At 41.2% G+C, this 107,029-nt stretch overlaps 1 protein-coding gene across 1 annotated transcript; it reads left to right on the top strand.

The window, feature by feature from the left end:
• The first annotated feature begins 256 nt into the window (after window positions 1-256).
• VAV1 (vav guanine nucleotide exchange factor 1) lies at window positions 257-99,294 on the top strand. Its single transcript, XM_089676701.1, has 27 exons — window positions 257-703; window positions 29,556-29,672; window positions 48,661-48,719; window positions 48,817-48,882; window positions 49,095-49,212; window positions 49,323-49,415; window positions 51,543-51,611; window positions 57,148-57,251; window positions 58,824-58,923; window positions 61,191-61,286; window positions 61,372-61,440; window positions 61,586-61,672; window positions 63,394-63,479; window positions 66,894-67,026; window positions 67,436-67,545; window positions 71,526-71,627; window positions 71,710-71,801; window positions 75,630-75,655; window positions 76,035-76,068; window positions 79,113-79,249; window positions 88,289-88,354; window positions 88,864-88,895; window positions 91,594-91,710; window positions 92,928-93,015; window positions 93,585-93,705; window positions 95,155-95,303; window positions 97,320-99,294. Exons 1-27 carry the CDS (start codon window positions 500-502, stop codon window positions 97,371-97,373), a joined length of 2,529 nt encoding a protein of 842 aa, XP_089532827.1. The 5' UTR covers window positions 257-499; the 3' UTR covers window positions 97,374-99,294.
• Window positions 99,295-107,029: the final 7,735 nt, after the last annotated feature.

The following is a 107,029-nucleotide window of genomic DNA, read 5'->3' as shown; positions in this document are numbered from 1 at the left end:
GTATGTGGCAAACAATATACACAAGAATGTAGATAATGCATACTGGAATTGATCAGACTGTGTTCCCATTCACATAATGTGTTATAAATGACTAACAGTCATTTACAAAAAAAAGTTTTGTTTTTTTTTTGTCTTTTGCACACATAAGCAGTCTACACATGCACAGTAAGTATGACAGTTGCAGAAGAGGAAGTCACAGAAGGTTCTTCCTCTTTAGATACCGGAACAGTCTTTTCAATCTTTTGAGCCTGGCTGCGTCTCTGCATTCTCTGACTTCTTTTCATCGTATCTGCAATCAATCTGCAAAGTACTCTCCAAAGACAATTTCCGCTGCCTTTTTTCATGTAACCTTGCCAGCTCTCTGTTTCTCAACTGTTTTATCAAAGTATTCCATCATTTTTTGATCAGGAGTCACTTGACATTACCCTGCTGTTTCCTGGTATCTCACTGTGCCCTCCTTGGTGCCCTGCTCCCCCCCTATTTGGGTGCAGTGGCAGATATGGAGTTGTGGAGGCACTGTGCCCGATGGCTGATTGACTGCCGAGTTCTCCCTCCTAATCATCGTGTTACACTAGACACTGCCCAGGTATGTGACCTGGCTCAAGCCTTACGAGATGGAGTCCTACTCTGCCAGCTACTCAACAACCTCATTCCTCACAGTGTCAATCTGGGTGAAATCAATGTGCGGCCTCAAATGTCACAGGTATGTCAGACCTTTTGTATTAAATGTATACTGTGTGTGTACCCTTTTCAACATTTTGATACATCACTGATGTGGCAATACAATTTAGAAGCTCCGTATCCTCTTGTGTAATTATTATTGAAAATCTAGTATCCACTTTTACGTAATACATCCTACTATTATTCATCATGGTGTCTATACTTTGAGGAAGAACATGGCTAAGCTTTCACTTAGCCTCAAACAGCCATAAATCATAAATGTAGGAGCTGTGGGGTTTTTTTACTAAAGCTGGTTCACTCAGAATCTTGTGCACCTGTGCATGGTAGCCAATCAGCTTCCAGTCTCAGCTTGTTCACTTAAGCTTTAGTAATAAAACCTGTAAGCTGATTGGTTTACATGCAGAAGTGCTCGAGATTCTGAGTGAACCAGTTTTAGTAAATAAATCCGTGTGTGGCCATTTCCCAGAATATCATGTCAGTGATAAGATGCATCATAACTTGTGCCAACTGCCAATTTTTATACAGGATTTATATAGCGGCAACAGTTTGTGCAGCGCTTTACAAAATGAAGGCAGACATTACAGTTACAATACAGTTTGGTACAAAAAGGAATCAGAAGGCCCTGCTCGTTAGAGTTTAGAATCTAATAATTTGATCTAGCAGACAAATGTATTTATTTCAGGCACTTACATAGCGCCATCAATTTATGCAGTTCTTTACATATATATAGTACATTCACATCAGTCCCTAACCCTCAAGGGGCATACAATCTAAAGTCCCTAACTTACATTCATACATACTAGGGCCAATTTAGACACGATCCAATGAACCTACCAGCATGTTTTTGGAATGTGGGAGGAAACTGGAGTACCCGGAGGAAACCCACACAGGCACAGGGAGAACATGCAAACTCCAGGCAGGACGTGTCGTCGTTTGGGTTCAAATTTGTGTATTAGTAATTCTCCTAGCTTTGAAAATCAAGACAAAACGTCTGATATTAAATATTTGAAAATTTAAAACTTCTGCCATTATAAATTGTAGACATTTTCTTAACAAGCAGTCTCTGAGGCCCATTTAGATTTGTGCTTTGCAGTACATGCAATTATTATTATTATTATACAGGATTTCAATAGCGCCTACAGTTTGCTCAGCGCTTTACAATATAAAGGGAGACAATACAGTTCAATACAAGAGAAGGGCCCTGCTCCTTTGAGCTTACAATCTAGGAATGAAATGCAAATTTTATTGAACCTTGCCACAATGCAAGATCTACTGCAATTTATTTTGGGTGGCACCCCAGTGCACCTTGTCAGAGCATCTCAATGCATATTTCAATGTTGTGGTGTGGTGTGGTGCATTGGAAAAAAAAGATGTGGGCATGTTTTTTGTGTTCTGGCAGCCCATTTAAAATGAATTGGTTGCCCTAATGCACAGCACCTTCCTGCACAAAAACACCATGCACAGAATGACTGACGTGATACTCTGATTTGGTAAAAACACAATAAGGGCTTCCTGCACTACTAAATAACACAAATGATAATTAAGAGGAGGGGGCTGCTAACACCCAACCATATACCAAATGGATAATTTACCTTTTATAATATACTCTGATTTGGTACCTTAATATATAACTAAAGGCAAACATTTTTTTAGTGAGAACCTAGAACCACTGTCAGATTTGAATGCTGAATGTGTCCCCATTAGGAAGAATTACTCTTTCATTTTGTCCTGATCACAAATGTCACTGGGATTGAAAGTGGGTGTGAATCCAAAACTTTGCATTGCCACCCAAAGGGAAAATCTCACAATGGGGACACTTATTCCTGTGACATTGCTCTAACTGGGGATATCCTTCACATTGTAAAAATATCTTCCCACTTCCTTTTAAGTCTACAAAACAGGAAGTGAAGGGAAATATTCCTAACTTCAACAAAAGTTTTAACCATTGGATGTTCTATCCAAAGAAAAATGTAGCTTTAAAGCTGAATTTTAGGTATGGATTTTTTTGTATAGTTGCATTGGTCCAGCTTGGAACTGCTGTAGAAGCTGAGAATCACTGTAGTAGCCCCCTGCTACTACAGCGATCGCAAGCTATCTTCCAGGTCCCATTTGCTTTGCTGCATAGTAACCACAGTTGGTCACTTGCTTGCAGTGCTGGGACATGGTCATCCAGAACCCAGGGTGAAGATGGCAAACTACGCCCCCCCCTTACCCAGGAGGAGGGGGCATGGCTAATAATGCTGCTCAGAGTGAAATGTATGTCATGTTTGTGAAATAGTACCAATGGTTGTGGTACCCATTTGAAAACGTGCACGCGCACGAAACGCATCAGTGAGGAGCCTTGTTGCATTGACGTCACGCCGTAAAGGCCGCATGAAAGGCCGGCGGCCATTTTGATTATTCCCAGAGTGAGTGCTGACAGCTATTCATTTGCTCAGTTTTTTTACTCTGTTTCTGTTTATTCAATAAATACTACACTATTAGCACCTTATTGTTTCAGGCTTGTTACTAACAAGCCTCAAAGGTGGAGAGATTCCTGATTCTCTGAGCTGTTTTTTCCGGTGGTGTGAGAGTACCATGGAGCTATCCTTGAATGCTGAGAGGGTCCCATGAGAGAGGTCTGGAGTTGCCTTGTATGCTGACTGTGTGCCAGATGATTCCACCATCCTTACCTGTACCCAGATGACCACAAGGGATTATATATATACATGCGCTTTATTTTTGTGCTTCTGGTGAATGCAATCATATTACCAGTTCCAGTCACGGATTTCACCAACACGGATCACACGGATCTTTGGACTTTAATCTATGTTGCTGATTTTATGTCATTATTGTTTACCAAACACCAAAGTCACTCTTTATTTATTGATTCACTTATCCATACGTCAGTATATGACGGTACACTGTATACTTTTATATCACTTGTAGCGCAATCAAGCGCTCACGCTAGTCACTGTGTTATTTTATGCGCTGCATTTTATTTATATATATATATATTTATTTTGAGGGTGAGAGGTTTTACCTTTATGTAAGCAGCTATTTATAACCAAGTGCTCACTATTACTCCTTTATTATTTAACCACCTCCTGTGGTTCTCTCGTTCTGGAAGGATGTCATATGACGTCCTCCCATTCTCACCACACATGTGCGGTTCCGGGAGCAGTGTGGCGATCGGCGGTGTGCTGTGTCCCTCGGACACAGTGGATCACCGATCACGGAAAGAGCCGAAGATGTCGGCTCGGTCGTGATCAGCTGTGTCCAATCACAGCTGATCACATGTAAACAGGGAAATGCCGGTTATCGGCATTTCTCTCCTTTTGAGCTGTCACGCTGACAGCTCGAGAGGAGAGCCGGTAATCGGCTTTCCGTGGAGGGGACATGTACACTGATCATCAGGGCACTGATGATCAGTGTAACCCCAGCTGTGCCACCTGTCAGTGTCCATCAGTGCGTTGTGTCAGTGCTCATCAGTGCCTCGTGCCAGTGCCACATCAATGCCACATATCAGTGCCTACCAGTGCACATCAATGCCACATATCAGTGCCTATCTGAGCTGCCTTTCAGTGTCGCCTATCAGTGCCATGTATCAGTGCTGCCTTTCAGTGCCACCTATCAGTTGTCCATCAGTGCCCATCACTGCAGCCTCATTAGCGCACATCAGTGAAGAAGAATAATCACTTATTTACAAACTTTTATAACAAAAACTAAAAAAACTATTTTTTCCCCAAAATTTTCAGTGGTTTTTGGTTTAAGAAAAAAATAAAAAACCCAGAGTTGATTAAATACCACCAAAATAAAGCCCCGTCACAAAAAAAATGATAAAAATGTCATATGGGTACAGTGTTGCATGACTGTGCAATTGCAAGCTGAAAGCTGGAAATTGGCCTGGGCAGGAAGGGGGTATAAGTGCCCTGTAGGCTAGTGGTTAATGGTTGTGGTACACTGCAGCCAACAGAAGTGTTTAAAACTGAAGCACAAATATGGGGTTAATGATGGTGGAGAAAAACAAATGTCCCTGTGTCAGTGGTGTCACTGAAAGGAAAAAATGTTTGTGTTAGCAGTGTTGCCAAGAGAAAAAAATGGTGCTGCATCAGTAGTGTCAGTCTGAGGAGGACAATCAGTGGGATGAATTAGGGATCGGGAGGTGGGCTCTGAGGGGAGCATGGAACTAGAGGGATCTAGGGTTACCCTGATCGAGGAAGTTGTGCTGAAAGGGCCCATACACATTGCTGCCACTCAGAAAAGTGATGTGGCAGATCACTATTCAGAGGGTGTTTGACAGGTGGTGAGGAGGCAATATGTCACATCCTCTCTGCTCCTTTTAGCTCACTGACCCACTGCTCTGCAGATGTACACATTGCACACAGTTGAAGAGTAGCCCTGTTCCATTTAATTTTTACTGTGGACACAAAGAGTTGTGGTCATGGTATGTGAACAGAACAACTACATCACCTTGTTCAGCTTTGGGGTAGCAAAAAAATTGTCTCAACTGCTTGCTTCCAGCTCCCTTAGCCCACCTATGTGAACAAACCCAACAAAGGCTTTGTTTACACTTGTGGTTGAGGGGGGCAGGGATGGTAAAAACAGATGCTGAGATGTGCTTTTACTGCCTCTCAACTGCCCCCTCCAACAAGCTATAAAGGAGGAATACACATGCATGGCAAAAATTACAACGTTGTCCCCCCTATCACATTGGACAGGCAGATATCCTGCTGAACATGGTCCATGAAAGTGAATGGGTCTGAACTGCAGCTACTCCACAACCCCATGCATGGTGTCAGATTTTAGGGGGTTAAAATCAGTGGTGAGAGGCGATGTAATACCTTCTCTGCATCTGTCAAATGACCACCAAAAAGAAATCCAATGCAAACCATTTTTCAGAGGGCCATTGGAATTGTAAACTAGCCCTAGAGCTCTGATTCAGCAAGGGATCTGTTCATGGATCCCCTGCAGACTGAAGTGGCCTCTGTTCTTTGTGAAAGGATCCTTGGGGCTCCCAACACCCAAATGCCTGAACACAAAACACATAGCTGCTACCAGTCGGCCACATGCCACAATGCTGAGCTTAAACAGCATGTTGCTGCTGGGTACTGCTGAACGCCAATAATGTAGTTCATTGAGGCCACCCTGCAACCGCCCCACATCTAACTATGGTGCGGTAGTACAGCAGTTATTAAATCAGGTGGTGAGGAGGCAACATATCTTCACATATCTGAACGAGCCCTCAAAGAAAAATATCCCAGTTGCTTTTTAGTACTGCGAATTGAACTTTTTAGGAGAGGACCTGGAAGTCCTTCTTTCCTTCCATTGAAAGTCTTCCTGCTGCATGTGCTACTTCATTCCATCAGTGAAGTCCACATAAAAAGGCCAATCAAAAGATAGCCAAACAGACAAGTAGGTACAGTACTTCTAATCTACAAGCATGGAGCACTAGCCCTGGGTTTAAGAGGTGATATTTCTCCTTTAAACTCTACATATAGTAAGGCCCCTTTCACACGATCAGACCGATGGGGTCCAGCTGTCCATTTTTCAGGAGGACTCAATTGGTCAATCCATAGATTTCTATGGACCGGCGGGTGTCAGCTGACACCCGCCGGTATCCAATCCTGTACGCCAAAAACAGACAGATGGGGATCCGTTTCATCTGTCCAGCGGATCAGATCAGATGACAATTGAGTGGAAACAAACAGGCGGTCTGTTTCCATCCAACCATCCCATTAAAATCAGCGAGCTGTGTCTGTGTCCGCTCTGCAGCAGCAGAGTGGATAGAGACCTGTCATCCACCTGCTCAGGGGGATCAGCAGAGAGATCCCCCGCTGAGCAGGCGGATCATGCTGATGGATCCGCCCCGTCTGAAAGGTGCCTAAGTGTAACCAAACAAACAAACGCAGGGAGATTATTATTATTATACAGGATTTATATAGCGCCAACAGTTTGCTCAGCGCTGTACATTATAGTGGGAGACCGTACATGAGACAATACAGTAACAATACAATACATGAGGGGTTCGAGGGCCCTGCTCCTTAGAGCTTACAATCTAGGAGGGAGGGGATAGTGGTAGGAAGAGTGGAGGAGTTCAGCAACTGTGGGGGATGAAGTGGTAGGAAGAGTGGAGGAGTTCAGTAATTAGCTGAGGGCGGGGTAGGCTTCCCTGAAGAGAGAGGATTTCAGAGTGTGCCTAAAGGTGAGGAGGGTAGGTGATAGTCTGACGGATTGGGGTAGGGTGTTCCAGAGGATGGGGGAAGCCCTGGAGACGAGCATGGGAGGAGGAGACCAGGGAACTAGAGAGTAGGAGGTCTTGTGAGGAGCAGGGAGTACGTTTTGGGTGGTATTTGGATACCAGATCGGTGATGTAGTTTGGGGCAGTATTATGAACAGCTTTATACGTCAATGTTAGTATTTTGAATTTTATCCGTTGGGCAATTGGAAGCCAGTGGAGGGATTGGCAGAGGGGGGTGGCGGAAACGAAGCAGTTAGTAAGGTGGATGAGTCTGGCCGCAGCATTCAAGATAGACTGAAGCGGGGATAGCCTGCGATGAGGTAAGCCGGGGAGGAGGGAGTTACAGTAGTCGAAGTGTGATATAATGAGGGAGTGAATTAGTTGCTTAGTGGTTTCCGGGGTTAGAACGATCATTTCTTGGAGATGTTGCGGAGGTGAAGTCTACATGAGTTTGTCAGCGAATGGACCTGGGGCTGGAAGGACAGATTGGAGTCTAGGATGACACCTAGTACTCTGGCTTGAGGGGAGGGACTGATGGTGGTGTTGATAAAGTGTTAATCTCCTCACCTGATTTGTGAAGATTCACTGCTCAGCTTTTTACTGCTAGACTGAGTGTATCTTCAGTCTAAGCTGACAGGTCGGCAACCAGAGACTGATTCAACAAGCACTGCACTGATAACTGAAGGTAACAGCGCTTGGGCAGCCCATGACAGCGGGAGATCAAAAGATCAGTTTCAGCCCAGCAATAAGCCCATGCACAGAATGTTCTGTAATCATGTGAGGATATATTATTATTATACAGTATTTATGAAGCGCCAATAGTTCGCTCAGCGCTGTACATTACAAAGGGGGACAGAACATGTGACAGAACAATACCAATACAATGCAAAACATGAGGGGATCGAGGGCCCTGCTCTTTCGAGCTTACAATCTAGGAGGGACTTAATACTTTGTTACCCTGTATTTGGTTTTGGCTACTGTAGAAAAAGTGAAGGGAACTGCTGGAGCTCCAAGTGCGCCCCTGTCTCTACACAGAGACGCTGTGGCCAGGGCAGGTGCCCCTTTCTGCCCATGCTGTGCACTGGCCCTGCCTGCTTCGTTTGGGCACCATTCACAGAATGCCTTTAATTTTTCTTTGAGTACAAGTTGTTTTCTGCTTAGCCAAGGTAGCGAGGTGGGCAAACAAATCACAATCTCCACCTCATCCAATCAGAGAATGCTTTGCATCATGTATGTATACTTTAGTTATATATACTAACATAACTATTTTTTCTTAAAGTGGTTATAAAGTCAAACGTTTTTTTACCTTAAATGCATTCTATACATTTAGGTAAAAAAAAACAAAAAAAAAAACACATTCAGTAGCTGTTTTTTTTATCCTCCCTCCCTGAATACTTACCGGAGTCCTAGATCACTCCAGCAATGTGGTTGTTTTCAGGTCTCTCTCCCCTCTCCCCTCACAGGCTTGGCTGTGAGCAGTATGAGCCACTGGCTCCAGCTGTCACTCAAATCCTGTGACGAGGGAGTGGGGGTTGCGGCAAAGCTGTGCTGTGTACAGCTCTGGACACACACCGCTGGACTCAGGAGTGAGCCTGCAGGTGTGCCACCGTAGAAAGTGGCTTCCTATGAGGGCCCACAGACAAGAGGTGGAGCGGAGAGCAATGGCAGGAGACCCCAGAAGAGGAGGTAAAGGGTCTCTATACCTGTGGAAATCACCAGCTGTATGGATAGCCACAAATAACTGTGGCCACCAGTGACCTGCCATTATAGTGAATGGGGCCGGCGGCCACAGCTAGCCTCTCTCAGCAGCAGTAGCAATCAGAAGATTCCAGCCACTGAAATTCATATGGGGGTAAACCACAATTGGGAATGTAGACTTGCAAAAACAGAAAAAAAAACACTGCGCTTGGGTAGATAACCAGAAGCAGCCAGCACTAAAAGTGCAGATACATAAACTCAAAAAACATGTGAACATGTAAAAGAAGTGCAGCACTAAAAAAATCATGAATGTGATATATAAATAATATAATAAAATATGATACAATAAACCATATAAATTAGTGCATAAAGCAATATAAAAAAAAGTCCAATAATAAGTGTTCAAACCCTCTTGAGTAAACGAGCATCAAAAGTGCTGATTAGAAAAACAAAGTGATAACTGGAAAACTCCGTTTGGTGATGGAAAAGAGTCCACACTCCAGAAAGACCCACACTAGCTTCTTACCAGAATGTAGTGACCCCTGCATAAAACGGCGCGTGAGTGGATTGGGATATTGCGTCCAAACGTTACACCTCCTCCGAATAATGTGCAAGATAAAGGTTTAACTTCCAAATTACTCAGAAGTAAAATCTAAAAAACATTTCCATAGTGTAAAACTACAGATGATAATTTATTACAAAAAGAAAAGAGAAATGCCACTCATATCCTCGAAGGCAATATTTCCCATTCTATCTCTGTCACTGTGATGGCATATTGCCAGTAGTTAAGATGGCAGCAGTAAACTAATTATGTGCCTTTTGCATGATGGCCGGTCCTTAGCCTGTCCCCCAGACAAAACGCAGCGGGTGGGGTTTGTGACAATGACGTCATCACGCATGTGGATTGTGATTAGGATTACAGTTGGCGTTGGACTTGCAGCAGGCCACAGGAATGCCATATAGTAGAACTCTGTACATTTTTATTCAGCTTGATATTGCCTTCTAGAATGTGAGTGGCTATTCTTCTTCTTTTTTTTTTTTTTTTTTAATTAAACTATCATCTGTGGTTTTACACTATGGAGGGCTTTTTTATACTATACTTTTGAGTGATTTGGGGGGTTCAACCTTCACCTTACACATTGACCGAAGGAGGTGTAACTTTTGTATGCAATATCTTAATCCCCTTAAAGTGTTACTAAACCCACAATAGTAAAATAAGTCTGCATATGCAGTAAAGCATGCTTGTTATACTCACTGTGGAACCTAAGGGGTTAATCCTCTGCATTGTGTAAAAAGGCTGTTTGATCCTGTCTTCTCTGCCCCTCCTCTTGTTGAAATGACCACCTGGTACAGATTGAACTCGTGGCCACATGCACATGCTCAGTTTGGTGTGTATTGCTAGAGAGGGTTATCTTTTTTTTCTTGGGAGGGTTCATGTGATCAGCACAGGGCCAATCAACACTGTCCAGACAGAGGGTCAGAGGTTTCACATCCTCCTAGAGCAGAAAGAAAACTCCTCCTACAAACTTTAAGCAGTGCTCTGCTCAAGTCACAAGACTGCTCTAACTGCTGATGAGAAAAGGTATTTAGCGGTTTATATTTACTAAAATAATTGTATTTTCAAATTGTGTGTACTGTGGGAGACCAGACATAGTGAATGCAGGGTCTGGGGTTTAGTGTCACTTTAAGTGCTGTTTCACCTATCAGTTTTATGCAGGGGTCACTATATTCTGAATATAGACTTATCCATTAGATGCAACTTCAACAAAAACATTTTAGGTTGGAATTGGAAAGAGGGTATTGCTGGTTTTAATGCTAAGACCTTGCCAGGCCTACTATCCTTGGCACTTGGACAGGAAAATCCTCTAAATTGTCCTAGTATGTATAAATGAGAGTTAGGGACCTTAGATTGTACACTCCTTGAGGATTAGAGACTGATGTGAATGTACAATACTGTATATATGTAAAGTGATGTGTAAATTGACAGTGCTATGTAAGTACTGGTTATAAAGAAACAGGGTCAAAAATGGCAGTAAAAAGCTGTAAGGAGCCCTAGCTAGCACATACCACTGGCAGGACCATTGGTAGAGCAGGCTTGTTGGTATTTGTTACCCTGCTGACACCCGCGGTGGTCAATGACTAGGTCAAGGTTAGAGAATCTCAAATGGAAATCGAAACAGGTGCTTTAGACATGGGCAGCAAGGAGCTGACCAATCACTGTTGTTTTGGGGTAAAGGCTGTCTCAGGTGAGCTTTGCTCAACCTGAAAGTGGAGTTCCATCCTAAAGGGGAAGTTCCGCTTTAAAGATTGATCCCCCACTCCCCATTAAGGATTTGCACCTTTGGGGAGCGGGGGGTACGGGTACCCGAAATTGTCTGGTACCCACTTCCACTTCCATCACCTAGGCGATCGGAAGCGGAAGTTGTCCTCCTACCCTCCCTCCCCGAAGTCTTGTGGGACACGTGACAGGTCACAGAAGACGACGGGGCCATTCATGAAGCGCAGCGCTATTCGTGCATGCGCAGTGGGCACCCGGCTGTGAAGCCGCAAGCCCACACTGAAGATGCCAGCGCCAGGAATACAGGACGGCCGATGAATTGGGCTGCGGCGAGATCCTGGGACAGGTGAATGGCTTTTTTTTTTTTAAAAGTCAGCAGGTACAGATTTTGTAGCTGCTGACTTTTAGTTTTTTACAGAGTGAGCGGAACTCTGCTTTAAAGGGTCAGCGCAATTCCTGGTACTGACAAAGGCATGGTAAACCTCCCTATTAAAGACACAAAAAATACTTTTAGCAGAGTGGATAGGTTTCAACTGCTGAAAGTGTTTGTTTGTTGGTGACTTCCAAATCCAGTAATGATTACAACCAGCATTTCTTTTATTGATGTCACAGGGACAGTAGGTGGGGGCAAACGTACCTAATGGAGTCACAAGCACAAATAAAAATTTAAAAATAATATGGTCTGGGGTTAGGCTTAACTCATAGATTCCAGACATTTCCTTCCACCAGATTTTATCTGAGAATATGCATGCTGTACCATACCATAATCATTGCTGTCACAGTTGATAAATTGAGTTTTGTGTTCATTTTATACTATGGAGGATCCAACAGTTTCGCATGATACCATAATTTGGATTTTTTTTTACCAGCTGCTATAGGTAAGAGGAACTGGAACTCCTGAAGTGTATCTCTTTCAATAAAATGCCCAAGAGCTATGAAGTTTCAGCATGTAGCGATAGACCATGCAAATTGTACCTTTGGATGGTGCTGGCCTTTAACATGTTTAAATGCACTGGTGGCAGCTGCTGTCTGCACAGAATGAGATTAGATAAATAACTCCACCAGGTAGCACAATTGAGTTAATCCAGCAATAAACGATACTATTATACTTGTAACTTCCCGGTTCTGAAAAGCACACAAACCCCCATGGAGGGAACAAAAAGCATATAGTGAACATATTTTACATTCCATGCTAACCTGAAGAATGTTACCATTGTCCACTTCCTCATATCTCTGTCATTTATCAAAAGTCTGTAAAAGGAAATGAGACTCCTATTAGCAACATTGCAAATCATTTCATGGACACTGCTGCTGAGACTGCTCTTCCAGGCTCTTAATACCATAGTTGAGAGCCATATTATGTATCCAGTTACAATATCTACAGTACAGGGGCATTCCTAGGCACGTGAGGGGGGTGCGCGCTGCACCGGATGACACCTATGGCACAGGGTGACACTGGACCCGCTCCACAAAAAGGTAAGTTTTAAAGCAAGCTGACGATCCCCGCAAGATGGATCGGATCTGCGGATTGAGCTTAATGGATTGGAGTCCGATCCATTGTGCTCCCCAATCCGCAGATCTGATCCATCTTGCGGGGATCGTCGGCTTGCTTTAAAACATACCTTTTCATGGAATTCGTGGAGAGATCAGTTAACCTCGTATAGGTTGCAAGCCGAAGATCCCCGCAGGATGGATCGGATCTGCGGATTGGGGAGGATACTGGGTCGGACTCAGATCCATTATGCTCAATCCGCAGATCCAATCTATCCTGCAGGGATCGTCGAAGGGGTGACACCAATTGTTACAGCACCGGGTGACACCAAACCTAGGGACACCACTGCTACAGTATGTTTATATTTAGAGTAACACCCCTTAGCAAAATGCAAGAGAACAAGACGCGTGAAGAAACAGATGGATCCTATTCTCCATCTAAACTGTTTTAAAAACCTGAGACATTCATTGAGACAAGTGTCACCAGAAACTGGGATTGAATACAATAACATCCAATCAGATCTGTAAATGTGTAGTTTTTACAGGTTATGAAGAGATCTTTTTATCTATCTGTGATCCCAGACAGGGGCAGACTGACAATTTGGAAACTCGGGCACTGCCCGAGGGCCCGGGGTCAGTAGGGGGTCCCATGAGATGCCCCTGGTACCTTTTTCATAGGCTTTTTTGAGTTTGGGCAAGGACACAGGGGCCCCATGATCCCCTATTGCCAGGGGGCCCCATGAGTGGTCAGTCCACCCCTGATCCCAGAGGTTGGTTATTAAATCCTGCCACAGTTCCCAGTTCTGTTCTCACATAGCATGTCTTGCCTACAGGCAATGGAGAACATTCACGCTCTCTGGATGCTTATGGTTGGATATGTTTTTTAAGCATCTCCATTGCCAACACTCCATGGCTTAGCCTGCTCAGGAGAAAGCTGGTTTACTTGGATGAAATTTCCTGGCTCATCTCTATTGTTTTCTTCAAGAAACACTGACATCTGCAGCAGACCTTCATCTTTCTTCAACAAGCACAAATTTAGGAACAATTCCACTTTGCTTGTTTGTAGAGAGATCTTTCATTAGGAAGAATATTTTGTGACCAGGTAAGCTTTGTATAGCAGGGTGACATCTAATGTTTGTAGGCAGCTTTAGCCTTATTCTCATTGTGCATTTTTTGTATTATACCACAAACTGAGAAATCAAATCATAATTGCCTTGGCAAGTGCAACCTCTCAAGTGCAGGAGTCTCCCAAGAAACCACAGAATTGAAGATATCCCTGTTGGTTTCATGATGGGACTTGGAGAGGAGTGCTGGAGCTAGACCTAAGCATTACATCTTGCAGTGTGGGAGGCAAAAGTTGTGCTTTAAGATTTTGTGCTCTATAAGCCATAATCACTTCATTTTTTTGGTCCTGAGCAATAAAAAAAAAGTGTAATACATTTTCTTTAAGAAGGAAAATTAATTTATATTTAGATTATTGTGTTTAGGAGCTACCTTTCAGTTTCCTAGAACCTGGTGAGATCACAATGATTGCCCATTGTTCTATTTACATGGTATTCATTTTAAGTTCATCTGTAGTGTATCTTTTTTTGTGTTGTATGATTAAGTTATTAACATCATCATTACAAGACATGTCATGCAAAGGTTGCAATGTGAGAGCAATTTGATATTTTAAAGCTAAAGCAGAAACGTGTGGAGATTCAGCAGACCCTTCAAAAAAATGCAGTCTTCTTATGTTTGAGCCACCATCACCACTGCCTCCACCACCATTCCTAATTAAAAAAAACAGTGAAATGCTTTAAAAAAATGTAAAAGGACTAGACAAGGGTGACCTCATTGGGAGCTACAATTCCTGTATGTCTGTCAGCCTGTGACTGCAGGGGAAAAAATTAGGGGATTTCCCTCTCCAGGAAAGAAAGACATAGTAATAATTTGCCAGAGATTACAATACTTCCATACTTTGATAAAAAAAATTTAATTTGTTACAGTCACTATTGACATCCTAAAATTTCATTTTCTTTCCTTAAGGCTCCTATTTGAAACCAAATTCCTCTGACCCTCTTCAGTGGTTGCTCTACAGTATAGAATATAAAAAAAAAATAAAACATATTTAGTACATCTCTGCCATGCATGCATATTTCCCAGCCTTCAAAGACCCTGCAAGTACAGAAAAATGTCTGTTAATCTACCTTAAATGCACTCAACTCCTAAAGTGTTACTAAACCAACAACAGTAAAATCAGTCTGTATATGCAGTAAAGCATGCTTGTTAGTATTCATTTTTTTAATCTTTTAGCTACATTTTAATGGATGCCCCATTAGCAGACCTAACAAAGGAAAAGAACTCAATAACAGTAACGCCTAATAAAGAATCTAAAATAGCATTGCTGGAATTAAAGTGTTACTAAACCCACAACAGTAAAAGCAGTCTATACATGCAGTAAAGCATGCTTGTTATACTCACTGTGGAACCTAAGGGGTTAATCCTCTGCATTGTGTAAAAATGCTGTTTGATCCTGACTTCTCTGACCCTCCCCTTCTTCCAGTGCTCTACTCTTATCTCCTGATAAAGACATATAGTGTGAATTCACTCTTCACATGCTCAGTTTGGTGTGTATTGCTAGAGAGGTTTGTTTTCTTGGGGGAGTGCATGTGATCAGCACAGGGCCAATCAGCACTGTCCAGACAGAGGTCAGGGGTTCTGCATCCTCCTAGAGCTGAAATAAAACTCCTCCTACAAGCTTTAACATGTGCTCTGCTGGACACTGATAGAAGTCACAAGACTGCTGTATCTGCTGATGAGAAAAGGTATTTAGCTGTTTATATTTACTAAAATAATTGCTTTTCCATGTTGTGTGTACTGTGGGAGACCAGATATAGTGAATGCAGGGTCCCTGGGTTTAGTAACACTTTAAATATTGTTGATGGCTGATAACACACAGCATTTATTATGAAGGAAGTGGTGTCAGCCTTGCTCAGTTGTCTTTCCTAAATTACTCAAATCCTCCTACTCTCCTAATCTCCACAACATAGACATTAATTACCCTGTAGTCCAATAAAATAATTGGAAGGGCCAACTCGACTCCTTGAAATGTGTGAGCAAGTTTGAAGATGACGCAGAACAGAGCTAAATATCAATAGGTTTTCTTTGCAATTACTGCACAGATAGAACACTTTCAATTGTATGTTTAGAGGGGGCAGAAGGTAGTATATATGAGTGCATTTTTTTACACTAACCTTCAAATCTAAACTCAACATTATTGCATTTATTTTGGAATGTAAGCATGAAAGGGAAGCAATGGTGAAAAAAACACTTATGGGTTTTGTAATGTACACACTCTCTCACCCTGCACAGAGATTTTCCAGTTTGCTTGACTATAATCAAGAGTTGGCCCCACACAAATTAATATTTATTAGTTTCCTGTTGAATCAGATGACATTTGACCCACAGATGGCTTGACAAATTTTGATCTGAAGATTGGAGGAGCCGTGTAAACAGTTTTTTAGCCAAATAGTGCCTGCAACTCCTGATCAGGTATTCTGACAAACACATGTTTACACAATTACAGCCATTCATTTGTTTATCTGGTTGTATGTGCCACCTTTGGCCCTCCAAGTGCTAGAAAGCACTGAGAATATTCACTTGAGTACTTTTGAGCCTCTATATGTCCCTGTGTACGAGACCTAAACATGAAAAATACTTAAACCAGGACTAAAGTTCTGCTGTTACTCACTGTGAGCAGGCAGGTTCTTTATTGAAGAATAAACATGCAATGCAGGAGTTTTACTAAAACTGGTACACAGAGAACCTGGTGCAGCTGTGCATGGTAGCCAATCAGCTTCTAGCTTCAGCTTGTTCAATTAAGCTGTGACAATAAGACCTGGAAGCTAATTGGATTCTCTGCAGAGATGTAGCAGATTTTGCACCATGCTGTTTTAGTAAATACCCCCCCATATCTCTCCTGCAATAAAATACACCTACCTGCCTGCTTTCAGCATTCTTAGGCATGTAAACAGAGTGGCGCATGCGCTGCTTAGTCTACAGCACCGGCCAAGTCCCTGTGTGCCAGGATGACTTGCTCCTGCACGTGTGCATGAATGATGTCAATCGACGGTGCCCAATGAAGATGTCCAAAGTCCGGTACACAGAAGATCCTGGTGCTGGCAGGGTTTGTGGACCGTGTGGAAGAAAGGTAAGTAAAGATCCCTTTAGTTCAGCTTTAAGTAGAGTTTACCTGGTCTTTGGTACAGTGCACAATTTGGATCACTTGAAGATTCAGTTCAATCTGATTTTGAAAGAGTCACTGGCTCTCTTAAATGACTTGTAATATTCCTAATAGTTCCAATAGAAAAATGAGAGCTCTCAGCTGCTAGTGCAACTACCTTTTATTGTATACAAAATTTTGAGGGGTGTATTGTAGACGTGCTAGCATTTTTTATAGTGTCCAGTGGATAAACTCTTAATACCAACTATCCTTGATACATCTATGTTTTTATATTACATGGTTCCGCCATCTAAAAACCAGCATATTATTTAGCAGAATAAAATTATGATTTGTTAGATACCAAATATGACAAGTCTGATGCATCTTACTATCCTTCTTCCCTTATAAAATAATCATGTTTGGTGTCTGAGTTGTATATTCTTCTACATTCATGCAACCAACTGGGACGTTGCAGTTATGGAATATAATTGAAACCTAACTTTGTTGAGTTTAGTTGTAGGTCAGTATAAATCACTATCCTAATCTTACAGATGTATATTCCTAAAGCTGCTTACCAGAATATTTACAACAGGGCCTTATACAAGGTACTTTGAAGACCCTGAACTGATTAAAGTTTATAAAGCTCTGGATTCCTTCAAAGTGCACTATTTTTTGTCAGATGTACTTTCTTCTTTGACTGCTTAACACCGATAGGAGATATTAATCTGACTGTCCTGTTACTGAATTTTTGGAGAAAACAAGGGTGGCGTTGTGTTTAGTATCATTTCTCCACACTATCAGTTCCACCATTTTTTTTTGTGTATCCATTTTTAATGTCCATGTAGCCGAGGACATGGTAATGATGAGTCATTTGTCTGCATTTGGGACTTTGTGCTAAAAGACATCCTTCTTTTCTATCTTTAGAAAGTTGGGGAGTATGTGTTTCTAAAAATGTGGGATAATGTACAGATCTCTGAAACACAACAAAAGCTCCAATTTCTCTTGGGCCTGTTTCACACAGGCTTCAGTTTGTATAAGAGTAGTGTGTACGGCAAGATTTTATCAAACTTTCAACCAGCTTTACGCAAGTTTCAGCAGTTTTCCCTAAGCTTTTAAAGCACCCCTCCACTCCTGTTTGAATATGTTATACACAGATCTTAATGGGAGTGCTTTCAACAAGCTTTGAGTAGTGCTGAAGCCTGCTAGCAGCTTTTTTTAAAGTGGCAATCAGAACTTCTATTAGGATCTATGTTCAACAATTACAAACATTTGCTGAATGGTAATTTGAAAGATTCAACAAAGCTTGCTGAAAGCTCTACAAATGCTGTGAAAAAGTTTGGTGTTCACACTGCTCTGATGCAAGCTGTAGCCCTTGTGAAACAGGACTTACAATCTCCTACAAGCTGACTTTTTATATATGATGAAGTCCCATTCCTTTTAACAGTGCTGACTGATTTGTGCAGAGAGCTGGAAAGCTGTTTCCTGGGTCAGAGGGGATGAAAGGAAGATGGAATGTACTAGAAACTCAATGTCTTACAGATACCTTCTTTTACCTTTACCTACTGTATGGATGTCTGTCATAATATTACATAGACATTTCTACAGCAGAATGCATACCCCACCAATCTCATGTACTGAAAAAAACATGTTATTGCTTGTGTAGCAAGAACAAAATGCACTGACCACATAGCTATAGCCACTGCCTGTCAATGGCAGTCCAGTTACGTCACATTCGTTTTCAATGTGACACCTGTTCACAGTGGGGACAGTACAGAGGAGTATCAGCAACCTCAAACCTCATATACACACGAACATTCATCTCTATTTCTGAATCTATATATTGGGGGTGTTTGTGTGTGTGTGTGTGTGTATATATATATATATATATATATATATATATATATATATGTGTGTATATATATATATATGTGTATATATATATTAATATATATATATATGTATGTGTGTGTGTGTGTGTGTGTGTGTGTGTGTGTGTGTGTGTGTGTGTGTGTGTGTATGTATATATATTTATTTATTTTATTTTTAAATCTCCGGGTCTCGGTCAGAAACTTCATTCTCTTGTTTTGTTTTTTTTGTGCTTCACAGATGTTACCTCTAAAGCTGACCATACATTATATAGTCTTAAAGTAATCCCTCCTTTAGCATAGCTCCCACCTGTCCCTCCTTCCTCCTCATTTGTCCCTCATTTTGGTCTCAACTGTATAACTGTATGAAAAATGCAGTTTTTATCTATCAAAGTGTTTTACAGTGCTAAACCTTTCATCCAATTCCTAAATTGCTGCTTTGTAGACAAAGAATATTATTGGTAAAAAAAAAAGCACTTGTAGTTTTAACAAATATTTTAACAAATAATTTTTTTCTCCTTTAAGGGGGCATGGCAGGGGGTGTGTCCTACACTTGCATACTTTTGAAAATAGGTGTCCCTCGTTCCCATCTCAGAAAGTTGGGAGGTATGCTTTAGATCTACTATTTACAGTGCTATGAAAAAGTCTTGGTGTTTTGGGTTTTTTTGCCTATTTTTCACACCTAAATGATTTCTAAATCATCAAACAAATTGTAATATTACACAAAGATAACCCGAGTAAATACAAAATGCAATTTTTAGGTTTGGGTTTGGCCCACTCTTCAGATGATGACACCTCTGACAAAACGCGTTGGAGGGGGCTTGTTACGGTAATGGCATCATGCACGTGGATCGTGATTGGACAGGGATTGATGTCTGACCCACAGCAAGCCATTTGAATGCCATTTTTTTTTAGTTTCTTCCATGGGCTGACAAGCCCGTTGATGCCTTTTAGCATGTGAGTGTCTTTTCTAGTTTTTATTAAATTATACCTTGTGGTTTTACACTATGGAAGTGTTTTTGTATTCTACTTTTGAGTGATTTGAGAGCCTAATATCCATCTTGCACACCAGGCAGAGGAGCTGTTCTCTTTGGATGTGATATAGCATTGTTTGGCCCATCTGTTTCATGCAGGGTTCACTGCATTCTGGTAAGAAGCTATAGTGCGTCTCTTTGGATTGTGGGCTTTCTTCCATCACCAGATGGAGTTTCCAGTCATCACTTTTGGATTTCTTTATAGCACTATTGGTGGTATTTTGTTTCATTAAGATTTATCTTTTCAAGCTCTTGAGCACTGTAAAATTGGACTTTATATGATTTTTTTTTAGTGCATGATTTTCATATTTTATTATTGGCCTATTTTATTATTTGCGGGTTTACTTTCATATATTTATGTATCAGTAGCGATGCACTTTTTTTCTTTTTCACTGATTACTGCCAGATCTTTTGAATCAAGAAATCACTTAAATAGAAGCAGTCTGATAAAGTGAAGCATGCTAAAAGATCTCAAAAAGCAACACATCATGTCGCAATTTAAAGAAATTCAAAGACAAATGAGAAACAAAGTGACTGACGTGTCAGTCTGGAAAGGGTTACAAAGCCATTTCTAAGGCTTTGGGACTCCAGCGAACTATGGAGCCATTATCCACAAATGGAGAAAACTTGGAACAGTGGTGAACCTTCCAAGGAGTGGCCGGCCTTTCAAAAATATTCCCAAGAGCACAACGAAGACTCATTAAGAAAGTCATAAAATAACCCAGAACAACATTTAAAGAACTGCAGGCCTCACTTGCCTCAGTTAAGGTCAGTGTTCATGATTCAACAGTAAGAAAGAGACTGGTCAAAAATGGCATCCATGGCAGAATTCCAAGGTGAAAGCCACTGCTGACCAAAAAAACACAATGGCTTGTGTTACATTTGCCAAAAAACATCTTGATTATTCCCAAGACTTTTGGGCAAATATTCTGTGGACTGCTGAGACAAAAGTTTAACTTTTTGGAAGGTGTGCATCCTGTTTCATCTGGCGCAAATCTAACACAGCATTTCATAAAAAGAACATCATGCCAACAGTCAAACGTGGTGGTAGTGCTTTGCAGCTTCAGGACCTAGGTGACTTGCCATATTTGATGGAACCATGAATCCTGTGCGCTACCAGAAAATCCTGAAGGAGAATGTCTGGCCATCAGTTTGTGGCCTTAAGCTCAAGCGCACTTGGGTTATGGGGTTTAGGGGCAATTACTTGGAGTCAGGCAGGTTTGAACAGTTTTTTCCCATAATAAATTAAATCATAATTTAAAAATTGCATTTTGCATTTACTTGGATTATCTGTGTGTAATATTAAAACTTGTTTGATGATCTGAGTCTTTTAAGTGTGACATATATGCAAAAAACAAAAAAAACAGGAATGGGGCACATACTTTCTCACAGCATTGTAGTTCTGGGGCCTGCCTAAATTGATACAAATTAAATGAATTGTTTAGAGTTGTTCTCACATTACATAATTTTGATAACTCTAAAAAGATTGTGCAGAAACTGTACAATGTGTATATGTAGTGTATGGCCTTCTTGATGTTCCGATATATGTAGGAAACAGTGGAATATATCCCCAGTCACACAAAATAAAAAATTCAGTTATAAGTTAAAGCATAGTAGAGAGGTAGCATAGTCTTTTTATTGTTTTACTATGCATGTAAAAATGACTGCCATAATGGCAATAATCCTTTTATTTGGTGTGTTAATATCTTAAAAATCTTATTTCTGGTTTAATGGTAGCACCTATGCTTTGACTGTCTTGTGTTAGATAATCACAATGGTGGGTTTTCTACAGTCCACACTGCAGTTTGCATTTTTTTTCTTTTTTTTTATTTAAACTTTTATTTGATTTTCAATACAAAAGGAACAACAAGACAATTACAAAAATATTTCAGATATACGTATTCCATTTACCCCATTTTCTCCATTTAAGGCTCTCTTCTGATTTCTAACTTCCCCCTCAACTCCAACCAGTTCCATAAATCTTTCAGAGGTTTTACATTTCAACCAACTACACTATATTTTCCTAATTTTTTTCATTTTATCCTCCTCCATGTTAATAGCTCCTCCATCCTATAAATATTTTCAACCCTATTTATCCATTCATTAATTCTTGGTGCTTCAGGAACCTACCAAAAACTTGGGAATCAAACCCTTAGCGGCACTGATTAGGTGATAAAGTACCCTATTTTTGTATAGTTTCACTGGGGGCTCAAAGTTATGAAATAAACACCTCCATGGATCACTCTGTATAGTTATCCACATATTTATTGAATATGTTGAATTTATTTCCCTCCAGTAATTCTGTATTTTCGTGGAACCCCACCATATATGTGCCATTGTACCCCTTTCCCCACATCCTCTCCAGCACAGAGGTGAAATATCTACTTGTTGCCTGTGAGCTACGTTTGGTGTAATATAACATCTAGCTATACATTTATAGTTAATTTCCACTGTGCTCATATTTGTCACCTCATGTGTTAATTTAAAAACTTTATTCCTTTGCTGTGCATTCAATTCTGTTTCAAGCTCCTTTTCCCATTTTTCCAAGAACCCCGGAGGATCAGTTCCTTCCATAGTCATAAGGATCTTATAAATCCTCGAGGTAATGCATTCTGGAGTTATTTTTTCATTTAACAATTTTTCAGATGGATACATATCCTTCGATGTCCTTAGTAGTTGTGGGAGACTTGAAACAAAATGGTTTAGTTGATGATACCGCCACTCATCAAACGTGATAAATAAATCTTTATTCTTCTTTAAGTTTTGAAAAGTATGCAATTTCCCTTCATTTAATATACAGTCATGGCCGAAATTGTTGGCACCCTTGATATTTCTCCAGGAAATCATGTATTTCTCACGAAACGTATTGCATTAACACATGTTTTGCTATACACATGTTTATTCCCTTTGTGTGTATTGGGACAAAACAAAAAAAGGGAGGAAAGAAAGCAAATTCGACATAATGTCACACAAACCTCCAAAAATGGGCTGGACAAAAGTATTGGCACCCTTTCACAACTGCGGATAAATAAGAATGTTACAAGCATGTGATGCTCCTGTAAACTCACCTGGGGCAAGTAACAGGTGTGGGCAATATAGAAATCACACCTGAAAGCAGATAAAAAGGAGAGACGTTCACTTAACCTTTGCATTGTGTGTCTGTCTGTGCCACACTAAGCATGGACAACAGAAAGAGGAGACGAGAACTGTCTGAGGACCTGAGAACCAAAATTGTGGCAAAATATCAACAATCTCAAGGTTACAAGTCCATCTCCAGAGAACTAGATTTGCCTTTGTCCACAGTGCGCAACATTATCAAGAAGTTTGCAACCCATGGCACTGTAGCTAATCTCCCTGGTCGTGGACGGATGAGGAAAATTGATGAAAGATTGCAACGCAGAATAGTCCGGATGGTGGATAAGCAGCCCCAAACATGTTCCAAAGACATTCAAGCTGTCCTGCAGGCTCAGGGAGCATCAGTGTCAGCGCGAACTATCCGTCGACATTTAAATGAAATGAAACGCTATGGCAGGAGACCCAGGAGGACCCCACTGCTGACACAGAGACATAAAAAAGCAAGACTACAGTTTGCCAAAATGTACTTGAGTAAGCCAAAAGCCTTCTGGGAAAACGTCTTGTGGACAGATGAGACCAAGATAGAGCTTTTCGGTAAAGCACATCATTCTACTGTTTACCGAAAACGGAATGAGGCCTACAAAGAACAAAACACAGTACCTACGGTAAAATATGGTGGAGGTTCAATGATGTTTTGGGGTTGTTTTGCTGCCTCTGGCACTGGGTGCCTTGACTGTGTGCAAGGCATCATGAAATCTGAGGATTACCAAAGGATTTTGGGTCGCACTGTAGGGCCCAGTGTCAGAAAGCTGGGTTTGCGTCCAAGATCCTGGGTCTTCCAGCAGGACAATGACCCCAAACATACGTCAAAAAGCACTCAGAAATGGATGGCAAAGAAGCGCTGGAGAGTTCTGAAGTGGCCAGCAATGAGCCCAGATCTAAATCCCATTGAACACCTGTGGAGAGATCTTAAAATTGCTGTTGGGAAAAGGTGTCCTTCCAATAAGAGAGACCTGGAGCTGTTTGCAAAGGAAGAGTGGTCCAAAATTCCGGGTGAGAGGTGTCAGAAGCTTATTGATGGTTATAGGAAGCGACTGATTTCAGTTATGTTTTCCAAAGGGTGTGCAACCAAATATTAAGTTAAGGGTGCCAATACTTTTGTCCAGCCCATTTTTGGGGTTTTGTGTGACATTATGTCATATTTGCTTTTCTGCCTCTGTTTTATATTTGTTCCAATACATACAAAGGGAATAAACATGTGTATAGCAAAACATGTGTTAATGCAATACCTTTTTTGTGTGAAATACTTGATTTTCAGGAAAAATATCAAGGGTGCCAACAATTTCGGCCATGACTGTATCCTTCAAACATGCATTCTTATCTTTTATCCATTTCCCACTTATATTGTCCTTCCCGGGAGAAACTACTCCGTTCCCACCAAGGGAGTCAACACTGAATTAAATTTCCATCCTTTTTGACTGTACATTCTGTCCCAAATACTCAAAACTTTCCTTTTCAGTGAACTGTTAACATCCAATGTGCTAAACCTATGTGGTATCCATACAATCTTCTCTAACTGTGCCTTACTTAAAATCCCTTCCATATTTACCCTTCCCTTCCGAATTAAATGTCCAATCTACTACTCATGATAAAATCACAGCTAGATAATAATTCCTCATGTTCGGTAAACCCAAACCTCCATTCTCTTTTACTCTACTCAGGACCTCATACAGTAGCTGATTCTCGGTTTCCTATTTGCCCATATAAATTTAGTAATCATCTTTTTTATTATCCCCCAAAAAGACCCTGGAAGGTGAACCGGGAGCATGTGGAACTTGTACAGAATTTTTGGCATTATCACCATCTTAACCAGATTTATACGTCCTATCCAGGAGGCTCTACCCTTTGAAAGTCTCCTCAGCTCTTCCTTAATTTAATTTATTAGGGGGATATAGTTTGCCTGATACATACCTTTTATTGAGTAGGTTAATTTTACTCCAAGGTAACCTATTTCCTTTTCCCTCCAGATAAATGGGAACTCTTTTTGTAAACCCATCTTCTCTGATATTGAAAGATTAATATTTCAAATTTCTGATTTTGCTGGGTTTATTTTCAGGTTTGATAGCTCACCGTACTGTTTTAATACTCTCATTAGGTTAGGCAATGTTATTCCCGGATTAACAATATAAAACAACATATCATCTGCATATGCGGCTACCTTATGTTCCCCTTCTCCTATATTTATTACTGCTATATCTACACACTGCCTTACCCTCTCCAGGACAGGTTCCAGGGACAGTACAAACAGTAAAGGAGAAAGGGGGCATCCTTGTCTAGTACCATTGTACATTCTAAAATGCTGAGAAAGAGATCTGTTAACCTTGACCGCTGCTGACGGGCCATTATACAGTCCTTTTATCCATTTTAGCATTTTGGACCCTATTCCTAGTGTCTCTAGTGCACCAAACATGAATCCCCAATTAACCCTGTCAAAAGCCTTTTTGGCATCAATCGATAGAAGTATTGCTGGCTCTTTCTCTCTCTTGGCTCTTTGTACAAGCATCAAGGATCTCAAACCATTATCCCTGCCTTCTCTTCCCGGGATAAAGCCCACCTGATCCAGATGTACCCATTCAGGCATCAAGTCCTTCAGCCTCGTTGCCAACACCTTAGCATGTAGTTTAGTGTTTATGTTTAACAATTATATAGGCCTATAACTGGCACCCTGTGAGCTATCCTTGCCTTCTTTTAGAATAATCATTATGTGAGCTTGCAGTGACTCCTCCCTCATTTCCAACCACTCCCTTAGTGCATTCATATATCTACACATTTTAGGGACAAGAAGCTCTCTAAATTTTGTAAAATATCCCACTGTATATCCATCCGGGCCTGGGCTTTTAACTCCAGTTGTATTCTTTAAGGCTAAGTTAATTTCCTCTGGGGTGATAGGTCTCTCGAGGGTCTCTAGTTTTTCTTGCGCTAATCGTGGCAACTCCACCTCACTTAAATACTTCTGTCTATTTATTTTCTTTTCCTCTGCCATATCCTTTTGAACACTACAGCTCACATCGTAAAGTTTACTATATTATTTTTGAAACCTCTTAGCAATATCAAAGGTAGCATACGCTATTTCTCCTTTCCCATCTCTAATTTTTTCTATAAATGTTTAGATTTCTTGCTCTTTAACAGTCTCATTAAGTATTTTCCAGGTCTATTCCCCCACTGGTATCTTTCCTTTGAAATCACATTAAATATCCTCCTCGACTCTTGTTCCATCAGATCTTTTAAACCCAACTCTTTTAAGTATTATCTTCTGATATACATCTATTCCATTCTTTTTTTATGTAGCTGTTCCAACTTACAAAGTTCTTCCGTCACCATCTTTATTTTTTTTTTCCTTGTTCCTTCTTCTTTTCTTTTCCTATAGAGATCAATATTCCCCTAATGTAGGCTTTATGTGTCTCCCAGACTGTGGCTACTGAAACCTCATTGGTCTCATTGAGCTCAAAAAATTGTTCAATCTCCAGCCTTAACCCTTTCTCTACTTCGGGATCTTGAGCATTTCATTTAATCTCCATATAGTTGTTTTATCTTTACCTTCTTGTTCGTGTAGTCTCATTGTGATGGGAGAATGATCAGAAATGGACATGACCTCTATGTTGGAGCTAACCAATGTCTCCAACTGTCTATGCTCTATCATTCTATAGTCCAGTCTTGAATACAAATCTTGCACAAGAGAGAAGGTATAATCTCTTTCTCTTGGATGTTTCACTCTCCACACATCCTCCAGTTGATATTATACAGTAACTGCTATAATCATTTCAATTTCCTACCCCCTTCTCTCTGTGTACATGATAAACCATCCAGCTGAGGGTCCAAACACAAACTGAAATCTCAAGCCACGACCAGACTTCCCTTTTTAAATTCAGAGAGTTTTCTTAGCACCCCCTCTAAGAATATCACTGGGTTTTTATTCGGACAATAAATGTTAGCAAGTGTATATTCCAATCCTTGTAACTTTCCCAAGAAACAGAAAGCGACCCTCTGGATCTTCCAGTCTACCTTCCAGGGAAAATTTTTTAATTTTTTGAGAGCCCGATTGAAACTCCTTTGGCCTCTTTAACTGGTGAGTCAGCATAATACCACACTGGATAATACTTTGAGTTTAATTTAACATTTGTATCTTGAAGAAATGCTACTTCTATAGAGTATTGATGGATATCCCTGAGTATCTTATGTCTTTTTTTTTGGGGGAGTTCAGCCCTTTCACATTGTAGGTCATAAACTTAACCTTAACTTTTCCCAAAATTGGATTGCAGATAATTTTCATTTTCTCCAGTAAATCCTCTTTCTGTCCTATTTCTTCTGGTAGTCCTCTGATCCTTAGGTTGCTCCTTCTGTTGTGGTTCTCCTGATCTTCTACTTTAAATAATAACTCTCTCTGTTCTTTCCGCATCTCCTCCACTTACAATTCCAGATTATTGATTTGTTGTGCATATCCCTCCATTTTTCCCTCTGCTTCTTCGATTCGAGTTAAGATCTGACCCAAGTCAGTGCGAAGTATCCCAATCTCATTTTTCATGGCCATCTCTAATTTTGAGAACATTTCCACCAGTTCATTTTTTAAAAGTCCTTGCTAATCCATATTTCCTTGTTCTCCTGCGTTTTCCATATTTGATCTTTCTTTATCTTGGTTCTCTTCCACAGTTCCAAATGACAATCTAGATTGATCTCATCCAGATTTTATTGGTCTTTTACAGTGATTCTCTCGGGTTTGCGACTCGGGGCTTTTTCCTGTGAAGGCAAGTACTTTCTTATAGTGTTAGTATTTGCACTTGATTGGAGGGTTTTAGATCCCCCCCTTTAGTCAGTCTACTAATTTTTTCTAGGACTTTTCAGTTTGTTTTCCTCTTGATCTGAAAATCAGGAACACTGCACCAAAGACAGCCCTCTTTTCCTTTCACTATAAGTCCCAGACAGTCTCTTTATTCTTTGGAGAGATCAGTGCTAGATAATATACAATACATAATGATGGATGGCCCCTCCGGTCCCCAAGACCACCGAACCCCCCAGTCTTGTTCTTCTCTTTCCACACAGCAATCACTCTATATACTAGTATACTGTGAAAAAGTAACAGTTCTTAAGAATGTTTTTAACCTGCAAATTGCGTCAACTCACCATCCGTTTGCGTTCTGCTTGTATGTTGCTGTTCAGCTGATCTTGATCCACAGTATTTGCTGCACTTCTTACCCTGGAGGGTCCACCTTGAGTCAGGGATCTTGGGGACACTGATGGTGTCTCCTGAGGTTGGGCTTGGAAAAGGTATTGTGGGTGATGCGGGGGATCTGTAGGGCTCTCTCAGTATAGGAGCCACTGACTCCAGTTCCTACTGCTGCTTACTTCCCCACTACTTCTGGGTTGCAGTGCTCCCGTTGCTCAGGCAGTCTCCAGGCACCTTCAACTCCTTCTGTCCTCCTTCTGTCCTCACCTCCCCTTCAGCTTCCTACTTTCGATCTCCGCCAGTCCCCCGCCACCTCATGGGACCCCGGGGACACCGCTCCAGCACCTCCGCCGCACCAGCTCCCAACAAAGCGCTGGCCAGCGGATACTCGACCCCCGAACACACTCCACATCAGGACCCAGGTAGGCACCCTTCAACCTAGGGCACGTAAAGCATGGGAACAGACGGGCATCCGGAAATCCTCAGCCGCCGTGCCGCTCATGGTGCCATGATTCAGCTCCTGCCCCCCCCATCAGGAGAAGTTCTTCTTGTTCTTGGGTTTTTATTCACTGTAGTTTGCAATTCAAACCAGCTTTGTCTTTGTAGTCAGGGTTTTCACAAAAAGTATAACCCCTAGGCTCCCTGGCACTTACAATACTGTTCAATTCCCTCTCTGATAGGTAGGTGGACTAACTCAACAAAGCAAAACTTGGTACTTACAGGGCTGCCATCGCAATCTCTTTCTCTTGTAGGCTGGTGTAACCTTGTTCTGCTCAAGATTGAGAAAAACAACTTCCTCAAAAAAGGATAACACATCAGTAGCTTTAAAGCAGAACTCCAGGTGAAAATAAAATAAAAATGATTAGCTCATTAAAAGATAAGATAACAAACCCAACTTTTCCTGCAATATTTGGCTTCAGTATCCCTGTTGTACTTTTTCTGCCACTAAGGGGGAGATTTACTAAAACTGGAGCACTTAGAATCTGGTGCAGCTGTGCATGGTAGCCAATCAGCTTCTAACTTCAGCTTGTTCAGTTAAGCTTTGGCAATGTTTCTGCAAGCCTACTGGTTTCTATTCTGAACTGCACCAGATTTTGTACTCCAATTTTAGGAAATAACTCCCTAAATGTCCTCAGTATAATGGACATCTTCATTCAATTCCTTTAAGGTCATCCTTGCCCTACCCCAGCCTGTAACTGGACAGTTAAGGGAGAAGCAGTGCAGTGATGAGCTCATATATTTGTCACTTTGCTTTCTCTTTCAATCAGCATGTTTCTTGTTAACACATTGACTGACTAGCTCTTTGTGCTGCTTTTTCCTGCCACACTTCAGCTTTGCAATACAGTGTCTTTCTGCAATAATCTATTCCTACCTGATCACAACAATCCCCAAGAATGTAAACTGAGCTGTGCATGCAAGCTCAGCTTACAGTGACCGGCCCAATCCTGTGTGCCAGGATGACCAGCTCATGCACAGGAGTGACATCATCCTGCTTCGGCCAATGAAGAGGCCCAAAAAACTGGCACACAGGAGAAGATGCCTGTGCTGGAAAGACCATTGGAAAGGTGAGAATCTCTGCCTTTAGTTCCGCTTTTAAAAAAATGAAAGCCGGTAAGTTAATGCGTTGCTTTGCAGAAGAGACTTATACATTCTATTCTACTAAATGACCCTACCTGTTGATAAATGTTTGATTTTAAGGTACAGCATATTTCTGTCTTAAGGTAACTAGAAGTGAATTGATATAATATATGTGATTGGCTGTTGCTGAAAATGACTCTCTCTTTGCAGTTCCTTTGTTTGAAGAATATCCGAACATTTCTGTCCACCTGCAGTGAGAAGTTTGGGATGCGTAGGGCTGATCTTTTTGAGGCTTTTGACCTATTTGATGTCAAAGATTTTGGCAAGGTAAACATTTTACATGCATAAGAATCTAGTGCATTACATTTAATTGTTTATTTGATGTATTTAAGAGTACTCTTCTTATCAATATTTTCTACAAGAATTGTCTTGATTGTAACAGGCCCAGTTTAGAGACACTTTCCCTTAGCCTGAACTAGATTCTCAATATATTCCAGAAAGTGTGAGTGAAGTAGTAGTAGTTATTATGAAGGTTTTTGTCCCTGGAGGGTTCTGAAAGACAAGAGACAGCAATAAAAAACAATAATAAAAAAAAAGCAAAGACAATAATAAAAGAGTTATAATAATAGGTGTGAGAGATGTGAGTGACTGATCTCCTTAATATAAATTTGCCCATATGCAAGTGGATTGCTAGACCCTGGAATCCAGGGCGTTTGTCCCCAGATCTCCTGCTAAAGCTGGTCATATACTCTGTAAATTTCTGTAGTTCATAATTGACTTGCCAAAATTCGCTCCATGGGTTGCTATTTTGCCCTTAATTTCCTGGTAAATATATTATGTAAACGAAATCTATGTAATTAATGTGTTTGTGGATTTTTTTAAGGAGAAATTGATAATGACTGAAACATCAGTCTCCTTATTATGTCAGTACAGTAAATGACCATGGGGAGTGTTTTACGTCTACAGAGTTTTGTGTGTTGTGTGAACTCACAGCGAGACACCGGCTGTTGTTTCAGTTCCCGTGTGGGTTTTGCTCATTTCCTGTTAAGTCGTATCCTTTTAGCTTCTGCTGGGAAACTCCATCTCACAGCATCACTTCTGAATAGAGAAGACACACAACTCAACAGTCCGATGTGATGACATTTTGCTTAGTTCCCATTAACAATCATGAAAGCACAGCATTTCAAAGTGTGTTATAGATTGCTTAGATTTCATTGCCCCCTCCCTTCAAAATAAAAAAAAATATAAAAAATTTACATGTATGTTACACGTCATTTAGTGATCTAGTAAGTGATTTAGGAAGTAAACCCAAGTGATTTAGGAAGTAGTGAAACCAGCAGCATCCAGGCAAGTAGCCCTTCTAATAGGAAGTCATCAATAACAGCAACTATAGTTCTCTCTGGGAGGGCTGCTATTGACAGGCTTTGGGCTGTGTCAATAGGCAAACGCAGATTGCCTTTGACCAGTTTGAGACACTTATGTGGTCATTCAGAATTCAATGACAGGTGCATGTGTGCTGCTGTTGATGACCTCCTTGTAACATGCATTTGACATGCTCCAAGCTGCTTTTGAATTCCTATACAGTGATATGGGTATAAAAGCAGTTACTACACACACAAAGCCTGTCAACACGGCCCTTAGAGTAATGTCAAATGGTCATCTTTAAAGCATCTGTTTATCCTGTTCTTTTATACCAATAATATTCCAGTAAAGGCAATTAATAAAATTTCACTTGTAACTTTCAGCAAGTAAAAGCAGAATGAAAGCATTTCTTATTTCTTTAAGTTAGTGCTCATGTGTCATATATCTGGTTGAGGCCAAGCTGACGAAAGGGCTTTCCCTTACATCTCCTGTCCTGTTTCTCCTGAAGGTGGTGACAGAAAATAACAGGGCATGGAGTGGCATGGGTGTCATTTAGGGGATCCAGGAGAATCTTGTAGCAGGTGCTGAACAGCAGGAGGACTGATGAGCTGGCCGGTGTGAAGACACACCAGCAGGTGCAGAACCGCGGGCAGAAAGCAGGCAGATGTAGGATGCTCTGTCAGATGCGGAGGCACCACATCAGGTACAGAACAGCAGACCGCAAGCAGACTGGCAAACAGGAAGATGCAGAATCTCCGGTGGTCAGGCAGGCAGGAGTCAGTATCAGCCGGACAGCAGAGGTGCAGAATCAGGAACCTAAACAGAATCAGAGCCAGGCTGAGGTCAGTATTGGTGGAGCAGGGAAGGTCCAGAAACAGGCAGAAGGCAGGGTCAGTTCAAAAGCCAGTCAGCAACGAGGTATCAGGAGCAAGAAGGGTCAAGACAAGCTGGGTAGTACAGGATCATGTCACAAACAGTAGAAGCTTATGACCACTTGGCAATCTTCTTGTCTCTGGAGCCATGTTAAATAGGAAAGTATTCGCGCTCACTCACGCTAATGCTCACGTGCGCGGATACATGCGCGATTTAGGGCACGTCTAGTTGTCACTCGAGAATTTTTATGAGCACGTGCATATCTTCGTGCATGACTGTGCATATGGTTTGCCTGACCATGCCCCCTCCCCCTTATGGGCAGCCTCAAGATGCCGACTTGAAGCTTCTTTTCTGGGTGAGCCGTGAAAAAAAGCTTGCAAAAGTTCTGGAGCATGCACATTGGATTCTGGCTCCCAGGAATTCTCTTCTAGGCCAAATCCCTTCCATTTAAATAAATATTGTACAATCCCTTATCTCCTTCTACAGTCCAAGATAGTTTCCACTTCATATTCCTCAGACCCATTGATTACAATTGGTGCTGGAGGTCCTGGATCTTGATCTGGGAAGGGGTCAGGTGCAGCTGGTTTTAGCAGTGATAAGTGAAATAGAGGATGAATCCTGTAACAATCGGGAAAATAAAGTTCATATGCTGCTGGATTGATCCTTCTCCTGACTGAAAAGTGACCAATATATTTAGGCCCTAGTTTATTTTATTAGATCAGTTTTAGATTTACAGTTGACAACCAGATCTTGTCTCCTGGGTTAAGGAGCAAATCCCCCTTTCTCCTCCTGTCAAAGATTTTCTTGTTGTCTTCTTGAGCCTTGACCTCAGCGGCTTGCAACTTCTTGTTATTATCCAGAAAGAACTTAACTTTAGTTAGGAAGTCTTAAGAAGTCTTACCACCTCCTTGATAAATGTTTGGGCTGTTTCTTGTGCTAATGGCGTACCCTTCATAGGAACGAAATGCGCCATCTTGGATAATCTATCCACAATCACAAAAATGGGAGTGAAGTCATCTGATACAGGTAGTTCAACAAAAAAAAGTCCATCGAGATCATCTAACATGGGCTTTTGGTACAGGAATTTGCCTTAACAGTCCCCAAGATTTATTCCTGTCACTTCTGTTATGTATACAGATAGTGAAGGCCTTCACATAATTTTCACAGACCAACCTCTACTTAGGCAACCAGAAAGATTGTTGTACCTGCTCAATAGTCATTTGAGACCCAAAATGTTGCATAAAGGATGGTCATGACATAATTTGAGAACCTGAGGACATTGACTTTCAGGTACAAAAACTTTACAGTATCTTGAAACCAGAAAAGTCCATCTCTCTTTTGCAGATTCACCCCTTGAGGAGGTAACTACCTCAAGGCCTGCTTAATCTGGGTCATGAGGTTTGTCTGGAGAAGTAAAAAGTTTTGTGCAGACAAAATGGTGGGGTAGCCCCCTCCACTTCTGAAAACATCCACGATAGAGCGTCCAGCTTGCTGTTCGTAGACCCAGGACAAAACATGATGCGAATCACAAACCTAGAGAAAAACAATGCCCATCTGGCCTGTCAAAGCCACAGTCTTTTAGCTGTCCTTAGATATTCTAAGTTCTTATGATCTGTAAAGATCTGTAAAGATCAAAATAGCATGCATTGCACCTTCCAACATATGCCACCTTTCTTCCAGAGTGGAGTTAATGTCCAGAAGCTTGTGATCTCCTAAATCATAGTTTCTTTTGGCTGGGTTTAGTTTCCTCAAGAAAAAGGCTACAGGATGTGTTAGTGATTTTGTTCTTGATGTCTGTGACAAGATTACTCCTACAGCATTCTCAGAAGCATCAACCTCCGGGATATATGGTAATGCTGGATCTGGTGGGTGCAAGATTGAGGCCTAGGTAAAAAGGAGCTTCAGCTATCAAAAGCTGTTTGTGCTTCAGCAGTCCATTGAAGTCGGCTATGTGACTTCATGAGTTGTGTGGAACAGAGAATTGAAGAAAATCCCTTAATGAATTTCCCATAGAAATTAGTGAAACCCATGAATTTTTGCACACCTTTTTTATCTGCTGGAACAGGCCAATCTAAAATGGCATTAATCTTCTGAGGGTCCATAAAAATTCCCTCTGTAGAAATGGTGAAGCCAAGGAAGGAAATTTCCTGCACTTCGAATTCACATTTTTCCACTTTGGCATGAAGCCTATTTTTTCTTAGCCGGCCTAACACTTTGAAAACATGAATGTGATGCAATCCTAGAGAAGAGGAGACAATCAGAATGTCATCCAGATAGGCAATCATGAAAATATCCAGAAAGTTTTGAAAAATGTCATTCACAAAGTGTTGAAATGTTGCTGGTGCACTGCACAGACCAAATGGCATAACAAGGTATTTGAAATGCCAAAACTGTGTTCTGAATGCTGCTTTCCATTCATCTCCCTCTCTTATACATTCAAGATTGTAGGCTCCACACAGATCAAGTTTGGTAAACATAAGATCTTAGTCAGAGGTACAGAGATACAGAGGTAGAAATATGTGCATCACAAAGGCCTTAACAAAGGAATGAGAAGCCAACGGTCTCTGAAACAGAACAGCCAGGGCCAGAATTTGCCCCTTGATGGTACTCTGATGGTAGACTGATAAAGACCAAACTGGAGAAAAGACAGGATGCGTCCCACAGAGTACTTCTTATAATGGACATTTCTAGCCTTGCAACAGACAAAGTATGCCTTCTAGGTGCAATGGTAGATAGGTGGATAGGCCTGCCAGGAGTTTGAGTATTTCTGAATGCTATGTTGTCCTGGAGCATCTCAGTGCAATGGGAATCACCTGGATGCCCTCTATCTTAATCCTAAAGAGCAGACAAGAGAGAATCAGTAGAGTAGAAAGGGTGTAGATATCTTTAAACTGATCCCATGGTGTCACCAGAGCATCTACTGTGAAGGCATGAGGGTCCCTAGACCTTGCAACAAACCTGTCCAGTTTGTTGTTTAATATAGATGCCAACAGATCCATGTCCAGCATCTTCTACTTGGAGCAAAGGGCTTGGAAAACCTTTTGGTGGTGGTGGTGGGGGGCGCGGGGAGGGGGCATTCTTTTGGATTCAGACATTGACAGCTGAAAAAGTTCTCCTGCCAATTTTCCATACCTGGGATGTGGATAGGGTGGAACGCATGATTTCTGGTGCCTCCTTAATTGTTGATGTAGACCATTGCAGTGGTATTGACTGACTAGATTCTGGCCAGGTGAGCTCCCAGCTGAGAGGTTAGCTGAGCATTAAAGAGACAACCAAATTGACCTGAGCTCAAGGATGTTAATGGGAAGTCAAACTTCCTCTGACCAAGTCTCCTGTGCAGGACTGATAGGCTGGCATCTGTCATGAGAACATTCTATGTCTTTGGGGGAAAGGATTTCATAATTCTTATACCAGGTTGGAAATCCACCACATCAGGGTCAAGTCTGCCCTTATAGGTCAGGTGCATAGAGTAGTCCAAGAACCGATCCTTTCTGTCCCACATTAACAGCATCTTGAGTTGCAATGGTCTGGAATAAAACTGGGAGTCTGGCACTGCCTCAAAGGAGGCTACCATCAGGCCCAAAATCATCATGCAGGCATGCATCGAGGTTAACCGGAGGGCTCTAGGACATAAGCAGATAAAAGTTTGATCTGGGGTGAAAGATTCTAGACAGGACTGTGTCTAAAATCAAGAACAGGTAGTCTAATTAGTAAATTAGTTCCAATGACATTCTGAAGGTTGAGGATCCAGCTGAATCTCTGCAGAGTCTGCCCTACTTGCTGTGCATTGGCTTACAGGGTTGGGGAGGACTGGTCCTTTAACAGGAGGTTGTCCAGGTATCCCATAACATGTATTCCATGAGAATGGAGCAGATCCAGACACAGGGCAGACCAAAGGGAAAGGGGGACAATCTGGTAGTGCTGAGTTTCCACATCAAAATGTGGAAATATGAGATCATGCAAGTAAGTATCCCTGATGTCCACATGGGCCAGAAGAAGCCCAAAAAATAAGGAGGCTATGACAAACTTGGCTGACTGCATGAAAAATATTTGAGACTGCAGGAAGAAGTTTAGAGTTGTCAGATGCAAAATAGGCTGAAGGACTCCATTGCCCTTAGGAACTCTGAACAGGTTAAATTAGTATCCCTGAAAGCGCTGCATGTTTGAGACTGGGGTATGGACCTCCCCTGATAGGGTAGCTGCTGAACAGCAGCGAGAAGAATACCCATCTTTCTGTGGAAGATGGCTAATTCAAGAGCATGAAGCGGGGAGGAGCTGGAGTCCAAAACTCTAAATTTTAGGCCATATGCTTATTCCAGGTAGCAAGGGTCTGGCAGACGGCCATGAAAGCAACCAGAGTTTGCATAATAGGGACCACCAAGAAAACAGGACCTCAAATAGGGCTTTATAACCTTTTGTTCATCTCGTCCATAAGCACACGAATATCTTCCACAGGGACTGTTAATGTCTTGTTAAGACAAGAAATAGCTGGTTCAATATCAGGGACTATCAATTTATGTAGGAAACCCTCCTCAATAGGATATTGCTGAGCAAAACACTTAGGAGGAGCAGAGTTTTTCAGAGTGAGACCAGTCACTGTACATGATCAAATCTGAGAGCCATTGGACTTTGGAAGGTCTTAGTAGGCTTGGGCAATTTTAGGGAGTCGATGCTGGAGACTTTGGGGTGAGCAAACTCAAAGCATACCTCATCAACAAGGGTAGCAATTAGGGCTGATGCTAGACTATTTTGCACCCTAGGCAAGAACAGTCAACTACTTTCAACACCCACCCCCCCCCCCCAAAAAAAAAACTTTGAAATTAAAATTTCAAAATAAAACTCCACACAGAGCTAATCCTTGCCAATGTTAGCTTTGTGTGGAGACTGACTGGGGATCTGGGAGGAAGTGATGTTGCACGCACAACAATTTGCACGGCACATCATTGGATGGATACCTCTTCTTCATGGATTGGCTGAAGTTTGCAGGAGACGGCTTCTCCAGCTAACAGCATCCACTCCTGTTTGGGGACAGTGACACCAGGACCCAGAAGTGATGTTTTACATGTTACTTCTGGGTCATTAACAGGAAGGGGAAATCAGTGAACAGGTGTTCGCTGATCTCCCTCCCTTCTGCCAGTGGCACCCACCATGCAGGTCCCAGGTCTGCTGATGACTGGGAATCATGGCAGAGCACATGGACGGTGTGAAAGCGATCTGGAGGCTGCACAACTATTGGATCATTTCCACCTTACAGTCAACCTGTCACATTTACACAGACTCAATGAGATGCTTACTGTTAGTTCCTTTTTACACCAGTGTTTGAGGGAAATTTGTAGCTGAGCCACACTTTTACCACATCCCCCCCCCTAACCACTCCCCATTATGCTGCAAAGACACTTCCACTGTAGTACGGCAGCGGGGGGTTTTACACAACACCCGGAAACTATTGATAAAGAAAATTAATAATAGCGCCTATGGTCAAAATAAAAATAAAAATTATATAACTCACTAATAGTGTACCAGCTGCAAAAAATCACCATGTATAAAGTGTAACAATTAATGCAATAAATAATTTGCGCTAGTAAATATATATATAAATATATAAATAATAAAAAAGTTCAAATCATACGTCCAGAATAAAAATACCAATACCACAAAAAAATGTGCAAAAAAACCTTTGTGCAAAAAAATGTCTAAATATGAAAAAACATCACCAAAAAACCTTGATAATATGATGGCAGGTCATCCATAGATATATTTTCAGAAACGAAACTCTGCAGCACACCGATCCTCATAGATCAAAAAATGAAAGAAGCTTTTCAAATTATAGGAAATCCACTTCTCCAAAAGAAAGAAACCACCTTCAATCGTATCCAAGGAGGAAGATGCCAGGCACTCGAGAAAAACAGAGAGACTTCATGGTGCAGTATTATAAAAACCAATTCCTTTATTAGGTACTCATTGCACTTACTCAGGAGGTGTCCCAGCCGACACCAGCATCAACAGCATAGCAGCAATCACATAAAACGAGCCTAGCTACTCAGCACATGCGCAGTAGCTAGCAGCCAAACGTAATGACATCACATCAATCAAGCTCCGCTTGGGCGGAGCTTGATTGATGTGACGTCATTACGTTTGGCTGCTAGCTACTGCGCATGTGCTGAGTAGCTAGGCTCGTTTTATGTGATTGCTGCTATGCTGTTGATGCTGGTGTCGGCTGGGACACCTCCTGAGTAAGTGCAATGAGTACCTAATAAAGGAATTGGTTTTTATAATACTGCACCATGAAGTCTCTCTGTTTTTCTCGAGTGCCTGGCATCTTCCTCCTTGGATACGATTGAAGGTGGTTTCTTTCTTTTGGAGAAGTGGATTTCCGATAATTTGAAAAGCTTCTTTCATTTTTTGATCTATGAGGATCGGTGTGCTGCAGAGTTTCGTTTCTGAAAATATATCTATGGATGACCTGCCATCATATTATCAAGGTTTTTTGGTGATGTTTTTTCATATTTAGACATTTTTTTGCACAAAGGTTTTTTTGCACATTTTTTTGTGGTATTGGTATTTTTATTCTGGACTTATGATTTGAACTTTTTTATTATTTATATATTTATATATATATTTACTAGCGCAAATTATTTATTGCATTACCCGGAAACTATTGCCATACTACAGTGGCAGTGCCTTTGTAGCATAATGGGGAGTGGTTGGGGACAAAAACAGTGTGGCTCAGTCGCACAATAAAACTAACAGGACGCATCTTACTGTGCTTATGTGATCGACAGCATTATCAACATGATGATTAACACAGTACAGAAGGTGCTGTATGTCTGCTTGTATACACCATATGGCTGTATCTCTGTCTGGGCCTCAGAAAACAGAAATTGTGAGCTTGCATGTGTGCCAGGTTCCCATTGCTGCCTGTGCCCTCGGCCAACTCTCTGTTAAATCACCTTCCACCTCCGCGATACAGCCTCGCCTTCTGCCCTGCTCAAAGGAGGAAGGGTTAATCACTGTTCCAATGAAAGGCTGTGCGCAGCTGCGGTTGCCTGCCATTGATCAGCATTGCAAAATGCAGCGCGGCTTTAGCCACCTGGACCCCTCTGGTAAACTGATGGGGCCCAGGAAAAATATAATTAATGTTACAGCAGGGCTGGCTGTACTGCCCTATTGGCGGCCCTGGCCGAGCCCTAGTCAACTGTCTAGTTTGCCTAGTGATAGCACTGACACTGGTAGCAATGGTATCCTTAAGCTTTGATTTGATCTCAGATCAAGGCATCCCATCATGATCCGATTCCTCAGAATTGGAGAGGGCATCTTCCTATTTTAAATCCTCTTTAGGCAATTAGAAGAGCAAAGTCAGAGACCGACTCAGGTGAGGAGACTGAAGAGGCTCATTTGTGACCCCTGCTTTCTATGACCTTCTATAACATCAGACTTGGTGACAAAAGTCTCCCCTCTAGATAGGTAGAAGGAAGGGTGTGTGAATGAAGGGCCAGAGGAAGGCAGGTAATCAGACTGGGAACATTTGTTGGAACAGATGGTACTAGTGGCCCTTGGAGAAAGCCTATTGCCAACCTCCCTCCAGGGCTGTGAACTGGGTCCATCTAATATATAAAGAGTAAAAAGCGCCTTAGTGTAAATAAACAAGCTGCTATGCACAGAATTAGGTACCAATAACCTATGAAAGAGACAATGTATATAGCAAGTGCAGCGCTCGTAGCTAATAGAGTGAATAGATGAAATATAGTATCATAAGTCAAATTAGATTCAAATAAATGTAAGGAGCAGTCCCATATATGTAAATAAATCAGGATAATAAAATAGGATAATCAAAGGTGACTTCGTTGTCCGGGTAGAGGTGGAAATGAAATGCGCACTCACCGGACGCGCATATTAAATGCGCCTTGTATGTAATAATCCTGATCTTAGGTGGTAGGAGGTCTTCCTTCTGTTGGAACCCAGATGAGCTGTCCTGACTCAGATATGCCTGTGTGGTCCTGGTGGGTGCTGTCACTCCCAATGGACTGGGTGGTAAGTGGTGATCCGTCTCAACACTGGACCTGTAGGCTAGAGTACTCCCCCAGGGGACAACAAGGATACTCCCATAGTGTAGTAGGTTAAATTTTATTAAAATAAAAAGGTGCATCACATGAAAGTACAAAAAACGTTGCAGACAGTTGTCTGTAAGAGGACTGACAAGCTGGTAAAATGTAATGGCCGCCGGAGCTCCACGATGCTCCGGCGGCGTGACGTCACGGCGTGGTGTGGCTCCTCCTGACGCGTATCGTGCTCCTGCACGTCCTCAGAGGGGGGTCGCCATCTAACCACTTGTCCCTGCACTTATGTAGTGCTACTCCCATAGGAGCTGCTGGTTAGGATGGGTCCTCTGGTTTTTGCCTCAACCTCTTTAACCTTTTTACTGTAAGGTCCTGTGCTCCACTTTTAAACTCAGGTAGCCAGACCATTTTTGAAATTTTTCCCTTACAGCTTTCAGAGTTTGTAAAAGATCCCCCCCAAACCATAATTTTTGTGAAAGCATAGGATGTTTAACATTAAAATAAGCTGTTACTGATTTTTTTTAGGCCCTATGATATTTGCGCAAATGTTTATCAAACAATAATTTCACTAAGAATACACTAAAATCGTTATTTGTGGACACAAACACAGCAAAACTTACAAAATTTCTGCTAAATTCCCACTAAACATAACAGCTAAAACTGTATTCAGTTGAAAAATAAATATTTGTAAATTTTAATTTTTTTTGGGAAATGGTGAAAACTGAAGGTGCGCAAAACTGTAAATAAAATCAATTTACTCTAAAAACCTGAGGTTATCATTTTTCCCTTACAACTTTCACAGTTAGTAAAAGCCCCCCAAACCATATATTTTCTGAAAGCACATTACTTGTAGGATAAAAAAATGTGCTATTGAGTTTTTTTAGGCCTCACCATAGTTGTGCAAATGTTTATCAAATAGCTATTTTCACAAAAAATACATTAAAATCATTATTAGCAAACACAAACAATATAACTTACAGAATTCCTGCTAAATTCCTACTAAGGTCTCATAAATATGAGGCATGCTAAAGTGTATGACTGCAGAAGCCGAGTTTATGAGTATGGGGACGCCCAGGTGTTCTCTGCATCCCCGTGCAGGTCATCCCATTCATCTCAATTGGAATGCAGCAGCTGCATGGGCACAGCTGCTGCTCTCAACCTGACATCCGTGTGGTTGTGGGTGCGCAACCCCAAATGCAGACAGTGTGAGCTCAGGGACACCCCTGATGCCTCTTTTTTGAGACAGAGAAAGGGACTGAAGACTTAGTCTCAGCCCATTTCTCTGTAGCCACAGTTGCGCTGCAAATGAATAGAAGTCTCTGCATAGAGACTGCTATCCATTCATAAACTGGAGCATAGTACTGTTTACCAAGCTCCAGTGATAAATACAGAAGCGATCTGTACTGATTGCTGTATGTATTTATTCAGGAAAGAAAGGGAGCTGAAAACCAAATGTTTACCACCCACCACCCCCCCGCGCTCTCTATCCTGACAATGATCTCTCAGTCCAGCAGTAGCTGCAGCTGGCAGGAGGGGCAGGAGGGAAAGTCAACCAGCAGCACTGCTAGGAGTGGTGCCAGGGGATCATTGAGGGGGGGGGCACTATAGGGGGTCCGGAACAGAATGGAATACAATGCATGATTAGTTGTGTGTGCTCCTATGCAGCAGAAAACGCTAGCAGGAGGACAGAGGAGGAAAGGCAGCTGCAGGTAAGCTACAGCCATTGGTGCTGTGGGGGATCAGTACGGGAGGGATCAGTGGTGGGGGGGGGCAAAGACAGCTGTCAGTGAAGAGGCAGCAGCGGGGGGGGGGGGGGGGGTTGTTTGGGAGTGGCACATTTTAGGTGAATAGCTCTGGTCAGAGGGTTTTCATCCACTGATCAGAGCTATCGTTTTGTTCAGCAGAATCTGCTGATTGCCTCTGCTATAAGCTCATGGTCACTGGAGTGACCATGAGCTTTTAACAGAAGGAGGAATCAGGACCTAACACCATACAGACCTGGCAATGAAGGAGTTAAGAACTTAAACCTCTCTGACACACTAGGTTTAGTGTACAAAGCATACAATATCACAGAAAAATCACTTCATATAATACTTAGTAGTAGTAAGTAGTACTATATTAAAGAAAACAGTGACTGAGCCAGTTAGTAAAGGGAAACTTAATATATTGTCACCTGATATTGTTGGTAAAGTCAGCATAGAAATGAATTAACAATGGTAATAACACAATTCAGTATACATGGTGATTAGTGATAAGGGCTAGGCATAAGATCAGCATAAATATTGGCAAGGTCACCTAAAGTCCAGCTGTGAGGAGTAATAAAGCCTGGTTTATCAAACACAGAAAATATACTGCCAAAATGCATTGATGTCCATAGCAATTAAAGAAATGGGAGCAGGGAACAAAGGTGACTTGCAGAATGGTTTTATGAGAGGGGAGTCCTTTATGTTGTTCTTCCGACGACTCATTGGGGCCCTTTAAGTAGCGTTGGTGCACTTAACGACAATTCTAGTAAATCAGCATGCAGTATAAGTGTAGTATAGGTGTGGTTCATGTGCAGTATACTTAATGTCCTAAATAATAATTAAATCAAAAAAATCAAATCAACTTAATGGTGCCAGTATAACAAAAAATGTCCATGTGTCAAAGTCCAAACAAAATGTCACTCTGAAAATTATTGTGAATAAAATAACACCATGATCATAATCCACCACCAGAAGGAATGAATGAACTCACCAGAGCCATATGCTGATCAAATTACAAATCAGCATAAGCATTGTTGCTCTGGGAGCGATGGTAATAAGGTATATCCAGACTTTAGGAGCAATAATCTGTAGCTCCTAAAGTCTAGATATACCTTATTACCATCGCTCCCAGAGCAACAATGCTTATGCTGATTTGTAATTTGATCAGCATATGGCTCTGGTGAGTTCATTCATTCCTTCTGGTGGTGGATTATGATCACGGTGTTATTTTATTCACAATAATTTTCAGAGTGACATTTTGTTTGGACTTTGACACATGGACATTTTTTGTTATACTGGCACTATTAAGTTGATTTGATTTTTTTTATTTAATTATTATTTAGCGCATTCCTATATTTATTTATTTATATCTATACCTTGGTTAAGGTTTTTAGGTTTGCTGTTCATATTTTTGTTATTTTCTTTTGCGCTTTTCTTATTTGATTCACTGATACTTAATGTCCTACCTACAGTAACTCAGTCCCTACTACCAGTGTGAACAATGGGCAATGAGCCCTCTCACCAGTCCCCGTGGTGCAGATGTGAGCTCTCACTGTAGAAGGGGCCCCCTCAGTTTCTCCACAGAATGCCTCCAGTGAACAGTGGTAAGAAGTAGAAGGTAGGAGCAAGGGAGTATCTACCGCGAGGCAAACAAGGTGTTTGCTTTGGGCAGCATTTTACAGAGGGGAGGCACTGCCACCAGGCAGAAGGAATGGTGCAGTTGACGGTGGTGCCCTGAAGGTCCTGCAAAGCTGGGCTGAGCCAGAAGAAGCAGAGGATAAAGAGGAACATGACCCCAGAGATGATGAGGAACAAGCCCAGCCGTATGCTCTTGTCCTCGGCCTCCAAGTACTCATAAGCCACCTGGATCTTGGCCAAGGTGCCTGGCCTGTGTGGGGCGGACTTCACAGCAGCATGGCAGCCAGCACAGGTCTGACACACTGCTGGAGGAGAGGAGTTAGGGGGAAAGTCAGCCATGGACTTTGTCATCACTTCCACACTGCGAGGAAATCAGTGGGTGCTATACAGCATCACCCCCACACACCGCTCCCCCTCTACCAAAAGTGTACATTCAGCAACCGGAGACAGGTGAATGCTGAACGGTGCTGATAGTGAAGGAACACTTCTATTTCTAGAGAGCCCCTGTCACCAAGGGAGAGAGGAGTTTAGTATATTATATGGGGAGATAGAGCAGTTCCAATCACCTCCATGGCCACAGGTGTACAAAATCAAGCACCTAGGCAAGCAGACTGCTTCTACAAATATTTGTGAAAGAATGGATCTCTCTCAGGAGCTCAGTGAATTCAAGCCTGGTACCGTGATAGGTTGCCACCTGTGCAATAAGTCCATCCGTGAAATTTCCTTGCTACCAAATATTCCAGGGTCAACTGTTAGTGGTATTATAACAAAGTGGAAGCAACTGGGAATAACAGCAACTTAGCCATGAAGTGGTAGGCCACGTAAAATGACAGAGCAGGGTCAGCACATGCTAAAGCGCACAGTGCGCAGAAGTCGCCAACTGTCTGCAGAGTCAATAGCTAATGACCTCCAAACTTCGTGTGGCCTTCAGATTAGCACAACAACAGTGCATAGAGAGCTTCATGGAATGGGTTTACATGGCCGAGCAGCTGCATCCAAGCCTTACATCACCAAGTGCAATGCAAAGTGTCGGATGCAGTGGTGTAAAGCACGCCGCCACTGGATTCTAGAACAGTGGGGACATGTTCTCTGGAGTGATGAATCACGCTTCTCTGTCTGGCAATCTGATGGATATGTCTGGGTTTGGCAGTTCCCAGAAGAACGGTACTTGCCTGACTGCATTGTGCCAAGCGTAACGTTTGGTGGAGGGGGGGTTATGGTGTGGGGTTGTTTTTCAAGGGTTGGGCTTGGCCCCTTGGTTCCAGTGAAGGGAACTCTTAAGACATCAGCATACCAAGACATTTTGGACAATTTCATGGTCCCAACTTTGTGGGAACAGTTTGGGGATGGCCCTTTCCTGTTCCAACACAACTGCGCACCAGTGCACAAAGCAAGGTCTATAAAGACCTTGAGCGAGTTGGGGGTGGAGGAACTTGGCTGGCCTGCACAGAATCTTGACCTCAACCTGATAGAACACCTTTATGATGATTTAGAGTGGAGACTGCGAGCCAGGCCTTCTTGTCCAACATCAGTGCCTGACCTCACAAATGTGCTTCTGGAAGAATGGTCAAACATTCCCATAGACACAATCCTAAACCTTGTGGACAGCCTTCCCAGAAGAGTTGAAGCTGTTATAGCTGCAAAGGGTGGGCCAACTCAATATTGAACCCTACGGACTAAGACTGGGATGCTATTAAAGTTCATGTGCGTGTAAAGGCAGGTGTCCCAATACTTTTGGCAATATAATGTATGTGTGGAACGCTGGGTATCCCATTATGTGTCTGCCTAGCAGTGCCTCACTCACAGCCACTGGATACTACCCTGAGAAGCTTTCTGGTGCTTCAAGGCAGCCGCTGCTAGTGAGAAAAGTTGTACTACTCACCCACCCACTTCTGCCCTCACCACCAATCACAGAACTGGTATTACTACAATTGCACAATGCATTGCATTCTGTGAATGGTCCCTGGAATCCTATCATTCCATGACTTCACCTCCATTCACAGAAAGAAATGCAAGTTCTGTTGATGGTACAGGGGCGTATCTACCACGAGGCAAACAAGGCATTTGCCTTGGGTGGCATTTTAAATTGGGCCGCACACATGGGTGTGGGCAGCAGGGCCGCCATCGGTGGGGGGGGGGACAGCCGACAAACAAGTAGGGAAACCGGCTGCAGAGGAAGGCAGGAGGGCACTAGGAGCAGTCGGGGGCCGGAGCCTGCCATCAGGCAGACTCCAGTTAGGATCTGCAGTGTGCACCGGGCTGTGCGGGGAGGGTGAGGCTAAGGCGTGCCAGCAGAGGGCCTGTGGAGGAAGAGGATGAAGTCAGGGGAGGAGCCCTGCAGCCCATTGTCTGCAAGCTATTTTCTTCAAAGTTTGAGCGGTTATGTCTCTGCCCCAGAGAAGCAGAATTAGTCTGTGATGGTGAAGGATCCAGTGAGGAGCTGAGAGGATGGTGTCCTGATATTCTGGGTGGTGGTGTGAGTACCAATCCCCCTGTACACTGCACACCACACAGAATGGGGGACTACAAGGACCAGCATAACCCCCCTCCCCCTGTGTCTGAGCAGAGACATGTATTTCTGCTACACTCTGAGTACAATGAAGGGAAAGAGCCCTGTGTGTGTCCATGACCCCCTCCCCCGGGGATCTGTGTTCTCCTACAGCTGCTTAATTGTATGTCTGTGTAAAGAGGGTCTGCCATGACAATGGGCCTCAGAGTTCCCCAGTCAGCCCTGTATTCCACTGGAGTGAAGGAGAGCCAGGTGTTTTGGATGGGCTGATCCATGTGTCTGTAGATTTTAGATGAAATGACATACAGACATACTGCATTTTATCACCGCACACAGAAGGGAACTACATGTTCCCCTCCTGTCATGCTGAACCTCCCCCTCATAACGCTGCCAACCTCAGTTTAGATGGGGGGCAACCGATTTTAGTGTTGCCTAGGGCAGCACAAACCCAAAGTACACCACTGGGTGGGAAAATGCTCCGTTCTCCCAGCGGGAATGGTGCAGATATGATCGCTATGGTTTGTGCTGTGCTGTCCCGGGTGTTTACATCCCCAGGTCTCAGTCTGTGACCACTCACCCAGTGGATGATCCATGTACACCAGGACCAATGTGCACACCTTGACTCCCACGCTGCAAAGAGAATAAGGTTTCCAATGCAGTCTGGTAAAAACTGTTCCATCGCTCCCCTTCCTCCTCAATGTCCTATGGGAATTGTATTGCAAAGGTCCATAGGTCCCATTCTGTGATTGATGTTTCAGACTACAATTCCCATGATCATCAGTATTCTGCATAGAAGTCCATAGGCTTTTCTGAATATAGTTCTCCCTCTGCTGACTGGAATGGATAGTGCAACACAGCATTCAGCATAACAGCAGAAAGTAAACTGTAAAGAGGGAAAGGTCTCCTTCTCCATGTGTCTGCAGTCCAGCACCTGGCTACTCTTGTGATATGTCATGTGTGGTGCTGAATGTGCCCCATGCTGCTGAGAGGGACGCTGAAGCCTTCTTAGCCAGGCCAGGTTGCTGAAGCCAGGAAGTGTCCAAGAATTGGTGTACTGAATTACAGGAGCCAGGAGATTAGGTGCAAACCCAGAGAGCACACCAACAGGAAGCAAAATGGAGTACACATGCACAGTAAAACCACAGAAAGCAAGGCAAACAAAGTAGTGATTGTGTGACAGACTTGCAACAGAATGGCTAAAAAAAAAATGGTGCCAGTTTAAAAAGGTTGGGGCTCTCGCCCCATGGCTGCAACACCAAGCCACTATTTGATATCACGGTACCAGTACACCTTGTAACTTACCAAGGCAGATGTCATGGCAGACTAGCCCCATTATGGCTATGAGCATACATCTGAGGGGGTTTTCAGCTAATTCAGCAATGGCACCACGAGTCAAGGTGGGCACTAATGTCTGATCTGGTGCCATAGTGCAGTCAGGAAGTTTGATAAAAGAACTCACCACATAGGAGATAAGCTTCTTCAATTAGAAATAAGACTTCCATCACTTAAGGACACTAAAATAAAACTGAGGCAATTTGAGAATGGGAGGGGCTATATGCTGCCACTTTTTTTTTTCAGTGTCCAACCACCTGAAGATTGCAGTATATAACCCATGGTTGTGATTATCCTAGTGCTATGGGATATGCTGGTATGTATTGATGATAAAACAATCATAGTTATAATAATGATATTATATAAATACAAAGCCCATTGTTTAAAGTGAGCTTGTCATTTTAATTCAAACATTACATCAATCAATAGGGCCATGGCAGTCATTACCACATCTCTTTATTATTAACATTTAAAGAAAAAAGAAAAATACTTTTTTATAACTAGAAAATGGCTGTTCCCCAGGTCTTAGTCTAAGAAGTCTAGATAAAATTGTCACTTCTATTATCAATCATTACTGAAGAGAAATAAAACCATTCAAAAGGTTGGACTCGTACATAGGTCTCTAGACTCCTGGCTTTCCCTTCAGTGCTTCCCCTTCCACTCCTCAAAGCCCCTCAGTTCTTATACTCACCTTTTCCAGATATCTTCAGGCTGGTTATGTGATGCCACAGGGTCTTTTGCATCTTCACCTCATCCCAAGTCTTGGTGGTCCTCAGTGATGCAAAAAGTGACATTGATGTGGTGATGTCAACTCCATTCTCTACCCATCATGCAGTGAATGCAGGAGACCGTGTTGAAACCCTAAAACCTTGCACTCATAATATGTCCTCACTCATGAATTGAATGACACTAGGCGTCATTTAACCCAGAAGATTGAGGACATCTTGTGACAAAAAGAGATTATGGCAGGGAGCAGCTCTGGATTGATGGTGAGTGTTGCAGCCTGAGTATCTTTCTTTTAAAATCTTGCTTGGTGCATTTTAAAAAATAGCCTGGAATTTGGCTTTACGTTAATCGATTTCACATGGGTAACAAAAGCAATTAAAGAGAATATAGTTCCCATTTAAGGTTCTTACAGACATTTTCATGGTCCCAACTTTGTGGGAACAGTTTGGGGATGGCCTTTTCCTGTTCCAACATGACTGCGCACCAGTGCACAAAGCAAGATCTATAAAGACCTTGAGCGAGTTGGGGGTGGAGAAACTTGGCTGGTCCTGACCTCAACCCAATAGAATAGACTGGAATTTGGCTTTGCGTCAATCGATTTCACATGGGTAACAAAAGCAATTAAAGAGACTATAATTCCCATTTAAGGTTCTTACAGACATGTGCCTGATCGAACAGTTTAAAAAAAAGATTGAATGTCTCTAAGCCTATTGCCTCCTGGGTAATGCCTTTTCAGTAAAAGGATTTATTGACCAGGTAGATGTTCTCTAGCCAATTGCTATTATTTTACCCCAAAAAACAAGCCAGTGTGAGAGCTTGCCGCTCCCTTCGCCATAAGTACAAATGTGTGTTCACCCAATGTGGACATGCATACTTGCATGAAAATAATTCAGCAGCTGGATCCTGCATGGTGTGGTCACCATCTGGTGTTGTAGACATATTTAGATACTGGTTGTCCCTAAATTACCAACATTACTAGGCTGTTGTTTGAAAGAAAGTAGAAAGATTTGTTGTTTATAACATCATACTGTACTTATGGGTGAAATACTCAATCTATTGTTATTCCATTGCAGGTTGTCAACACTCTGTCTATGTTATCCTGGTCTCCGATTGCTCAGAATAAGGGGTTTATGTATGTATCACAGGTTTGATGTCTTGCTTCTGGAACTGCATTTTCAACACTGGAATTAATTTACTTATATATATTATCATTTGATTTTTCTTGCCAGTCCATTTCCTACTGAAGATCTAGAGAATGACGATGACATTTACAGTGGTCTCTCCGATAAGATTGAGTAAGTCAGCCTTATCATATCTTAAGCCACTGAAAGAGGATTCTGCGAATCATTTAACAAATATTAAAAAGCATTAAATTATAATGATTCAATATTATGAAACATTTTAGGCCACCGATATGAGGGAAATTGGAAAAGATATTGTGTTTATATCTTTTTCATATTATTTCTGTCAAAATATCTTAGCAATCACATGCTATCATCTCAAACAGTGACACAGGAGAGGAAGATGAAGATCTCTATGACTGTGTTGATATGGATGAAGAAGAAGGCAATGAAATATATGAAGATCTCATGAATGATGACCAACCTCCTCCAAAAAAAGATGGGGTAAGCACAGATGTATAGATTTTACAGGGGGTATAAGAGATGGGGACTGGGTGTAGAGATTAAAGGGAACCATATTCAGGAGACGCTTTCTTATCTGTGATCCTTAACAGAAAATGACTACAGAAGATATGAAAAGATGCTGCCTCCAGGAACTGTACCAGACAGAGGAGAAATACTCAGACACACTTGGATCCATCTGTCAGGTAATTACAGTTAGGTCCACAAATATTGCGACATCGACACAATTCTAACATTTTTGGCTCTATACACCACCACAATGGATTTGAAATGAAACGAATAAGGTGTGCTTTAACTGCAGACTGTTAGCTTTAATTTGAGGGTATTTACATCCAAATCAGGTGAACGGTGTAGGAATTACAACAGTTTGCATATGTGCCTCCCACTTGTTAAGGGACCAAAAGTAATGGGACAGAATAGTAATCATAAATCAAACTTTCACTTTTTAATACTTGGTTGCAAATCCTTTGCAGTCAATTACAGCCTGAAGTCTGGAACACATAGACATCACCAGACGCTGGGTTTTATCCCTGGTGATGCTCTGCCAGGCCTCTACTGCAACTGTCTTCAGTTCCTGCTTGTTCTTGGGGCATTTTCCCTTCAGTTTTGTCTTCAGCAAGTGAAATGCATGCTCAATCGGATTCAGGTCAGGTGATTGACTTGGCCATTGCATAACATTCCACTTCTTTCCCTTAAAAAACTCTTTGGTTGCTTTTGCAGTCTGCTTTGGGTCATTGTCCATCTGCACTGTGAAGCGGCGTCCAATGAGTTCTGAAGCATTTGGCTGAATGTGAGTAGATAATATTGCCCGAAACACTTCAGAATTCATCCTGCTGCTTTTGTCAGCAGTCACATCATCAATAAATACAAGAGAACCAGTTCCATTGGCAGCCATACATGCCCACGCCATGACACTACCACCACCATGCTTCACTGATGAGATGGTATGCTTAGGATCATGAGCAGTTCCTTTCCTTCTCCATACTCTTCTCATCCCATCTGGTACAAGTTGATCTTGGTCTCATCTGTCCATAGGATGTTGTTCCAGAACTGTGAAGGCTTTTTTAGATGTTGTTTGGCAAACTCTAATCTGGCCTTCCTGTTTTTTAGGCTCCCCAATGGTTTACATCTTGTGGTGAACCCTCTGTATTCACTCTGGTGAAGTCTTCTCTTGATTGTTGACTTTGACACACATACACCTACCTCCTGGAGAGTGTTCTTAATCTGTCCAAATGTTGTGAAGGGTGTTTTCTTCACCAGGGAAAGAATTCTTCAGTCATCCACCACAGTTGTTTTCCGTGGTCTTCCGAGTCTTTTGGTGTTGCTGAGCTCACCGATGCGTTCCTTCTTTTTAAGAATGTTCCAAACAGTTGTTTTGGCCACGCCTAATGTTTTTGCTATCTCTCTGATGGGTTTTTTTGTTTTTTCAGCCCAATGATGGCTTGCTTCACTGATAGTGACAGCTCTTTGGATCTCATCTTGAGAGTTGACAGCAACAGATTCCAAATGCAAATAGCACACTTGAAATGAACTTTGGACCTTTTATCTGCTCATTGTAATTGGGATAATGAGGGAATAACACACACCTGGCCATGGAACAGCTGAGAAGCCAATTGTCCCATTACTTGTGGTCCCTTAACAAGTGGGAGGCACATATGCAAACTGTTGTAATTCCTACACCGTTCACCTGATTTGGATGTAAATACCCTCAAATTAAAGCTGACAGTCTGCAGTTAAAGCACATCTTGTTCCTTTCATTTCAAATCCATTGTGGTGGTGTATAGAGCCAAAAATGTTAGAATTTTGTCGATGTCCCAATATTTATGGACCTGACTGTACATACACAGCAGCAGTAGACAAAATACTCTGCTAAAAAAAAGACAAAAAACAAATATAAAACCCTTACAAAAAATAGCTTGTTAAGGACTGCACTACTTAACAGTCCTCCCCACACTCACAAAACCCTACCATACTATTCCCTCATATTTATTTCCACAACATTAACACCTCTGTGCAGTCCTCCCCATGCTTACACAAACCCTGCCACGCTGTCCCCACACACATATTTCCGTACACATTAAGTAAATATATAATTCTCACTCTCTTATATTTCTCTCTACCTAGTCACCCTTCCCTCTTTCCATGCTGTCCCCCAATTATCCCCATTTCTCAAGTTTTATTCTTATCTCTTAGCCTATCCTCCCTTCTGTCTCCCCACATCATTCACACCCAAGAACCAGATCACTAGTTAAAAAGTAAAAGAGCTAAATATCTTGTTGTAAAAGTGAAACTAGAATTGTCTTTTTTTCCAGTTCTTTATGAAGCCCCTTCATATGTTCCTAAGTGAAAGTGAAATGACCAGTGTCTTCATCAACATAGAGGTGACTATATGCTGAGCTTGAAATGTATATATTTTGGCAGATTTGGGTGAATGCAAGTAGCACAAATAACAGATCCTTTAAATTATGTTATCCACATCAAGCAGGCTCCACACCTACTTTATGATAGGCATGGGAAATGAAGACGCAAAAAACAATTGTATACCAGTTGGTATCTTTTATTTATTTTGCTATTTACACAAAGAATGTTGGTGTTTGTTCCTGGGTTTAGACAAGGATTTTCTTGCAACCTGTAAGGGCTCATGTACACGGGACATTTGGAAAACTCTTCTGAACGATGGAAACTGACTGCTGGAAAATGTAGGTTAAAAACATCTGTTTAACCGCGTTTGCATAATGCGTTTATTTGCGTTTAGAAGCGTTTTTAAAAGATAACCTCAGGAGACCTTCCCATATGCCAAGAATGCACTGAAAAATAGTAAATAATTAACTATTTCAGAAATTTTGAGAGAAATAGAGAGAGCAGAAGCAGAGAGAGCAGTATGTGTTGAGATGACCTGTCTTTTCTGGTTGTATTCACTATGGATCCCATCATGAGAATAATGCAGCACGTTCTACCATTTTTTTCCTTCACGTGAAACCTGAAACTGACTGCGCTGGTGTACCGGGTCCATTTGAATACATGGAAAACACTTTGCATGCATTTCTGATGATGAAAAAAGGCACTGGATAGCATCTGGACATGGAACAGTTAAAAATGCTTCTAAACACGGTCAACTGCGTTTACAAACGTTTGCCGTTTGAAACGCTGGTAAAATCTACTCCTGAACGCAAGTTTGGTGCTTTAAAAAAAACGACTGTAAACTCATCTGCCTGTAAACGACATACATGGACACATAGGAAAACATTAGGGAGAGTTCAGGGGCTGCTGAAAAAACATTGAACAGCTCCTGAATGTGAGTTTAGCAACTGCAGTGTACATGAGCCCTTAATGTTAGGAGGATGCCTGTGCAACTTCTGTACTGTACAATATATATACTGTACCAATATTCAGCTGCATAAATCATGTACAAATGCATATTTTCATAATAACATGCAAAAAAGAAATTAGTGGGGGAGATTTACTAAAACTGGAGCACTCAGAATCTTGTGCAGCTGTGCATGGTAGCCAAGCAGCTTCTAACTTCAGCTTGTTCAATTAAGCTTTGGCAATAAGACCTGGAAGCCGATTGGTTTCTGTACAAAGTTGCACCAGATTTTGCACTCTCCAGTTTTAGTAAATAACCCCAATGTGCAAAAAATGTTAACATGCAAAATAATTTTCACAAACAACAAATGCAAACAAAATGTAAATCTGACAGTGTCCACATTGACACCGGGTACCGGTGATTGACAGCGGAGGCGTACACCCCTATCCGGGAATGCAAAATCATGTATATATAAGTGATTTTGCGCACCCCTGCCACCCTATAGCAGTATTTCTACTATAGGGCGGCAGGAAAGCGTTTAATAAAAGTTTTTGTTCTTGGAGTTCAGTTAAGTAAAAAAGAGTCGTGGAATTTGTAAGTTTTCTGTGCTGTAGTAGAAGAATGCTCTATTTTTGCAGTGTATGATATGTATGGTTATCTATAGTATAAGCTTTTTTTTAAAATTAGATTATTTTTATTGAAGTTTCAACATTACTCTGTGATCAATGAGTATTACTGACGGGGAGGAGAACTGTATGTAAAGAATAGAGTTCTCTACCCTGTCAGCTCTTGCACACTGCTTTGTATGGCTCTGCATAGCAGAGCCATACAAATCAGTGTGCTTACAGTTGAAAGCACATACACAGCTTACTGTGAAATAGCACACAGTTAACCCTTTGATTGCCCCACATGTTAACCCCTTCCTGCCCAGTGCCATTAGTATAGTGTCAGTGTTTTTTATTAGCACTCATCACTGTATTGTTGTCACTGAGGATGTCAGTGACACCAAGTCAGTTCCCCCTAGTGTCAGAATATCCAGCTCAGTCCCGCTAAAAGTTGCTGATCGCCACCATTACTATTAAAAAAAAAATTCCAGTGTATATGCCGCCATTTGTAGACGCTATAACTTTCATGTAAACCAATTAATTTACATGTACTGGGATTTTTTTTTTAGCAGAATACATTTTGGCCTAAATTTATGCCGAAATTTGATTCTTTTAAATTTTTTTACTGGACATGTTAAATAGCAAAAAGTCAAAAATATAGTTTTTTTTTTCTCAAAATTATCGGTCTTTTTTTTCTATAGCGCAAAAAATAAAAATGCACAGGCAATCAAAAACCACCAAAAGAAAGCTCTAATCATGGGAAAAAAAAGGTAATCAGTTTCATTTGGGTGCAGCATTGCATGACCGCACAATTGTCAGTTAAAGTAATGCAGCACCGTAATGCAAAAAGTGGCCTGGTCAGGAAGGGCAAGTGGTTCAAATATATTTTTTTACAGCCACAAAGGATAAAAATGTACTTGGTGTGCATCAAATGCCTTTGTCAATTATAAAACTGAGAAAATTTTAATTTTATGAAAAAAATAAGGTAATTGTGAAATTGATAGCAGCAACAAGTCTCAAAAAAGTTGGGAAGGGGAAATAAAAGCTGCCAAAACACAACCCCAATTCCAAAAATGTAGGATAGGATCATGTTTACCGCAGTGTAGCATCTCCTCTTTTAACAATGCTCTGTAAATGTCTGGGAACTGAGAAGACAAGTTGCTGGAGTTTTTGGGGAGGAATGTTGACCGATTCTTGTCTGCTCTAAAACCTGGATACACAGTATCTTTAATATACAGTATCTTTGAGTATTGATGGTGCTTTTCTAGATGTGCAAGCTGTCCATTCCATACACACTAATGCACCCCCATACCGTCAGAGATGCTGGCTTTTGAACTGAGCGCTGATAACAAGCTGGAAGTTCCCCTGACTCTTTAGTGCAAAGGATGTGGCGCCCATGGCTGCCAAAAAGAATGTCAAATTTGGATTAATCTGACCACAGAACAGTTTTCCATTTTGCAACAAACCATTTTAAATCAGCTTTGGCCCAGAGAAGACGGCAGCGTTTCTGGATCATGTTCTTGGATATGGCTTCTTCTTTGTATGATAGATCTTTACCTTGCGCTTTTGGATGTCACAGCAAATTGTGTTCAAAGATAGAGATTTTTGGAAGAATTCCTGAGTCCACTCAGTGATGCCCATCACAAAATCATGCCTGTTTATGCAAATTCTTTATTTAAAGTATCCAGTATTCATAAAGAACAATGGAACTTCCAGTAGAAAGCCAAGTTTACATAGTAAAACAGTAATAAGTAAAAAACCCGCAGCATACAGTGTATACATCATAAAGTGCAGATAGAACCAATTAAGGAGATCCAACTACAGTATGGGCAATCTATTATGCCTGTTTTTAATGCAGTGCTGTCTCAGGGCCCGAAGATCATTGGCATCCAATATTGCATTTTGTCCTTGTTCCTTGAGCACGGAGACTTCTCCAGACTCTCAGAATCATTTGATGATATTATGATGATATATTTAAGGTCTTTGCAATTTTACATTGAGGAGCATTATTCTGAAAAATTTCGACAATTTTTACACACAGCTTTTCACAGATTGGCTATCTTTACTTCTGATACACTCTGATTCTCCAATATGCTCTTTTTATACCAAATCATGTTACCGACCTATTGCCAATGATCCTAATTCGTTGAATAATGTTCTTCCAGCTCTTCCTTGTTAGTACCACTTACTTTGCCAGCTTTTTGTTGCCCAGTTCCAACTTCTCTGAGACGTGATGCTGCCATCAATTTCACAATCACCTTTTTTTTTTTTTAAATGGTACATCTTCTGTAATCATTTGATATGATTTTTATATTCTATTGTGAATAAAATGTGTTTACAAGATTTGTAAATTATTGCATTCTGTTTTTATGTAGATTTTACACAGCGTTCAAACTTTTTTGGAATTGGGGTTGCAATATATATACTGTATAATATATATATATCATATATATATATATATGATATATATATATGATATATATATACATTTCTTGTGCATTACTGAACCAGAACTAGCATCTAGTTAACTTCCAAAGTAGCAGGACGCTGAACATCCAGATCACTCTTCTTTTCTGACATCAGTGTGATTGTATCTGTAGTAGGTGCTTGCAGAGTGGTTTAGAGGGGCTTTGGTGTAGGAGCGTTTAGTCAGAATCTTTTCAGCTACGGTAGGTTGCTTTGATGGCCAGGGGCTGAGTGTTTGATTGACACCTGCATCCAAATAACGATGATGACAGAAAGAAGATATCCTAAAGTGAACCTGGAGACCCTATGGATTTTGCTAATGTCCACCAATAGTTTGCCTATAATAGTGATGGGGGTAACATGGATGACCTTTGACTGTTACACCAGAAGTCTGAAGTGATCATGGAGGGCCCTACCTGTTATTATAGGGGTAAACATGCTCTAGAAGTAACTTCATTCACTGGGGGCTGAGGCTAGAAGTGGTTGTCACCAGACCTGAAAGATGCTGTTTTACTGGATTCTCCAAAATGTTGTGAGGATCTACAGTGTATACTGTATCAGATGGCTGTCTGGTATATGGTGAAGCACATTCTCCAAGGCTACCATCAGATACTTAACTGGAAGAACTTCTATGGATTTAAAAGTCCCAATTCCCTCCTGTTGGCTTGGAAATATTGGGTAAGCAGTTTGTAATGCATCTGGTTTCCTGTGCAGTGGAAGCAGATCTGGCCACCAATTCTCACATTTTAAGAATTATTTCACATGCCTTTCCAATAAAGTGGAAGCATCTGGGGAAGATAGTTACATAGTTAGTCTGGCTGAAAAAAGACAAACGTCCAATCAGTACAACCATAGAAAAAAAAAAAGTTATAATCCTATACCCACAGTTGATCCAGAGGAAGGCAAAAAAAACCTCCCAGCAAAGCACGATTTAATTTGCTCCTGCTAGGAAAAAAGTTCTAACTACCTTTCAAGATTTGGACTAAATCTAAACTCAGACAACTGTAATTTACTCTATTCTTCCAATAAATACTTGGGACAAATAGTCGAACACAATGCAGTAAAACCCAACCCTAACTAAAGCAGCACTCTTCAGAACTGACCTCCACTTTATACCATTGCCAAAGAAAAGAGCTTTTTTGGTAATGGTAGGATGAATCTTAAAGATGTTTTATAAAGGACTGTGAATTGTTAGTTACTCCTATCTGGGTACCAATCATTAGCATAAAAAAAAGTGTTGCCGAAGGTCCCACACAGAAGAAAGTAGTCTTTGCGTCCACCTGATATTGGCAAGTTTATTTTTTAAACTTTTTTTTGGCTGGCGAAGCAATCACTGACAGAGTAGGAATATAACCTGTGAGGTTTACCTAGGAATCTTTCCCAAGTTGTTGTTATAGCTTTTCCATGCATGAAAGCATTCTGTGACCAAATAAAAAGAACCACTATATTTGACGACATTACGTATTTGTCTAATTCAATATGATTTTTAAATCTATTCAGCACTACAGTGTGCAACTACATGATCTCTCTCTGTTTCAGGATTTAAGAAAACTTCATCAAGACTTTCTGGCAGAAATGAAGTCATGCATCTCACCCAAAAACACACACAGCTTGTATCAAGTTTTCCTCCGCAATAAGGAGAAGTAAGATCTTCATATGTTTTCAGGCTTATACTGGAAAATAGGCATCTGAAACACAGTTCTATAAATGTAAAGTCGTCTTTATTTGTTACCAAACACAAACCAGGGTTTTTTTTTAAGAGCAAGCAAAACTTATCAGTTTCTTTTCAGTGCATAACAGTCTCAAAACACAGCAAAGCACTTTGCTTCAGATTGTAAAGTTTATCTCACAGGGCTCACCAACCAGGAGAAGGTCTGAGATATGCAGGTATTTTAGGGACCTCTAGAGTCTAGTCTTACAAATACTGTAGCTCTCTCCTCTTCACCCAGAGCCCCTGACTCAACTGTTTAAAGTGGAGCTCCACCCAAAAGGGGTAGTTCCACTTTAAGGATTGGCCCCTGCTCCCTATTAAGGAATGACACCTTTGAGGGGGGCTGGAGTGGATACCCAAAACTGACAGGTACCCACTCCCACTTCCGCTGTGATTGCCTAGGCGACTACAGGACCATTCACAAAGCGCAGTGCTATTCGGGCATGCGCAGTGGGTACCCGGCTGTGAAGCTGCAAGCTGTCACAGCTGGGTGCCCACACTGAAGATGCCGGTGCCAGGAACACAGGGCGGCCAGTGAAACTGGCTGGGGGGGGGGGGAATAGCGCGGGACCAAGGGACAGGTAAGTGTTCATTTTTTAAAAGTCAGCAGCTACAGTTTTTGTAGCTGCTGACTTTTATTTTGTGTTATTTTCACTGGAACTCCACTTTACGGGCTTCTTTACAGGGGTGGCAATAAAAATAGGCAGTTGAACTATGGTTTTACCACTCTTACCCTTAAAATGCAACAATGGCCATATAGAGGCTTGCAGTTTCAACATTGTTTTCCCATTCAAAAGACCCATTCAAATGTCAAAATAACCAAGAATTTAGGAAGTAGCAGTATGGCTTTCTGAATGCCTGGCAGCTGCTTCTGTACTGCTCTCTGAAAAGTGATCCACCAGAAGAGGTAAGGGCTGCTACCTGGGTGAATGAGCCTTCCCAAATGAACCCTTCTAAGCCTTGCTCCATATTGATGCTCCACAATGTGTATTGCATAGTCACAAGGACAGATTCTACCATTCAAAATTGAAATTTTTATTTTCCGTTCTGCTAAACTTTTATAATTTATGTTGCTGTCCATGTTTGTTCAAACTTTCATAAGAACCACAAAGTGTTCTTTCCCTATGGAGCATATGAATATGAAGAAGATTTGTATTTTGTAGTGGATACAGTTATATGTTCAGTTTTTGTGAAAACACAAACAGAATATTATCTCATAATTGAGTCGCACTCATTTGACATTTTGGAAATGGTCAGATAATATACCATTGCTCAGGTATAAACCCAGGTGTGTAATCATATAAAACTGAATATATATTCTCATGGTATATGGAGGATCTTTTGATGGCTAAAGCACTATATGTATTTTTATGTGACTGCCATATAACTGTAAAGTACATTACACAATCCTAATTTTCCTTACACTTACCAATACTATGTTTTTGGGTTAAGAAATATATACTTTATAAACAACACCTACATGTATGGTATTTCCATCCAACAGGTTTCTAATTTATGGTCAATACTGTAGTCAAGTAGAATCTGCCTCTAAAATGTTGGATCAGACATCACAGGAACACGAGGATGTCAAGATGAAGCTTGAGGTAATTTGTGGTGATAAAACAAACAGAATATCTTCTTCTCCAGATTTTATCTGGGATTATAGCCACAGATTATAGCCACAGATAGCCACAGTGGGATAAAGTAAAGACCAAGGCTTGTTGGTGCAATTGTGTTCGGATAACACCTGATAAACTGGTGTTTGAGGTGTCTATTTATACTTTTAATTATTTGTGTACATGGAGACAGCAGTTTTGATCCTCTTATCTACATGCTTTTGCAAGCAATAGGGGTTGTGCAGTTATGATTGGCAGCTACAACCCATGTGATCTAGGGTGATAAAATGCAGTCTATCCACGATAGAAACAAACCAAAAAAGCTACAAGCAGCTACTCAATCGTCTATACATTAAACTCAAAAAAGCAGCACTAATCAATATTAGATAAACATTCAAAAATAAATAAAGTGCAAGTAAATAAAGCATCTGATCAATATATTGTGCATTAAAAAAGATTAAAGTGCATAAAGTCCAAAGTGCAAATATTAGAATATGTGCAAAAAGTCCATTTTGAATATATAAATTAAGTAAGTCCAATATTAAAGTGCTAAAATAAAAGCGATCCACAAATGTGCAACCAATTACTCTTCATATGTGAAGTGGTGGAATAAACTCAAACACCAGTTGTCTTTCGCCTTTTACCAGAAATGGTGGACCATCATATTATAAATGGTCAAATGCGCCCATGAAACTCCTCCATGGGTAACATCTACTCAGCACAGAAGCAGAAATCCATCAACAGTAAGAGATAGAAAAAAAATTCACTCATCTGCTCTAGCAAGGCAGCAGGATGAAAATGTTTTTTCAAAGCTTTGAGTAATCGATCTGTCATCCGACAAGTAATAAGATCCGAGGTCAGATGTCAGTAAACACTGACAGAAATATTTCAAACTACACGCACAGTTCGCTAACAGCTTCCTTGTTATTTGCTATTGTTCACTACTGAATAGGGACAGCCTGAGATGCAGCACGACCGGCCAATCAGCATGTGATCTAGGGTGCCTAGGTTGGCTGCTAGGGAACATCAGTTTTTTTATTCATGGCAAGGAACAGGTCATTTTGTAGTTGAAATAATGTGATTTGGCCAGAGGCGGACTGACAACTCATGGGGCCCCTGGGCAGTAGGGGATCATGGGGCCCTGTGTCCTCACCCACACTCAAACCACACCCAAAAAAGCCTATGAAAGGTACTAGGGGCATCTCATGGGGCCGCCTACTGACCCTGGGCCCTCGAGCAGTGCCCGAATTCCCAAATGGTCAGTCCCCCCCAGGATTTGGCAATGCTGCCATGTGCCCTACTGAATGATTGAAGGTGTGAGTGTCCATAAATCACTTTATACAACTGGACCATCTGTAATTGTGCCTTTGCTGGAATAGTGAGCAGTAAGGACAAAACAATCCATAAGATAAACAATATTTACTTTAAATATCAATAGTACTATTGCCTAAATTAGTTTTTATACGATATTCAATACACCAAAACTGATAAACATGCTATTGGCTGAGTATAACACCCATGTTGCTGACTTTATTTCAGGAGAACAGTAGCAAAGGCTGGGAAGCCGCCCCAGAAAACTGATTCTTCACTGAGATCCTTTTGACAAGTGGTATCTGAAGTTTACATACTGTCCACATGTACAGTATCGTAAGATAAATAATCATTAGCTGGTTCCAGAATAATCGGCTGAATCAGCATTGACACAGCCCCAGATGATTCACATTGGCTCACAATTGATATGATCCAAAAATATTTAGACAGTATAAAGGTGAATAAAGCACCTGGACCGGATGGCATACACCCACGGGTCCTTTAAGAATTGAGCTCTGTCATTTCAAAGCCATTGGTTCTAATTTTTAGGGACTCTTTAATGACTGGCATAGCACCACTGGATTGGCGTAAGGCCAATGTGGTGCCTATATTTAAAAAGGGTTCAAAATCTTTATCAAGTAATTATAGACCTGTTAGTTTAACTTCTATAATTGGGAAGATACTGGAGAGTTTATTAAAAGACCACATAGATGAGTTCTTGTTGGAAAAAAATATTTTGGATCATGCTTTGCTGGGTTTTTTTGCCTTCCTCTGGATCAACTGTGGGTATAGGATTATAACTTTTTTTCTATGGCACCAATAATCTTATGTCTTTTTGGTAACTAAATATTTTAGAAATGTTCTAGTTAACATTTTAATTAACATTTAGTTAACATTTTAATTTATGCAAAAGGTCCAAAGCAGCTATATATCTGGTTTTTCAGGAATGTTCTCAAAGGGCAAACAATGGTCGTTTCTCTCTACGGGATTTGCTGATGGTGCCCATGCAACGAGTTTTAAAGTATCATCTTTTGCTGCAGGTACTGGTATCTGTTTATTATAAGGAATATCTACTGAGCTACTTATATAGCCAAGTTCTCATTGCTCTTTGCCTATTCCATCCAGGAGCTGGTAAAACACACAGTGGAACTGACAGAGAAGGAGAATTTAAAGCAAGCACTGGATGCCATGAGGGTAAAGAATTTGTATATACAGAATATTGAACTAAATGTTCAATGTTGAGGCATTATAAACTAAATAACCTGAAAATTTTAGCTATACAATTGTATATGAAATGTTCAGTTTATAAATAAAATATGTACATGTGGTTTCTCCCTAGGATTTGGCTCAATGTGTTAATGAGGTGAAAAGGGACAATGAGATGTTGAAGCAACTTACTACCTTCCAGTTATCTATTGAATATTTGGTATGCCTGTGATGATAAATTCATATTGTTCTGATTGAAAATGCAAACATCCTTGTAAAACTTGATTTATGTAGAAGAAAAATGGATGTATAAAATGAATGCTCTATTGAATTTAGAGATAGTGGATATTGTGCTGAGTGGTGGTGGTGGTGGAAGGAGGGGGTAATGGCAGAGCTCCATGTTCAGTGTAGTAAACACCTGTTACTGAATGGGGAATCCTGGAGTGGTCTACATAATGAATGATAACACTAGAACACGTACAGTCATGGCCAAAAATATTGGCACCCCTGCATTTCTATTAGATACTGCACCACTTCACCCAGAAAATGGTTGCAGTTAAAATGCTTAGGCATTCTCATGTTTATTTATTTTGTTTGTATTGGTATAAGACAAAAAAATTGAAAAACAAAAAGCCAAAACAGACACAAAAAATTTTTTTTATGAAAAAGGTGGACCTTTATTGAAAAGTTCTTGCACATTATGACACATCATTAATTTTTACTGCAAACTTGTACAGTTCCTCAAAGATCTACTTTAAGTACAAGCTTTAGTTCAAATATATTTTTTTTTGCTGACAAATACAGATGGGCAGAAGAATAAGGGTAAATATATATATATATATATATATATATATATATATATATATATATATATATATATATAAACCTGCGCTAATAGGAACCACAATGAATAATCAATAATCTAAAATGAGGTGTAAAACATATAGCAGCTGAACACAAAAACCCTGATACTAGGCAATCCACAATAGATACATAAAAGTGCAGTGCTTAAACAGTTACAAATAATCATAAGAAAACAGTGAAAATGTGTCAAAAAATAGTCCATCCAGAAATAAAATAAAAGTCCCAGAGGCTGTGATGAAACAAAAGAAAACCAAAGACAGTTGTCGTGTCCCCAACCACTACTACAGAAGGCTTACCAGAAAGGCATGACCCCCTGTTAGGAGTAGTAAATTATGCTTTGTTAAACAATCCAGAAAGCTGGTCACTGGAATCCTCCTCCAGATCACCAAAACAGCAGATAAGGATCTTCCAAACAATAGACTTTAATTAGGGTAGCTAAACCATTCAGGATAAAGCTTGGACTTGTAGTGGAAAACATGCAAAGAAAGAATGCTCCACATAGTGTACAACCATAATCACAACATGTATGTAAAGTATGGTTGCACTCACATGTAAGAAAACATCATTAGGCATTGATTGGCGAAAAAAATCCAAATTTTCCAGTTTCCAAAATGGCCACCGGCCATTTGTGCATGCGCAGTTGTCTGTGTGCGTGGCTCCACCCCTTGGACTATTTTTTTTTACACATTTTTCACTGTTTTCTCATGATTAGAAGAATAAGGATATCTGAGCAAAATTCATGTGCCAAACATTCCTGGAAATGAATGGTCTTGCATGAACTAAGGCTTCAGCTATGGAAGATACAAATACAGAGAAAATATTGTGAAACCTTCTAATACAACATCAATATATAGACTGAAGTTTCCTAGTTCATTTTACAGTGATGGTTTTGTTACAATAAATTTAATCAGTGATATGGAAATCTGAGGGTTCAAAAGTAGGGTTAGAAAAATGAAAGGTCAGATGAGAAAAATGATGAATGTCTGCTTTTCTGATTTACCATTGAGTGCCCTCACTATTGTCTCTGTCATGTGAAGATGGTTAGCATTTTGACCGGGTATAATGTTGGCTCTTTAGACAGAATCTCTTGCACTTTATGGAAGACCAAAGACAGATGGTGAATTGAAGATCATTACTTCAGAGAAAAAGTCAAAACTGGACAGGTAAACTGATATTTCTCTCTCCACAGTGAATCCATGCTGAATAATTTGTAGTGTTGAAAAAGAGTAGCTCTGTATAAAAGAAATGCACATCAAATGATATCATAGCAAAGTAACTGAGGATGTGGTTCTGTATGTGCAAAGTCATTCATTATAATTATAGTGGGGCAGCCCCTTTGGTTAACATGTAAAGCAATCAAATATTATAAACTAACAAGTATCAGAATGCAGGCAGCTTGTGGTGCCTTCAAATAGGTTTGTTAATCCTCAGCTAGTTTTCTTTGGGCTTGGGAGCACCTTGGATCTAAGGCTCACACTCTATACAGAGACTTGATTCCTGCATGCACTAAGGAGTTAAGAGTCACTCCTTTCTGGAGTTGAGCCCTGATTCCAACATTTAACAGTCCAGTGTGAGCACCTCAGTGGTCAATAAAAGCTCCCACATTGGGATTTTTTTAATAACTTTATCTTCATTAACTTTTTATATTAAAAGACAAAAGAGACATAAAGGAGGGGATTTACTCAAACTGGAGCACTTCCAAGCTGCATGGTAGCCAATCAGCTTCTAACTTCAACTTGTTCAACTAAGCTTTGACATTAAAACCTGGAAGCTAATTGGTTTCTATAGAACACTGTACCAGATTTTGCACTCTCCAGTTTTAATAAATCAGTTTCAAAATGTTAAGATACAGCAAATAAAACATCCAATAAATGCTGGATTATAGTAGCACACAGGGGACTGACAACTCATGGGGCCCCCGGGCAATAGGGCATCATGGGGCCCCTGTGTCCTCGCCCACACTCAAATCACACCCAAAAAAGCCTATGAAAGGTATCAGTGGCATCTCATGGGGCCCCCTACTGTCCCCGGGCCCTAGGGCAGTGCCCGAGTGCTCAAATGGTCAGTCCGCCCCTGGTAGCACATGCACAATGAGAGTATATGGTACATAGAACATTGAGCCAAGAGAAAAAAATATAACCAATAACGGTCCAGCATAGAAATTAAAGTGTCTCTAAACCCACAACAGTAAAATCAGTAAAGCATGCTGGTTATACTCACTGTGGAACCTAAGGGATTAATCCTCTGTATTGTGTAAAAATGCTGTTTGATCCTGACTTCTCTGATCTTCCTCTTCTTCCAGTGTCCCCCTCTTATCTCCTGATAAGGCATATCAGGTATAGACACTCTGCACATGTTCAGTTAGGTGTCTATTGCTAGAGAGAGTTTTTTTCTCTTGGGAGAGTGCATGCAATCAGCACTGTCCAGACAGAGGTCACAGGTCCTGCATCTTCCAAGAGCACAAGCTTTAACCAGTGCTCTGCTGGACACTGATAGAAGTCATACATCCTCCCTCATTCCTCCTACCACTTCATCCCCCCCAGCCACTTCCTACTGTACCTTTACCCCCTCCCTCCTAGATTGTAAGCTCGTAAGAGTAGGGCCCTCTTACCCCTCGTACGCTGTCTGTCTTTGTTGTACTGTGCCATGTATTGTCCCCCCCTATTGTACAGCGCTGAGCAAACCCTTTGGCGCTATATAAACTCGTAGTAATAATAATAATAATAATAAGACCGCTCTAACTGCTGTTGAGAAAAGGTATTTAGCAGGCTATATTTACTAAAATAATTGCATTTCCATGTTCTGTGTACTGTGGGAGACCAGATATACAGAATGCTGCAGGGTTCTGGGTTTAGTAACACTTTCAACATAGCAGTAATATCAGGCACATATTGATATAAATATAAATCCAAGAACCAAGAGTAAATGGATATAGAAAAAACATCCTATGTAAAGATGTTCAAGTACAGTATATAATGGAAGACTGAAAAGCCTATTGCAGATTAAAGCATAAGCTCACCTTTCATAACATGTTACAGGTTGCATGCATTTTCAGGGTGTAACATGTTATGGATGGAAGCACCGCAACCCCCCCAACCCCCCCCCCCCCCCCCCCCCTCCGGCCGATCCCCCACTTTGACGGCTAGCGGGGGATTCCCCACCTCACACACACTAGCTGTCAAATTTTAAAAAACATGGCCATTCAGGTCTCCACCCGCCCGGCCACGTCACTCCTCAGTTAATAAACTACCACAGCGCTGTTCATTAAATCTTCCTGTCAGTTTATCTGCTTGCTCGTACATCCTGTACAGGCAAACAGATATACTGACAAAGCTGCAGGAGATCTGCTTGGCACCAGCGATCACTGGTGCAATTGTTTACAGGTTCCTGCAGCCAAAAAATAATAAATGCACATTTTTTTACCTGCAAAAAAATGTGCATTTATTATTTTCTATCAAACGGTGAACTAATCCTTTAAAATGTACAACTTCTTCGTATATGTAAGAACTACTGGGCTTTATGTTGAACAGAGGTTGTGGTCCTGTGTGACGTGAACCCCAGATATCTAGTAGGTGTTTAACAGACATACATAAACCACAGGGTGCCTGTGTTTTGACAGGTTCTTCATCATGGGGGGATACACTATGCACTACATTTTTAAAGTATAAGCCAGCCTTTGCTTAACCAGAATATTTCCCATGGACAGTACTGTTTGACCTTTAGACTAGAGATACTACTGCTCATGTAAAGTGCTGTATCAAGAGTCTGCTGTCTATAGCAGTCGATCAGATGCTGCTTCTCCCTTTCTACCTTCCACTGGAAAACTACAACTCAAATCTGACGTTGCTGTTCACAAAACAGACAAACACAAAACTTTTTTTAACGTATGGCTTATAAGTGCAGTTCATATCCGAGAGAATCATTTTTTTAAAATGAGTTTATAAGCTATAATTATTATTTCAGTGGTATGTAGATTAAATTGAAATGTACTGCAAAGTAAACTAGTCCGCAGCCTAAAGCTCCATAGACACAAGCCAAATATCGCATGAAATCAGCCTTTACAGAAGAAACTGGACGACTTTTGGCCCATGTGTACAGCTGCTTGTTCGACAGAAGCCGATCTCACGATCAGTTTCTGTCAAACAAGCATGTTGGAAAACAGCAGCCGATCAGCATCTGATCATCGCTTTCAGCCAAAGGCTGCAAGTGCTGACCGATGTGTTCCGGTGGGGCAGTCCCCCTGTCAGAACACAATGGCACAGTGGGGAGATCGCTGTACTAACATTACATAGTACAGAGACCTCCTACGTTTATTTTTATTTGAACAAAAAAAAAAATTAACCTGTACCAAGCATAAGTCTTCTTGCACTTTACTGTCTCCTTTTACCTGTATGATAGAATCATGTAACTCAGTGAGTGTATCAAAATATAATATTCTGTAGTGTATTTAATCAAAATTACATTGTAAAGCGCTGAGCAAACTGTTGGCGCTATGTAAATTCTGTTTTATAATAATAATAATAATAATAAATAGCCAAACAAACGTACTTATTCAGAGCTTTTTCTGGATCTTTCAGGTATGCCTTTCTTTTGGATCGAGCACTGTTAATATGTAAGAGGAAAGGAGATACATATGACCTGAAGGAATTTATAAGACTTCAGACTTATGAAATCCGTGATGACCCCTCTGGTGACAGAGACAATAAAAAGGTAGGCAGTCATCAACTATAGAAATATAGTCTCTGAATTTCTCTCACAAAAGATTTCTTTTGAAGTTCTAATTTCTGCAGAGTTTTATTAAGTAGCCAAGTTTCAATAGGTAGCCAATAACAGTTAAGTAACTGAAGGGGGCCCAAAAGGGTAGGGGGTAGAGAAGACTTCCATTACTCCTTGCTACAGAGTTAAGCAGCATGTACTTTTTCTATGAAATATTTTAAAATGCTTGCCATTATACCTCTGGACAGTAGGGAAATACATCAGATGGGGGAATATCACAGAACCACCAGAAGAACATGGCAACTGAATTAATGATTAATGGTCCTGATGCATGCTGAAAACAGAATGGTAAAGTGTGTGATTCAATAAAACCAAGCTTATCTTATATACAATTATTTTTCAGTGGGCTCACATGTTCTATCTGATTGATGCCCGAGCCTGCCTAGGATATGAACTCTATTTCAAGACAAGAGAGCTAAAGAAGAAGTGGATGGAGCAATTTGAAATGGCTGTGTAAGCATGTGACAACAAGACCTATTGTATAGTCTTAATGTATAGAAAAATGCATGGATTGCACCCTGTTATTCCACCCGTAAGTATGTATAGTTGAAGCCTGGTGAGATGCCGCACTCCCTGTCTCGAATACCGCAGCACTGGGAATCCCATGCCATACTTACTGACTATGTTCTTATCTACCTGGGAGTTCCAGGTTCCCTTGCTAGCCTTTGAATGTTCCAGTGGCCTTGTGACAGTGTCCATATTATAGAAAACAAATCCATCCAAAACAGGTTCAACAGCAAGTGTGTAGACTTGGGACCCAAGATATCTCACCAGGTACACAAGATAGTCCCCAAGACACATATTTAACTGTCAGTTGATTCCCCCCCCCCCACATTTACAAAAAAAACCCTAAAATATCAGTTTTGGGTGGCCTTGCCCTTTGACATATTTATGTATACAATAGGCATAGTAATGTCTAATATTCATGAAAACCAAATAAATTGAGAATGATCTGGGAAATCTTGTGCAAGTAAAAATACAGTTGTGTCCAAAATTATTCAACCCCCACTGAAATTGAGTGTTTTGGCCAGTTTGACATTGCTTTTGATCATTCAGTCATCTTGCTTACATTTACATTAAAGAGGCACTTGTAGGTCAGACAAATATAACATAACAGTTATAATGAAATAACCACAAATGTCTTTTCTGTGCTCACAGCATTATCAGTTTTATTCAACCCCCAAGTGACATTCAATCTTAGTACTTAGTACAGCATCCTTTTACAGTTATAACAGCTTTTAAACGTGAAGCATAGCTTGACACAAGTGTCTTGCAGCGATCTACGGGTATCTTCGCCCATTCTTCATGGGCAAAGGCCTCCAGTTCAGTCACATTCTTAGGCTTGCGCACTGCAACTGCTTTCTTTAAGTCCCACCAGAGGTTCTCAATCGGATTTAAGTCTGGTGACTGCGATGGCCACTCCAAAATGTTCCAGCCTTTCCTCTGCAACCATGCTCTAGTGGACTTGGAGGTATGCTTGGGATCATTGTCCTGTTGAAAGGTCCAACGTCTCCCAAGCCTCAGGTGTGTGACGGACTGCATCACGTTTCCATCCAATATCTCCTGGTACTGAAGAGAATTCATGGTACCTTGCACACGCTGAAGCTTCCCTGTACCTGCAGAAGCAAAACAGCCCCAAAGCATGATTGACCCTCCACCATGCTTCACAGTAGGCAAGGTGTTCTTTTCATCATAGGCCTTGTTCTTCCTCCTCCAAACATAGCGTTGATCCATGGGCCCAAACAGTTCTAATTTTGTTTCATCAGTCCACAGAACACTATCCCACAACTTTTGTGGTTTGTCCACATGGCTTTTGGCATACTGCAGTCGACTCTTCTTATTCTTTGGAGACAGCAAGGGGGTACGCCTGGGAGTTCTGGCACGGAGGCCTTCATTACGCAGTGTGCGTCTTATTGTCTGGGCTGAAACTTCTGTACCCACATCTGACAAATCTTTTCTCAGTTCCTCAGCAGTCACACGGGGACTTCTCTCCACTCTACGCTTCAGGTAGCGCACAGCAGTTGAAGTCAGCATCTTCTTTCTGCCACGACCAGGTAGCGTTTCAACAGTGCCCTTTGCCTTGAATTTGCGAATGATGCTTCCTAAGGTGTCTCTTGGTATGTTTAACATCTTTGCAATCTTCTTATAGCCATTGCCCTTCCTGTGAAGAGAAATCACCTCTTCTCTTGTCTTCCTGGACCATTCTCTTGCCTTCACCATGTTTGTAACCACACCAGTAAATGTCTAGAAGGAGCTGAGTATCACAGTCATTTTAAAGCTGCCTAATTGGTGCTTATTATGCTTGATTGCTGCTCGGTGACATCCACAGGTGTTTTCAATACCTGATGGAAAGCACCTGTATGAACCTCTGTTCTTCAGAGTGGTAGTCTTTAAGGGGTTGAATAATTGTGGCAATGAAGAAACCACATAAGAACCATTTACTACTGTATTACATAAACAATTGATGTCATTTTAGTTGCATTTGGGTAGTTACAACGTCCTTGTAGGATTTGATTCTGAATACAATTCCAAATGTACACTATAGTCCCTAAACCCCTTTACAGCATTGGGGGTTGAATAATTTTGGACACAACTGTATGGTTGTGCACAGCAATAAGACACATTTTATCTTTACTCTTGACAGAGCAAAAACTCAATTCACACACTATAGGGTGGAATTACTAAAGACAAACAGATTGTGCACTTTGCAATTGCATTTGCACTCATTTTCCCCAGACCTTAGTAAATGTGGTATAACTTCACTTTGTGAAAAATACCCAATCAGGTGCAACAAAAAAGAAAAAACATTTTTTTTTGCTTGCACATGATTGGATGATGGAAGCAGTATGCAAAGTGCACAGTATATTTGCCTTTAATAACAGCCCAAAGATTCTAAGTTAATATTATTGGCACTTTGCCTGGATGCTGGTGTGAGAAGCAACAGCCAATAAGAAAAGTTAATTGGCTACTCCAAATCCCACTTACTTTTTTTCTTTTTTTTTTTTCCAACCTACATTGAAAATGTTAAACAGAAACAGGCTAGTTATGAAATCTATGACAAACGCGGTGCCCAACCCTGCCCTTCTCACCAACTTGTGACAAAGGACCAGGCAATTTCACACTGTGCTGTGCTGCATAACAATACCACTCTCAGTTGTACCCTGAACAAAGATTTTCCAGCTCATGGGACCACAATCTATGTGCCAGCAGCCTGGGAGCGATTGTCTCTGGGTCTGTAACACACACTGTCACCAGAGACCGGTATATTCAGAGGATTATTACATACAGTAGCACTCTTCAAGAGACAGGGATTCTTTAGTTTGCATGAAAAGCTTTAGAGATAAGTTTAACACTTTTCAAAATAGGGTTTATTAATAAAAAGTGCAATTAAAATATTTACAGATGTTACAAATAAATAAAGAAAACAATAAAGTAACAGAGAAATAATAGAAAGGAGTTAAGAAGGCAGAATACTTGCAAAGTCCTTTTTTTTAGCAGAGTCCAATTGTAGAAGCAAAAATGTCGCCATGGCTCTCTTGGGTGTTCCTTGGTTGATGGTAAAACGAGAGCTTGCTTACTAGATCCGGTCAGTCCCTTTTCTGTAATATCAAAGGGGTGTCGCCAGAGACCAACTGACCAATAATCTGGTTTAAGGGATGGGTGCTGGGAGGCCACCATGTTTACGGCCAATTCCCAAATACAGTTTTACACTAATATTAATAACCTCCAATACATGCAGGTGGTATATTAGAAAATAGAAAAATATTATTCAGAATTATATTTCAAACCCAGGGATACCAAACACAGTGTACCTTTGTCACCCAGGCAAGAGGAGACTGCCTTCTCCCCTTTTGTATGTGCTAGGGTAGTCATATATGACCTTGATTTAATTGGTATGATATTCCCCATTCAAATATATACTTCATATTAATGTGTCCAGTTCCTGTTGAATTCTTTGAATTGTATGTGGAATTGTTAGGTTGTGGAATAGACATTTTATGGCACACTCTGCATTTCTAGCGCTTAAATGGCCTTACACGTCATGTGCGACAACTTGACTAAGTTATTGTGGTTTTATGATAGGGCAGAGGAAAGTGTTTTTCATGGTACATGGAAACAGACATCCTGCCAAGACTAATTAGCTGTTTACAGCTCTGGCCAGGTCTGGACACTGTCTATTTGTGTTTTAATTAAGATAAGAGGTTCTTTTGAAGTTCGTTAAAAGTTACAGCTACAAATTCCATAGTTTGCAAATGGGGGGGGGGGGAGTAAGAACACTGCTCATGAGACCTTAACAAGATGGCTGTTGCGTACAGCTTCCATGTCTATATTGCACACAATCGTTACAAAACCCAGCTTGCAAACAGCTCCACAGTGGTGTATTTCTTACGACTCAATAAATTTGAGTATTACTAGCATTTTTTCTCTTACAGATCCAACATTCACCCAGATCATGCTCATGCAAATGGACATGATTTTCAAATGTATTCTTTTGAAAGCACAGCTACATGCAAGGCCTGTCAAATGCTATTAAGGTAAGACAAGAGTGTGTATGTGATGGAGCACTTACTGCTCCATTGTCATCTGGTCTTACATGCTCTTCTTTGGCACCTACAGGGGAATATTCTTCCAGGGGTACAGATGCTCCATTTGCAGAACTCCTGCACACAAGGAATGCTTGGGCCGAGTGCCATGCTGTGGGAGGCAAGGTAAGGGCCAAGTTGTGATAGATACATTTTTATACATATAATCAGGTACCAAAAATTGTAGATATTATGTAGATTCTCAACAAATGATATGTACGATATCATTAGCGTGGCCAATCCATTTAATTGTTAAACTGGCTCATCCAGGCAGCAGGATTGATGTTCAGCCCTTAATAATTTGTTACTAATATTCTGTGCCTCCTTATCACTAGTACAACACATACAGTAGGCTGTAAGTATTACACTAAATGTTACTTTTCCACACAGGAGAGACACCTTATGCTGGATTTCTACTTTGCCAATATAGGTCCTGGCCTATAGCAGAAAACTACAACAGCTACCTTTATTATTATTATTATTATTATTATTATTCTTATTATACAGAATTTTTATAGTGCCAACAGTATAACAGCTGGATTTCTACTTTGCCAATATAGGTCCTGGCCTATAGCAGAAAACTACAACAGCTACCTTTATTATTATTATTTTTATTATACAGAATTTTGATAGTGCCACCAGTTTGCGCAGAATTTTACAATAAAAAGTGGGACAGTACAATACAGTAGGGTTAAGAGTGCCCTGCTTAGAATCTAATAGGATAGGGCAAGTGGTACAAAAGTTAATTACTTTGAGGGATGAGCTGATGGAAGAATTACATTTCAGTTGTTAGGCGGAATAGGTTTTCCTGAAGAGATGAGTTTTCAGGGATCAAAATGGTGGTCAAAATGGGAGATAGCTGGACAGAGTGAGGTAGAGAGTTCCAGAGGTTGGGAGATGCTCTGGAGAAGTCCAGGAGCTGAGCTTGGGAGGAAGAGACAAGGAAACTAGACATCAAGAGGTCATGGGAGAAGCCGAGAGGACAGATTTGATGATATTTGGAGAAAAGATTGGTGATGTAGCTTGGGGCAGAGTTGTGAATGACATTGTATGTTGTGGTTAGCATTTTAAATTTAAAAGAGAAGTATGGGTTAAACTTTTTTTTTTTGCAATATTTGAATCCTAGTGAACTGCTACTATAAAAAATGCTTTCCTGGCCTGACAATTGTAAACCCTTTCTTGTGAAATCGAAGAAAATACCTGTGGGAGGGGATAAGGTTTCTCATGCAGTGTCAGCCCAACATTTAAGTCGGTATCCACCCCTTTCTTTCTCCTCTGTATGACCGACATCAGCTCCAGGCAGTCTGCGCACTCCCAGTGCTTCAGCTCCTCTTCCCCTCCTCCATCCTTACAACTCCCAGCCTCTGAGTTTCCTTCACATTCATACAGGTAGCAGCTGTTTTTCTCCCCACTCCAGTCCTGCTCTCACTGTCAGTAACACAGATAAGTAGAAAATCTTTCTCAGAAGTGCTCTCCTCTGCAGAGTGAAGCAAGGGTTTGGCTGGAGAACGTTTAGGTATTGATTTAACTACAGTAAAGTCTGCTGGTGGTGCAGCTCAGCATACTGTCATTTACCTCCATTTTTTGTTGACAGTGTCATGTCACAATGCATTGAAAACAGAGGCACATGACAAGCATGCTTGTTCCAGCTTGGGGCTCGGGGAAAGTGCGGCCACATCTCAGAGCAGAATGAGGGGGCAGCTCACTCCAGATGTAACCACCCACTCCAATATTTCAAACCCAAGGAGGATCATAACTGCCCTAACCAGGACTTGGAATGGGGACACAAAAACAGACAAACAGACGAAAGAAAGGAAAGCTGTTCTGTGGTGAGGGTAGTTAATACTATTTATTTGTACTATCCCATACTTCTCTTCTAATTCTCTGGTCATTCGGAAGCCAGAGAAGGGATTGTCAGGGAGGAGTGGTGGACACTGAGCGGTGGTTGGTAAGGTAGATGAGTCTGACAGCAACATTCATGACAGACTGAAGTGTGGATAGCCAATGTAGAGATAGGCCTATTTGAATGGAGTTGTAATAGTTAAGGTGAGAGATATCAAGGGAGTAGCTTGGTGGTCTCATTCGTTAAAAAGGGGCAAATTTTAGAGATGTTGCAGAGGTGAAGTCTACAAGTGATTGGATTTAGGGCTGAAAGGACAGGTCAAAGTCTAGATTACATCTAGTATCCTGACATGATGGGACTCATAGTTGTATTATTGATCCTGATGGAAAGGTCAGGGAGGAGGGTATAGGCGAGGGAGAATATTACAAGCTCAGTTTTAGAAAGATTTAATTTTGTAAGTTATTAATGTGAGAGGAGACTGATGGAGTGAGGTGAGGAGCAGAGAAATAATTTTGAGTGTCATCAGTGTAGAGATGGTATTGGAAGCCCTGGGAGGGGTTACCAAGTGACCAAGAAAGGAGGTGTAGATAGAGAAGAGGTACAAGAACAGAGCCCTGGGGGACTCTGAAAGAAAGAGGAGGTGGAGAGGAGGAGAAATGGTTGTAGGTAACACTGAAGGAGTGCTGTGATAGATAGGTGGAGAACCAGGAAAGAGTAGACTGGAGTAGAGTTCATTGAGAAGGAGCGGGTGGTCATCAGTAACATTAATTAACTGACTGGTTGCATACACCTAGAACAATTTTGTTAAGAGAGTGGGGTAACAGTTTGTTCTAATTTTATACTGATTGGGTCCAAGCACACTTAAAGAGTAAGACAACCACCCATTTTAATCTTTCTGCCCTGAGCTCTGGTTCACTTTGTGTAGCTATGATGTCTGATCTTGTTAAAGCAATACTAAGGCTAACAATTTGACTGAGGTTGGAGAAAGGCAGCAGAAGACAGTGGGCTGAAAGGTCCAGGCAGTATAATTTCAGCCCTCGTGACATCACAAAGCAATTATAATGTTAGATTACTGAACTGCTTTACAGTCTTGGACCTTCCAGGGTCCAAACATCCTTATTGCAGCTCAATTCTAGAGGCTTTCTAATGTGCGTAGCTCTGCACAGGCATGCTTTTTCCTTGAACCCAACACATGCAGTCAGCCCTAAATGTGGTCTGCCTAACACCCACTCAGCATAGCATATCTCCTGAAAAAGAAAGCATTAAATTATATCCCACACGTTGACACAACAAAACCCAACCGCCCTCTTACTTAAATTATCTAGACTTGATTATTACATAATATTTTGTTTTTAATCAATCCAATGTTCAGCTGTAGGAAACAAGCTGGCAAGTCAGACAATAATAAATCTCATAAAATAATGATGCATATTACGTTTTAAAATAGTAAAGCAATTTCAAGAACATTCTCTTGTTTATAATAGTGGATGACTTTTCCAAAACTTTTGACATAAATTAAAAGTGTATAAGTAACCTGTGAGGAGAGAGATATGGGTGTCCTCAATCCTGACTTGACTTTTAAAGATGGAAGATGGGGGGCTGCTATCCTGATCCTTGCTTTACCAGCTATGGAGTTGCTGTCCTAAAGTAAAGCATGAACAAGTGTTTTCATTATGGAATCAATAGTAGCTATGCGACATCAAATGTACCGTATCTCTTCCCTGTAACTCCAGCTCCCAGGTGCATGCCCAGGACAAACTCCCCGCTCAGCTGTGCCACAATTAATCCTTTAATGGAGTAAAATGCGTTGGAGCAGGAGGTAGATAGGTGAGACTATATGTTGTGAATCCTCTATTTGGTATATTGAAGCTGGCTTTACATAAGTAATGGCATCAGTGTGCTGCCCATTAATTTCTACTTGACAAGAGTTTTCACTAGTTCCATGCTTGTTACGGGTTCCAGACTCCCTACAGTCTTACTCTTTAAATCCAAATCTGTGAAGGCACTTCCCATATTAATGTTCTCACAAGTTTACTTTAACAGCATTATTGTTATTATTTTTATTACAGAATTATTGTTTTAAAACAATGTATTTCATTTTTTTTTTGCAGACTGTGGTCCATTGTCTACTAAAAAGGTACAACATAACCATTACAAAACAAGCAACACAGAGTGTTATGTAATGGAGGCTGTGTGTAAAAGGTTACAGTAAATAAAGGCAGAATGCAAGGAAATAAGGGGAGAAAAAGCATTAGAAGACATTTAAATAGGAATGTAACCTTGAAAGTGAAATAGCAGAGTGGATAAAAGAAGGGTACATAATAATAATCTGAATATAAATGATCTGATTGTCATATTTGATGGAATGTTTTTTCAAAGTTAATAAATGGGAACAAGGAAGGAGTTTGTAAGCAGTAGGAGAGAACCAAGTCATATATTTGGTTATTAGTGAAATGATGATGTGTGAGTAAAAAGCACTAGTAATAACATAAATATGTAATTTGCTTGCCAAACAGGGCCGTGGACCGCCAAATAAAAGAACAGACTCAGGTATGTTGTTTTAAAGAACATAACACATATATAGTTTGTACTTTAAATTGCATCTGCCTAGATGGTACACTTTGATTACAACCAAAATGTATAATAATGACCCTGTTAAGATCTTCTTTGAGTAGTCATTTTATGAATATACGTACAAGCAAGTTCCAATGTAGCAGTGTCCAATGAAAGCTGTTAGCACCTTGGTGTGCATATATAAATTAATTATTGCCATGAAAAAGGTGTTGTATGCGTTCTCTGCCAATAATTGACCTGCATATATGCTGCCACTGATGTTAAAGTGTATGTAAACTCTAACAATTAACTTTTCTTATGTTCTCCCTTCAGGTCTGTTAAATGTACGTTTGAAGTGATTTGTTATGTCTGTTTAATAAATGCAAAAAAAATACCTGTTGATTTTACCAGAAATCATGTGAGCTGATAACTTGCTGTGCAGTCACCATGTGCACAAGCTGGGGTTATGAAGATGAAACAGTTTGATGCAGTTGGAAGGTACAGGCGCATTGTCCAGCCCCACTGCTAACACCCTGAAAAAGTCTATGAGAGGCTGACAGCTGCTGTGTCTGGACAGTGTACCGAATGCTACTAATGTTTAGGGCAGTACGCACCCAGGGATGAATGCCTAGAATACAAGCTGCCTGCGCAAGCATTTGTCCTAGGGCGCATACTGCCCTCAACTCTAGTATCTCTTGTACTTTCCACCTACACCTAAACAATGGAGCCTCATGATTGGGGGGTAAACACCCAGTGTACATGGGCCCTTAAAGCCAAGCTAGACCCTCCTATCCTTTTCAGCCAAGCAAGCTGTCATCTTACAGACAGAAAAACAGCAGTGCTAAAAAATTGACACAGTGTAGGACTAAAAATTTTTTTAAATAATGCATAATAATTATTAATGATGATAATAAATCAATAATAGATATTAGTGATAGCAAACAAAAGTGGATGAAGCGCTATGACTGGCGCAATAAAATTAGTGCAGCTGTGAAAGTCTTAAAGCAAAAAGTGTTCATAAGGTGGTGAAGGTCTGACATACACCGACCGGTCAGAATACAGTGTTCCAAATGGCTCCTATTGTACAGGTGGTGTCAGATTATTCCATGTGACTTTATCCGTGCGTCAAATTGATAAAAATGCGCAATCACCAGATGCGCATAATTAAATTGCAATGTGTTGAAATATTGACCAAGAATCTGCAGGAAGCCCCCTTTAGATGGACCAGACAGAGAGCGTATATATGAGGTCTAGGGTTCCTTTTTAGTGCATTTGCGGCTGATCTAATCAGATCTCTGAGCACTCGCTGTTCCTTTGTTCATTTTCTAAGCTGTCATCTTAGTCTTTGTTTGATCTGCAACTGCTATGGTGGTGCACATGTGATCAGGTATTACTCCAGCTATTTGATGGTTTGACAGTTTGATTGACAGCACAAGCAAATGTGCCGATTAGCATTCCAGGCATGTTGGGAATATAACTGTTTTTTGAAACTGGTAAATCGATGGGTTTAGTTCCTCTTTAAGATGCCAAATAGCTAGATCACAACTTAATGCAATCTGGACAGTTTTGGCCCATGTGTGAACAGCTTTGGCGTCTTTTTCTGCTGTTTCTATGGCGATAATAACCTGTTTATTTGCACTTCTGAGAACAATAATTGCAATACAATTGATGTATAAAATGCTTGAAAACTAATAAAAAATGCAAAGTTACAAGCATTATTTAACTGAATTTTCATATACTAACCCTAACTGCTACTAATGTGTGAGTTGAAGGGTTAGATCAGAAAAAAGCAAAAAAGTGAACACCCTACAGACTCTCACCCTCCCCCTCGCAGCCCCCACTGTACTTATCTCCCTGGGTGATGAACGTTTAGGGCCCAAGCAACCAGGGCAGTGGCCCAGGGATTTGAAATCCCTGCTTTTCTCCCTCTTTTTTCTGCAGCAATTTCAGGACGATTTAGAGCGATTTTGATTGGTCAGTGCCAGCAAAGAGCATTGCTCTGATCTGTCCAAGAAGCTCTGCAGAAAGAAGGAGGAGAAAAGTGAGGATTTAAAACCCTCAGACTGCTGCACCACTTACATAGGCACTGGCAGCTTAATGCTCACAGAGGTAAATACAGTGGGGATCAGGGGGTTGAAGAGGCTGTAGGGCGTTAGTTCACTTACTCATTTGTTTCTGAAAAGTGAACTTAAGTGAAGTTAAGGCACATGAACATACATTAGCCTAGGATGAAGCTTAGTAAGGATGGGATTTGTTGTTACACTAATTGGATAGATATGGACAAAACTATACCCTACCTGATGTGTACTGCATCCACTAAGCATCAAATATATCTAAACCCAAGAACAAAAATGCAATATATTGTAGCTTATCGGTCCTTAGATGCCGTGGTTGCAGTTGTTTTCTATTTTCAAGCTAAGTGCATTTTCTTCAAGTGCAGAAAAAAAGCATGTAATCCTGCTTCCTTGTAACTTTCTGTGCATTAAAAGGATGTCTGCCTTCCCAGCTGTCTTCTGTGAACTACAAAACACCTCTCTTTGTATACTAAACATGACAGGAGGAAGAAGCATTTGTAGTTCAATCAGTAGAGTAGACCAGTGTGACAACATTGCTCTTCCATTGATATAGAACCCTGGGTTGTCACCCTAGGACAGGAAGTGTGTTACTGGCAATATTACCAGGTGTAAAAGACAGAAAACAGCCTGAAAAAATAAAGCAAATACAGCCACCACATCTAAGGACTGGTATGCGGTAATACGTTACCATTTTGTTTTTGGATTTGGATATGCTTTTAGTATTTAATATAGAACACGGCTACATTTATTTGGAAAAAATAAGAAGACACTATTTTATCCCAGTGCCCTGAGCAAAAGAGACTGTAAGAGCTTATGGCTCATAATTGAATTGGAAAGATGGGTCACTTATTGCCCTTCATTTTTTAAATGTTCTTTGCTATGGCCAGCTTTATTGGTTGTGTTTTGGCTGCTCACAGATAAACTAAAGCTACTTCCCCATTAAATCAGTCTGTCTGTCAATTGCAGGTCTTACAAAGATGGAAACATGTCAGGAGTACTTCGGAATTCCTCCACCGCCTATTGCTTTTGGTCCACCACTGAAAATGCAAAAAGGGGATGTTATAGAACTGACAAAAGCAGAAGCTGAACAGAACTGGTGGGAGGTGCGTCTTCTGATTTTCAAATGCACTGTGCATTTTTGTGCTGTATCATCTCCTTCTGGAGTATCATTTTTATTGACTGTTTCACATATTTATTATTTTCTAAGTAGCAATGACATGTCACTAGACAGTATCTGCAACCTGTTGCTCAAGCAGTACCTATGTCTATCCATCTTTTATCCATTCTAGTCGGGGCTAATATGCCAACACTAGTCCAAAAGCAGCGCAAAGTGCTGGCGGCTGCAGCCTGTACGATTCCATATACTGTATCATTTTCGAGTTTGTTAGGATGCAAGCTAAGCCCTGATTACAGTTGTGCTTAAAACTTTGCATACCCTGGCAGAAATTGTGAAATTTTAGCATTGATATTGAAAATATGACTGATCATTCCAAAAAATGCTCTTTTACTGAAGGATGATGATCATATGAAGCCATTTATTATCAAATAGTTGTTTGGCTCCTTTTTAAATCATAATGATAGCAGAAATCACCCAAATGGCCATGATCAAAAGTTTCCCTCCCCTGGAATGTTTGGCCTTGGTACAGACACACAAGGTGACACACACGGGTTAAAATGCCAATTAGAGGTTAATGTCCCACATCTGTGGCTTTTTAAATTGCAATTAGTGTCAGTGTATAAATAGTCAATGAGTTTGTTAGCTCTTACGTGGAAGCACTGACTAGGCTAGATATTGAGCCATGGGGATCAGAAAAGAACTGTCAAAAGTCCTGCATAACAAGGTAATCACCTATTAAGAAGTGGAAAGTTTGGGGATCTCTGGATACCAAGCCAAGGTCAGGTAGACCAAGAAAGATTGCAGCTATAACTTACAGAAGAATTGTCCGGGATTCAAAGAAAAACCCAAAGGCAACCTCAAAAGAAATACAGACTGCTCTGGAAAAAGATGGTGTGGTTGTTTTTAAGGAGTACAATACGGTGATACTTTTGATCATGGCCATTTGGGTGATTTTTGTTATCATTATGATTTAAAAAGAAACCAAACAACGATTTGATAATAAATGGCTTCATATGATCATCATCTTTCAATAAAAGAGCTTTTTTGGCATGATCAGTCATATTTTCAATATCAATGCCAACATTTTGCAATTTCTGCCAGGGTATGTAAACTTTTGAGCACAACTGTATTTGGGTAATTGGAATCTATAGTGTTTTACATTTATACAAAAAAAAAATTCTGATCCCTTACACAGCAGAGAGCCATGTGAGGGTTCCATGATCAGTAATGCTGAATAAGTGTACTAACATATACTGCCTGATTGAGGGATATTGTCTGCTGCTTAGAGGCATGTATTGTGTACACTAGACAAAAGAGAGAACTTCAGTACACCCCTGTCTGTAACTCTCACATTCTACATTCTACAATGACAAGCAGCTTTCTATCTCTTTATTCTGCACAACTTCCATCCATGAACTGTGCTATTATATGATACTGTTGTCTACAACAAAGATTATATTTGATGCAGTCCTTTATATGTTGTTATCCAGTATTAGGTGAGATTTTATTTCTAGCCAACTACATTAATATATCAGTTGTTGGCACAATTCTGTCACAAGGTTGAGTATCAACCACCAAGTTGATAATGTGTACACCCCCATGATGAAAGCTCATAGATGCAAGTATATACCCATGTATATGGTGTACAATGAGGATTACAGCAATTGAGCTCCTAGGGTGACATACCTGACTATAACCCCTTCCACAGGGCTGTAATTATTTACCCTCTTGACAGATGCTCACATTATCAAGCTGGAAATTCAGCAGTAGAGCTCCAAAAGGGTGATTTATTTGTTGCTTATACAGTCATGTTTAGTTAGTACTTTGCTGGGCAGTATACTGCTTTATGAGCTACTAGTTTGATGATTCCCCATTTTTATCCCCTTCACGCCTAAGGGTAAAACAAATCTTAAAGCTTAAGTAAAATTTTACAAATTTGGCATGTGTTAGTAAAACCGTACATATCAGAACTGCTTTGCACATCCAGGTGGATTATACTGTGTTTTTTTCTGGACAAATTGGGCTTTCATTTGGTGGTAAATTGTAATGTATATCTCCTGATTTTTATTTTATTATCAAAGGAAAACTGGCTCAAAATAGTAAAAAAATCATTTTTTTAAATTTAGCTGTGTGTTTCTTGTTACTACCATAACCTACTACCAAAGAACAACCCAAAATAAATTTTCCAGCTCTTGACGATCGCAGCAATACCATATGTGTATGTTATTTGTACCTGTACTACAGCCCAGAAACAATAGTTTCCTTTTTTTTTGTTTTTTGGGGTTTTTTTTACCTAAAACACACTGACATTAGCTGACGCTGATACCAATTTTTTTAAAAATTATCCTGACCTTTGACCTTGACCCAAACACTAACCCTGGCACTGAACTAGATCAAACCTTGATCTAGGTATTTTTTAATATTTATTTTTCTGTTTTTTTCTTTTTTTACAAACAGTTGTTTTTTTCCCATCTCTCCAAGGAGTGAGAGAGATACAGTTTATCTCTCTCCTCCATTCAGAGAGAAAAAAACCAAGGGGGACGGGCTTCACAGTGACTGATCACTCTGATAGCCAATCAGAGGCTATCACAGCGATCATGTGACCCGGAAGCGGGGGTCCCGATTGTTAGAATGGGACCCGGGGCTCTCCGTGACACCCCATTATGCAAATATGCAGCCCCATGGAAAAAAGCCCAGTTCCATGTGGCCACATATTTGGGGCAGCACAGTGGCTAAATGGTTAGCACTTCTGCCTGGCAGTACTAGGATCGTTAGTTCGAATGCCAGCCACGGCACCTCCTGCCTGGAGTTGGCATGTCCCTGTGCCTGCGAGGGTTTCCTCTGGGTACTCTAGTTTCCTCTCACACTCCAAAGACATGCTGGTAGGTGAATTGGATCCTGTCTAAATTGTTCTAGTATGTGTATGTATGAATGTAAGCTAGGGACCTTAGATTTTACACCCCTTGAGGGTTAGGGACTGATGTGAATGTATAATATATATATGTAAAGCGCTGCGTAAATTGACGGCGCTATATAAGTAGCTGAAATAATAATAATAAATAAATTTGTGTGACCTTGGCGGCAAGGGGTTAAAGCCCTAGCCATATCCAACACCCACAGGGTTTATATAGCTAAGTGGGCAGGTAAAACGAGCAAAGTCGGAGCATGAAACTGATGAACTAAACAAAAGGGTTCTTTCACATGGGCGTTACATTTTTTTCATCAGTTTAGTCATGTCTTTTCCAAGAAAAAAACGGATCAGTTCACATCCATTTTTCATCAGTTTTCATCCATTTTTCATCTGTTTACATCCTTTTTTTTTTACATTCTCTACCTATGCAAAAATGGACTATATATCCGTTTACATCCAGTTTCCATCTGTTTACATCCATTTTTCGTCCGTTCCAGTTTTTATTTTTACGGAAGAAAAATAGGGTTTTCTTCCGTTCAAAAAAAACAGATGTTAACGGATGCGGACATTAACATATGAGCATCCGTTTACATCAACTAGTCTACAGAAATACATGGGTGTCCATTTTTCATCTGTAAATGGACAGATGAAAAACGGACATACGGAGAGCCCATGTGAAAGGGGCCTAAGTCTCATTGCAGTAATTAATTACCTGCACCTGAATTAAGCACTTACCCATGAGTAAAGAGGTACCCGGGTGATTGGCTCTTTATTACCTAAGGCCCCTTTTTGACTGTCAAAACCAGGAGGGCAAGTTACAAGAATACCCAGAGGAAAGGGGTAACCACCCTTAGGGTCTTCTTTGTGCTTATGGTTAATTTGGCCTTCACCATGTCCCAATGGAAAAGTGCCTATTAAACTCAAATCTTATTAACACACATCACGTGGGAGCTCCCCTTAGCACTGATAGCTACATACATCACATAATAGACCTAAGGTTGTTGGATCAGTGATGATGCAGCTGACAGTGACATATACACGGACGTCCTACTATCCCTGACACTACTGTGTTGCTTTTAAAGTAAAGTTATTAAGAAGGTGTTGTGAGCTACCTAACTTTTCTAATTTTACTATTACTATTTTTCTAATCCTTTTTTGTATTTAATAAAATTATTTTTACACAGTATTTACTCTTTTCAAGCCACATCTGTTGCCAATAGTAACCATTTTCTCAAACTGCAGCATCTATGCTGAAGTTTTTATCATTTTTATGACAATTATTTGGGTTATGGTGACAGCAATGAACGCAGTGAGTTGGCACGCTAAAGTATTTGAGCGTACTCTTGCATTTTTTATAGGTCTCAGATAAATCAGAAAAGGGACATGCCTCCCTCCCCTGTACTAGCAGAGATAGTGGTGTCTTAACTAATGAGTGAATACAGCCATAAAGGATACATGCTTCGTTATTAGCAAACCCAGCATTCTTACGAAGTAGTAATTACACCTTGCAAAAAATTTTTATAAAAAAATAATAATTTTCTACACATAACTATGAAAAAGCAAGTTATGTGTAGAAAAAACATAATACATTACTATAAACCTTTATAGTTTCCTCTTTAAAAAAGTTCACAGGAGGGGGCGTGGTTAGGATGTGAGCCGGGATGGATGCTCTGGGATCATCCGTGTCATTTATTCTGCGACTTTTCATAGCATCCAGAGGTAGGAGAAGGCCGCCCAAAGATCTGAAGCCGCAGCTACAGGGACAGGCCACCTGTTTGAGCGGTGCCATCTTGCCGCCTCACTTTTGTAAGGCTTCACAGGGATTGCCATGGATGGAGAGCGTGGCTTCCTCTCCTCAGCCCTCGGCCCCCTCTCTCACATCATTGGCTTCCACCTCACCAGAGGCTATGGACCATGGGTCAGAAACGATTATCAAATCGACCCTTGACGCCATAGAGGGTTGTAAAGCGGTGCTTGTACTCAGAATAGAACACCTAGCAACTGAGTGCACTGATCCGCCATGATCTTGACAAGATCAGGGAAAGACTTACTGAGGCAGAGGAACTGACTCGCTGCAGGACGCACAACACTCACATACTGCTCAGCTTATCTCTCTGCAATCCCAGGTTACTTCCCTGACTAGCAAGATGGAAGATGCTGAAAACAGGTAGAAACGCAACAATGTCAGAGTGGTCGGCACACCAAGTAGATGGTTCTAATTCAGCTACTTTTGCGGAATCATTCTTTAAACAGCTATTTAACATGCCTGATATGCCTTCTATCTATGTGGTCGAGCGAGCTCATAGGGTACCTATCAGCCAGCTGGAGCCCCTCCTCGTCCATATTTGGTGAGATGCTTGAATTGCCAGGATTGGGATATGATTCTTGGAGAGGCCAGGTAGTGACCTGAATTGCCCTTGGAGAAATCTGGGAACAGCATCACTCTGGTATTCTCAGTGGAAACGAAAAAATGGAGCAGATCCTTTAATGATATCTGCCGACGCTTGAGCAAAAAAAGTATGCTCTACCCTAGTAGGCTCCAAGTATCTTACCACGGAGGGGTGAAATTCTTTGACACTGCTCTGGAGGCCAGTGAGTGGCTTGATTTGAGTGAGTACTGACTTTTTGTTCCTGACATGGGCTCCGCTGGGGCTTTTGCCGCATTGCGGCTGTCACCTGTTATGGTCCCTACCTGTGGGATGTGCCTACATTACTTGCACTTTATCTAGTAGGATTCCTGCTCCTGCTCTGAGGGAAAGATGTCCACAATATTTGAAACCTCATAGACCACATATAGTGTTTTTTCAGGAGACACACTTGGATGGTAGCAGGATACTTGCCTTGCAGCGCCCATGGGTGCAGATGGCGTTCCACCTATTCTAGAGAAGTGTCTATTCTGATTAGCAAGTCTGTGCTCTGTACTATCCAAGTGCTTTCTGATCAGGGAGACAGATATATAGTAGTTGTTGCTGATCTTTTCACCTTTAAAATTGTTCTGGTAAATGTATATGTACCTCCTCCATTTAATGTTTTAAGTTCTATATGACCTCATGGGTAGATTGACTCCTTTCATACACCTCTCATTTATCCTGGCTGGGGACTTTAATGGCATCTTGGATGCACTAAAGGATACGTCCAACCCACTGTGGATGCCTTCACAGGACCTGTCTGTGTGGGCTGCCACTTTATCCCTTACAGAACTGTGGCAATGGAAACACCCCAAATTGATTCATTTTTCGTATCTCTCCGAGTCCTCCTCTAGAATTGACCTGGCTTTCGCTAATGCATCCTTACTTCAGATGGTTAGGTCTACTGATTATCTTTCTGGTAGCTTATCTGATCATACTCCGCTTTCAGTGGTTTTGGGCTTTCCCTCACGTGTTCAGGGAGGTGCATGGAGGTTGTGCCCGGGGTGGTTGGATGTGGAGACGGTGTCCTCCCAAGTGGCTCCTGTGCTTGACGACTACTTGGCGGTAAATCTTTCCTCGACAACCCTCCCTGTGGTGTGGGATGCTTTTAAAGCTTGTGTACGGGGGCAGTTTATTTCAGCCATTAAGACTGCTAGACAGGATTATAATTCCACCCTGTGGTGGTTCCAGGAGGAGGAACGAACTTACGAATTTGCACATGCCTCAGATCCTTCCCCGGTCACATTTGAGAAATTACTTGCGGCCAGACACCAATTACCTCTTCACTTGACTGAACTTACTCAAACATCCTGGTCTAGGAGGGCAGAAGAACTTTTTGAGCAGGGTGATAAAAAATGGCAAGCTTCTGGCCATGTTGGTGGTGGAGCAGACAGTCCATAAAAATATCCCTTGTATTAGAACCCTGAGTGGTGAATTAACTACTGATCCTCTGATCATTTTAGGCATTTTTGGTTAACTACTATAGTAAATTGTATACCCCCATTCCGGCATATGATGAAGTGCTGGAAGGCTTTCTTGAAGACCTGCCTATCCCTACCTTGGAGACAGCTGTGGCCAAACTCCTGAATGGGAACATTACAGTGGAAGAAATTGAAATGGCTATCTGTTCCTTTCCACCTCACAAATCACCTGGCCCGGATGGGATTCTGGGTGGAACGGTATAGACATTATATTGGGCTTTTAGGGCCTAGGCTACACTCTTTGTACCATTACTGTCTGGATAACTCTGTTTTGCCTGCCTCTATGTCTGTAGCTCATGTAGTCCTGTTACCCAAACCGGGTAAAGACCCTATGGAATGCTCCTCATACAGGCCGATTGTGTTACTTAACCTGGATCTTAAAATATTGACCAAGATATTAGCTACGAGGCTTTCCCGGGTCATCACTGATTAGTTGATATAGACCAAACAGGGTTTATTCCTATTAAATCCACGCATACTAATTTGAGAAGATTATTTACACATTTGGAGATTGACCATGCTAATCGTGGTAAACAGGTGGCGGTGTCATTGGACATGGAGAATGCCTGCGACTCTGTGGATTGGGACTATATGATCTCTGTTCTGTGCCATGTGGGTTTTGGGCCTAAATTCCTTACTTGTATTTCTCTGTTATACAGCCACCCCACTACAGCACTTAAAATCGGTAATGGGATCTCACCTTATTTTCCTGTGAATAGGGGTATTAGGCAGGGATGTTTTCTGTCCCCATCCCTTTTTGCACTGATGATGGAGCCAATAGGTTATTGCTTTGAAGACATCTCTGGAGGTGAATGCGCTGGAAGTGGGGGGGAAATCATCTTATTCAACCAGATGGGATAGGATACTCTGTTGCCTCTCCGTTATGGTTCAATCCCCGTCTGCCACGTCTGAACACTATTTCTGACCCCGCAGTCTGGGCTACTAAAGGAATTAAGCAACTGAGGGATATACTGGAAACCGATTGCCTTTGATGAACTTAAGCTTTGGTTTCACCTCCCTAACTGGTATTTTTTTTTAGATAGCTCAAGCTACGTCATGCTTTTGTAATACAGTTTGGTGGTTTCCAGGTCCTCAGAGCTGGAGCAGTTGCTTAGCCCTGATACTCTTAAGAAAACTCTATCTGAGGTATATAAAGAGCTCTTTGTCACCAGACTTAAGTCTTTAGAGAAATGCCAGACGCAATGGATATCTGTGGTCCCAGATCTGCAGAGGGATGACTGGGATATGTGGGACTATCCCTCCCTCAACTTGGTATCGGCCAGAGGCCGACACATCCAATTTAAATTGGTGCATAGAATATACTACAAGCCTGCTAGGCTAGCACATATATATGCCTCAGATTCAGTGGAATGCTGGCGTTGTACATCTTCTTTAGTAGACTTTGACCATATTTTTTGGTACTGCCAGATGATTCAAGACCTTTGGCGTGAAGTGGTCCGATCTCTAGTCAATATCACTACATTGCAAATTCCGCAAACTCTATCGGTGTGCCTTCTTGCGCTGGTGGAGGAGTTGGCACCTCTGCGCACACAGCGAACCCTCATTTCAGTGACCCTGTGCTATGCTCATAAGACTATCTTGCTCCACTGGAATAAACCTTCATCTCCCACTATCTCTTATTGAAAATCCCTGATTAACAAGATGTTACCATTTTATAAGGTGACCCAAAAATTTGATAAGATCTGACATTGTTGGGTTTCTGCTTCCCCTATTCTAGCATGAACCTATAGGGGAGTTTGCAGATGTTGACTGCTACTATGTTAGGTCCTTGGTATCTGTTGAAAAATAGATCTTATACATTGATTGTCCAATATTACCTTGCTTGTGGTTCTCTTGGTATGTTACATGTGAAGTCACTATTTTGTAATGTTGGGGCACCTGGACTTTGACTGTTTTAAAGAAGGCATTGCACTGTTGTTGGGAAGGGGGGTGGGGGGAGGGGATAATTCTGTTGTTTTATTTTTGTTCTTACTGGCTGTGCCATTTAATTGTATTTTTCTGTGTATTATGCTTGTTAAATTCAATAAAAAGAATACCAGAAAGGCAAACACAAGTTTGAAAAGTGTAGGAATCTCTAACATCAGAAATCTCATATTGTTGTGCCTATTCTAAGCTGGTGAAAGGAGAAATCTAGTTGCTATGCATAACTGTACATTTTATTTTCTGGTTTCACAAACTGAAAAAAGCTCAATTATTTGTTTTAGGGTCGCAATACTTCCACCTACGAGCTTGGTTTCTTCCCATGCAGTCATGTGAAGCCCTATATATATGTAAGTGATGTTTAAACTACTGTGAATGAGTTTTTTCTTGGTGGGGCATGTTACTTATTTATGATAAGTATTCTTATATCAACAATGGTGTTGGTAGGTAAATAATGCATCACATCCCCATGTGACCGATTTCTGATTGGTGATAGACCTATAAATGTATTTGTAACACTGCCCATACATGCATTGCGGTTGATTTACTAAAGACAATTATTTTATTTTCCTTTCTTCACTACCTTACCTCAGCTCTGGTGAAAATGAGAGCAATTACACAAAGTACTCAGTCTATTTGCCTTTAGTAAATCAACCCCAATGTGTTAGGTTCCATTGAAATATATTTGCAAATTATGAAAGCGATATGGTTTACAAGACAGACACTCACTGTAGGATTCAATGAATCCCTCAGGGATTGCCTATTAACATATATGGGCCATTGGGTAAATGCTGTCTGTAATAACATGTGTGCCTGTATTATACTACTTCTAATATAGATATTGATGTTTTCTCAACAGCATCCAGTACCTGATTTCTCAGTATATTCTTGGTAAGAGCTTTGTTTATATGGGTTTGTAAAGACAGATAAGCAGTCAAACAGATGTAAGTTGTGTGTAAAAGTTGTAAAGCGCTGCATAAACTGTTGGTGCTGTATAAATCCTGTATAATAATAATACAAAAACCTGGACCAATATAGAAATGCTTAGCTACAATAACGTTATTTTGTGTTATAGCAATCTTTAATAGAAAAATTAAGGCAAGCATTGTAAACTACAGCCAGTACTTCTATTCGAAACTGTATTCAGCAATCCCAGATTGAAGTTCAAGGGTGCTTTTTTAAAAAAAAAAAATAAGGCAGCTGCTGTTGTCATAATGTAGCAGATAGATTACTAGCTGCTCTTAAATTCAAGATCTACCTAGGATGCATAGCACAGCATACTAAGCCTTTCTGTTTAACAGCAGATACTTGGCCTTGACATTTTCCACATTTTGTCATGGTACAATACAAAATGTAAATGTATTTTATTGGGATTTTATGTGATAGACCAACACAAAGTGGCACATAATTGTGAAGTGGAAGGAAAATGATAACTGGTTTTCAAAATGTTTTACAAATATGTGAAAAGTGTGGCATGCATTTGTAGTCAGCCTCCGAGTCAATACTTTGTAGAACCACCTTTCGCTGCAATTACAGCTGCAAGTCTTTTTGGGTATGTCTCTACCAGCTTTGCACATCTAGAGAGTGACATTTTTTGTCCATTCTTCTCTGTAAAATAGCTCAAGCTCTGTCAGATTAGATAGAGAGCATCTGTGAACAGCAATTTTCAAGTCTTGCCACAGATTCTCAATTGGATTTAGGTCTGGACTTTGGGCCATTCTAACACATGAATATGCTTTGATCTAAACCAGTCCATTGTAGCTCTGGCTGTACGTTTAGGATCATTGTCCTGCTGGAAGGTGAACCTCTGCCCCAGTCTCAAGTCTTTTGCAGACTCTAACAGGTTTTCTTCTAAGATTGCCCTGTATTTGGCTCCATCCATTTTCCAATCAACTCTAACCTGCTTCCTTGTCCCTGCTGAAGAAAAGCATCCCCACAACACGATGCTGCCACAACCATGTTTCATGGTGGGGATAGTGTGTTCAGGGTGATGTGCAGTGTTAGTTTTCTGCCACACATAGCGTTTTACTTTTAGGCCAAAAAGTTAAATTTTGGTCTCATCTGACCAGAGCAACTTCTTCCATGTTTGCTGTGTCCCCCACATGGCTTCTCGCAAACGGGACTTCTTATGGCTTTCTTTCAACAATGGCTTTCTTCTTGCCACTCTTCCATAAAGGTCAGATTTGTGGAGTGCACGGCTAATAGTTGTTCTATGGACAGATTCTCCCACCTGAGCTGTGGATCTCTGCAGCTCCTCCAGAGTTACCATGGGCCTCTTGGCTGCTTCTCTGATTAATGCTCTCCTTGCCTGGCCTGTTAGTTTAGGTGGACGGCCATCTCTTGGTAAGTTTGCAGTTGTGCCATACTCTTTCCATTTTCTGTAAGTCATAAAATATGCAGCGCTCATAAATTAGGTCTCAAGATCCACAGGAACCTATTAGCATACAATTATTCTAAATATACCATTAAATATAAAGCATATAGAACTGGTGACTTCTATGGTGCATCCCCGGTTGGAGAACCGGAACAAAGTTCGTGACTCTTGTGTTGGACAAGCTGAAAGAAGTTTGCACTAACCAGATATCTCAGCACATGGAGCATGGAGTAATTAAGACCTACTCCTGGTACTCTGAAAGGAAGCCACTGGAAAGGATGATGTCATCTGATCTCTCGCCACTAGATGTCATGTTCCCAGAACAGCAGGACGATGATTCCAGAAATGCACATCAGCCAGTAAGGAGATGAATCCAGCAAGCCAGCCAGCATCACACAGGAGACCAAGAGGAACCAGGCACCTTCAAAAAGCCCAGGCTCCCTCCAATAAAGAGAGCCACAGGCCAGAAGCTTTGATAGTGTAGTATTGCATTTATTAAGTAGTAATTCAAAATGACAAGAAAAACCACACTTACAAAAGGTCACAGGAACAAGGGGCAGCTAAAAGATATGTCCAGACAGTGGGGGGGGGCACCTTCATCTTTCCATTTTCTGATGATGGATTGAACAGTGCTCCATGAGATTTTCAATGTTTGGCATATTTTTTTAAAACCTAACCCTTCTTTAAACTTCTCCACAACTTTATCCCTGACCTGTCTGGTGTGTTCCTTGGTCTTCATGATGCTGTTTGTTTGCTAATGTTCTCTAACAAACCTCTGAGGGCTTCACCAAACAGCTGTATTTATACTGAGATTACATTACACACAGGTGGACTCTATTTACTAATTAGGTGTTTTCTGAAGCAATTGGTTTAACTAGATTTTAGTTAGGGGTATGAATGCAGACCACACTTTTCAGATATTTATTTGTAAAAATTTTTGAAAAACCATTTATCATTTTCCTTCCACTTTACAATTATGTGCCACTTTGTGTTGGTCCATCACATAAAAACCCAGTAAAATACATTTATGTATTTGGTTGTAACATGACAAAATGTGGAAAATTTCAAGGGGTATGAATACTTTTTTAAGGCACTGTAAATAGCCTCAGGTTCCATTACCTGTCTTAGTTATTTGTAGATGTTAATGGTCTGATAGGCTTTTTATTATTTTGATTAGAAATATAATGCACAAAAATTATCTTCTGTGCTTTGAAGGTATGCCGGTGGCATGGAAAGAAAAGAAACAGAAATATTATTGGCCAGTCGATCCGATGGGACTTTCTTGGTCAGACAAAGAGTAAAAGACTCAGCAGAATTTGCAATAAGTCTCAAGTGAGTAAATTGTTCTACATATTTTTTCCCATTTTAAATGTTGAGCTGTTTTACAGCTTTCCTGCCATAGTGCCAACTCTCCAATGACTATCTTCTTTGGACCTCACAAAGCATATATTGCCTTTACTGTCTACCATACTTCATCATTTATTACCCTATTTGCATCACCAGCACTTCTGGCAAACTGGCATCACTTGCTGTAATGTTATCAGCATAAAAGATCCAAGTCCCACAACTCATTGTTACTAGGGTTTGACCCTCTAAACAGCAGAAGTATTCGCTGGGCCGGGCCTGTTCCTCCATCTGCTGGCTTTCGCTGTCTGCCATCTCCTCAGTGTCCTGATCCCACCGCTGCCAACCAGTGTGACAGAGCGTAGGCAGGACAGAACACACAGAGTAGATGGCAAACACACAAAACTTAATTGAGGCAAACAGGTGACAGTCACCGAATAGGGGAGTTCACAGGGAGGGTGAATACGCCAGTACAGGGCGACACGGAAGGACCAACACACTTAAAGTCCAACACCGAGAGCCAAGGGAGAGTCTCTGTAGCAAGTAATCCAACAGGGAGTTTAGTGTGAGTCTCTGTAGCAAGTAATCCAACAGGGGGGGTTGGTGTGCGATCAGCACAAGAACAGTTCAAGTGAAGCAGGCAGAGAGCATGTACTCACGGATCCCTGGAGTCTAGCAGACAGTCTTCCCCAGCTCTGGGAGAAGGGGGGTGCTAGGCAGTCTTGGGTCTCTGCCGAGCCTGGCCACGAAAAGGTCCCAGCCGCAGCCCGGGCCCCTTCCGTCAGCTACACAGCAGTGAATACCTCGGGAGCCCTGGCATCAGCTTCTTAAAACTGGTCAGACCCCCCAGTCACCTAGGCAACCGGGGGGGGGGCCCGGAGGTAGTGTGGCTCCCTTGCCTTAGGAATGCCTTTCATCTTTGCAGGAGGGGGGAGGGGCACGGATGAGAGACAGCAGAGAGAGCAGGGACAGAGCAAGGGGCTGAGAGGGGGGGCAGCTGTGACAGTAACCATTCTTGCAATGGCCTGGCAACTAGAGCTAAATTCCGGTATTACCAGGTCAAATCTGGTAGGTTCCTAGGTATGCTGATGTTGTGATCTCTTCTCTTCCAGAGGCATCCCCTTGTCATTTTGGGCCCCAGCACAGACAGAAAATAAAGTTAACACATGGTGACATTTGCCCTCTTAACCCTTTACTGTTTTTAGGTATAACCAGGAAATAAAGCACATGAAAGTAACTGTTCAAGAAGGAATCTGGAGACTCACAGAGAAAAAAGGCTTCAAGGGACTTCCAGTAAGTAAACAATTCTATTCTAACATATATGTATAAAATATTGGCTTAAAGTGTTAGATTGCAGACTCCACTTTTAGTTAGAGTGTTTTCTTGTAAGCAGGACATATCAGAATGATTGCATAGTAAGCAATCATTTGAAGTTGACTATATGGGAGAATAAAAAAATAGATACTACTAAAGACAAATATAAAAGTGGAGATTAAACTAAAGATATATGACCATGATACATATGCCCCATGCTGTTAGGTCATTAGTCAACTTTATTCTTGTATGAACTTTGACAGTCAAGCCTTTGATCACATTTTCCAAGTGACAGTGAATTTTGATGATGACCATGTGAGTAAGTCTTACAGCTACAGTGCAAGATATCAGCATTGATAATCACAAGAAATGGGACAATTATGAGATTTTATGCACAAAAACCGCTAAACAAGTACTTTGTCTTTGTCTAAAGATCAAGACATGATCCATTTAAGTCTGCATTGTGTAACTCAACCTAACAGTAAGATTGACATGATGACTAAGCTGTTACTGACAATACAATCTGTGATGTGTTATATTTATTGCAGGAATTGGTTGGGTTTTACCAACATAACTCATTAAAAGATTGCTTTAAGCTTTTGGATACAATGCTGCAGTTTCCTTTCAAAGAAGCAGAAAGGAAAGGAACCCCTAGAATGGCAGCAGATGGTACGTAAAAACATATTTCTGATTTACCTGATATTCTGGTTCAACTGACAGATAAATGGGAAGACGTATTTAAAAGCAACAATAGACAAGTCAATTGGTAGACTATCAAGGGCTATATAACCACTATACAGTATATGGGCTTTATTGTTTGTTTTTGTAATTCCATGCAGCTAGATTAATCAATCTTCTCTTAGTGATTATAAGTAAACAACTGCAGCCTTTTATCACACGATTCTGTGCTTTGCAACCTCCTTCTCATGCTGGAGGCAAGGCTGTTTGGGTACAAAGAGCAGCTTGTGTTTAAAAACAGAGCACCCTAGTCATCATTTTTTACTGGCCTAGTGTACATGTGAAATTATGTTTAGCTTAAGTATATTCAACTTTTTTTGTGTTGTTTCAAAACCTTCCCATAACTAATTTCAATTCCTGTGTTATCAAAAAATTTTAACAGGTTTAAAGGGAAACACCCTAACAGTGGTAGCATGGTTCCAATTCACCTTTAAGTTTAAGGAAAGGCATACTCAGGAATTTCAGTAAATGGGACTGGATGGCCTGTTGTAGGTGAAATAATTCAACATTAATATGTTGGCTGTAGAACGAAAGTGATTTCAACAGATACAATGTAATCTGTAGTGAAGTAATCCCCCTTTAAGCAAGTTAAATGCCACTCACAATTGTTCCTACAACTCTGCCCAAGAAGATTGGCTGCTATCCAGCTGCTGCTTGCCCTACTCAAATAGATCAGTTTCATGTCACTATTTCTGATGTTTTCTTGCAAAATTTGTCGATAAATTTTGATTTGGAACAAAACAAACCACATCTAATTAGTCTGAGATTCAGATGTATCCGAATTACAATAGTATTGAATTTAAAACAAATCTGAAATAACGAAACAGAATTTTGTCCAAAATAAAGAATGGTCCAAACTCGAATTGAACTGATATTTTCTGTTAGAAGTTGAATACTTCTGAAAATTCAAATCCATTCGAAAATGAATAAGCAAAACCAAACAAATTACGAAAATGGATCATCCGAAATTAACAAATGCAACAAAACAAAAGTTGTTAACCTAACAAATCCATCCAAAACTAAACAAATGTTTTAGTTCTGCACATTCTATTCACATTCTGGTCTATTTGTAGAGATGTTTTTCAATTAGTAGTCATAGATACTAATAATAAAAGACAAAATAGCACAGTATAGATCTATTCATCTTTGGTTTATGATCCATCTTCAGTCTACAAGGATGCATTTTATGTAGGCACATGTATAATAGTGACATCACAGAAAAGGTGTAAAAACTTAGAATAATATTCATCAAAAAATATCTATGGTTTTCTTTATTTATAGAGCTTATCTAGCATTATAGTCTTAGTTTGCAGTGGGAACAGGGGTATCGATGTTGACTGCTCTAATTCAAATCATCTTTTATATAAACTCCTGCGATAGATAAGAGGATGAAGTACTTTGGATCAGCTCGGGCACGTTATGACTTCTCTGCAAGAGACAGAACTGAACTAAGTTTGAAGGAAGGAGATGTCATTAGGATTCTCAAGAAAGGACACCAGGGCTGGTGGAAAGGAGAAGTTTATGGCAAGGTAAGATAGTGTCTACACATGACAAAGTTTTTAGTGGTAGAATGAAGATCACTTGGCCATATTGTAGTTTGCAATGTGTAGTAATGAATCCCTACCAATCAACTTTAACTTTTAGTTAGTACTACATTGATGAAGGGGAATATATAAGATTGTATGTATTACCATACTTAAATATGACCAGCAAACATGTATCAGAAAACTGTAACTTGCAAGTTTAGCAAGCATTGAAACACAGTCACCTCCACATTCAATATGCATCAGACCACTGTTCCCTCCAACTTCAGTATCCATTAAAACTATTGTCCTCTCCAAATTTAGTATGCATCAGCCCCTGCCCCCTCCAAGTTTAATATGTCTCAGACTATTGTCCTTTCCAAGTATAGTATGTGTCAGATTATTGCCCCTTCTACGTTAAGTGCAAATCAGAATATTGTCCCCTCCAAGTTAAGTATGCATCAGACTATTGTCCTTTCCTGATCAGTGTGCATTAGACCATTGTCCCTTTCAAGTTGAGGGATAAATTCACCTTTAAATAAATAAATAAATACACTTTTTTTTTTTTTTGCAGTTGAAAAAAATGTGTATTCATTATTTTTTTTTTTAGGAGCCTATAAAGCACTGCACCCACAATCAGCAGTTCGCAGGTGCAGTGCAGGGCTTTTGAGGATTGTCAGTGTATCTGTCTGCTCGTATGGGCAGCCGGTTACTCAATGACAGGAAAACTCAATGGACTACCTAGAGAGCTCATCAGTGCCCTGGTAGTCCATTGAGAACTCCAAGCTGTCAGCTGCAAAGGCTGTCAGTACTTGTAGTTCATACATTCACAGAACTCTGTGAATTAATGATATGGCTGTATGGGCAGAGCACCACAAGACTGCATTCTTTTCAAATTGTGACAGGTGTGGGGAGATCCCCGGCTTGCTGTCACAAATATTATGGGGTTTGGGGGGGGGAGGCTGCAGGAGCGGGAACATGTTATATTTTTTACCCTAAAAGCAGAAGTAACGTGTTCCCAAAGATGAACTTCGCTTTTGAAGCTGAATTCCAGGTATTAAAGTTATTACATAGTTATAATGCTCCAAGCATGTATGTGCCATACCTGTGAGATACCTCTGGAAATCACTGTAGTAGACACTGCTACTAGGCTACTGCTCTCCCTGCCCGCAACTTCCTGGGACACGTCACAGGTCCCAGGAGGCTGCGGGTCATTTCAGAAAGTGCAGCATAACCTGCACATGTGCAATGGGGTGCCGGCTGCCGGTACATGTGCACTATGCTTTGAATGGACAGCACACTTAAGTATACTGTCCATTCAGAGTGGCCAGTATACCATTCGTGACCATTCAAATGGCCAGAGCCCACGAACCCTGAAGAAAGACTGGGTAAAGATGGAATCCCTGTTATCAGTGACAGCACGCAGCAGGGGGGATCCATTCTACAGGTACGTCTGTCATAATGTGCTAGTATGCGGTGCATACTAGCACATTATCACATTAACCTTCAGAGGGACAAGTTTTTTTTTCTTTTTTTACATAGTTTACTACCATAGTAGTATTTGTAGCTGCAGACTTTAAATTTTTATGCAAATGGATAGAATTCCTATTTAGGTAGGCATAAGACTCTTGTCTACTTCCATTCCATGTGCATGAGATCTCTAACCACTCCAGATTCAGTACCTACTGTATCAGAATGTTTTCCTATTCAGTTGTTGTATGAACCAGCCTACTGTCTACTGAGTTCCACTGTGTCCTCCAAGCTCAGTATGCATCAGATTATTGTCCCTCCCAACTTCAATATTCACATGACTGTCTTCCCTTTTAAACTCTGTAGACATCAGACCACAGTCTGCTCTAATTTTAGTATGTACCAAATCAGTTATCTAGGACTTAATTACCCACAGGATTAACTAATTTTGTAGACCATCAACCCTAAGGGATTTATGGTTGACATCTAATGGATAGCAGTATGATGTTCATTCCTGTGTGTTTGCTGAAATCATGATTTTTTTTTTTCCAGATCGGTTGGTTCCCCTCAAATTATGTTGACGATGACTTTTCGGAGTATTGTTAAATGACTGAGAAAAGGGATAGAATATGCAGCAAAGCTACTGAACATAGAATAATTATTTTGTAAAGTATTTAAGGACTTGCTGTAATGATATCCATATGGAGATCAAACCTCTTTGTGAAATGGCGTGAAGTCAATATATGAAGGATTTTGAAGACTTTTTCCTGCTGTTGTCATTCAGCTAATACCTTGGACTTCTAGGAACAGCATCAAGTTTTACATTTTTGTACATCTTCATAAAGTGCTTTACAGCATTTCAGTTATAAGCTGACTTATTTTACTTACAGTACATCCTGGCTTTCATAAACAGTAAAAAGTACCGTTTCCAAAAAACCCATGAAGGCTGTGTAAGCACGTGTTCTGCAGTCTGAGACTAGAAATATTGATGTAACCCATCGGCATTTACAGTCTATTCACAGTACGCAAAGCTTACCTCTCAGGACATAGTTTTACTAAAACTCCACTTTTGTTGAAACAATTGTCTCCATTGCAAGTGTATGCTTGACAAGGATTTCTTACTTGCTTCATTCCTGGAGTTAATGAGACAGGCTAACCAGTAACCAAAATAAACTCACTGATAATTGGGACAGTCTGCATATGCTAATCTTTTATTCAAGCCTAGTCTTGTACTGATACATTTAATCTACAAAACTCTTGCAGGTCTATGGTCAAACTACTATCTGTGATAAAAGCCTCTCAGTAAAAAAAAAAAAAAAAGACAGAACGGGGAATGCCTGTAATTTACTTCAAGCTCTATAACAGGCCTCCTGGAAAAAGAGTGAGGAAGTCACATAAGCAGGAAATATTTCTTGAGTTGTTCTGACAAACACTGTAAAAAGAACGTATCCAGAGCTCTACTAGCAGGAACTGAATCTCACGAGTGGTCATTTTTTAATTACCTAGGTGGTTGAAGAACATTTTACAAAAAGTAATTTACAAGATATAATTGCTACCAAAGCCATTGCATATTATAGAAATCTTTTAATGAAAGTTTAGTGTTCATTTGGAGGTTAGAGGCATGTTTTTGTGCCGTCTCTGACAGAGGTAAACACTGTGTCCCAAAAGTTTGTAACAAGCAGTTTCTTATGTTCAAGATACACTGTGCAAGATCATTCCCTTGCCTTAAATTCATTCCCCTGTACTCAGCTCTCTTAACCAGCAAAAGGAACAACTTTCAGAGATAAAGCTGAATCCCAGGGAGATATATATATATATATATATATATATATATATATATATATATATATATATACATACAACATAGAAAGACACCAACTTTTGCAAGTATGTGTTCATTCAAAAATCCTTAAATGTCTTTTTAAATGCAACTAGTAGTTTAAGTACTTGAATTTGACTTGGAATCAGTGTTTAGCAATCCTCTGTGCAACAGAGCTGGGACCGAGAAGCAAGAGAAGTAGCAAAAGGGGCCAAACAGTTGTGCTGCATTGTTCATGTGCTAAAAAGGAACATTCTGTTAAATAAAGCAGAGGGACTCATAGATTAACTAATTAATACTTTGTTTCTTCTTCACTATTCAATCACAGTTTGAGGGCACTGATAAATATTTATCTATATAAAAAAACAAACTACCATTCTGACATTACTTTGTTAAAACTGTTGTAATCTGACAACTGTCTAGCAAGTAAAGAGTGCATTTGTCATTCGAAGCGCTTAATATAGAATATACAGATTATTTCCAATTTGGTGGGTCTGATCTCACTGTGCTTTCCATGAGATACATGCTCATCCATGGCCAGCATTATGCCCTAAGGCCCATTTCACAGGTGTGTGGTATGTTCCAGTTTAGATGCGTTTTAGGTGCATTACTATGCTCTATAAAACGTGTGTTTTCATAAAAGTGTATCAAAGATACGACATGCATGACTTTCCTTGTTCAATAATTGGTATTAAAGAGTTTTAAGTATCCAAGTTGTATTTGCTTTTGTATCAAACCAAGTTTTACTTTTTCAGTGTAGTATTTATTAAAATGGTTGTAAAAGGCTGAAGGTTTATTACCTTCATGCATTCTATGCATGAAGGTAAAAACCTTGTGTGCTGCTCCCTCCATAGCCCACCCTAATAATTACCTGAGTCCGCCTCTCAATCCAGCGATGTGCATGGGAGCTGTCCCTGGTCTATTTTTCCTCATTGGCTGAGATACAGCAGCAGGAGCCATTGGCTCCCACTGCTGTCAGTCACCACCAGTGAGCCAATGAGGGAGCCAGGGGCGGGGCCAAGCAACAGCTCTGTGTGTCAGCATGCACCAAGGGGGGAAGCCAGAAGTTCTGGCAGGGGATCCGAGAAGAGGAGGATTGGGGCTGCTCTGTGCAAACCATTGCACAGAGCAGGTAATTATGACTTTTTTTTTTAAATAAACACACAAACCTTTAATATCACTTTAAAGAAGAAATAGAGGGGGTGCCCAAGATGGTGACCGAATAGGTGGCATACTGAGGGAGCTCCGTCACCTACCTGATTTCTAACTAATTCCCTGCAGACCCAACGCTGACTGTGCCTGCACTCGCTCCCTCTCTTCTCCTACCCTAAATTTGCCGAAGGGCAATCAATCCTTGGTGACCCACTTGGCGCACTCGGCCTCTGGTACAGGTGGGGCGGGAGCCTCTCTGCCGACACAACCAATATGGTGACCCAAACGGAGGACACAGAACCCGTGCTCCTGGAACAAGCGAAATTCACAACCCTCATGCAGGCCTTTACCAACTGCCAAACCACCCTGATGGGTAAGATTGACTCCCTCCAGTAGGATATAGGCCTTGTCTGAGAGTGCAAGATGGTGAGTCTGTTTGTTTTTTCACTTCCCCCGAGGAGACCTCCCAATGGCTGGATACTCTGCTTAACGTGTGATCACCTATAGTGTCTGTCTACGGCTAGAAGATATTCTTCTCCCTCTGCCTTAACCCTATGATGGGGGTTAACTCCCTTTCACCCACCTGTTCCCTGTTGGGGTGAGAGACATTTTGCTTTAACCTTCCACCAGTGCTGTCATGGAGGGCCCCACTTAACATTTAAGTACTGTTACATTTGTACTACCTGATGACTCCTATGGCTGAGGCCTGGAATGGATGTACATGCCTGTCCCTAGGACAGGGGTCTGCAACCTTTAAGACATAAAGAGCCACTTGGACCCGTTTCCGAGAGGGAAAAAAAGACTGGGAGCCGCAAAACCATTGCAACATTTAAAACAAATCCGACACTGCATATATTGCAAAAAGCGCTCTGGTCATGAAGGGGGTTTAAGGGCCCAGTAAGCAAAGGGTTAATCAGGGCCACAGTGTATCGTCATAATCACAATCATAGCCTTAGGTCAGTGGTGGGCAACCTTTTTTTTTCAACTGAGCCAAATCTCGCCAAAACCACGATTGAAATTTATTTTGAGAGCCACATTTTTAAAACTGAAAATACATCCCCCATATAGTAATTCATCCCCCATAGTAATTCACCCCCCATATAGTAATTCATCCCCCATAGTAATTCATCCCCCATAGTAATTCATCCCCCATATAGTAATTCATCCCCCATATAGTAATTCATCCCCCATATAGTAATTCATCCCCCATAGTAATTCATCCCCCCTATAGTAATTCATCCCCCCTATAGTAATTCATCCCCCCTATAGTAATTCATCCCGCATATTAATTCATCCCCCATATTAAGTCCCCAAGTCCCCCCTGTGTCAATTCACTTACCTTTGCTCCGCGCGTTCCTCTCGCCGTGTTCCCGCGCCGTTCGGGTGTAGCATGAAAATCTGTCTCCTATGAGGATCTGTCCCCCTCGACGTATCTGCGCATGTGCCAGTTTCAGGCATTAGCAGCCGATCGGCGATCTCTGGCACATGCGCAGATACGTCGAGGGGGACAGATCCTTATAGGAGACAGATTTTCATGCTACACCGGTCTTCAGGGCGGACTGTGAGAGGAGCCTAGCGGGAGCCTAGCTCCGCGGGCCGGATTAAAAGGTCCGCCGGGCCGTAGTTTGCCCATTGCTGCTCTATTGCCTGTCACCTGGTGGGCAGTGTGCTCCGGAGCCGCAGCCAAGGTGAAAAAAAGCCGCATGCGGCTCTGGAGCCGCTGGTTGCCGACACCCGCCCTAGCAGTACAGAGTCACCATAGTAACACTGCTACTTGTGGGGGGTGATGAAGATTTTTTTTTTACACTGATTGCTTTTACACCCATAAAAGCTGTAAACACAATCATTTCTCCTTCTCTCTGGCTGCACTGAGAAACACTGTGTGAGCTGTGATTGCTCACAGCTTGTCACATGCTACAAGGCTGTTGTGAATAGCCTTGTACCATGCGACCTCTGTGATCATTCACAGATTTCACTAGTAGTAAGCAATGATGTCAGGAAGTAACATCTTGCTTACTACTATTCATGTGATCACTGATTGGCCAATCAGTGATCACATGATCAGGACCTCACAGAGAGGTCTCATACAGCGATCGGTGGACACAGCGGGCACCGGATTGCGGTGCCGCGCTCTCCTAGAAAGCGCGCACAAGCAGGGAAGCGGAAGGATGCTTATAAAGGGATTGAACAGATTTCACTCTATGCGGACGATATGTTGTTGTATTTACCTGATGCTGCAGACTCCCTTAGGGTGGCTCTAGAGACCACTTTGGATGATTCTCTGGCAACAGGATTAATTGGCATAAGTCGGTCCTGTTCCCTCTGTCTCTGCGGACTCCTGCCCCTCATCAGTTGATGGCTTTGACCTGGGTGCTTAAATTTAAATACTTAGGGACAGAGATTCAGGGGGGACTTTTCCCAATATTTGGTGGATAATCTGTATCCCATCCTACAGCAGCTAGCCCATAAATGTCAGATCTGGAAAATTTTACCCTGTCTCCAGTGGGCAGAATTAATCTTATCAAAATGATCTTCTTCCCAAGTTTTTAAATATCTTCAGAAATACTCCATTTCCCATCCCTACTTCCTTCTTCACTAAACTAGACCAGATACTTACCACTTTTATTTGGGCAGGGGCCACTCCTAGGATAGCCAGATTCACCCTGCAGCTGCCCCTCTCCCTATGTGGCATGGTGTTACCTAATATCCACCATTATTACTGGAGAACGGTATTGGTGACGGTAAGATGTTTTGTGCAACCACGGACAAACCCAGTCGTTAATCTGGAGGCAGCTATTTTGGCCTCCTTTTCAGCATGAAGCAATTTGGTGTTCAGATGCCCAAGAGCCAACCCCCAGTTGACGCTTCCCATGCGCACCATGGTGCGGGTGTGGAATCAGGTTGCATCAGCTATTGGTGAGGCTAATACAATCATTCCCCACACTCTGTTGTGGGGGAACGCTCAGTTGCCTAATCTTCCCTCTGTACCGGATTTGTGTTTGGGCTGGGTTTCGTATTACAATTGTACAACATATCATGCCCCAGGGCCGGTGTCTCCCCTTTAATACACTAAGGGAAACACTCTCCCCACATGGATGTTTTTCCAATATCTGCAGCTGCGCCACGCAGTGCAAGCACAATTCCCCTCTGAGGTGACAGTGACGTCTCATAGAGTGGAGCACTTCGTTATCTCATGCACTGAAGACAGGATTCTATCCTTGCTCTTAGAATCTCTGGTAAAGATATTGGTAAACTTTCTCAATTATTCCCTATCTGGCAAAGGGATATTCTGACCCTGACGACTAAGGATTGGGATGAAGGGATCCAAAAATATATTCCATGGGTAATATTGGCTAAAGATAAATTTATTCAGCTAAAATGTTTGCACAAAGCCTACTATACCCCCCAACAGCTCACGGGAATATACCCTTCCCACTCTTGTTGCCCTAAGTGCCATACCAAAATTGGTACATTCATGCATGTTGTATGGTTCTGTTCACTGATCCAGGCTATTTGGAGAGAGGTTGTGGCAGACATCAACTCAATGGGGGAACTGATGATCCCGATGGACCCATGGGTGCTTCTACTGGGGAGCTGTGAAGCTGTGGCTCTTGCCACTCAAGCAGTTATTTGTGCTTTATAAGGCCTTTTATGCCAGAAAAGCGATCCTCCCACGATATTCCAATGGAGTTCCCTGGTTGATGCTGCCCTCCCTTTCTACAGACTTACCTATAGGAGTCATAAATGTCCCAAATAATTTGATAAAATCTGGGTGGCATGGGTAAAGGCTCGACCATTGTGTCTCTGACGTGGAAACCTCTGAAAGTGCTCATATGTTGAGTTTGTGGTTTTCTGACAATCTCTTCTCTTGTCCCCTCCACCTCCCCCCTCCTTTAGTCCCTCCTCTGCTTTTCCCCTTCTCCCCCCCTCCTTTCTTGTACCAGGGATGAGATTCAGATAAATTTGTTTATTTGTTTGTGATTCCTAAATCTTCATGATGTATTTTACTGGGTCTTTTATTACTGGATAATAGTAGTGATGTGTATGACTTAGCCTGTGCCTTAGCCTGTTCTTATCTGTGCCTTTAAAATCATTGTAACTTTGCAGTATGTAACTTTTCACTGAAGAATAAAAACATTTTCTGGTAAAAAAAAAGAAAAAAGAAAACTGGGAGCAAATTCACCTAACTACCTACAAAGGTTCAGTGAACCTACACAAGAGAATGGTTATAAAGATCTAACATGCTGGTACCGGACACCCACTCTACTGCACACATTCTGCCCAGACTACTCAGAAACTTGCTGGGTAACTACCTATGACCTAGACTTCACACCAGCCCAATTCTTACTTCATCACTCTCCCCTACCCCACAAACTCTACTTCAAATTAAGCCATGTACATGGTTAATGCCATTAAACAATGTATCCCAATCCACTGGGGATCCACACGTATCCCCTCAATCAAGGAATGGCTCCGTAAAATTCAAAAACTAGCTGAGATGGAAGAACTTATTTCTATTGCCCGTGACTCCCCCACCAAATTCTCATCTAAGTGGGCCTCCTTGATCCATTTCCAGACATCCGCTGAATTCTCTCACCTTACTGACCCCTCAACCCAAACACCTAAGGGCCTTTTCTCTACCCCCTCACCCCTCCTCCCAGGACATCCTACAGAGGAGAACCCCAGCCCTTGACCACTTACCTCCACACAGCATCCCTTTATCCCCCCTCCACCCTAACACACTGAAGGGTTACCCAGACGATAGCTCTGTATAGTATGGGGAGGAATAAGAAAGTCGCCCTCCTCCCACGTTACCTGCTCCACCTCTCCCCCCTTTAACTGCCCTCCACCCCATTTCTTTCCTTCCCTCTCTCTTTTCCCTCCCCCTTATCCTTCTCACCTTCCCCTATCCCTTACCATACATGTACCCACTACTGCTTCAGGCCAAAAGGTGCTTTAATCATAGAATTGGCTTTTAGGGACCGCCCACAGCTCACCCCCAGTCTCTATGGCCCAAGAAGTTTACAAGATGAAACTCCCATCCATGAGCACTGGGCAGAACCCACCACCTATTGCTAGATGATTAAGCTGTGCCCCCCCCCTCTTTATCTTGAGACACCTATACATCTAACCCATATTCACAACTCTCCCCCGCGGAGGCGAGATTTTGCTTACAACCTTTAAAGAACATTTATACGTTCCTACTGCTTATATATGTTATGTTACGGAGCTATCCATTCCTCATTGTGTGACTTTTGGTCATGTACGCTGTTTGTTTTACCTTCCTTTACAAATAAAAATCTTTTGGGGAAAAAAAAGGAGTTCCTGAGATAATAATTAGGGGACGTAAAGAGGTAGAAGGTCAGGGGTGGGAAGTTGGGCCTGGCTGTGGGAGCGTGGCAACTGCTAAGTAGTATAGAAATATTAAAGAGAACATGTACACTATATTGCCAAAATTATTGTGACATCCCTCCACATCATTGGATTCAGGTGTTCCAAATCACCTACATGGCCACAGGTGTATAAAATCAAGCACCTAGGCATGCAGACTGCTTCTACAAGCATTTGTGAAAGAATGGGTCTTTTTCAGGAGCGCAGTGAAATCAAGTGTGGTACCATGATAGGCTGGCACCTGTGCAATAGGTCCATCCATAAAATTTCCTTGTTACTAAATATTCCGCAGTCAGCTGTTAGTGGTATATAAAACAAAGTGGAAGCAACTGGGAACAACAGCAACTCAGCCACGAAGTGGTAGGTCACGTCAAATGACAGCGGGGTCAGAGCATGCTGAAGCGCACAGTGCACAGAAGTCGTCCACTGTCTGCAGAGGCAATAGCTAAAGACCTCCAAACTTTGGGCGGACTTCAGATTAGCACAACAGTGCATAGAGTTTCATGGAATGGGTTTTCCATGACCAAGCAGCTTCCTCCAAGTCTTATATCACCTAGTGCAATGCAAAGCGTCAGATGCAGTGAAGAATCATGCTTCTCTGTCTGGCACCCGCCAAACCCAGACACATCCATTGGATTGCCAGAGCAGTACTTGCCTGACTGCATTGGGCACAGTGTAAAGTTTGGTGGGGGTTAGGCCTAGCCCCTTAGTTCCAGTGAAAAGAACTCTTAAAGCATCAGCATACCAAGACATTTGGACAATTTCATGCTCCCACCTTTGTGGGAACACTTTGGGGATGGCCCCTACCTGTTCCAACATGACTGCATACAGCACAGTCCATAAAGACATGGATAAGCGAGTTTGGGGTGGAGGAACTTGACTGTCCTGCAGAGTTCTGGCCTCAACCCGTTAGAGCACCTTTGGGATGAATTAGAGAAAATTGCGAGCAAAGCTTTCTCGTCCAACACAAGTGCCTGACCTCACAAATGCACTTCTGGAAAAATGGTCAAACATTCCCATAGACCAGTGTTTCTCAACTCCAGTCCTCATGGACCCCCAACAGGTCATGTTTTCAGGATTTCGATTATTTTGCACAGGTGATTTGATCAGTTTCACTGCCTTAGTAATTACCACAGCTGAGGGAAATCCTGAAAACATGACCTGTTGGGGGTCCATGAGGACTGGAGTTGAGAAACACTGCCATAGACACACTCCTAAACCTCGTGGACAGCCTTCCCAGAAGCTTTGACACTATTATAGCTGCAATGGATGAGCCAACTCAATATTGAACCCTACAGACTAAACCTGGGATGCCATTAAAGTTCAGGCGTGTGTAAAAGTAGGCATTCCAATACTTTTGTCAATATCGTGTTTGTTAATGTTCAAGAAGAAGGTAATCAAAGTCTGCAGGTAAAATAGGTGACCCATTGTTCCCAGACCTTTTAGAATGTTGCCATTGTGCCTTGCAATCTGGCCTTCAATTTCTCATTAATCAGTGTCCAGTGCAGTCAGGATTGAACTTCTGCATTATGTAAAGGGTCAGAGAGCTAAATCTTTGCCATCACTTGTTCTACAGCTGTGAGAAGCATAATCTGGTGTTTGGAGATGGTTTCAGGTTAATAAGTGCCTCATATTGGGTACAAGGGTTGCGGCTGTTAAAAGAGCATTCATAAAGCTAGCTCAGTACTCTAAGGAAAAGTATACCTCATGGTGCTACTCCAAGCTATACCTGGAAGGAAAAGATCACCCTACCGGCAAGTGAAAAGATCTGGAGTCCAAGCAATTCCAGTATCAACCAATACAAGTAAAAGGATGGATACTGCTCAACCAATGCCAGATGTCCAATGGTAAGGAATGGCCTCAACCACTGTACTGGCCAAGCCCCCTGATAGCTTGGCAA

The sequence above is a fragment of the Staurois parvus genome, unplaced genomic scaffold, assembly GCF_062004578.1.
Source record: "Staurois parvus isolate SC_StPar_1 unplaced genomic scaffold, SC_StPar_1.0 ptg000172l, whole genome shotgun sequence".
Classification (NCBI taxonomy): domain Eukaryota; kingdom Metazoa; phylum Chordata; class Amphibia; order Anura; family Ranidae; genus Staurois; species Staurois parvus.
This window is presented reverse-complemented; position numbering and strand designations above follow the sequence as displayed.

Excerpts from the sequence above, each read along its gene's own strand:
- VAV1 (XM_089676701.1), top strand. The coding sequence starts at position 500 with ATGGAGTTGTGGAGGCACTGTGCCCGATGGCTGATTGACTGCCGAGTT. Across the intron at positions 67,027-67,435 it reads GTGACAGAGACAATAAAAAG|TGGGCTCACATGTTCTATCT; the intron begins GTAGGCAGTCAT and ends ATTATTTTTCAG. Across the intron at positions 91,711-92,927 it reads GAATTTGCAATAAGTCTCAA|GTATAACCAGGAAATAAAGC; the intron begins GTGAGTAAATTG and ends TACTGTTTTTAG.